At 36.9% G+C, this 144,179-nt stretch overlaps 8 protein-coding genes across 13 annotated transcripts; 2 read left to right on the forward strand and 6 right to left on the reverse strand.

The window, feature by feature from the left end:
• Window positions 1–2,789: 2,789 nt before the first annotated feature.
• Window positions 2,790–8,985, reverse strand: LOC127659811 (probable E3 SUMO-protein ligase RNF212). The gene is made up of 9 exons (XM_052149760.1): window positions 8,877–8,985; window positions 8,570–8,631; window positions 8,378–8,452; window positions 8,226–8,282; window positions 7,998–8,056; window positions 7,849–7,908; window positions 3,680–3,755; window positions 3,047–3,114; window positions 2,790–2,940 (listed from the first exon to the last, which is right to left on the reverse strand). The coding sequence occupies exons 1-9, from the start codon at window positions 8,983–8,985 to the stop codon at window positions 2,790–2,792; spliced, it is 717 nt and encodes a 238-aa protein (XP_052005720.1).
• Window positions 8,986–10,291: 1,306 nt separating this feature from the next.
• Window positions 10,292–13,842, reverse strand: LOC127660176 (transmembrane emp24 domain-containing protein 11-like). The gene is made up of 5 exons (XM_052150285.1): window positions 13,623–13,842; window positions 12,579–12,670; window positions 12,348–12,473; window positions 11,785–11,931; window positions 10,292–11,614 (listed from the first exon to the last, which is right to left on the reverse strand). Exons 1-5 carry the CDS (start codon window positions 13,813–13,815, stop codon window positions 11,465–11,467), a joined length of 708 nt encoding a protein of 235 aa, XP_052006245.1. The 5' UTR covers window positions 13,816–13,842; the 3' UTR covers window positions 10,292–11,464.
• A 479-nt stretch (window positions 13,843–14,321) lies between these two features.
• On the reverse strand, window positions 14,322–21,045 carry LOC127660045 (spondin-2-like). Its single transcript, XM_052150101.1, has 6 exons — window positions 20,732–21,045; window positions 19,750–19,982; window positions 18,168–18,391; window positions 17,580–17,771; window positions 16,464–16,647; window positions 14,322–14,922 (listed from the first exon to the last, which is right to left on the reverse strand). The coding sequence occupies exons 2-6, from the start codon at window positions 19,973–19,975 to the stop codon at window positions 14,744–14,746; spliced, it is 1,005 nt and encodes a 334-aa protein (XP_052006061.1). The 5' UTR covers window positions 19,976–19,982; window positions 20,732–21,045; the 3' UTR covers window positions 14,322–14,743.
• Window positions 21,046–33,994: 12,949 nt separating this feature from the next.
• LOC127659859 (wolframin-like) lies at window positions 33,995–42,753 on the reverse strand. Of its 2 annotated transcripts, none has more exons than XM_052149817.1 (8): window positions 42,595–42,753; window positions 41,468–41,647; window positions 40,332–40,408; window positions 40,107–40,251; window positions 39,818–39,991; window positions 39,613–39,690; window positions 39,355–39,515; window positions 33,995–37,579 (listed from the first exon to the last, which is right to left on the reverse strand). In XM_052149817.1, the coding sequence occupies exons 1-8, from the start codon at window positions 42,602–42,604 to the stop codon at window positions 35,741–35,743; spliced, it is 2,664 nt and encodes an 887-aa protein (XP_052005777.1). In that variant the 5' UTR covers window positions 42,605–42,753; the 3' UTR covers window positions 33,995–35,740. The 2 variants fall into 2 exon arrangements, with proteins under 2 accessions (XP_052005777.1, XP_052005776.1); XM_052149816.1 differs by having other exon boundaries at window positions 41,468–41,707.
• A 14,470-nt stretch (window positions 42,754–57,223) lies between these two features.
• Window positions 57,224–83,115, forward strand: LOC127660006 (janus kinase and microtubule-interacting protein 1-like). 5 transcript variants are annotated; one of them, XM_052150043.1, is made up of 20 exons: window positions 57,224–57,481; window positions 59,935–60,429; window positions 61,179–61,358; window positions 61,537–61,650; window positions 62,010–62,156; window positions 62,322–62,471; window positions 64,013–64,072; window positions 65,420–65,548; window positions 68,847–68,972; window positions 69,376–69,459; window positions 71,619–71,681; window positions 71,782–71,880; window positions 72,943–73,038; window positions 73,546–73,599; window positions 73,697–73,762; window positions 73,948–74,016; window positions 74,154–74,231; window positions 75,700–75,903; window positions 76,312–76,377; window positions 82,994–83,115. In XM_052150043.1, exons 1-20 carry the CDS (start codon window positions 57,347–57,349, stop codon window positions 83,024–83,026), a joined length of 2,448 nt encoding a protein of 815 aa, XP_052006003.1. In that variant the 5' UTR covers window positions 57,224–57,346; the 3' UTR covers window positions 83,027–83,115. The 5 variants fall into 5 exon arrangements, 4 of the variants coding, with proteins under 4 accessions (XP_052006003.1, XP_052006000.1, XP_052006002.1 ...); XM_052150040.1 differs by lacking the exon at window positions 82,994–83,115 and adding an exon at window positions 76,631–77,027; XM_052150042.1 differs by lacking the exon at window positions 82,994–83,115 and adding an exon at window positions 76,600–76,784.
• On the reverse strand, window positions 83,059–87,845 carry rtn4rl2b (reticulon 4 receptor-like 2b). Its single transcript, XM_052150044.1, has 3 exons — window positions 87,683–87,845; window positions 86,263–86,489; window positions 83,059–84,132 (listed from the first exon to the last, which is right to left on the reverse strand). Exons 1-3 carry the CDS (start codon window positions 87,738–87,740, stop codon window positions 83,059–83,061), a joined length of 1,359 nt encoding a protein of 452 aa, XP_052006004.1. The 5' UTR covers window positions 87,741–87,845.
• Window positions 87,846–105,483: 17,638 nt separating this feature from the next.
• LOC127659875 (equilibrative nucleobase transporter 1-like) lies at window positions 105,484–124,113 on the reverse strand. The gene is made up of 13 exons (XM_052149832.1): window positions 124,055–124,113; window positions 123,691–123,918; window positions 123,454–123,583; window positions 121,185–121,231; window positions 121,020–121,096; window positions 120,025–120,117; window positions 118,497–118,636; window positions 117,602–117,732; window positions 112,586–112,729; window positions 112,282–112,389; window positions 110,462–110,648; window positions 107,503–107,626; window positions 105,484–106,931 (listed from the first exon to the last, which is right to left on the reverse strand). The coding sequence occupies exons 2-13, from the start codon at window positions 123,863–123,865 to the stop codon at window positions 106,812–106,814; spliced, it is 1,476 nt and encodes a 491-aa protein (XP_052005792.1). The 5' UTR covers window positions 123,866–123,918; window positions 124,055–124,113; the 3' UTR covers window positions 105,484–106,811.
• An 11,400-nt stretch (window positions 124,114–135,513) lies between these two features.
• LOC127660085 (smoothelin-like) lies at window positions 135,514–143,988 on the forward strand. The gene is made up of 5 exons (XM_052150151.1): window positions 135,514–135,710; window positions 139,915–140,537; window positions 140,814–140,928; window positions 143,094–143,245; window positions 143,440–143,988. Exons 1-5 carry the CDS (start codon window positions 135,660–135,662, stop codon window positions 143,777–143,779), a joined length of 1,281 nt encoding a protein of 426 aa, XP_052006111.1. The 5' UTR covers window positions 135,514–135,659; the 3' UTR covers window positions 143,780–143,988.
• Window positions 143,989–144,179: the final 191 nt, after the last annotated feature.

Here is a 144,179-nt window from a genome sequence, read left to right on the forward strand (position 1 = left end):
CAGGCAAAGAGAACACAAATTTGGCAAATGTTTACTGTAGTTTGTGAATATCAGTAGGCAGTTTGTAACTGCTTGCTAGTGGCGAGCATCACTAATACTATCGCTCATTCTAAGGCTTTTAAACAAACCAAACTCCATTACCGCATACTTTGAAAAAAGTTGATGTTAGGAAATGGACACAACCACATGAATATGTTTTCGTTGAGTAACGCATACATTTTTGCTATACTTTACATCGTTCATCCACATTAGAACGGCGGTTTGCTCCACCAAAAAATGCAATGTTTCTAAAATGTTTTTGTGTTAAAACAAAAAGCAGTATTTCTGCTACATTACTGCCTCTCATCTATACAAGAACTACATTTTACTCCACCAAAAATAAAGCATTTCGAAAACGCTTTTCATTATCGTATACTTTTGAAAACATCGACGTTAGGAAACAAAGGCCTCGTTTACACTTTTTTTTTAAAACGCATTAATTTCACTACATTTATGCCTCTCATACATATTAGATTGGTGTTTTCCTTCACCGAAAATGTCTCTATTACAGCATACTTTGGAAAACAATGACGTTACGTAACGGTAAACAGAGTTTGCAAACTAAAAAAGATTAGAGGCCATGCACTCTAATATGTTTATTTTAATACTCCTAAATCCATTACCACATACTTAAAAAAAAATTATGTTAAGAAATGAAGGACACAACCACACAAATATGTTTTCGTTGAGTAACGCATTATTTTTTGCTACTTTACATTGTTCATCCACTTTAGAACAGCGTTTTCCTCCACCAAAAAATGCAATGTTTAGAAAACGCTTTTCATTACCGCATACTTTGAAAAACTTTAAACATTAGAGAGCTGAGGCCGCCACCCATACTAAAATGTTTTCATTTAAAAAAGCATTTCCACTACTTTTAAGGCTCTCATACATACTTGAACTGTGTTTTCGTCCAACAAAAATGCAGCGTTTGGAAAACGCTCTCCATAACCGCATAGTTTGGAAAACTTTGACATTAGGAAACAGAGGCCACGTCCACACTAAAACGTTTTTGTGTAAATAAGCAGTATTTCTGCTACATTTATGCCTCTCATACATATTAGATTGGTGTTTTCCTTCACCAAAAATGGCTCTATCACAGCATACTTTGGAAAACAATGACGTTACGTAACGGCAGGGGCGGATCTACCGGGGTGGCATAGGGTGGCAAATGCCACCTCTGCTGTTGGCAGCAAAGAATTAAAAGTTGGCAGCAAAGAATTAAAAGTTATGGCCAATTTGACAATTTCCAAGCGCGAATCTCCAATGTCCGACTACACTGAATGCAGCAAGAGATGACGCCAGAGCGGCAAGAGACTTAATGCCTTTCCGGTGATAATGCCCTTACTTCAATCATACTTCTATCTCCTATTAAGTGAGATCACATTGTATGGTCATTTATTCCTAATATGAACTGTTTCACATAAAACCTCAAATGCAAGACATTGATTTCATGAGATTAAGTTTGTCTGTATGAGTTTGTAAATGGCAGCCTGTGCCCTTTTGTAGTGTGTACATACTATTTCTCATCAAAATGTGATAAACGTGATTAAATTAAGTACATATAAGTCTGCCATATGTTGCCACCCCTCAAAAATTCCTGCCCCCATCTCGCCACCCCATAAATATTTTTCTAGATCCGCCCCTGCGTAACGGTAAACAGAGTTTGCAAACTAAAACAAGAGGCCATGCACTCTAATATGTTTATTTTACTACTCCAAACTCCATTACCGCATACTTTGAAAAAAGCTGATGTTAGGAAATGAAGACCACAACCACACGAATATGTTTTCGTTGAGTAACGTGTTAATTTTTGCTACTTTACATTGTTCATCCACATTAGAACAGCGTTTTCCTCCACCAAAAAATGCAATGTTTCGAAAATGCTTTTCATTACCGCATACTTTTGAACATCGACGTTAGGAAACAAAGGCGTCGTTTACAAAGTTTCTTTCTTAAACGCATTAATTTCACTACATTTATGAATATCATACATATTAGAATGATGTTTTCCTTCACCGAAAATGTCTCTATTACAGCATACTTTGGAAAACAATGGCGTTACGTAACGGTAAAAAGAATTTGCAAACTAAAACAGATTAGAGGCCATGCACTCTAATATGTTTATTTTACTACTTTTACGCCTCTCATTCACATTGGAACAACATTCTCCTCCACCAAAACAGAGCGTTTAGAAAAATGTATTTAATATATTTTTCTTCCATCTTTCCAAAAGAAAACCCAAACAAACTCAAAAGCACATCATCAAAATCACCATTTTAATCATTATGAACAAGGTTTAAACACCTCAGTGAAATGGCATCAGGACGTTAGAAAAAAAAGTGCTGCAGAGGACATATTAGATTTGATTAACAGCACACACTGCTGACAAAATGCGAGTCATGCACAAAATAGCATTACTCACAAACCAATCAACAAAGGTCTGTGGATAATTACTACAATACATGGAAACATTAATGAAAACAAGAGCACAGATGTCTTTTGTTTTGCACAGAGAGGCAGCTTTAATGCATTGCACCATCAAAAGAGAGTCTATTACAGGTCAACGCATGTATATTCGCTCTCATGTAGATGATGGTTAAAATAATTCACTAGTAATTAGTCTGATGTGTTTTACTCAAAATATCTGCTGTTGTGCATCATAGCAAAGCCAGAAATAGCACAGCTTTGTGACATAAAATAATATTTTTAATGTAATTATCAGTATTGCTTTTGGACTGGATGTTATGTCATGGCGGGTGTCCCAGGCAGGACACGGAGGGGTATTTGTAGGCCGAGGGCTGTTTGAATACAGGCGTTTCCCATGCCGATTCCCTGCGGTAGGCCACATGGTGGGATGGACTCATCACAGGGTCCTGTAGACCACTGGAGAATTCCCAACTGCAAGAGATACTTCTCGTGTTACTCCAGGCGTCTATACTAAGATAGAATGGTTTTCCAAGATACAAAACAGTACAGTCATTCTTTAGGGTAAGAAATACCTGACAGTGGCACTGAACGGCACTGAATGGCTACCCACAGTGCTCTGACTTGATGCTCTGTGAGGATTGGTACCTAAATGGAGGAAACCATTCATTGCAGAACAAAGACTATACTAAACTGTATGAATGGATCTTTGATATCATTGTGAAATGAGTGTCTATTCTGCTTTAGAGCTCTTGTAAACACCATCCACTTTTTCATGAGGAATTATAAATAAAAAAATAGATCATACTACAACAAAGACATCCTTTAGTATACACTGATGAGCCAAAGCATTATGACCACTCACAGGTGAAGCGAATAAAGTTGATCATCTCTAAACAAGGCCATGTCAAGGTCTGGGTAGATTAGATGGTAAGCGAAAAATCAGTTATTGTAGTCAATTGTTTAATGCAAGGTTTATGGGCAGGAGTACTACTCTGAACTACTTTGACAAGGCTCAAATCTTTATGGCCAGACGACTGGACCAGAGCATCTCTTAAACGGCAAGGCTTGTGGGGTGCTCCCGGTCAGCAGTGGTGAGTACCTACCAACAGTGGCTTGAGGAGGGACCGACAGAAGTTCTATGTGGCACAAGTCACAGAAAATTATAATGATGTTACAGGAGGAATGTGCCACAACACAAAGTGCATCGTACCCAGTTGCGTATGGGGCTGCGCAGCTGCAGACCAGTCAGAGTGCCCATGATGACCCCTGTCCACCTTTGAAAGTACCTACAATGGGCACGCGAGCATCAGAACTGGATCTTGGAGCAGTGGAAGAAGGTCGCCTGGTCCGATGACTCACGTTTTCACGTAGACGGCAATGTACATGTGTGCCGTTTCTTGTGGAAGTGATGGCACCAGGATGCACTGTGGGAAGATGACAAGCCGGTGGAGGGATTGTGATGCTCTGGGCAATGTTCTGCTGTGTAATCCTGGGTCCGGCCATTCATGTGTATGTCAATTTGATACGTGCCACCTAACTAAACATAGTTGCAGACCAGGTACACTCTTTGATGGCAATGGCATTCCCTGATAGCAGTGGCCTCTTTCAGCAGGATCATGCAACCTGCCACACTGCACACATTGTTTGGGAATGGTTTGAGGAACAGGATGAAGAGTTCAAGGTGTTCCCTGGCCTCCAAATTCCCCAGATCTCAATCCGACTGAGCATCTTTGGGATGTGCTGGACCAACAAGTCCGATCAACACGGCTCCACCTTGCAACTTCTAGGACTTGAATGATCTGCTGCTAATGTCTTGGTGCCAGATACCACAGGACACCTTTAAGGGTCTTGTAGCGCTGTTTTGGTTTTGGGGGACCAACAGCACATTAGTGATAATGTCATACTGTTTTGGCTCATCAGTATATAGTGTACTGCAGTTTATCCTTTGGTATAGTGTTGGCAAACCTATGCAGACGTTCTGTTGTGGCCATCTACTCAATACACCTCGCTAGATGCGGAAAGAGAGATTTAGTTTAGTAAATGCAGGGAAAAGTGGCTTAAACAACACAAACTCAACCAGGTACCATTCATCGATCATACAAGAAGTATAGAGGAAGTTTACTTTGTGAGAGAGCCCCCTGGTGTCAACTTCTATGCCTTCAGCTCTAAAATAGAACAGCCAAATAAATTACAATCACAAACCAAACAGAGGCAAATTCATAGACATTTGAAGCAGCCAATAATGTAATAACTTCCAATCACGTAATACATTTTCCATTCTTAACATTTCTGAACCAATAGCGTAATAACTTTTTGCCCATAATGTAATAAGTTCTTACATTATTGGCTGCTATTAGATTATTGGCTGGGTTCATAAAAAAATTATCAAAAATGTATTACATTATTGGCAGTTATTACATTAACAATAGTTATTACATTATTGGCTGCTACAACATTAACATAGCATGTTTATGATTTTTCAAAGCAACCATATTACTGATGGCTGAATTGCATTTGAAGTTAGGTATAATTAGCTCTGTATAGTCGATTATGCCTTAGTATTACGAATCAACTATTTAAAAAGAAATCATGTTTCACTTTTAATCTAAATTGCTTTTTGACAGCCATTCTGGATACAAATCTGTAAATAAAATTCTAGTCTCTCCATTTGGAGTTCAGTTTTCTCTAATCTTTTTTAAAACCGTTCTTAAAAAAGAGATAAGAATTGATCACACTCACAAGCTAGTCGTGGATATCTTTTGTGACTTTGAAAGTGGAGACGAATACAGAATGTTTGTCGAAGAGGGCACTGAGGAAAACAGAAAAATAGTCATTTGAAACACTATACAAACTCACAAAGACTACTCTATTTTTAGTTACCAATGCAAAAATATCTTACAGTCACCAACAATATTTTAACAATTTGGGCAATGATAGCACGTTGAGGTCATCTCTGAGGCTATAAACTATTTTAAAAGGTCTGTGCATAAATGTATCTATAAAGGGACAATTAAATGACGATTAGACAATATTTCTATGGTTGTACGAATGCAAAAATGAACCTTGTCTCAAGTGATTTTCTGGAAGTAAATCTCGGTTAAACTGTGTTGTCAGTTGAGAACTGGAAAACAAAATGCAATTGTCAGCAAATGTTGAACTGAGTACTTGTTTACAGTAATCTTCACTGAATTTATATATTTTTTAAAGTAAATATAGCAGAACAAATTAAGTACTTTTTACATTGAATAAGTTAAAGCGTAAACTTGTAAATATTTATAAATGAATGCTCTAATTTACAAGTAAACTTTATTTATGATTGTTTGTTACCTTTACAATGCATCATCATGTTCTAATCCTAAAGTAGAAAACCTTGTCATATTGAATTTATTAGCTTATTTGAGTAAATTTCACAGGTAAATAAAAAAAATAAAAAATGTAACTTCACTAGTGAAGTGTTCCCAGCTTGAATAATTAATGAGTTTGCATGTTTCAATGTTTGTCAGTTGATTTGAACCGTTTTATTGTTGATTTCGTTGTTACGTATGGTAGCTTCTAATTTTGTTAAGTTCAAAGCTAATTTTCTACTCAAAATTATCCATTCATTATCAAAACAAATTATCTGTTGAATGTTACCGTCATCGTGTTTGTCCACTAAGTGTTGAAATCTACATGCACAGCTCAAACTCTTGTTGCTTTTGCCATTAAAGCAAGGCGATGTTGTCTAATAAAGTAATGTTGTCATGATGTTGTCAAGTAAATTTTACTTGGGAATTTCTAATTAAAGCCACCATGAATTGTGTGTAGCCTTACTTGAAAATATGGTCTGTTAAATGTACAAGACATTTCTGCATGGAAATTATTTCCTAGGTAATTTTTTTCTTAAGTAAACTCTTTCATTTTCAGTGTGCGCTTCGGTTCATAAATGTACCATATAATGGCACCAAAAATGTATTTGGACACTGAAGCTACACTTAAAGGGGTCATGTCATTTGGAATACAATTTTCCTTGATATTTTGACAAGAGGTCAAAAAGAGCATTTATTGTTGCCACCTTGCGAAAACGACTCGTTTTGAAATCAGCCCCATAGTGATGAGGAATGGGGTGTTTATTTGACTATTCCTGCCTCCAAATATTTAATCTTCGCTGTGAACTGATAGAGAGAACGGCTGAGGTACTCAAACTCTGAAAGTGGTACTATTGTTACTGTAGTTTGCTTTAAACAAACAAAAATATTAAGATGTCAAGTAAAGTCCCCAGACTTTGTTATGTTCCTAGTTGTGGAAAAACTGAATCTCTGCATAGCCTGTATGGAATGAGGACTAACCTTTGTTCAGCACATTTCTCTAAGGATTCTATTGAGAGCCATTCTGATTATGAGCATTGCCTCGTATATCGACACAACAGGAATGCCGGTGATTAACAAATGTAATACTACTGTTTCATCTGTATGTGTACGTGTCGATTTGTAAGGAAATGTATAGTCAGCAGTTTTTGTCACAAAATAAACCATGATCAGGACTTTAACACGGAGCGAATCCATGGTTACTTACCAAAGAAATACATAATTGCTCACGAAATATTAACGTGAGATTAAAATATTTTAGAATGTAAGAAGAGTGCGTAGAAAAGCTATGAGAAAGCTTTTAATGTCCCATATTAATTTTAACAGTCATTCTTCAGAATATAGTTATATCATTTTATTATCTATTGGGGAGTTCAAGTCATGTCGGAATGATCTTAATTACAAGTTAAAAAGATTTCCTATAGGGACATATAGCTATTAATGATTGCACAGTGGGCGTGTATATTGAAGACAGCACAGAATACCACATGTTTCAGACAGAGGGCAAGTAAAAAAAATAAAAAAAGCATGACCCCTTTAATAATCTATGAATTTCCTTGCATTAGAAAACATAATATCAAACCAAGTGGCCTCTGCAAACAAATTATGCTAGACCTTTTTTTTTTCTTCACTTATCCCAGACAATTCTTAAAATACTACTTTTAAATCAACAAAAATCAAGGTGATGTTTAGTGGATGTATGAAGACAGTTTCACTCAAGTTCACACAGGTGTCCTAGTAGAGTAACCACAGGTGTAGTTCAACACATTAGCTATGTTCCACTAGGTATGACAAGCAGAACATGTACGAATACATTAATATTTTAAACAGTTTTATCTATTGTTTTAAACCAAATAAACTTTGTTGTTTTGCATGAAAAGTGTTCTTTTTCTACAATCAAATGCCACTTGGTATATGATATTTTGGTGTCTAATGCAATGACTAATAAGTGTGGTTTAAATACTTTGTAGGGACATTGTACTGTATACGCTGTGCTTATGCACAACAATCTATTTAGACCTTTATGCAAAAATACCTTTGTTGTTGAAGAGTCATCTCTAACTTAGAAATGTAGGCGTTCTGTTCTGCAAATGTTCTGCATAAAATAGAAAAATATACAGACAAATAACCCTAAATGCACAACATTTGAATGCACTACAGTAATGAGCCATTATTCATCTTTACTTGGACATCTTCTGCATCTCTTGCTGCATTTTCTGTCCAGCCTCCTTCATTCTCTCCATCTGTGGTTACCGAGTTTGTGACATAAATTAGTTTGTTTCAGGACACAGAGTTAATATGTGCATGTTCATCAAGAAGCACTTGACAAATGCATCAAAATAGCCTCCAAATCTAAACATTCTTTCAAAGCAATATCCTCTCATTTTAACCATCATGGGATGGAAAACTCACCTTCTGCTGATTGTGGGCCATTAATCTTTTCTGGTGTCTTGTCTGGAATTGTGAGACCTAAACAAAACAAACATGCCTATATTTGACCGTTTTATTCACATAGCTGCAATATAATTCTTCTTTTAGATTGTACATTCTGTCGCTATGTTTACTTTGCTTATCTCTGAAGAGTATTTGACTGCAACTACGTTGATATCTGCAAAAAGTGCCTGAACGTCTGATCTGCTCTGTGAAGATACAGTACAAAGATTAGTGCCGTTAAAAATAATTTGTGTACTAAATAATTATAAGATAAATATAGGCAGTGATGAATCTCTGTAATGAACAAATCTCTTGTATCTTACTTTATCAGATAGTGGGCAGATCTGACACTTTACTTGACAAATAAGACACACTCCTTGTTGTCCTGTGGGGGGGAGACAGGATACACAAACTCTGTAGTACATTATTATGTCCAGCAGAGGGATGTATATCCTTACTCATGATGTTCAATTCATGAACATCAACGTTTTTATCAATTTCTCATTGTAATTCAATGCAAAAGGGTCGATTACTCCAATTTAAATGATTGCCATTTATATCCAGTGTTAAAAATGCGAAGCTTAACTTAATATGTAATGTGACCTTATGCTGTATTTAGTAAATGAATACCTCTCTGAAAGCAAACATTACAGATGACATGACCGCAGTCTGTGACCGCGAGCTGACGGTCAGATCCAGGAGAAATGAAGCAGGAGTTACAGCAGATCCAGAAAGACATTATTCTGTGTTTGAGTACAACAACATGACTGTGGCTGTGTTCTAAAGCCTAGTGAACTGCCTGCCAACCTAGACAGCATTTGGGGGCTTTATAGGCACAGCACATATCTGATGCCCCCATGCCTATGATTTATTATTAAAAATGTTTAAATAACCTGTTTCTACAAACAGTTATTCCATTTTATAAATGTCATTAGATGTAAAAGGTCATGTGACTTTAGCTAGCTTGATAAAAAGGTGTGTTGAGAGAGTTTAAGCTAACTATAAAAACAAGGGTTAAATTCCCCTAAAGGGGAAAAGTTCACGATAAGTGATTTGGTGTGTGAAACATAATAAAACACATACCGTATCCCCCTTTAATATCCTCTGTGACTGATATCAGTAGTTTGTACAGTTAATAGATTCGCTGCTTAGCTAAACAAAATAATTAGCGGAATTTCTCATTTATTGACGTTAACCTGAATGAGGACGTCACTGTGACGAAATCACGCAACCTTCACACAAAATAAATAAAAAATAAAAAATGTATGCTCTCCTATTTTTGACATCACTTTAATTTATTTGTTGACCAATGTGTTTTCAGTAAAATGTAAAAAAAAAAAAAAAAACTCCTTCCTTTTTTATTTTCAAGAAAGATATTGATATATATATTAAATTCTTTAAGGAATTCTAAAAATTCTATTGCATGTGAGACTAGTATATCAAGCTTTGTATAAAAAATAATAATAAAAAATACATAAATAAATAAATAATCATGTTAAACCTGCTTCCTTTAAGTTGTTTTATATTTGTATTATTTTATAATATTTTTTCATACTGTAGGCTACATTACTTTGACATTAAACCTTTAAATAAATAGTAATATGTAATAAGTAACAAGATAAAACATAAGAACATATAACTAGGTTACCTCCAAAACTATAGTTATATAACTATATATAACCATGATTATATAGTTAAAATATAGATTATATAGTTATAAGTATAACTATAATCTGAATACTACTGTAAAAATGAGCCTAAAAATGTATATGGGATGTAAAAAGTAATTTTGTTTAATTACTTAATTTGATTTGCTACAGTATGTAGTGACAGTAATTGTACTGTTGTATTTTTGCCAGAACTACTGTATGATTACTGTCATTTATTTGACCTTTTTACCTAAGGGAAATTAAATTAGTTCAAATTAAGTAGTTAGAAGTATTTGTTGTTTTTGTTGTGACTATGATGGAAAATGTAAATTAAATGAGTGAGTTTTTCAAAAGCATGGTGTAGAGTAGAAGAAAACACAAAAATTAAGTGTTTTATGAATTTATTGAAACTAGTCCAGTTATGAAATAAGGTCATTGCAGAATGAAACTAGTTATCCCTTAAAGGGATAGTTTGCCCAAAAAATGTAATTCTCTCATCATTTACTCATTCTCATGCCATCCCAGATGTGTATGACATTCTTTCTTCTGTTGAACATAAACAAAGATTTTTAGAAGAATATCTCAGCTCTGTAGGTCCATACAATATAAGCAGGGGTGGAAGGGTTACTTTTTAAATGTATTCCACTACAGATTACAGAATACATTTGTAATGTATTCCATTAGATTACTCAAGGTCAGTGATGTATTCTAAATACTTTGGATTACTGGTAGATTTTTTCTCTTGTTTTGATTATAAAAACTCTGCCAGTACAGTAAGACAAAATACACATGTTAAAAATACATTTTCTGAAAAACTGAAATATCTTATCCAGTGTTGTTTCTAAAACAATATAAATCAAACTGATCTTGTTTTAAGGATTTTTAGATATTTTTTACAGAGAAAAAATACAAAAATGATCAAGAATACGATTTTTGCCCTAATATTAAAGGTCTTACTAGAAAAAATTAATTATGATCCAACGTGAATTTTCTTGATAAAAAAAAATATGATCATGTCTGGTAACATGTGCATGTAACATGGCTAGAAATAGCATTTTAGCATAGCGCAAAGCTGACAATTTACACAAGGTTTATTTAATATTTCTTCTGCTCCAAACTTACTTCAAACTTACTTCTCTGTCTGCTCGTATGAATGTAACACATCATAAGAAATTGTTTCACCGCTGTTCAAATGCACTTTGGATCGCATCATTTATATGTATAAATGTTTTCCATCTGAAAGGACTAAATATTAAATTAAACAAATAAACCTACGGAGTCTAATGGATTACTTGTATCCTGCATTTATGTGCTTTTTTGAGCTTCCAAGATTTGGACCCTGTTGACTTGCATTGTATGGACCTACAGAGCTGAGATATTCTTCTTAAAATCTTTGTTTATATTCAGCAGATGACAGGAAGTCAAACACATCCTGGATGGCATGAGGGTGAGTAAATGATGGGAGAATTTTCCTATTTGGGTGAACTATCCGGTCATTTGCACACATGTATTTTTTCAAATGTTTCTAACAAGATTGCATACAGAACATACAGGCTTAATTTCATAAAACTAAACCAACTTCTTTTCGATGAGAAAGTCTTTAAGGCTTTTCATTTGCCAGAATCCAACAGAGAGCAGTATCGATGTCTGAATAATAGCCCACCACAAAACGTTTCCATTTGTTTCCTCGCTCATTTGACGAAACATCTCCTCACGTTCCTGGTTACAGTAAAAATAAACCGATACAAATTACACATAATTACCCGAGAGTAAGAACACATCAGAAAGCATGGACAGATGAGACTTGGTCTGGTTATTGTCCCAGTTTTGGCCAGCAATTAATATGGTAACAATTTGTTGTCAGTCACTTACTGCCTGTGTTTGCTTACCCTCTGGAAGTCTTGCTGCCTGCTAATGTACCGGATCTGGTCAATGAGATGTTGCAGGTTGTACTCTATTGCATTCATAGTGTCTTTTGTTTTGGCAGCACTAGGATCAATGGTATGCTCACCCATTTGGACATCTAAATGCACTTTCTGTGCACAAAAAACAAATGAAATAAGCCCTGTATCGCACATTCTAAGCATGTTAAAAACAAGTTTACTCAAAATGAAAATTCTCCCATCATTTGTTCACACTCATGTCATTCCAAATCCATATGACTTTTTTTCTTCTGCGGAACACAAAAGGAGAAATGTTGAAGAATGTACTGGTCACTTTTTTCTATACAATGAATGTAAATGGGGACTCGGGCTGACAAGCTCCAAAATAACCACCATGCATTGAACATAAAAGAAGTCCATATGACTTGTGTACTATATTCCAAGTCTTCTGAAGCCAATGCAATTTCTCCTTTTTTGTACCATGGAAAAAAGAAAGTCATACAGGTTTGCCTTTTTGATTAACTATTCCTGTCAATTCCATGTCTGGTTCGCAGAATCGCCGAACTCACCAAGCGGTCACCAGCAAACACAGAGAACCTGGTTGAATTGGATTTCATACATAAGAAATGCTGACCCGAAGCATGGGACGTAAAGGTAAATTTTCCATATCTCCCAAAGCGTTTTAACAAGATTACCTGCATATAACAACACAAATAGAAGATGTTATCCCAGGTAGTGCTAGTAAACAAATATAATATTAAGCTATATCATGAGTACAGGAAGAGAATAATTCTTCAGACCGAATGCTGTGGATCTCTCACAGTGACGGTTAAACCAAGGTGTGGGGTATTGGCCTTCTTATTTTCATCCCAATACTCTACCCGGAAGAAACCTAAAGCGAGAAAGCAAAAGAGCTATTGACATATTTTTTATGTGCAGTACAGGACCCTGCCTACAGTGGGTGCTCCATTACACATAAAGCGGAATTACCTAGATAATAGAGTAAATATAAGGCCACATCTAATATTTTCCCTCATGTTGTCATCAGTAATTGAACATAAATTGGCATAATTCATTTAAATGTTGTTTTAATGTGACCTGACAAAGTTAAAATACTGCAATCATTATGTAAGGCCTAGTTTTATGTGTTGAATGTTATGAGGGGTAGTGTCATCACCTCTGACCAACTGGAAAACTAATATTTAACCTACTTTTCCAACTGCTTTTAGTTCCAATCGCTATTTTGTCGACACATTTCCATGGTTTTAATTCATTTATAATGATGATATTTAACAGGAATGTTCTACATTTTGCATACGCAAAGGAAATTAAAGTTAAATGAATACTATTATGTACCACTGTCATGGTATTGTCTATGATTGCTAAGTTGTTATATTTAAGGACATTTTCTAGATCAGAATGTGCCAGATGTATCACATCATTCATCTAAGGTTAAGTACATTCCAGATGGTAACATGCAGATGTTTGGTTCCAACATTTATCTTGATGATTGGACAGCATGCACTCATTTATTCTAACAGAAGGTTCTCCATCGGAGGACTAAACGTCTTCAGAGTAAGTCCACAAGCATGTTAAGCCAACAACAAATGTTTGACATGTGCATTGAAAGTACACTTTGAAGCTTTATGAAACTGGTCTTAAAATGGCGTATGTATATATAATTTTTATAAAATTTGAATTGAACAAGTTGTGTAATATTACATTGCCTATAGAAGAGTTGACAGGAACATTTCTCCTGTTACTGCACAGTATTCAGTTAATGTAATGTATATGCACTATATTCTATCGATCAGATACTATCTACAACATTCAGCCTTACTAACCTGTCACCAGTGTGTCCTCTGGAATCTCCTCAATGATACATTTTTCCTCCTGTTTTCCCAAATCAAAATACATTGCCGGAGCCAAAACGACAAAATACACTAGCAACGGACAAAACAGCCGCAAATTCATTGCTGTAACCCAGTTCATTTTAAATGTTGGTAACAGATGTAGGCTACAAATAACATTAACCATTAGCAAAAGAAAGTAGTAGAGCTTTGTGTTAGCAGAAACTTAGTGTGAGAAATGTGCACCTGCTGTTGCTGTAGAGTCAAGGTAAAAGGTAAGATCAGGTTGGGACCAAAATATGTTTAAAAAGATAATGAAATATTTGACCTATTGCCTGCTTTGCTTCATTACGATAACTAGGTTGTAGTTAGATGGATAATAAATGTGAAATGGTTTGGTACAATATGTGGCCCCAAAAAGTATCATCAGAATGTCAATGCATTAGACAACTTGATCTAAACTGACTTCATACATCCACTACAAATTAAACTGGAATGACAAGTTGGTTAAAAGTGATTGTAAACAAAATTAAATAAAAAAATGGCTAGGAAAGGTCTAGCATAATTTGATTGCAGATGTCATTTCATTTTATAATTTGCTTGTGTGGCTTAAGACACTGTACTTACATTATTTAATATGTTGTTTTGTTTTTACATTGAGAAAAAAAAAAGCTTTTGTTTTTTCATGTCTATTTAAAAAAGTTTATTTATTTGTATTTACAACTTTTATATACATAATATATGCATTTAATGTACAGATATCATCCACTGAAACAATAAAGTTGCACAAGAACAACTATTTAGCTTGATAATGTCACTGGTGTGTTTTTCCACCAGAGAGCACCAGACTCCTTAAACATTGGCTCAACCAATGGCGTGAGTTTGAGGTTGGAATATCTGTTTGACCAACCAGTGGAAGGTGAGAGGAGTGTTCAGGAAATGCCATTTCATTTGGTGACACAAAAAAATGACACACTGCAGCTTTAACTCACCGATACTACAACATGACCTCACAGATGCCAGTTTTTCCAGATAAAAAGTCTCATTTTGTGTCTGTTATCCAGTGGATTCTGCTAGGTGGATTTTGATGAGGAGATTTTGAATGTCCTTTATATTCACACACAGTTATCAGGGATACAGAGCTTTTTTTCCTCTAGGGAAGGGCAAGCAGCCCCATTGTTTGCCGGATGCATATGAATATATCGAGTTCTGTGTTTAACCCCCTTGTCACCACACTGACCCTTACAAAGGCCCCAAGGTGACCAGGCAGACACCTCACAGTCCAGAGGGGTATCTGTAAGATAAATACATAGTTTTATAAGTAGGGAATGAATCACAATAAAAAGTACTATACTTATTAAATGCATAGTTCCCCCATGACATGAATAACAATGCTGGATAAATGTAGATATTTTTGCCTTTAAAGTATTTGTAAAGTGTCATTAAATGAAAAGTAGCCTACATGCTATTTTAGTTGTTTTATATGACCAAAGCCTTTTCATCTTTAGTATAGTGTTACTATAATTTTAATTAACGTTATGCCACAACAGCAAAATCTTTAAGTTTCCCTTATATTGCATTGCAAAACTATTACCAAATTGGTGTTCCTTATATTGAACTTGACTACAGATTTGCTGAAGCCTTCCAGAAATACTAACTTTGTAGGTTGATATGTGTCACAGATTGGGGACTAGTAAAACAGAAGGATGGAATTAAAGCACACATTTCACTTCCATGATAAACACTTCCTGAGTGCTGAGTGGCAGAAAATTTTTAAATGGGTTGGCTCTCATTAACTTGTTTGCAGTTTGTTGTTGTGGTTACCATGGGAATGGATAAACCTCTCTGCACGCCCTTGTTTCCTTGAGATCGCGCACATGCTTATGAGATTCAAAAGCAAGTTGCCTATATTGTCCCTTATTTTTTGCATAAGCATGTTTTGTATTTTGGAATCATGAATTTCCATGACTTTTCCAGTCATTCCTATTTAACTTTTAGGGCTGAGCATCACCAAAAAAAAAGTTATATTCACTACAGAAATACCATAATTTTCCTATGACTTTTAAATATTTCAATAATTTTATGCCTTTTCCAGCCTTGGAAATCACAATTTAAAGGGATAGTTCACCCAAAAATGAAAATGTGTTTATTTTTTCTACTGGACACAAATGAAGATTTTTAGAAGAATATCTCAGCTCTATAGGTCCATACAATGCAACTTGAATGGTGATAAGAACTTTGAAGGTTCAAAAAGCATATAAAGGCAGCTTAAAAGTAACCCATATGACTCCAGTGTTTAAATACATGTTTTCAGAAGCGTTATGATAGGTGTAGGTGAGAAACTGTTCAATATTTAAGTCTTTTATATTGAAGTTTTTTCTATAAATCTTCAGTTTCACTTTACATCCAAATTCTTTGTGCATATTACCACCTACTGGGCAGGGACGATTATTTATAGTGAAAAGGACAGTTCTGTTTCTCACCCACACCTATCATATTGCTTCTAAAAATATAGATTTAACCACTTAAGTATTATGGATTACCTTTCTGCTGCCTCTATGTGCTTTTTGGAGCTTTAAAGTTCTGGCCACCATACACTTGGATTGTGAGGACCTACAGAGCTGAAATATTATCCTGAAATTCAGTGATAAACATCTGGGATGCATGAGGGGGAGTAAACGATGAGAGAATTTTCCTTTGTGTGTGAACTATTGCTTTAAAAATTCCCTTATAATTTCTGGTTTTCCATGAGTGAAGGACCCATGAGTTTCCACTGAGCTTACATGTTTTACAACAATTGTATCACAATTCATATTACAAATTTCCAAAGCTTACTTATGATAGACTCATCTATTTCATTCCCAGTTGGAATCTGATTGGACTGTGTTGGTTGAATCGGTAAGTTGAAGATCTGGTTGTTCTTGATCTTAGTTAGGATAACCTTGGCAATTGGGGGGAGATGCTTCAGTCTGGGATAGTAGAAGGAATTTGCAGGGTGGCTTGGGAACGATGAGGTTATCTAGAGAGGAAAAGATGGATCTGTCACAACATTCATGAGCTCCATTGGTTACACTAGTCGACTCTCGAGCTGGCATGGATTCCACAATTTGTACAAAACCTGACGATACATGTTAGCTTGTCTCATCGAATCGCGTTACTATACCTATATCTTTGTTAAATGTTTTTTAAGCAGGTCGTTGTACGTATCGTGAAAGTTTCCTGGTGAAATAAACAAAGAGGCGCTAACACCAGTGTTACTTAAAAATAGTAATTCACCACAAATTACTCATTATTTCTCTAAAATTGTAATCATATTACTTTACTAATTACTTATTTTAAAAAGTAATCACATTACTAATTACTTTACTTTTAAGGTATTTTCTAAAACACTTTTCCGCTCAACAAATTCAAAATAATGTCAATATTTCTTCCTTGTTCATTGTTACACACAAGCACCTCACAGTGACTCATTACAGGGCCATAATTCATGTATTATACAAAAATAATATATTAGAAATAAGCATGACCCTATAATGTTCTCTAAAGTAAGATAATTCATTGAAAGTCAGTAACTTTAATCTGATTAAAGAATTTAAAATATAATGCATTACACTACTTTTTTTTTTTTTTTACAAAAAAGTAATTACATTACAGTAACTGGTAAATTTTTAATTGTATTTCAACCTAAACTGGCTACAACAATGACTTTTCTTCACTTTAGCACAAATCACAAGTAAATTAACATTTGATTAGTGCCCTAGAAAAAGTGCAGAATCCTAAATATTTATTATACATTTTACATCATAACTGTTGAAACTTAACAAATCTGAAACTTTTTTAATTACAGGTTAAAATGAAAAAGATATTCCAGATATTCAAAATAGTCTCAGATTTTTGGACCACACTGTATATTCATCAAAGCTTTTACAGTTGTCTGCTTTTAGACATTACCTGGGTGACCTTGTCTTGAGGAATGGTCTCAAAATTAGGTGAGGAAAAGGTGAAACCACTGTCTGTGCCCGCATCATAGGGATAGAGATCCAAGCTGATGTCCTCCTTCCAGTGATCTCCTTCACACAAGTTCAGACTGTCTACTCCAACAAACCAGTCTGGACTTGGCACAATGCGAACAATGAAGGACAGCTGCAAAATAAAAATGAGTTTGCTTGAACTGAAAAGTATATTTGTGATTTTAGATTGCCCATTAAATGAGCTGGCATTGGTTCATTTTCATTTGGAAAGCTTTATTTACAATTCTCTCTATAATATTTCATAAGCAATGCCTCAGAGACCAAAGAAGGATTCGCAATGCAGAGTGCAAGTTCCAAAAGAATGCTTTGGAGAGAGTATGGAAGTGTTTATAACTTCTGATTGAAAATGTATGTTGTTTTTATATGTAAAACATTTGGAATTGATTTATGTTTCTCATGATCTTAAAAATGTTTTGCTCTAAAGACTTCTAGTGTGCTTTACATTGGCATGTGCTTTGTGCTAAAGAGAGGTTCACGCCTATACAACTGCAGTGCACGATCTACTTACTAAGGAGTGCCGTGCATAGACCTCAAATTCTGTGGTTGCTTGGCCGGTTCCTCCAACCACAGGTGGTGTTGCGAAGAGGCCATAGACACTCTGGATGCGTTCCCCAGCCGCCTCCACCTCCTTTATCAGAGTCCAAGCCTCTCCTCTCTCAGAGAACTCTCTCACCCCGTTACTGGCGTACTCGCTCCTTTCCCAGATGTGATAGTCTGTGCTGTGAGTTACTCCTTAAATGTAAAAAACAATACAATCAATAGTTTTCAATATGTGCTTCTTCCGTTTCCTGAAATGAAATGAGCAATTCATATGCTGATTAGCCCGGAAAGTGTAACACTGTCTCTGTGGTGCTTTCAAAACGTTTGGGGCAGGGCTATCTTTATATCTGACCAATGGATGAGCTTGTAAATAGAGTTGGTTATGTAATGCAAAGTCAAAATGTATTGCCTTGTTACTAATGCGCTATAGTAAAAGTGTTTTGATGTCATAAGAAAATTGTGCGTGGAACCGGGTGAAAAGTAAGCGTTTACGAAAGGATAATCTGCCATTTTACTTGGGATTTGTGTGAAAGTAAATAAGAGTCAATGAGCGCCTTTACATACACGTTCTTACATCAATTAAGCTTAATAAGCCGACAATATGTATGGTCATGTAAACCCAATAAATTAATTTCCTTTATCGGTGTAAGATCACAAACAGCATAAAAATATACCGATCGACACCCAATGGGATTTTTGCCCATTACGTGTTTCATGTAAACACCTTTACCGGCATTCTTACTGGCTTATCCAGTATGCGTACGTGTTGTGTGTATGCATCTTCGCGATTTGACGTCAAAAGCAGAGAATAACGTGATTATTTCAAATGTCATCAAAACATGGATTTCTTGCTTTGTCGGATTTTTTAAATAAGCTGATTTTTTGTAGTAATGCAAATTTCTAATATATTATTTATATAGAATACATTAATTATGGCCCGTAACGAGTCTATGTGAATTATAATTGTGAGATGCTGAGTGTATGACTTGTGTGTTACAATGAACAAGAAAGAAACTGAGATAATATTTTCAATTTGTTGAGCGGGAAAGAGATTTATAAAGTAATGTAAAAGTAATTAGTAATGTGATTACTTTTTCTATTAAGTAATTAGTAAAGTAATCTGATTAAAATTCTAGATAGTTAGTCATTTGTAGTGGATTACTGTATTTAAGTAACTTACCCAACACTGGTTGTAGCACCTCTAGTGTTTATTTCACCAGGAAATTATAGGTTACCGGGGACGAAACTTCAAAAAGACCCGCAAAGTTTCCATAAGTTAGAATGGTTTCTACACCACTGATCTTAGTGATAGCCCTGCTGAAACACATCTTAAACTAGCTGGTTTGCTGATCTTAGCTGGTCTACATTGGTCTTATTAGGTTTTAGTTGGTCTCCTTGTCTGGTCTAGTCAGTCTCTAGCTGGAAAGTCCCCAGCTAGAGAACCCCTCTAAGACCAGGCAAAAGATCATCCTGACCCGGATGGTAGACTAGCAAACCAGTCTGGACTAATTTAAACCTTTTTGAAGCAGGTAGAAAACAAACCCACTCACCAATAATGGGGGACCACTGAGCAGGAGGCCTGTACAAGGGGTAATGCTTGGGGAAGGCAGTCTGACTCCACTTGCCGATAAATGTCAGTCTGTACTTGGCTGTAGACGGCGCCATACACACGCGGTCCACATCCACCGGCATGGCCAGGACTCCACTCAGCAGGCCCAGTGTCAGTGTGAGCCACCGCAGCCAGCAGTTAACGCCGAGCGATTGAATCTTTTCCATGCTGGTTCTGTGAGGGAACACTGAACTATTTAATCAAGGGAGACATGTGGGTACCTGCCCCAACCAGGTTAAGACATTTTCAACCACTCCTTTTATTGCAAACTTAGTCACAAAGTTAAAACATGTTAGTGTTCGATAATTTTACATAGCCTCTCACTGTATGTGTGTGATTTAATATAACTGTGTTTTGCACTGACTAAAGTGGAAGGAATTTAGGTCGGGATAACTAAATTCCCTCCCACTGTTTCCTGGCTTTGTTATATGGCTTATTCAGCATAAAATGGTAACTAGTTCAAATTGGTTGAGTTACGCCCTGACTCCCTTAGAGCATTCAAAATAAATAAATCAAATCAATTTAACCCCTTCCCTTCTTGCATGCATTATCCAATTCCATGTCCCATGTACCCATTATAATTATTACAATTAATTTATACATTAACATATTTACACTATCACTCATGTAGTCATTAATTTAGTATGCATAAAATAAAGCATTAAGTGGTTCAGCGGTACAATATCAAAAAAGAAAATCAATTCAGCATTTTTAAAACATGCATTATCTAATTTAATGCCCCAAGTAACCATTACAACTATTATAATTTATTTAGATGTTAAGAAATAAAATATTTCATTTATTCATTCATAGGGTATGTATACTTTTCTCCTTGTATTCATATAAAATAAAACTGTACCCCTTTTAAATGCACATACTCTAAAAATGCAGCTGAATTCAAACTTATTATGTATTAAACTTACTGGGTTTGCAGAGCCAGATCAAGTTTTCTGCAGAAGAGTTGAGTGGAGGTCACCTGTTCCGGGACATTCAGAGAAAGACTGCAAGATTACTGAGCGTCTTCCAGCTATTTATGTGTTGCCACCGATCCCTACAGTCTAACAATCTCAGTAACCTCCTGAACCCTCCCAGATGTTCTGTAGAGCCGAGCTCTTCACACTCCACATTACAACACCATGTGGGATTTCCCCATATGTGTCAGCAAACAAGTCATAGTTTGAATCAGGATGCACTTTTTTTTAAATCTCAAACAGAATTCCATAGAGACAGCAGCACTGTGCAGCTCCTGGGGTTTTGCAGTCAGATGAGGAGGTAGTATTATGGGATTGATTGGCTGATTGTGGAAACAGACTTGGCTGGTTGCTCAGCAATGTAGAGGCACTTAACAGATCCCGCCTGCAGCCGATAATTGCTTCCACATGCTCACGTTTTGCCCATCACCCTTCTCAAATTTTCCCCAGTTTCTTGACATTTTATTTGCTGTGAGAAATTTGGATGTGGTATTCTGCAATGCAAAGCCAGTTCCATTTCTGAGAGCTCGCTTTAATCGTTTTTAACATTGTAAATTGAGCTCTGACCCAACTAGATTGTAGCTTCTAATGTGTTTGACAGATATTGTAAGTCTGTCTCAATCTGGGGTCAGTTTCTATTCAAGCATCCCTCATTGTTCATTCGAGTTGTCTCACGTCACTGCGTGCGATCACAATGGACCAACGGAAATATTAATAGAAACAGAAAGAGTCATCTAGGTGTGTTAAATCGGACTTCACACGAATGGATTCATTTAACAGTAACTCAAAGGAATTAATAAATACACAAGGGGATCTTAGCAAAGAGGTCTTGGCAATTAAGTCAATTGCTTGTCTAAGATCTAGTTCTCAAACAGCTCTAATGTTTTTACCATTTCAGAAAGTATACTTGTGACATAGATCAGTGAAAGCACAGATGATCACAGTTACTTTCTACTATTTTACAGAAACACTTCGTATTCCACATTGAACTATGCCATCAATCCAGTGGTTCTGACATTTTGTAAGGCAAGAGCATCCCTAGTATTAATATTTTAAATATTGCTAACATATTTTGTGAAAATGTGGTTTCAATCATTTATTAAACTGGTTTACTTGCTTTTATGCTTAAATGAATGTTCTGTATTCAGTACAACATAAGCTCAATCAACAGCATTTGTGGCATAATGTTGATTAACACAAAAAGTAATTTCACCGCAACCCTCGTGGTTATCCTCGTGCAACCCTGTGTACAAATACATGGACGTTGTATTTTGGCTTCGCTATACGCAACGCATAATTTCATTTAATTTCAACTGACTGATCTCAGATCAGGGGACTCTGGGCTGTCAATAAAGGGTTAAAGCGTACGGAGACATGTGACAAACAACATAGCGCCGATCACAGCGGAACTAGAGTCTCTAGTTTCATCTGATATGCCATTTTTTTACATTTGAGCGATTTATCGCAAAATGCTATGCTGCTAAAAACTATGTACACTATGGTGGACAATAACTCTACATTTTCATTACAAATCCGTTATTTACTGTGCAATTTCACATTGATAATTATTATAATGTTTTTTTTTTTTTTTTTGCTTTCAGAGGATTCATATGAAGTTAGGATAAAAATACGGTGCATTTCGAACTGTTCTGAGACTAGTGCAGACAGACAGCACACAGACGTTTAGTCATTCACTAAATAGGGAGCATGGGATCATTCTATAGCCTTCCTATGAAGCCAACTAAATTCAATAAAAACTTCCCATCAAAAGTTCATTTTCAGGCTGTAGATGATGTTTAAACCACTCAACATGTTTGGCAGACATGGAACAATGGTAATCAGTACTTAGATTCAGATTTTATCATGTATCATTTTATTTTATCATGGTTGGCAGTGAAAAGATGATGCTGGCCATTACTTATCAGAATTAATTATGCTAATGTTTTATTAGTAAAAAGTTGTAACACTATTACTTGTTTGTTTGATAGTGCAAAGAGAGAAAATTGAGGTTTGTTTTGCCAAAGTACAAAAAACATAACATAAAAACAAATCAAGTTTTTATTTGTGCTTTTCCCAAAACACATTGTTCCAAAGCAGCTTTACAGGAAATCAGCTGTAATGTCTGTAACATCTCAAAAACATGACTAACCAATACTCCTGGAATCATAATAAGCAATTTTGAAAAAAAAATATATATTATGCATATATATATATACTATATACAGTATATATATTTATATGACTGTCTATAGCTTGGTATTATTTAAAATGTCAACTTAGTCCTGCTGTCCACATATGTGGACATACATTTTTAGGAAAACTATTTGCTCTAGGTACTAGTTACAAATCAAAATGGGAAATGCACACAGCAACTTCTTTTAAAACTTCTAAACAGAACAATTAATGTGCTTTTATAAAATTATAAGCTCTCCAAATTTGGCCCAATTCACTTCCATTGTACTTTAAAGGGTAACTAAACCCTAAACCAACTTTTTTTAGTTAATGATCTGTAAGCATGGGGCTTTATTAGTACTGGTCATTGAGTCAAGTAATTTTTTTGACATTTGTGTATAAAGTGTTTTAATTCTACAATATATGGTGTAAAAACATCTGAGTGCTGCCCTCTTCAGGTTGAACGGTGGCTACTGCAGTTGAATTTTCCTATTGGCTGTTCGGTACTGTGACGTAGCGGTGACAGCTGGCGTAAGCAGGTTCCAGCTCACCACGCCAGATTCATGTACATGTCGTCTTGCGACCGTGTGAGGAATAATAATAACATAGTGTCTGACAGCAGCTGTCAATTAATCCGTCACTACGAGTCTCAGGTTCCCCCTCCCCCCCCGCTTAGCCCCGCACTCGGTTCGTTCCCTCTATCCCCGCCGGGGTCTGCCCACTTTTCCTGCATTTTCAAATATTTCTAGTGGGTGGGGTCAGACTCTGAGCAGGTGTTTAGTTACCCTTTAAGTGCCTCACTGTTGCCCAGATTTTTTATTTTTATTTTTTTAAGAAAAGGGGGGACGAGTCAAAATGTATTTTTGTAATAAGCAAAATTACGCCACAAATGCTGTCGATTGAGCCTAACTTGTGTTAAACCCCAAATATTCCTTTAAGTGGGACACACCCACCCTAATACTTAGATTAGTAGTTGATTCATAAGGGTTTTGCATTTGGATACATCTTTGCCACAATCAAAGGTTTGGATTGCTAATGCAACCCTTTTCTTAACTTAAGATGAATCGCTTATGTTGTATTATTCCTGTTTTCTAAGTCGCTTTGGATAAAAGCATCTACCAAATGAATAAATGTAAAATGTAAATGTAATACAAAATTGCATGTTCAGACCTAAGTAGGGATAACTTTATACTTACAGGAAATACATTTCAAAATCGTGCCTTTGCAGTATCCTTGATCCAAGTAAACTGTTCAATTGACATCAATTCAGTTCATGTCTCTTTGCATAAAGAACTAATACTTAAAGTTAACACTGGTTGTACATCTTGGCAGGGCCAAAATATTTTGTTACCTGCTGAAGTATCACAAATATTTTTTTTAAGTTGCGTGTAATAAAGTATCTTAAAAACAACAACAAGTTAATTTCACCATGGTTCGAAGTCCCATTTTTTATTTTTTTAGGCAATCAGGATGTTCAAGCAAGTTTGTTGGTCTGCTTTTAGGTTTAACTGAAGACTGGCTTCTTTTTAGTTTATTACCTCTCAGTATGAAGCATTAAGTATGTCAGCCAGGGCGGTGCTGGAAACTACTGCGTTTAAAGCAGAAATGGAACCGGTTGTTAAAATCTTGGCAAAATAACTGTATTGTAATAAAATAACCATGCACGAGTTCCAGAAATTATTCCTCTTGGAAACACTGCTGAATTTACAATGAAAAGAAATTCTTGTTTACAAAGAATCCAATGGCAGTCTTAATTAAACCTAAATATGTTAATTGATGAAATGCATTAGATGTAGGCCATCCATCATCTCTATATTGGCTGTCTATGGTTTGGATTAATACATGTACAGTAAATGGACAGGTGAGTCTGATACAGGCTATCTCTTTTAAGACAAGAGGTTAACTGTTGACCCATACAGTGAAAGTTTCCTGTTATTCACATTCACGTTTCCCAATGTGGTCATCTAGTCCGGAGGTATAAAGAGTATTATTTACCGGGTCCTTCCTTTAGACAGATATATTTTCCAGCTTGGTGGCATTTTACAGTTATCTTGAAATCCAGCCTTGATATTTAGTCTTTGGTATGAGTGTGTTTACAGACATCTTCATTATGTGATAAGTATTAATTCATTTTTTGAAATGCTGAAATTTTCTGGCTCAAATGCAGAGTTTGCTGAGAATTGGCAGATTGCATTAGTGTATTGGAAAACAACAATTTGGTCCAATCTGAAACTAAAGCGTAACCATTACTTAAGTGTTATTCATTATTTGTGTATCACTCCAGTTGGATGCTCTTCAGTTTTCATCTGCCACAAATTCCATCATCCTTCTGTGTGATTTTTATGGATCCTTAGTGGATAACTAATCTGAGAAGTCTGAACGCTGCTTGAGGCTTCCTGAAGTGCATTAAACTCTTTTATTGAAGTTCATTATTTGCTTTGGTGGAAGCAGGATGCCTTGTATGTTTATGCTTTCGTAAATACACTGCTTCTTTCCCATCTCTTATTATTGAGGCAAAATAATAGCCATATTTTGGTTATCAAATGACTTGTATATTATAATTATTCTGTGGGTATTTTGGGTTCAAAAAGGTTCTTTACATCTTATGAATATTCATTGTTGCAAATCATTTAAAGGGATAGTTCACCCAAAACTCTTGTCATCATTTACTCACCCTCATGTTGTTCCAGACCCTTTCTTTGCATCTTTTTCCATACAATGATGACTGAGGCTAATATTCTGCCTAACATCTCCTTTTGTGTTCCACGACAGAAAGTAATATGCGTTTGTAACATCATGAGGGTGAGTAAATGATAACAGAATTTTCATTTTTGCATGAACAACATTGGAGGCCATTTGGAAGTATTGTGTATTTGTGAGAATTTCAGCTAAAATCCGTGGCTTCTTGGTTCTTTATTTTGGACTGCTTAAAGTTACAGGTGGAAAGGTAAACATACACACTTTACATCATGAGAAGCCAAATATCATGACTTGCACCATGTGTCATCATTAAATACTTGGCAACTTGAGACTTTTAAGCACTGATTTAAGGGTTGCACAATTACAAAATGTCTGGCAACCCAATGTCATGAGGTGACATCCATGAAAACACTTAATCTAAGCACTCAACCTTGGCCAAATTATATTTGCATCATTATCACAATATTTATCGTTCTCTGATCTTGTACAACTGCACATTCTGCTATGTTTTCTGAGTTATGTCTGTGAAGTAATCAATACTTATTACTTTTGCATTTTACATTTATGCATTTGGCAGACGCTTTTATCCAAAGTGACTTACAGTGCACTTATTACAGGGACAATCCCCCAGAGCAACCTGGAGTTAAGTGCCTTGCTCAAGGACACAATGGTGGTGGCTGTGGGGATCGAACCAGCGACCTTCTGATTACAAGTTATGCGCTTAGCGTGTGTTTTTATAGCATAATCTGAGGTAAAGAGGTACAATTTATGACACCAGTGTTGTCAGATTTTACTGCTGATTTGGTTTTGGCCTTTCCCCATTCAAGTAGATAGGAGCTGTACTTGTATGCAATTTGTTTCCACAGAGAAATAGCTGCCCGAGAGCATTCCAAAGATGGCTACCATTGGACGTCATTAGGTCAATGAGACTTGATTTAAGATTTAAAATTTAAGAGACTTGACTCTGAATTTGACCAGAACTCTGATTTGGACTGGTGTCTGTAAAGGTCCAAGACTTTTAAGTTATTTGTGCAAAGAAATGATTCCTTTTGGACCTGTCATAAAAGACGGTAAAAATATTGGTTGAGAAGTATATATTAGCCAATGCTATTTTCCAATTAAATTCACCTCATCTGTCAATGATAGAAACATGGATTTGGCTTTAGTGGAGTAAGTATTTTTTTTTTACAAAATTCCACATGATTTCAAGAGGCTGATAAAGATATGCACGGTTCTGTTGCATACATAACTTCATCTTCAGATCAATATTTAAGTCCTTTTTAATTAAAAATCTCCAACTTAAATATTGATCTGTTTCTCACCCAAAGAGGATATATTTTAAACCGCTGGAGTCATATGGATCACTTAAAATTAAGCTAAATCATTTGAAAACCTTACAAGTGGTGCTTGCTTTATTACTATTGTTTATACTTAGGGTTAGGGATTTGAACAAACCCCTTAGAAATAAATTTCAGCGTGCAAATTAGCATATTTGTGCTATTGACCTGAATGCTACCTCACATTATGCATTATGTTGGGGAGACATATGATTTTCAACTGATGATAAAACAAGCTAAAAAGCTATATCGAGGAACAAAAATATCATAGATACTTGGGGTGGGCTCTTTTGACTTGACCACCTGACCAACCACCATAGCATCATAGCACATTTTCTTCAGAGAATGGAAGAATTTGGTTAGAGTCATTAAACAACGATGAATCAATGTTTTCCTTGGGAGACAAATGAGCACAATTGGACCTTTTTATTTTCATGAGAAAGGGCATACTTTATCTTCATTTTACAAGACACATCAAGATTTAGTAAATCAGTAATGGCATTATCCAACTGCAATGCTAACTCATTTAAATAACATTTTCACTTTTTCTGTATAAATTTGTGGAATAAAACAGGCACCAAGTCCATCATTGGCAAATCTCATGGCAGCCTATTTCAAGAAAGCACTGCATTCAACATTAAACCTTTCAGAAAGAGGTCACTTCTATCTCACGTGTGATTTTTTCATGCACGTGGGTGAGACAGCATGGACTAATTCTGCAAAGTTAAACTAAGACAGCTGGAGAGCGGCACTCAATAAAACGATGCCAAAGCTTTTTGAAAAAATGCATTAGGCTTGTCCTCAAACAGAGCGTGATATTTGCACGACAGTTTTAAATGGTCTAGTTGTCCTATATAGAAATCGTGAGCCATATTTTGCTTCCAGCTTTATCCACAGGTGGAAAACAATAACATTGAAAATGTGGGTCAGACCCGTTTTTGGAAACATTTGCAAATTAAGCAAGGACAAAACAGTTACATGTGTGTATGTCTTTATAAGTGGTCTTTTTAGCTCTGTGCTTGTTGTGTTTGGCTAATTTTTACATCTCGACTGCAGTTTTGTTTAGTTTTTGTGGGAATGCAGTTCCGCTATTGAGATCTGTGATTGACCGACATCTGTAGCTGTAATTTCTTTTTTAACAATTAAAGAGGTGAGAAGTGCATTTTTTTCATTGATAAATAATTTCTCCTATGCCATCTTAATATGCAGAGACAACTAGTATGTTTATAAGTGAATAACTAGGTTGATTTCACATAAAAGAGTAACACTGTGGCATTATCAGACCATTCCTCTGTTTGTTTGAGCATAACAACCAGTCCAAAACTTATTGCGAGTCTATGCAAACTATTGCGAGGGAACACAAAACTTATTGCGAGTCAATGCAAACTATTGCGAGGGAACACAAAACTTATTGCGAGTCAATGCAAACTATTGTGATGGAACGCAAAACTTATTGCGAGTCAATGCAAACTATTACGAGGGAACACAAAACTTATTGCGAGTCTATGCAAACTATTACGAGGGAACGCAAAACTTATTGCGAATCTATGCAAACTATTACGAGGGAACGCAAAACTTATTACGAGTCTATGCAAACTATTACGAGGAGCATAAAACTTATTACGAGTCTATGCAACTATTACAAGGAACATAAAACTTATTACGAGTCTATGCAAACTATTGCGAGGAAAGCAAAACTTATTAAGTAGTCTATGCAAACTATTACGAGGAAAGCAAAACTTATTACGAGTCTATGCAAACTATTACGAGGGAACGCAAAACTTATTGCAAGTCTATGCAAACTATTACAAGGGCACGCAAAACTTATTAAGTAGTCTATGCAAACTATTACGAGGGAACGCAAAACTTATTGCGAGTCTATGCAAACTATTACGAGGGAACGCAAAACTTATTGCGAGTCTATGCAAACTATTACGAGGGAACGCAAAACTTATTGCGAGTCTATGCAAACTATTACGAGGGAACGCAAAACTTATTGCGAGTCTATGCAAACTATTGCGAGGAAAGCAAAACTTATTGCGAGTCTATGCAAACTATTGCGAGGAAAGCAAAACTTATTGCAAGTCTATGCAAACTATTACAAGGGCACGCAAAACTTATTGCGAGTCTATGCAAACTATTACGAGGGAATGCAAAACTTATTGCGAGTCTATGCAAACTATTACGAGGGAACGCAAAACTTATTGCGAGTCTATGCAAACTATTACGAGGGAACGCAAAATTTATTGCGAGTCTATGCAAACTATTACGAGGGAACGCAAAACTTATTGCGAGTCTATGCAAACTATTACGAGGGAACGCAAAACTTATTGCGAGTCAATGCAAACTATTGTGAGGGAACGCAAAACTTATTGCGAGTCTATGCAAACTATTAAGAGGGAACGCAAAACTTATTGCGAGTCTATGCAAACTATTACGAGGGAACGCAAAACTTATTGCGAGTCAATGCAAACTATTGCGAGGGAACGCAAAACTTATTGCGAGTCTATGCAAACTATTAAGAGGAACGCAAAACTTATTGCGAGTCTATGCAAACTATTACGAGGGAACGCAAAACTTATTGCGAGTCTATGCAAACTATTACGAGAGAACGCAAAACTTATTGCGAGTCTATGCAAACTATTACGAGGGAACGCAAAACTTATTGCGAGTCTATGCAAACTATTACGAGGGAACGCAAAACTTATTGCGAGTCTATGCAAACTATTAAGAGGAACGCAAAACTTATTGCGAGTCTATGCAAACTATTACGAGGGAACGCAAAACTTATTGCGAGTCTATGCAAACTATTACGAGGGAACGCAAAATTTATTGCGAGTCTATGCAAACTATTACGAGGGAACGCAAAACTTATTGCGAGTCAATGCAAACTATTACGAGGGAACGCAAAACTTATTGCGAGTCAATGCAAACTATTGTGAGGGAACGCAAAACTTATTGCGAGTCTATGCAAACTATTAAGAGGGAACGCAAAACTTATTGCGAGTCTATGCAAACTATTACGAGGGAACGCAAAACTTATTGCGAGTCAATGCAAACTATTACGAGGAACGCAAAACTTATTGCGAGTCTATGCAAACTATTAAGAGGAACGCAAAACTTATTACGAGTCTATGCAAACTATTACGAGGAACGCAAAACTTATTGCGAGTCTATGCAAACTATTACGAGAGAACGCAAAACTTATTGCGAGTCTATGCAAACTATTACGAGGGAACGCAAAACTTATTGCGAGTCTATGCAAACTATTACGAGGGAACGCAAAACTTATTGCGAGTCTATGCAAACTATTAAGAGGGAACGCAAAACATATTGCGAGTCTATGCAATCTATTACGAGGGAATGCAAAACTTATTGCGAGTCAATGCAAACTTTTGCGAGGGGAACGCAAAACTTATTGCGAGTCTATGCAAACTATTACGAGGGAACGCAAAACATATTGCGAGTCTATGCAATCTATTACGAGGGAATGCAAAACTTATTGCAAGGGAACACAAAATGTATTGCGAAGGAACGCAAAATGCATTGCCAGGGAACGCAAACTATTGTAAGGGAACGCAAAACTACTGCGAGAGAATGCAAAACTTCTTGGGAAGGAATGGAAACTATTGCGAGGGATCCAAAACTTCTAGCGAGGGAACGCAAAACTATTGTAAGGGAACGCAAAACTACTGCGAGAGAATGCAAAACTTATTGGGAGGGAATGGAAACTATTGTGAGGGCATACAAAACTAATTTCCAGGGAATAAAACTTATTGCAAGGGAACGCAAACTAATGTTAGGGAACACAAACTATTGTGAGGTAATGCAAAACTCATTGCTAGGGAACACAAAACTTATTGCAATGGAATGCAAAACTTACTGCAAGGGAACGGAAAACTATTTCAGAAAAAAAATCCCGCCCTGTCCTCTAAGGGGCTCTGTACTACTTAAACTTGTTTAAAAAAACAATTATTATTTTTGCAAATCCATTTGGTAATGCTAGTGGCCCAGAAATTTCACTCCTCATCTTTACCACACTAGATTATCTCAGATTTGTTTAAACTGGTTCACTAATGGTTTTCTGGGGAAATGAAACAAAATATTTTTTGCTGATGGTGTATTTAGCTAATTTTCTCTCTGAATTAAAATGTTTATTCAATTTTACATTTTCCATTCAGGCCACTTATGTTTGATTCTGTGGATATTATTTCATACCATTAATGAATTCCGCAGCATCATATATATTCATTAAAAATGCATTAGCAGCTCAGAGTGATATATGGGTCAATGTAAAAAGGAAAGCAATACTGTTATTATTATGAGCAGGTAATCCTTTGCCATAGCTACTGCCATCCTTTTTATTTAGTTTTATATATGCCCTTAATGCTTCTCAGCTAAACTCAGAGACAGATCCCGTATCATTGGATTTCAAATGAAGCAAACCACGTGTCCGCCAGCCACTGCAACTCTCCTAGTTATTCGGGAAAAGGAAGTCTGGAAAAAGTCTGGCTTCAACCATGTCTGTGGCTGACAAACGAAAGCTTTCAGAATTGTTTCAGCAGATCCTGCAGTTCATACATTCAATTACTGAATTTAATAAAAAAAACATAGGGTTCCAGACATGTATTTCCACACTTGACACCCTGCCTTTACAGAAAATATAAAAATTATTGGCTTATAATAATAACAACTCATATTTGAGATGTTTGTATTGTTTTTAACAGCACCGTTTCGTATCATCAGTGATCGCTTAAATATATTTAAAATGTTCCACAAACTTTGAAAACTCTGGCAATATCCTGAATCACTGACATACATCAATCTGACAGATTTGACTAAATCAGCCAGTCGAATGACACTTTCAAAACAAGTATCATTTGAAAAGGTGCATGATTGACCCTCATGTCCAACCCTGTATGACTTTTGTGAAAACTAAAGGGGATGTTTTGCAGAATGTTCATAAAACTAAACTGTCTAATGGATTCAGCAGACATTTTTTATGTTATTGGAGTTTGACTTTTCAGATTATACTTGTTTTGAGAAGGATCAGGGTGAGTAAATGTTATATTTGGATGAACTATCCCTTTAAGCCAAGGTAACATTTATATTTTGAGGTAGCTCCCATTGGTGCACTGAAGTTTCAGCAGATATACTGTACAGTATTTACACTTATACTGCCACCTAATGGTTAGACAATTCATTTGACTCAAACGCATACTCAATACAGCACTCAAAACAAAACAAATGGCATAATCAAGTAACAAAGATGATGCACATTCATCCATTTAAACATTTTGAAAATATTGCATTATACCTGTTTAAAATATACTGGTTTGCTGAATGGGTCGATGTGGTCTTATTAGGAATCTTTGTACGGTTCTTGCATGCACATGACAAGTTCGTCAGATTAATGAAGTACCCTATTCTGAATAAAAGTAAAGAAATAACTGAAATTTAGAATCTCGTCCATGGTGAGACAGAATATGGACTAGAACTGTAGCAGGACACAGAGGCAAATGTGTATAAAACAAATGTTTAAAAAAAAATCAGAGTTTGGATTTAAATAAGCAGATACTTAAGAGCCTATGATTGTATCATTATTTCAGTGATTAATATGTTTCAGCTGTCAACAATTCTTTTAGCTCTAACTGATGCAGTGTGCAGCTTATTATTTCTTAAACAACCACGTTGGAAGACGTATCACGTGGTCATGGAAAAGATATTACTGTGTTTCAGAAGGAGCAAATTTACAGAATCAAGCAAATTAAACAACTAAGGAGATTGCTCAAATCACTGGAATTGGGTTAAGAACTGTCCAATGCATTATTTAAACCTGGAAGGATAATGGTGTCAGCTTCGCGGAAGAAATGTGGTCATAAATAAATCTTGAATGATCGTGATTGGAGATAACTAAAACACTTGGTGAAATCACATTGTAAAAATAGACAGTAGAAATCACGGCTATGTTTAACAGTGAAAGTAAGAGCATTTCCACCTGCACAATGTGCCAAGAATTTATAGGATTGGGACTAAACAGCAGTGTGGCCACAAGACAGCCACTTATTAGTGAGGCTAATCATAAAAAACAACTTCAATTTGCTAGGGAGCATAATGATTGGACAGTGGAGCATTGGAAAAAGGTAATGTGGTCTGATGAGTCCAGATTGACCCTATTCCAAAGCGATGGGCGAGGGGAAGCACATGAAGTGATGCACCAATCATGCATAGTCCACAGTCCAAGCCTCCGAAGGCAGTGTTAAGACCTGGAGTTGCTTCAATTGGTCAGGTCTAGGCTCAGCAACATTATGCAACAATAAAATGAAGTCAGCTGACTACCTGAATGTGCTGAATGTCCAGGTTATCCCATCAATGGATTTTTTCTTCCTTGGTGGCACAGGCATATTCCAGGTGGACAATGCTGATATTCATTGGGCTCAAATTGTGTAAGAGTGGTTCAGGGTGCTTGAGGAATAATTTTTACACATGAATTGGCAACCACAAATTCCTGACCATAACCCATTGAAAGTCTTTTGGATGTGCTGGAGAAGATTTTACGGAGTGGTTCGACTCTCCCGTCATCAATACAAGATCTCGGCCAAAATATAAATGCAAATCTTCACAGAAATAAATGTAATCAAAGCTAAATGTGATCTAATGAAATATTAGAGCATGCAACATTTACATTTTTTTTAGCCAGGCAGTGTATGTGTAGGGATGTGTGGGTGGCATCTGTTTAGTTGTATAGGAATAATAAATTATGAGTGGCACTTAAGTTCTGACTGATATCTAATGCAGTAATGGTACATTCTTATTACATATTGCTGCTACCTAGAACTCAATTGTAATTTATAAAAGAGGACAAATTCAATCACTACTGTTTTAATATTGTTCAATGTACCGTAGTGGTCAGATTGTACCTTCAGTATAGTCACAAGCCATCCAATGTCTTTTCAGCAATGTAAAAAAGGTGAAGAAATCACAGCTCAAATCCAAACTTAATCCCAACCTTTTATTTGTATGTATAAAAGGAGATCTGTAGACTTGTCAAAGAAATCTATCATACAGCATTTTCACAGAAAAATCTAATAATTTTCATTTTTGTTCTATATATGCCTTAAATTATGAAAATAATGCACAGTTACAGTACATCTTCAAAAATACACTGTTGCTAATCTAAGTCAAAAACAGACACTCTGCAAAAAAATCATATTCTAAATCAGTATTTTTGTCATGTTTTCCAGTAAAAATATCTAAACGTCCTTAAAACAAGTCAAATTTACTTGACAAGCAAAATAACAAGATATTAAAGGTATAGTTCACCTAAAAATAAAAATATTCTCATCATTTACTCACACTCATGCCATCATATGTATGACTTTATTTCTTCTGCTGAACACAAACAAAGATTTTTTAGAAGAATATTTCAGCCCTGTAGGTCCTGACAATGCAAGTGAATGGGTACCAACATTTTGAAGCTCCAAAAGGACATAAAGGCAATCTATAAGACTCAAGTGATATAACCCATATCTTCAGAAGCTATATGGTAGATAGGAAAAAATCTAAATGTACTTTTTTTACTATTAATCTCCACTTTCACTTTCTTCTTCATTTGTTTTTGCAGATTTGCATTATTTGTGCATATCACCACCTACTAGGCAGTGAGGATAATTTATAGTAAAAAAAAGAACTTAAATATTGAACTGTTTCTTACACAGCTATCAAATTGCTTCTGAAGATATAGATTTAACCACTGTAGTCTTCTGGATTTATTTTATGCTGCCTTTATATTCATTTTGGAACTTCAAAATTGTGGTACCATTCACTTGCATTGTATGGACTTGAGATATTCTTCTATAAATCTTTGTTTGTGTTCAGCAGAAGAAAGAAATTCAAGCAGATCTGGGATGTCTTGAGGGTGAGTAAATGATGAGATAATTTTCATTTTTGGGTGAACTATCCCCAAGGCTTGTTTACACAGAAATCTAACAAAAAAATTGGTTTTACTATTTGCCATTGGGGTAAGAAAAATTTATTTAATACAAAGAAATAACATGTTTATTTTTCATATCCCACTGGCAGATTTATAGTGTTAAAGTAGAAAGTGCACACAAGTTTGTTAGACTTCTCTGAAAAACAAGACAATCTAATGCCATTTTGTTATTAACTAAATTAGATATACAGTAATAATAAATATCAGCTGAATAAAAGGTGGTGGCGTAGTGGGCTAAAGCACATAACTGTTAATCAGAAGGTTTCTGGTTGCATCCCCACAGCCACCACCATTGTGTCCTTGAGCAAGGCACTTAACTCCAGATTGCTCCAGGGGGATTGTCCCTGTAATAAGTGCACTGTAAGTCACTTTGGATAAAAGCGTCTGCCAAATGCATAAATGTAAATGTAACAAAAGAGGGAGCTTCTTCATTGTATACAAGTCAGTTAGTCCATATCAAATGGCATATAACTAAGGCATATGATTGTGAATTTCCCCATGATATAGATGTGATTCATATTGAAAACTGTTGAATCAGTGTTGTTCAGGGATTGTAGTGATCTCATAGCAGCTACTGAAGGACAGTCTTGCTTATTTATTGGCTTTCATGCAACACACAAAACAAGATGAAAATGCCTTTTTTGAAAGCGCTTTCATTAAAAGCACTTGACAAAATCTCGACAGTCTCCCAGCACTTGGGATTTAGTTTAATACTGCAGTGTATGCCAAGGATGAACTTGGTTAATCGGATAACTAGCTTCATACAGACACTTCTGTAGTAGCTACATCAACATCCACTTCAACCGAAAGTAGGGGGTGAAACAAGAAATTGAAGGCAAACGCAAAGGCATTTCTAGCATTAACTCTCCAGTCCTGCTCGATCTTGACCTGTCTTCGTATTGGTACAAGTGGTGAGGCGCATGTCTTGCAGTGTAGCGCTTTGAGCTCAAACACTGGCCATTTGCTGCCCAGTCTGCCTTCAAGTACCGTACTAAACTCCACCACACTGCCTGAGCTAAGTTCCAGCAAAACGCCACGGAATTCATTGCTAGCCCGGAGCACAATATCTTTGGTTGCATCGTCAATATCTTGCCCTCCGTTTCGCCCCTTCTTCTCCTGCGGCATCCCCATAGTCACTTCAAACTTGTAGTGGTCGAAACGTTCTACATGGCACTTATGATTTGCGAGTGTCTTGAGCTGGCATAGTGTCTCTGTGGGCCCTGGCAAGCTTGTGTTACAGGCAGGATACTCCTCTCCATATAGACAGCGAGCCCAGTCCGCTATAAAGACCGGTAGGAGATTAATAATAGTTTGTGCACCATTCTCAATCTCAGTGACACGAACATACTTAAACCGGCCCTCCCACGTAACGCGGTGACCCTCCAAGTGGCTGCAGAGTATCTGGGTGTGTGCCATGTTACGCTCCTTCCAGGCACGAGGGCCGCAGAGGTCGCTGTACTGGTGCCAAGTCAGAGTTGAGTTGTATATCTTCATTCCCTCTGAACGGTACACATAAAACCAGCTGAAAAGCACCAGGGCTGAAATCCAAACGAGGATCAACTTGACCACGCTGCTACGATGCAAAGAGCGCAACACCGCTAGTGGCGACACGCTAAAACGTGTCCACCAGCGCAGGAGGACGGGCAGCATGCAAACGCACACAGTTAAAGCCATTTTGGCCAGTTCCAGAGCAAGGAACCACTGCACTAATTGCACCAGCATTACAGCGGCAAGAGCCAGTGACAGCACGGGTAAAGCAAAGAAAAAAAGGAGGTAGCCCACAGCGGTGCGCATTAGTCCCAATGCTGTGGACTCTTGAATTAGTGTGATGGTTAGCTCACACCAGATGAAGCATACTAAGTAAGGGAGCAGCACGCAGTAAGTGCCACGTGTCCCCCCTGTAGAGGCCATACGAGTACAAAGGTATAGGAGGTAGAGGTACAAAATACAAGGCACACCCATGTTCAGTACCAACAGGTCACTAAGGTGTATGCTAAACCAAGAACCACCCACTATACAACCTATCCAGCCACCCAGCAAATGATTAATGAGCATACAAATAGCGGAGGCAACTTGCACGAGCAGAGCGAGATTGGCATGTTGCTGTGCTGCTGGTCGCAAACTTAAGTAGCTGCTTACGGTGAAAAAAAATGCAACGGTAGCCAGTTCCGAACATGGCAGCCAGGATTCGTCAGCAAGAGGAAATGAAAGTATTAGAAATAGCATGGAGAGGAGGAAATAGAGGTATGGCTCCAGATGGTTCCAAGTGAAGTTAGACTCGGCCTGCTCGAGGTCAATGCTCGGTTCGAAATGAGCAAGCATGGATGTTAGTGCACGAAAGTTCTCCCAAGCCTTGCTGTTCTGGAATACTCGGAGCGTACAGATGACCATTGACACAAAGCAGAGGTAGAATATGATGAGGGGAATGACAAGGACAAAGAACTCCAGAGTAAGATTGGAGATGATGAAGAAGAAGATAAGAGTATTGACGTGATGTGTGGGAATAAGGGCGCTAATCCACTGCATTCCTGCACGAGACGCCCAGTCAATCAGCACCTCTTTCACTTCCAACACAGCATGAAGGGGAAACTTCAACACCTATGGATATGGAGAAATAATTTAGTTATCCAAAAAAAAACTATTTAGTAATTATACATTTATAGATATGCTGTCAACAAGAAAGCAGTCTCAAATTATAGGACGCTGGTGAAAAATCTACCATATAATACCCTAAATTTGGGCAGAATCACATATATACTTAGTGAATAAGGCATTCCTAAAGTTCATTGTTAGCGGAGGCCTGGGTGGCTCAGCGAGTAAAGATGCTGACCACCACCACTGGAGTCGCGAATTAGAATCCAGGGTGTGCCGAGTGACTCCAGCCAGGTCTCCTAAGCAACCAAATTGGCCCGGTTGCTAGGGAGGGTAGAGTCACATGGGGCAACCTCATCGTGGTCGCTATAATTTGTATGCTCTCGTTGGGGTGCGTGGCAAGTTGTGCATGGATGCCTCAGAGAATAGCGTGAAGCCTCCACACATGCTATGTCTCCGCGGTAACGCGCTCAACAAGCCATGTGTTAAGATGTGCGGATTCACTGTCTCAGACGGGGAGGCAACTGAGATTCGTCCTCTGCCACCTGGATTGAGGTGAGTCACAACGCCACCATGAGGACCTAGAGCGCATTGGGAATTGGGCATTCCAAATTGGGGAGAAAAAAAGGGGAGAAAATAAAAAATATATATATTGTTAGCGAAAAATTTTCATCCAAAATGGCGGACCAACCCAAGGGATATATCGTGTTGAAATAGTTCCATCAAATTAAAGATGTTATCTTCATCAAATACTTGTGCTTTGTATTTCATGGTCTCATTAAAATATCAACATATTAGCTACATTGTAATGTCCAAATAATCGTTAGCGTTAATAGACGTTTTTGTGTGTAATAGACCTCATGTGAGGAGAGCTATTAAAGGAATATTCCAGGTTCAATACAAGCTCATTCAACAGCATTTATGGCATAATGTTGATTACCACAAACGATTATTTCAACTCATCCCTCATTTTCTTTAAAAAAACAAAAGCACAAATCTGGCTAATTTACAATGGAAATGAATGGGGCCAATCCGTAAATGCAAAAGTATAACTGCAACATGTAAACAATATGTGTATTAACATGATTTTAGTGTGATAATATTGCTTAATAACATCTTCAATATAAAGTAATATCCAATTTTACAACTTGGTTGCCATGATGACATGACACCGTAAACCCTAAAACCCTCAAACAACAGTAAAAACAAGGATATATACAAATTTACAGCTCAAATAATACACAAGTAAAAAGAAGAATTTATGTAAGTGCTTTTAAAATATTATAAAATTCACCCTCAAAATCGGTCCCATTCAAACTTGCATTGTAAGTGCCTCACTCACTTTAACCTACATTTTTTCTTTTTATGTTTGTGGTAATCAACATTATGCCACAAATTCCATCGAATGAGTTTAACTTGTATCGAACCTGGAATTTTCCTTTAATACGGCACAATTAAAGTGGCTTTTAGCAGTTGCTTCCTAGATAGAGCATCGCAAATCAGTCCCTAAATAGATACCATTTTGGTTAGGATGCCATTTATGTAGACAGCCACTCAAATGGCCATATAAACAGAATTCTTACAATATTCCAGTTTCAATACAAGTTAAGCTCAATTGACAGCATTTGTGGCATAATAATTATTTCACAAAAATATATTTTGACTTTCCCAATGTAAAAATGTATTAAAAGTTAAAACTAAATGTACCACTTATTGATAAAAATAGTTTTCAGTGAATAAAGAACACCCCTGAAAATTAATTGATCCTTTGTAATGAATACCTTTTGATGCAAAGGCAGTTCGTCTGGGTTCTTCACTGGCTCTTCGTCATCATCATCATCATCATCAACTGATACTCCTTCCATGGCAGGTGTTGGTGAGATACCCTGAGCATATTGCTTCGCATTCTCAATAAACTCCTCTAGATCTACGTAATCAGTCCCTGCAGAAGCATCAAAACAGGATTCTGGTTATTATATTCATAACTGTACATATACAATACATATTAGAGTCTAAAACACAATCCCTTTTGCTCTCACCATCTCTTGATACCAGACTCTCCAAAACTTTCCTTTGTTTTTGTGCTGGGCTGGAGAGAGGGCTGATGGGAGCGCCATCTAAAGGAGAAAGATACAGGAATATAAAACGTTCAAGAGATATTTAAGGCACTGTCGAGTGTTCAAAAGAAAGTCATACAGGTATGGAACAACATGAGCATGAGTAAATGCACTCTTGTTGTTTTACCTGTCTCAGTGTTGAGATGGCTCATGTTTTCCAGTAGTTCAGAGGCAGTGATCTTTTTCTTCCTCTCTGGATTAAGTTTCCAGTACATGAGCAGAGCTGCTTTCCTGACACTGCGTTCGAAACGAGATTCGCATGCTAGTGAACGCACTTCCTCTCTATTTTCAGCTGTGATACCTGCCACAAGCACACAAATACACACACTAATCTTTTATAAAAATTAGTCTCAGTGTAAGTATAGAGAAAGGGATGTTATGATATATAGAATAAGAGTTCTAAACATCTGTTTTACCTCTCCTCTCATGCAGGCAGTGTTGAAGAAGTTTCACTGCATCTTTTCGGCCATTCTTTGCCGCCTGGAGCAGACATGTAACCGCGGTAACGCAATTCACCTCCTCATCTTCTTGTTCAGCTAGTCTCAGGTAATACCTACCAATCTGTCCAGCAACAGAAAATACGTTTTTTAATTATTTTAAAATGTGAATAATTCAGATTTGTTTGTTTGTCGAATCCAAACCTCTGTCTGTGCTTTGGCATCTCCATTCTTAGCCCTCTTTTTAAGCTCGTCAATGCTCAGCTTCTCTGGGATTTCACCTGGGAAATTAAAGGAGTCAAACCGATCAATCTCATACTCACAAGACTATTTACTCATATTATGACATTATCACAACAAATATGTTTGGTAAAGCAAACCAGGTTTGTACTAAGGTTGTGTTCACACTGCAAATTTTGCTCAGATTTGTTTTTCAAATGAGTTTTACCCGGTCAAGGAAAGTCATATGTCACACATACACCCACACTGGTATTCCCCAAGTTCCTAAATGATAAGTCATTGTGGATATTTAGTTTAGATTTCTTATCGCACACACATAAAAATACAGTACATCTGAGATCTTAGAAGACCATTGATATGCTTAAAAGTGAGTTAATCCAAAAATTACTAACTTGACTTAAAATTACGATAGACTGCCCTCACCACATTATTTGCAAGTGACCAAATAGAAAGGCCACATTTGATTTAAAGGGATAGTTCACTCAAATGGAAAATTCTGTCATAATTTACTCACCCTCATGTTGTTCCAAACCAGTATTACTTTCTTTCTTCCATTTAACACAAAAGGAGATGAAAGGCAGAATCAGTTGACTGAGACTAACAGTCTGGCTAACGTCTCCTTTTGAGATCCATGGTAGAAAGAAAGTAATACAGGTTTGGAACAACACGGGGGTGAGTAAATGATGACATAATTTTCATTTTGAGTGAACTATCCCTTTAAATCAAATGTGGCCTTTCTATTTGGTCACTTGCAAATAATGTGGTGAGGGCAGTCTATCGTAATTTTAAGTCAAGTTAGTAATTTTTGCATTAACTCACTTTAAGACAATTTAAAGCATATCAATGGTCTTCTAAGATCTCAGATGTACTGTATTTTTATGTGTGTGTGATAAGAGATCTAAACTAAATATCCACAATGACTTATCATTTAGGAACTTGGGGAATACCAGTGTGGGTGTATGTGTGACATATGACTTTCCTTGACCGGGTAAAATAATCACTGACACTTCACATAGTAACTAGACTATGTGTCTATGTTTAGCTTTTGGATCAACACTGGCATGTGCAACTGTGTTGGTTAATGTTGATATAGTCTGTACCCTGTGGAGACGATGATGATTGTCCTGGAAAGTCAGTATGGGAATTACTGGCTGAATTCAGCTGTGAGCGACCTGTCTGAAAGGCAAGGGGTGTGGGCGGAGTCATTGTTGAAAGGGAGGGGCTAGGTCTTGATAATGACGAGGACATTGGACAAATGGTGTGTCCTGATGCAGAGAGAGCTGTAGGGATAGGAGAAGCTTGGGACAATAATGGAGATTCAAGATGAGAAGCATCCATTTCTAAACAAGGAACAAATTAAAAAAGGAAGTTACCCTACATTGCTGAAATAGAGTAAACAAATAGATGGGATCATATTTTATTTATTTTATTTTGAAATGTCCGACTTCTCCTTTTCTACTAAAACTTCCACATTTATGGTAAAAATAATAATAATAATAATAATGTACAAGGGAAACTGAATATTTGAGGTTTATATTTTATAGTATAAATATGCATAATAGTTTATAATCTAAGTAAAGTTTATTGTCTTTTTGCCTTCACTAGTTTACTCTAAGCAGCCCTGTTGTGTTACATATGAAATTTATTTTCCATGTAGTTTCTCAATTAATATTAAAGCTGCATGCATAATTTTTTATAATTAATTAGCAAAATGGTATTTAAAATGTAGTTAGTAAATATAGCATTGTCATCTATATAACTTATATAAGATATAAAATATAATTTCCTTTTATATTTTTTTCCATACAATGAGAATGCCTTAAATATCTCTTCAAGACTCTACATAAACAGGTCTTACATTGTTTGGAGAAGATCCAATATTAATTTACTATAGATTGTACACAAGTAACAATGACAGTATGTTTCATGGAAACTGTATTATGGGAACTATTGCTACATTGGTAAATGTTTGTTAGGGGTGTATTTTTGCACCAGTCAGAGTCACCTTCACTACTGACCCACTGGCAAAAGAGAAAGTAAAGTTAAACACAAACAAACGCACATTAAATTATTTAAATAACGTCAAACACTGATTAGCAAGTATTGGCGAATAAATACAAAACCAATAACAAAATCACAATGATGTCCGCACGCTCAAAGCAACAAAGAAGCTACGACTTGTCCACACTCACCGACTTACACAGTAAATTAAATAATTTTTTCTTACCTGAGTTCATTCATTACTCCATAATGAGTGAGTATATCAAAGCAGGCACTGTAACTTCAGCCTGTTTTGACACCCGATACACTGTAACTGAAGTATGTGACGGTCCAGTGATGTGCAGACAGCTGACCGAGGCTTGTCCAGATGCTGCTGCTGCTGCTGTCTGTCTGGACAACAATGTTGACATTGTCACAAAACTTCCTGTTGTAGCCTCTTTTGAATTTCAAATTAAAAGCCACTTAAAAAAAAGAAAAGAAAAGTTAAGTAAATAAAATAAAATTAAATACAATTAAACATAAATAAATACATAAAAGGTTGTGTGAATTAATTTCTCCATATTTTTATTGCATGTTAAATAATAATAATAATAATAATAATAATAATAATAATAGTATTTAATTTGTTTTACTGAGGAGCTGAATAAACTTTGTATACTGTTTCAAGCATTTTTTATTATTATTGTTATTTATTGTTACAAAATAGAACACATCAATACCGTTGGGGACATACAAAATACAGTCAAATACAGTACATTATATAACATTACTATAACAACAACTCTAATATTTAGGAATCAGAATTACATTTTCTTTATGACAGTCTTGAAAATATATGTTTTTAATACCTTGTTATTCTGGGGTCTACAGTTTTTCTCAAATGAGGCAACAAGGGACTATACATCAACAGAAAACTATCTAAAATTGGGTTTGGAATATATTACTCTAGCTTTATGAATATGAACATTTCCCAGAAGACAATGCAACATTAAAGTGCAATCAAGATTAATACCATTTGATTGAATATCACACTTTTTATTTGCAGTGAGCTGTTGACTTTCATATATTTTGACAAATTCTGCCTATGTGAAAAATCTTCTAGTAATTACTGTAATGCAATACTGCTAGGTAAATATTGACTTTTATTTTTACTGTGTGTTATGAATTGATTTCTTCATGTTTTGAAGAAATATTTCTTCATGTATGGTTAACAATACAGCTTTAGTAATGTGAATTAAATTTATCTGACGTATTTTTTTAAATATATCTTTCTAAAGAACAGAGCTGAAACCTAACAGACTTGAAATTGAGTCTCACTGGTTGAAATATAGGTTATTTATGATACAAGAAAATGATATTACTATACTGTTAAGCAGAATGAAGGACATTTTGAAATTTGACAGCTATAATAAAATGAATATAAATTATATAAGCTATAGAATTACATACTGCACATTTACTGTACAGTGTACTCATACACAGCTGTACAAACCTGGATAGCCATAAGAAGATGGTATTGTATGTTACATAAGTTGTCTGTTAATAAGCATTTTTATGTTTATCTAAAAACACTGTATTGTATGTGTGACCATTGTCATATGGATTTAATTAGAAGGTTGGTAACATTGTACAATAAGCTTCTATTTGTAAACGGTACTTAATGGTATCATTAACTAAAAAGGAACAATACACTGTATTTTTTACAGTGTGTATTCATCTTTGTTAATGTTACTTAATAAAACTACAATTGTTCATTGTTAATTTATATTGGTTCATAGATAACTAAGTTATCATATACAAATTTTGATTTTGAACATGTATTACTATATGTTGAAATTAACATTAATCAAGATTAATAAATGCAGTAAAAGTATTGTTCATTGTTAGTTCTTGTTAACTAATGTTTTAACTTATGTTCACAAATGGAACCTTATTATAAAGTGTTTCCAAAAGTCAAAGGATAAACCATTTCATGCTGAACACCTCTTTGTGAGTAAAAGCTGTGTGATCTTTTACTGTATATGCCAATCTTAGTTGACAAAGTCAAATCAAACTAAACCAAGTCTATACTGAAATGTAATGGCTCATTGCTGCTATAATGAAATATTGAAAAAACAGCAGGCAGAAAAGGGCAAAAGAAAAATGTATTTGATGGTCATTTCAATGTTTTATTGTGTGTCAGTGTGCAGTTCATGCTCTTCTGCTGATGAGGATGTGTGCTGTAACCATGGTGACAGAGCTTGCTGCATTACTGAATAGATAATCCAGAACAGTCCCTTCTCCAGAATGAAAGGTAGATCATGATAGCTTTAACTTGCTAATGTGAGCCAAGACTAGTTTAGTTAACATTTTCCTGTATTTTCTTGTTTCATTCTAAGTGTTTTATGAGGAGTATCATATCTGCCAGTAAAATGTCAGCAAACGTATGGTGCATGAGTCTGCCACAGACTAACCGATCAAAAGAGGAAGATAATGGTATCTGAAATGGTTCAAATGATCAGATTTCTCTTTTCTGTCACACACATTTCTCTCTCTCTCTCTCTCTCTCTCTCTCTCTCTCTCTAAGGGGTCGTTCATACAAAATGTTGCCTTCAACACCATTTGTGCTGTTTTCAATTGCTTTTCGAACATGCACTAATATGCTCATTTTCTGAACCAGCAACCTTCTGATTGCAAGTTATGTACTTTAGCCCACTACACCACCACCGCTCCTGCATACACATACATGCATACTCACATTAAGCAATTGTCAACCCAAAGAACCCATTTGTGCAAAAAAAAAAAAATTCTGTAAATCTTTGAACCTTCTCCTAATAGAACCTTTTTGGCATAAAGGGTTATTTGTTGCTCAGTAAAGAACCCTGTAGAACCCAAAATAACTTATTTTCTAAGAGTGTACTTTTAAAAAGTATTCCACTACAGATTACAAACTACATGCTGTCAAATGTAATTTGTAACATATTCCATTAGATTACTCAAGGTTAAAAACGTAATCTAAATGCTTCAGATTACTTATTCAGCACTGGCTAATTTATTCACTTGTTTTGACTATAAGCAAGTAAATAAACTAAGAAAATACACTTATACACTTAATATACATATATATATATATTAGATAGATAGATAGATAGATAGATAGATAGATAGATAGATAGATAGATAGATAGATAGATAGATAGATAGATAGATAGATAGATAGATAGATAGATAGATAGATAGATAGATAGATAGATAGATAGATAGATAGATAGATAGATAGATAGATAAATAGATTTGCTCTAATATCAAAGGTCCTACTAGAGAACAAAAGCTATGCTCCAACGTGAATTTTCGTTATAGAATTCATAATAAAATATAATTGTGTCTGGTAACAGATGCATGTAAAGGCAAGAAATTGCATTTTAGCTTAGCATAAAACTAAACTTTCACATGACAATTTACACAGGGTTAACTATTTTTGCTGCTCCAAATTTCAAAACCCCACAAAATGTATACAACAACATCTTTTTCTGATCGTATGTGGATTCTGTTCAAGAAAGAGGCAGAAAATATGTTATTTATAGCTTTTTAGATGAAATTAAAGGCTACGTTGGTTAGCATTTCTTGTAAAAAAAAATACCCCATCCACATAAAAAACAGAGACAAGGCATGTAATCAGGTATTTATTGGATTTTTGCTACATCTGTCAAAGTGATTCAAACTGTTTTTGTTAAGCTGTAGAAACATGATGTATAGCTCTTCTTTTAAGCTTCCAATGGAAACATCCTCAGTGATGTCATATCCACCTTTTCACTCACAAAAGTATGAACTTGTGTGAATATAGCACATCATAAGAAAATGTTTCACCTCTTTTTAAATGCTCCTCGGATTGCATCATTTATATGGATAAATGTATTCCAATTGAATAGTCTAAACATTAAATGAAACAAATTATATAAAAATAAAAAGTAATCTCTTCAGTAATCAAAATACTTATTGAATGTAACTGTATTCTGATTACAAACCATTTAAATCTGGAATACAGTAGAATACGGTTACTGCTATTATGTATTTTACAGTAAATACATAATCCCATTACATATATTCCATTACTCCCCAGCTCTGTGAACAGTATTGAATAACATTTGTTTCTATGTAAAATGTTGTGGATTTTCTAACATTTTCTAACATTTCATTGTTAGACGGGTTTCTAAAATTGTACCAGTGTTCCACACACTTAAACCAAGATGATAATGCAATATGCTGTTTATGCAGTAAAACATCTCTCATTGCTATAGTGCATTTCAAAATGCACATCATTTATAACATATTGCTATTCGCAGTAGCAACTTTTGAGAGTATGTTTGAGAAATTGCACTTACGAAGCATAGAGCACACAAATGCAAAACAAACCACCCACATGCACAACTCTCAAAAATAAAGTAGGTGTATATCACATCAGTATTTAACCGTTTGCAAGATAATAGAAAATATATTTTGGGAAAAAAGGAACATATCACTTGTATATTTTGCAATATTTATTCAATATCTTAAATCATTTGATCCTTCTGAACAAAGAAAAAATGTCAGTTCAAGAGCTGTTTGTGTGTGTGTGTGTGTGTGTGTGTGTGTGTGTGGGTGGCCTGTGGTAGTAACCTGCATATGGTGCTAATAATGCATGCTGTAATGTTTGTTTAACTGCACTCAAACATACGTTTTTAAGGAGAGAAAGAGAGGCAAGCAGATGAGGAAATCTAGGTCAGGATTATGCCACTTCAATGATGCTTCTGAGGCTGATTTTCCACTTTAGTGCAGTTTATAGAGCACATTTAAAAACAACAGAAGTTGACCCAAAGTGCTTCCAAATCAATCAAATAAATATACAATGACAGAATTATATACATACAACAACAATAATAATAATAATAAATAAATACATATATACAATTAAAAATTGCATCAAGTATTTACCTAATTTAACCTATTAAAAAGTCCTATTAAAGAATAAAAATACATTTTCAAAGAGGATTTAAATGGAGGCTAGTGTACGATGAGTTATAATAGTCTAACCTTGATGAAATTAGTGAGTGGATCACAATATCCAGGTCTTTGCTTGAAAGAAAATGTTCCACTTTAGCAATAGATCTCAGGTGGAAAAAGCTACCCTTGACAACGGCACTGATCTGCTTATTGAAAAGTGGAGTGGTGGTGGCGTAGTGGACTAAAGCACATAACTGGTAATCAGAAAGTCACTGGTTAGATCCCCACAGCCACCACCATTGTGTCCTTGAGCAAGACACTTAATCCAAGTTGCTCCGGGGGGACTGTCCCTGTAATATGTGCACTGTAAGTCGCTTTGGATAAAAGCATCTGCCAAATGCATAAATGTAAATGTAAAAGAAATGATGAATCTAAAATCACTCACAAGACTTCTTACATCTTGTGCATTCGATGACAGAGGACCTAACTGGGCAGGCAGGCCAAGTAAGGAGGACACGGAGGGACCTAAAATCAGAACTTCAGTTTTGTTTTCGTTTATTTGTAAAACAATTAAAAATAAATGAAATTGCCAGCCAATGTTTAAATCTTCGAAGCAATTTAGGAAGTTATCAAATGAACACTTCTTGTCCAGGCTCACTGGTAAGTAAAATTGGGAATCGACAGCATAACAGTGATAGGATGCTGAAAATAGAGCTCAGAGGATGCATATACAAGGAAAATAATAAGGGTCCTAAAATTGACCCTTGAGGGATGCCACATGATAAAACGAGAAATTCCCTGCATTTACAGAAAACATCCTATCTTTTAGATAAAAAGATAGGATGAAGAATCCTGTTGGCTTATTTAAACCCACCAGAGGGAAGCAGTACATTGTGTGTTCTTGTAACATGTCTCTGAGTAGCATTTTTAATTATTTATTTATTGAAGAACAAGATAATTAAACAACAATTTTGGGGTTAGAGTTTAAGGTTATAGACCAAACAAACAAATAAATAAATGAAAGGGACTTAAACAGGACATTACATTTCCAATCTTCAACTATATTGAAATCTGTAGCATATTTCTTATAACTTCTGTAAGAGACTTATATTAAAATAAATAAATAGTATATGGATTTATTCATTCAGGATATTTTCATTCGCGGTGGGCGTGGCGGCGTTCGAGTCCAACCAGAAAAATTACGAATTCTACTATGACGAAATGCTTAGTGTATGAATACTAATTAGATCATGCTGACGTTACGTTACTACCTTCCAATAGCGAATGATTGGCTCATGAATGTGACTACGCACTACTGACGTTGGCTCATCACATTCCACAAGCAAATACCTGGCTCATGAATATTAATAAACAAACCTCCACGGTAGTAGGATTCGTAAATTCTCCGTTGGTTGGATTTATCTCGCATGTGTGTTCAGACTCATGTAATGCTATCCGGTAATACTACCACCAGCACTGTAAAACAGCATCTACACACTTACACCACCCTCATCTCCACTTCCTGCTGTGAGATGCCGCCGCCCGGGCTGTTTCTGCGAATATAGCGGAATTAAAGGACATTTTCGGCCTGGGTGGGCCGAACGTGGACACCTGAGACGCTCATGGCAAGTTACGATGCATTATACGATTAAACGATGTTCATTTATAACCTGGATAAATGATACGCCAGACCATACATTGTTAGGTGCTGTTATTATAAGACATAAACTATTTCATTTGTGTTCTGGATAAGGGTGTATGTGCGTTATGACTGAATTTGATTATCTCATCACTTTTAACAGAGAGTTTATTGATCTCGCTCGCGCTCATCGCCTCAGCAACCTCACACCCATTTTTCTATTTAATTTAATTTGTTCAAATTGTATTATGTAACAGTAACATCTGATATGCCGTTCTTTTAATGCGATTTACATTGCTTTGAATTGTAAAGGGTGTAGATCCAGGCTCAAACGCCAGATAACGGATGTTTTGCGCCGATGCTGCTCCATTCGGCTGTCAGTCACGATAACCCGATGCTGTCAGTCATCACGCAATCCGGCCATGTGTTTGATGAGGTGTGGTTTTATGTCTACATATGTGGTGATCTGATGTTTAGCTGCAGTGGATCAGAGATAACTGATGTCGTGGGTGTGGTTCTGCCGGTGTTATGGATCAACTGGATATCGTGATAACTGGGGATGTGCGCGTGCACGTGAATAAGTGTACTTGCATTTTCAGCAGATTTGTTTACTGTGAATAGTCAAGGAGCAAAGAAAATATTTTTTGGGAAGTTTTTCATCGATGTCTGCTCTAATGAATTTGACACAGTTTAAGGGCGATTTTAAATGTTTCACAGGCTAACATTGCCCTCTTAACGTGGGACATTGGTTTGAATGGGAACGGGCGATTACGCTTATCAGAGCATTAAACCGCATGTTTAATTATTTTATTTGCAACACTAAAGCATCATAGGCTGTTATGTGTCAATAATATACTTTAAATTGCTTTTATTTCTTTGCAATGAATTGATTATAGCTTGATTAACTATAATAGTTTGAGTAACTTTCTCCAACCATTAAAGATAACAAAGTGACAGAGTTAATTAATTATATATGGTACACTGGTACTGTGGTAAGCCATACTGGCAGTAAACATAGTGACCTGGGTTCAAATCCTGATCAATCAGGGCAAATTTGTAGCCTTGCTGCCGATTATGATTCATTTTTAACAGGTCTGTTGAAAACAATTCTGTAACATACACAGACACACTGACGTGCACTGAACGGGGGCTACTGGGGTTCAAGCCCCTGCCCCTTTCGTTCACAAATGTAAAGGTGCCATTTTAAGTGGAGTTGCCTTTAAGAGCATGGCGGTGTCTTTACTACAGCACACCGTTTTATTTAACAGATAGCAACGATCTTACGAACTTAGCGAGTAGCTGGTCAAAAATTCACAAGTTGAAGCATCAAGATTGGGCAAAGAAAAACATGAAGACAGATTTTTCAAAGGTTTTATGGACAGATGAAATGCGAGTGACTCTTGATGGACCAGATGGATGGGCCCTGTGGCTGGATCACTAATGGACACAGGCAGCACTTGGAGTCAGATGCCAGCAAGGAGGAGGATGGGTATTGGAATGGGCTGCTATCATTAAGGATGTAGATAGTTGGACCTTTTCGAGTTGAAGATGGATTGAAACCCAACTCTCAAATCTACTGCCAGTTTCTGGAAAGTTCTTTCTTCAAGCAGTGGTACAGGAAGAAGGCCATGATCTTTATGCAGGACAATGCTCCATCACATGCATCCAAATACTCCACTGCTTGGCTAGCCAGCAAGGGCCTCAAAGATGCCCAAATAATGACTTGGGCCCCTTCCTCACCTGACTTAAATCCTACTGAGAACTTGTGGACCCTTCTCAAACATGAGATTTACAGTGAGGGAAGACAATACACCTCTTTGAACAGCATTTGGGAGGCTGTGGTTGCAGCTTCAGCAAAAGTTGATCGTGAACAAATCAAGAAACTGAGAGACTTCATGGAAGCATGGCTATATTGATCACTGAATATTTTTGAAAGGCCAAAATTTGTAGGAAATTTAAATTTTGTGTTACTTATTTGTTGCAACTAGTCTACAAATTTTGAATAAACAATTTAGTTGGGAGAAATTCTTTTTGTAATTTAGTTGCCTAATAATTGTGCACACTTATATATTCCCCTGAGAAATACAAAACTCACTTTTTCTTTGTTAATCATTCAGATTTGAGGTTCAATAACATTTTGGATTGACTGAGAGCATTGTGTTTGTTCAACAATAAAAGTAATCCTGAGGAATACAATTAGCCTAATACTTGGGCATGCAGTTTATCAATAATTTCCATTGAATATATATTGGATCTGTTGAACACATACCAACATTTTTAAGAGAGCCACATTGAAACATAAATAGAAGATAGAAAGATAAAAAAAATGTACAAACATAACTATATATTATTGTATGATGATTTATTTTTATTTTGTACTTCTAAAATGTTTTTGCACTTTTGTATTTGCAGTTTAAAACAACAGAACTCAAGTTTTACATGTATGCATTGTATATGATATAACATTACAAATTCATACATTGTATAATTCCACAGAAATGTCAACCACATCATGGAAAAATAAAATGTTTTAACCAAAGGAACAAAATCCCCTTTATAATTCTGTATTATTGTGGTAAATTGGATAATGAATAAAGCTATCCAGACCACTAGAGGGTGCTGCTTGCTCACACAGCGCTGACAGAAGTGCACAATGCAGACTGTATATTAAGTCGCAGCCTTTTAAGGTTAAAGGTGGATTGAACGATTCCTGAGAAAGAGTGTTGATATTTGAACTACAGCCAAAGAAACACCAGATATTTTTTTCAGCGCACACACAGAACGGAGAACTAGCGGACCATGAAGAGATATTCGCGGAATGTATTGGAATGTAAGTGTATTAGATAAAAATTACTTACTCCACCTTTAAGTAACCGCACAAGACCAAATTTCAATTTCATTCTTAATTCAATAAATCCTGCAGCATTAATGGATATCATACCAATGTCTTATAAGTCAAAGTCTGATGGTTTCAAAGCATTTAGATGGTTTCCCTCATCATGTATATAGGTAAATTATGCTTGCACAACTGTCATGTCCATTTATGCCTAGAAATTGTTCTTTGTGAGTGAGAATCTGTATTCATTTTTCAAAAGGTGTGGAAACCCTTTGCTGAACCAAAGTTCAAGACCTTCACTCTGTACAGCCAGTTTTGGACTTATTGTAGGATAAGGCGGATGTGTTAGCCAGTGAATGCATTTTTTCAGTGTTGGGTGTGTGTTTGTGTACTTCAGTGTGTTTGAGGTTTCTTATTTGATTACATTCTGTTCAGCTTAAGCTACACTTAAAAATGCGTTTGCATTAGATTTCAAATTGATAAACCAAATGGCATCTGAAAACAAATGCTGCTAGAGCTTTTTTTTTTAGAGCTAACTTCACTTTTCTGTGCCAGTTTTGCAAGTGGCTACCTATGAAATCAGTTCCCCTCAAGTTCACCCAGGTGTCCTAGCTGAGTAACCACTGGTGTTGTTCATTACATAAACTGTGTGTTAACACATAAACATTTGTCTTCATTTTAAACAGTATCAACTTGTCACTGCATCCAAGTCTAACAAATGTCTTTTTGGGAATTTATTTTGCATGAAAGGGGTGTGCTTGCGCATTCTTTCCTGAAAATAAATGCCACTTGATTCTGTTATCTAATGCACAGGTTTCTTACATTTTTAAGTGTGACTTAAGTGTCCAGATACATTTTGGGGTCACTGTTTATGCATGTTTATAAGAGGCTGCACAATCTGAAATACAAGTTTTACACCATATTTTCGAGCAATTCACTTTTTTGTAATCTTTCTTCCTTTGTCGCTCTCTCAACCTCACTCTCTTTATGTTTCCTCTCTCCCTCTCTCTATTGTGGACAACTTTATTTTGAGAGAAAGAGTTAACAATCTTTCTGTCTTTGACTCACAGCTACAGTACATAATTCCATGGAATGTGTTCAAGTGGCTTTATTTGTATAGTTTCACAATGTGGATTTGGTGTTCAACTTGGCTTAAGTGTTTTTTTCTTTGTTTTAGTTTTTTTGTAACCTTGCATTATCTGAAGAATACTATGAAACTCTTGTAGCTGGCCAGGACACTGGGAGGCGCACGTGTGTGTGTGTGTGTGTGTGTGGGTGTGTGTGTGTGCGTGTGTGTGTGCGTGCGTGCATGTGGTATATTTAGCCAATGTTCAACTTATTCACATTTTCTGCTGGTTTTGTAAACCCCTAGTTTGATGTCATCTTGCTTAAGAAAAAAACAATGTAGGAATGGATGACATCATTTCAAATGCCATTGACTCTTCATGCTACAGTAGTTCACTCAGCATTCATTTTCTCAGAGAAACTGAACATGCAGATGAATGGAGACCCTAGTAGTTTTGTTTTTTGCCATGTGGTGATATTTCCCCCAAGGTTGTGCTGTAGTCTTGTTCATTCTTCAGATAAGAGGTATTTTGGCATCTAAATCTGTGCATTAGAAAGCAGAAAATGCATATTTTTGGAACAGTTTATTAATGTCACATTGAGGTCAATATACTGTAAATCCCTGCTTAATTTGAGTTTAATTAAGTTTTATGGCTACTCTGTTTAAATTAAAGCAAGGAATTGAAATGGCTCTGCTTGCCTGATGTTCTGCCTCTGTCACACCACTGGGTTAAAAACACTGACCTTCTTTACTTCCCCTTGTTGTAAAGTAGAAGCCTATTGCACAGCTAAGCCATTTACAATTTTTAAGCAAAAGTATGTTTATGAATTTATTATATGGAGTTATATTATAGCTGAATAATTATTTTTATCCGTGCAACTTATAAGCCAAAATAATTTGTGGTATCTCCATTTTCTTTTGTAAAGAAAACGTGACATCCATAATACACATTTCTTTCGTTCTGACAAATAGAAATGTTGCTAAAATAAAGTAATCATAATGTATACAAAATTTATATAGAAATTATGATGGTGATGATAATAATATTAATGTTGACATAATATAATAATAATAATAATAATAACTAGATAGGTACATTTCCTGAAGAAAATGTGAGTGGTGCTTGCCGTGGCAAAACTCGTCAAACAGCATGTTATAATTTGAAAAGAACAAAAATTATGGTCATAAATAAATCAACCCAGAAGTCTGTATGATTTTCTGGTGCAGAAATATGTGATTTGTTACTCGGTTGCTAGGGTAAGCCCATGTGGTTGCTATGCAGTTACCAAGGTAATACAATACATGGCTCCTTTCCATCCTGAGTGAAATAAGTCAACCCGAAGTCTGTAGTGTTTTCTGGTGCAGAGATATGTGATTTTTACTCGGTTGCTAGGGTAACCCCATCTGGTTGCTAGGAAGTTACCATAGTGATACTAATCAAGTCTCCTTGCCATCCTGAGTGAAATAAGTCAACCTGGAAGTCTGTACTATTTTCTGGTGCAAAGATATGTGATTTGTTACTCGGTTGCTAGGGTAACCCCATCTGGTTGCTAGGCAGTTACCAAAGTGATACTAATCAAGTCTCCTTGCCATCCTGATTTAAATAAATCAACCCATAAGGCTGTACGATTTTCTGGTGCAGAGATATGTGATTTGTTACTCGGTTGCTAGGGTAACCCCATCTGGTTGCTAGGCAGTTACCATAGTGATAGTAATCAAGTCTCCTGGCCATCTTGATTAAAATAAATCAACCCATAATTCTCTTCAATTTTCTGGTGCAGAGATATGTGATTTGTTACTCGGTTGCTAGGGTAACCCCTCCTTGTTGCTAGGCAGTTACCATAGTGATCATAATCAAGTGTCTTTGCCATCCTGATTGAAATAAACCAACCCAGAAGTATCTAAGTTTTTCTGATGCAGAGATATGTGATTTGTTACTTGGTTGCTAGGGTAACCCCATATGGTTGCTAGGCAGTTACCATAGTGATACTAATGAAGTGTCCTTGCCATCCTTGTTGAAATAAATCAACCCGGAAGTCTGTACTATTTTCTGGTGCAGCGATATGTGATTTGTTACTCGGTTGCTAGGGTAACCCCATCTGGTTGCTAGGCAGTTTCCATAGTGATACTAATCAAGTCTCCTTGCCATCCTTAGTGAAATAAGTCAACCCGAAGTCTGTACTATTTTCTGGTGCCGAGATATGTGATTTGTTTCTCGGTTGCTAGGGTAACCCCATCTGGTTTCTAGGCAGTTACCATAGTGATAGTAATGAAGTCTCCTTGCCATCCTGAGTGAAATAAATCAACCCGGAAGTCAGTACTATTTTCTGGTGCAGAGATATGTGATTTGTTACTCTGTTGCTAGGGTAACCCCATCTGGTTGCTAGGCAGTTACCATAGTGGTACTAATCAAGTGTCCTTGCCATTCTGAGTGAAATAAATCAACCCAGAGGTCTGTACTATTTTCTGGTGCAGAGATATGTGATTTGTTACTCGGTTGCTAGGGTAACCCCATCTGGTTGCTAGGCAGTTACCATAGTGATAGTAATCAAGTGTCCTTGCCATCCTGATTGAAATAAGTCAACCCGAAGTCTCTATGTTTTTGTGATGCAGAGATATGTGATTTGTTACTCGGTTGCTAGGGTAAGCCCATCTGGTTGCTAGGCAGTTACCATAGTGATACTAATGAAGTCTCCTTGCCATCCTGATTGAAATAAGTCAACCCGGAAGTCTCTACGCTTTTCTGATGCAGAGATATGTGATTTGTTACTCGGTTGCTAGGGTAACCCCATCTGGTTGCTAGGCAGTTAACATAGTGATACTTATGAAGTCTCCTTGCCATCCTGATTGAAATAAATCAACCCAGAAGTCTCTCTGATTTTCTGGTGCAGAGATATAGTTACTGCTAAGCGGTTGCTAGGGTACTCTGTGTAGTTGCTAGGGAGTGGCTTGGCAGCTGCCAATCATGAATCTCCAAAGGCTGCTTGTCAGTATGAATGATATAAACCAACTCCCATGCCTCTGTGACATTCAGAATGGAAGATATCCCTCTATGGATTTTGGTTGTTAAGGTGCTCGACAATGGTTGCTAGGGAGGGGCTAGGAAGTGTAGAAGTGATGCATGATTGGCTGTTTGCTGTCCCGAGTCAAACGAGACCACCCTTGTGTTTCTATGACACTTCTATCCGGAGATATCCCTTTGATCTTTTTCAATAGAAGTGTATGGGACTTGTTGCTAAGGTGCTCTTAATGGTTGCTAGGGCGTGGCTTGATAGCTTCACAATGATCCAGAGAGACTGATTGGTTGTCTGAGTAAAATGAGCCCACCCCTCGTCTCTATGACACTGTGATCCAGAGCTATGTTCAATACAAATCCCTATGCCTTTTCATTTCATGGGCCGTCCTACACCATTATAAGTCAATTGGGGCATTTTTGGGCAGCTCCTGCCCCCAGGGTGCAACTTTTACCCCATATTGAGGTATGCTCTTACAGAGCCTGCCAGCCTCTTCAAATGTGGCAAATCACTTGTTTCTACTGAAATCCTCGCTTGGAGCTGTGACGCGTCAAAGTTTGTCTCAATGTTAAGTCTATGGGATTTTTCGGCCGCTTTTTTGCCCCTGGGGCAAATACCGTACTCCGATCAGCTTATAAAAGTCATAGCACACGTGTCCTCAATAGGCCGTTCGATTTGACACCTCATTCGTGGGTCTACGCCAAACGGTGCGGGACGAGTTAGGTGCCGAAGTTTTGTACGGAGATAGAATAATAAAAAGTATAAAAATAAAAAATAAGTATGTGAGATTACAATAGTGATGCTTTGCAAGCACCACTAATAATAATAATAAAAAATATATTTGTGGTGGGGCCATTACTGTAGAGATCTGAACTCGCAGAGAAAATCCTTATTGTTGAGCCCTGTAATGAGCTGTAAAGCCAAATAAACTAATAAAATGAAAAACAAACATAATATATTAACAAGAAGATTGAAATATCCAGTTAGTTTGCAGATTACATATACAAAACGGTCATGGCCTTCTCAGGTTACATACACAGTGTGTTCCCAATATGACGAAGTTCATTTTTGATGTCCATGTTTTTATACTGTAGTGTCGCAACTGTTAGTAATAGGAGGCCCCACTAGGTGGAGTCCCAAACATGCCAAACATGCCAAACAATTGGGAGCCAAATTCCAGTGAACAAATGGTACAAGTGAGTGTCCTGGGCAGTGTGTGTATTATTGTTATGTTAACTGTGGCTTTGTTAGCATGTGTAATGGTAACACCCTCAATCTTACCAAATGGAACAACTGTGTGTGTTGAACTCACAGACTGACTGTCTCTGTTTCCAGATTCAAGGCAGCTGAAGAAGAGCAAGATGATGGTGGCGGTGTGGTCTATTTCCAGTCTCAAAGAAAGTTTAGTTTGAGATTTGACTGTGGAAGTGTGGATTTGACTGGTAAATCATCCAACGCAGGAGGATGGCTGCGACCTCAGCCCCACCTCCCAAAAAGAGCAGAGGGAAACAGGAAATGGAGACTCTGCAGACAGCCAATGAAGAGCTGAAGAGCCGATTGAGTGACGTGCAGAATGAATTGCAGCAGGAGAGAGGCAAGGTAATGCCAACTTATTTACTATATTTAATGGGATAGTTCACCAAAAAACTCATGTTGTGTCAAACCTGTATGATTTTGTTTCTTCCATGGAACACCAAAATGAGAATGACAGCCTCAATTACCATTTAATTTCATTGTCTGGAAAAAAGATACCACTAAAGTGAGTGAATGGTGCCTGAGGATAACATTCTGCCTAACATCTGCTTTTGTGTTTCACAAAAGAATAAATGTCAAAAGGTTTTTGAAAGAACAAGAGGGTGAGTAAATGATTACAGAAAGTTTTTGTAATATGATCCCAGAAGAATTAGCTTGTGGAAATTAGTTCAGATATTCAAATGACGTAAACTTTGTTTTGGACATGGTAACAATAAATAGTAGAAACAGTGGAACTACAAAGAACCAAAGAGCTAATTGAATGCATTGCATAGTCACATTTCATTCCACCTCATCCTCCTCTCTCTCTCTCTCTCTCTCTCTCTCTCTCTCTCTCTCACTCACTTACTTTCTCTATTACACCTGGAGGTAACCAGATATTGATAAAATATGAAAATATTAGCAAATTGTGTTATATTTGTATATTATATGCACATGATTTACAGGGTTTCCACTTGAGGTAGACCAATATATTGGTTTTACTGATTAGTCTGTGCCAATAGTTGCTTTTTGGAACTAGAGATTATCTGCAAAAAGAAATGCTGATAGTTGTGCTATTTTATTTTATTTATTTTGTATTTTTTTTATTCCCCTGTTACCACCGCTGGAGTAGTCTACTGTTAGAGCAACTTGGTTATACAGTAAAACAATATTGACAATATTCATCAATATTTTTTTATCATAAATTCAATGCATATTTGTTTAATTTGATTAGTTAATCAGTGTTCTAAATTAGGGCTGCAACTAATGATTATTTTGATTATCGACTAATCTAACAATTATTCGACTATTCGGCCGATTATTGCAACAATTAATCATTAGCTCTTAACGGACTATTCTGCTTGTGCCTCGACTTAAAAGGATGTATTAAACATGCTTGCTAAAAATAGACAAAATCATCTTTTAAAAATATCTCTAAATAACTAAATGAGTATCTCTTTAATTCAGTAGAAAAATTCACTGCAAAAAATACTATTGTTATCAAGTGTTTTGTCTTGTTTTCCTTATAAAATTGTCTAAAAATCCTTAGAACAAGATTCATTTACTTAAGAAACAACATATAAGATATTTAGAAATGCTAAATATGCATTTCTTTTGTCGCTGTAAATACAAAATATACATATATTCAAGATCTATTCTCTAAAGGCAAGTCTAAATATCATATATGCTGTTTCTCAGGTAAATGCCTACTTTTTAAGGATGTTTTGACATTTTTAAATATTTGTATTTTTAATATTATATTCAACATTTTCAGATAACATTTTTTTTCTTCTTCAGTATATAGCTGCTAAAGTGAATATATGTTGTTTTAAAGGAGTTTTAGATATTTTTATTGGAAAACAAGCAAAAAACAAACAAATTAAAAGCGTATTTTGTTGCAGTGTATTAATGAGGCGAAGACTACCCACTCTCACCTTATTGTTCAGTTCAATCCATCTTTAACTCTTTCTTATTAATAAAGCTGTGTATTGCTAATTTTCTTCACGATAAGAAATGCACAGTGACACATATATTATGATTCATTAAGTCACGAGCCATCACGTTATAATCTAGCTTCAGCAAGTGTGCACACTCGAGGGACCAGCATCCCCACGATAGAGTGTGCATTAGCTGGGCACAGTTTCAATCTCTCCCCCTTAGATCGGGATATTCACGCAACTCATAGAAGAGGCGCTGACTGCACAGAGAAATATAGTCTTGAAAGATAATGCAATAAATAGTATATATATATCTATTTACACCCTTTTCACCACCCTAGATGTTGGTTTCGGCAAAATCCACTATTGGCCGTCCTCTAGTTTCCACAGTCATGGAAAACCTGGAAACATCAGGGAGAACTAGAAAAAAAAGGTTTGTCAAGACAAATGATCTTGAACTCTTGATGGTTATATAGGCCTCATGCAGTTTTAATATTTGGGCAGTTTGAACAGAGATTTGAAGATTGAATGTTATATATTCATTGTGTATTTTGAAGAGATTTGAGAGATAAAAGAAAGGTTTGAAATTTGATGTTTAAACATTTCTCGTGAAGTTTGAAGATTTATGCAGTGTGAAGAGATATTTGAAGTTTAAATTGTATATATGCCGTGTGTTGCTAATATAGCAACTATTTTGGTATTTTAAAAAGATTTGAAGAATAAAGCTGAAATATTCTTTGAGTAGTTTGAATACTTGGGCAGTTTAAAGAAAGATTTGAGTGTAGTGTAAGGTGTAGTGGTTAGGGCGTTATTGGTTGTTGCTGTTTCTTTTTGGACTCGTTTAATTAAATAGATCAATGTACACTCTTTGTCTCTACCTAGGTGGGTAAATTGCGAGAACGCTTGCAAGAGTTGCGGGCACAGCGTGAGACAGAAAACCACAAGCACTCGGTCTCTCTTACTGAACTCCGCGTCAAACTCCATGAGGAAAAGCAGAGGGAGGTGGCGGGTGCGCGAGAGAGTCTGTCCCGGCAGCACGAGGCCGAGCTGGCCCGGGCGGCACGCCTCAGAGAGACCGAACTGGCTCGACTGCAGGCACTGGTATGTGTGTTACGGGACGGAGCCAGCAGCGAACTACGGAACGCGCTGAAAGAGGAGGCGCGAGAGGAGGCCCGCAGGAGCTATGAGGCAGAGAAACTCAGGCTCACACAGGAGCTGCAGGAGACGAAGATATCACGGCGACAGGCTGAAGAGGCACTGGCCAATGCCATGCAGGCAGACAGGGCCAAAGCTGCTGATCTCAGAGCTGCCCATCAATCTCACCAGGAAGAGATTCAGAGAATCAAACGAGAGAGTGAGAGAGAAATCAGGAGACTGGTAAGATGGATAAATAAAATGGAAATGGAAAATGAATTTACAAGGACAAAAACCCCAAACAAGTCCACCACACACCACTGTGCCATGTCCCAATTCTCATACTATGCACTAAAAATACAATAAATCAGTGTTAGGTAAGTTAATTAAAAGTAATCCATTACACATTTACAATTACTTCAATACAAATTGTAATCAGTTTACTTAACTATTTTCTTTATCAAAATAGTAAACAGTATATTATCTGTAATTATCTTTTTACACTACTTTTGACAAAGTAATTAGATTACAGTAACTAATGTACTTTGTAATCGGATTACACCCAATACTGCAGACAAAACATACTGTACTTTTGAGTGAGTTTTAAGGTAGAGTAAATAACACGTATATAATAATATCACAAACCCCTTTGCCGTGTACTGTACTGTGTTAGCATCTACCTAAATGTATTACATTCAATTCATTATTATTTGTAGGTTCATACATTTGAAAACTGCTGTGCCAGCTTCGGCCTAGCATTCCTCAAACTGAACTGACATAATTTTGGGTTTTGGGACACCTTGGGACACACTTATTTTAACCTTGCATACTATTTAGGATGGATATTCTGAAAATTCTGATGCAGCTATACTTTTTAAATATAGAACAGCATGAAATTAAATCATTTCTACATAATAGCCCACTTTTAGAATGTTACAGGTTGGTCAAATGTCCCACAAAATCATGTTTAGTCTGAAGCATGTTTGTGTCAGATGGAGGAGTTGAAGGGCAGAGATCGTATGGTGCAGTCACTGGAAAAAGAGCTCAGCGTGCAGGCGGGACAGACAAAGCGGCTGTTGCTGCAGAGAGAGGAATCGGAGCGACATCACTGGAGTCCAAAGAGAGAAGTTGCGCCTTCCCTTGGGGAGAACACTGACTCTGTCATCAACCAGGTAAGTTATGTCCACATTTGATCAGGAACAGCTAACTAAAAGCTTTTATATCATTCAGGAACATTAGCTTTTATTAGAGCATGACAAACATGTCAGAGACCTTTTCCTGCACGACATGCAAACAAACGCTAATGTATTACAGTACCACACTCAATCAAGTTTATCCATGTGTTTATAGGAAATGGATGAGAGGGATGTGCGCAGATTTCAGCTGAAGATCGCGGAGCTGCAGGCAGTCATCAGAAAACTAGAAGACAGAAATACATTACTCTCAGATGAGAGGAATGAACTGGTGCATAAACACACACATGAACTTAGGCCATGTACACACACTTAAATTAATATTCAAAATATCCAGAATGAGATTCACTTTATCCAGCAGGATATTTTAATCCTTTTAATCCTAGAATACTATTGGATATTGTGGATATAATAAGTGTTATGTTTTCTTGCTGCCTAAACATTTAAATTAAATGTCAAGTGGTGATATAGGTTTTCCGATCTTATTGGTAACCGTAAGAGTCTTATTGTGTAATGTTGAAATTAATAGGAAAATACCCATGGTAGAAATCCCAATAGGAACCTGAACAAAGGGCTTTGTTTAAGTTAAAGCAACCAGCTTGAATGTAGATCGGTCTCTCTCTGTTTTAGCTTAAACGTGTGCGAGAGACAGACGGAGAGATGAAGCCACTTATGGAGAAGAATAAACGGTTGCATAAAAAGACTGATGAACTTCAGCAGACTCTACAGCGCATGGAGGACAAACTGAAGACGCTCAGCAGAGAGAACGCCGAAATGGTGGGAGACCATATGAAACTGCTTGCACAACTTACTTCTGTAATGAGCTGCATTTCCAAGTGAAACAAGAGGGAAATAATGTAATGTAACATGCCATTAAACATGTACTGCACAGCAAACAACAAACAGACACTAAAAATTTAAAACACTTTGTGTTGCTGTTAGAAGGAGAAATCTCAGCAGAACTGCCAGCAGGATGTGCTGAAGAGGCACAGCTCTCTAACGGACCTCAGTCATGCCCACGAGCAACAGGAAGTGGAGTATCTCCGCCTCCAAATCAGTGAGCAGTGCGGCGTTATTGAGGAGCTCACGCAGGTTCGTTTCCGTGACTTCACACCTACTGTGTTGATATCGGCAATGTAAGAAAGCCCTCGTCAGAGTTAAACAAACAGTAATATTCAGTTGGTAATAATGTAGAGCGGGACTTGATTTTATTCCTCAGGATTTGATTGGCTTGTAGATATAGGCTGTGATATTATTGGTTAATATTATTTTTACCTGCTCATGCGGCTTTGGTTAAACATTTAACATTAAAAAAAAATTCAAGTGTGGATAAATGAAGTACCGGTACATTAAGATTTTATTCTTTTCAATAACGCTCGCTAATGAATTGTGCACAGAGAAAAAAAACTGAAAATAAGTAGTTAATTCTTTTGTCATGTTGTCTAAATATATAGCCATCTTTTTATTCAGTCTTCTAAAACTTGTGTTTGTGTCTGTCAGTGTGTGTTTGTGTGTAATTATTCTCTAATAGGTAATTATTTGTGTTTGTTTAATCAGCACTGTCATTGTTCATTTGTTTGTTTACTTCATTAAGAAGAGGCCTAATTAGAAATTAATCACGCCTGTTCATGTGCGCCATGATGCCACATGCCGTTATTCCATTTGATGCAGCCAAAACAAATAAAACCTTAATTGTAAAAAAGTATTTAACTTTTAAATTTGTAATTGTGGAGCAACATAGATTTTATTTTGAGTTTTATTCAATTTTGTATATTAAACCTTTTTATATTAAACATTTTACCATAAATCTTTTGTTTACAAAAAAAAATACTGGGGTGGTACCATTTTTCAGTAGTGGTAATATCTTTTTATACACCATAATATTCAAAAACCCTAGTATTTACATTTTACATGGGATACCAAAATACCATGATGCTACCATGTGTCCAGACAATGTGGTATTGCATTGGTACTAAATAAAGAAAAAGAACGGAGTGACTATTTGCATCAGGTGTAAATAGCACCTGCCACACAGCGGGGCTATTTGCACTCCAATAGTCTGGGCTAAACACTGAAATTACATTCAAACTGCGCCCCTAAGTGTCACTTTAATAGCGTAGTATGTAAAGATGTTGTGGATGAGTTTTTATCAAGCGGACATCTCGGGTTCGATCCCCCCTTTGTCCACTTTTTCCTATCCTATTCATAAAATGAATATAAAGGTTGATTTTTGTATTTATATATTTGTGTATAAGTTTGATGCGTGTAAAATGAACCATGCATTTACTTTAGTAATATTGTTGTAAGCATGCTTTTTGGGCATAGTTTTAATGCAATTAACCATAGTGTTACTACAGTAATATGGTGTTAATATAGTAACCATATTTAATTTTGTGGTTTACTATGATTTTATGACAAAATACCATGGTGAGACTATGGTTACTGTAGTGAAACCATGGTCATTTTTTGTAAGGTAAGGTTAGGGTTAGATTTAGGGGTATAGGGTGTCTGTGGGACCTCAGTGTGACTTTAAATGGTTTACTCAACAATGAATGCGTGGTGTGTGTGTGTGAGTGTGTTCTGTGTTGTGTAAGAGCTCAATGGTTTGATGTGATGTGTGCTTGTGTTTTCAGGAGCGAGACAGACTGATGATCAACAAAAAGAACAGGCGGAAAAACATCAAACTGCCCAAGGTGAGCTAAGTAAAATCACACCGTCTCTTGTTTCACCATCTCTCGCTTTTCAGTCTTAAGAGCATGTTTTAAGGAAGTTTTGCTTGGCTTACGTCATCTTTATGGACACACACTCACTGTCTTGTCACTAAGCAACTGTCTCCTTTGAGAAGTGTGTGTGCTGGTTACTCAGGTGCTGTAATTGGCCTCTCGAGACCTCTGAGTCAAGCCAAGTTCTTTAATTTCCCTCATTTTTTTGTTTTGTTTATCATTCATTCTCAAGCTTAATGTCATTTGAACAGATTCTTTTGTTTCTTTTCATTTTTTTTTGTTTTTAAATTGTTACTTGGCCAAAAGGTTACCATCAGTCATCAAAACATAAAAAAACTATTGTATTTTTAAAACACAGACCTAAAATTTTATAAGTCACAATATGGAGAAAGCAATACATGAATATGCTGGAATATGAGAATTCTTCTTCCATTTACCATCAGTTTGTACAGAAGTTAGGTAAATCTGACAAAATCTCCCTTTTGGGAACATGTGTGGATGTCCTCATATGTAAAAATAAATGATATTAAATAATGCTTTTTAATTTAAAAAATGGCAACAAAAAAAAAAAGTGGTTCATCTGTAAGAAATGTAATTAGCTTTTTATAAAAACAGTAGAAGTCTATGCTCTGTCCTCATTTAGATATCTAGGTGTGCGTGTGTGTTCTCTAGTGCTGTGAGGTGGGGTTTAGTTGTGCGTTCTCCAGAACTGTTGCTAAGGGGAGGAGTCTGTGAACTTCACTATAAACTTGTGCTCTAGAGAAATATCATACATTACCATTAAAAAGACCATAACGTACACATAGTTCTTTAGTTTGAACCCTTGTTTACTGTGGACACTGGAGAACACGATGAAGATGCTAATTGAAGAAATTATTTTGGAGCTCTTCTTAACAGTTTTTTGAGATTTTGGGGGGATTTTTACAAGGACAAACCCCAGACCATGACACTGGACTGAGGATCATCTATGGACACAAGCACACGTGCAGTATGACAGAATATTTCCTGCTGGTGCTGTATCTCTCCATGTTCCTGTGTCTGTGTGCTCTGGTGTGTCTGTATTTCTCTGGCTGTCAGGAGATGACCTACAAACACGATGGTTAGTGCTAATCATACAGCACTCATAGAGTGCGCAAAGGGCAGTCAAACATGTAATTGAGTGGTGACCACAGTTGTTGTTGATCCTCATCCACTTTCATTGTATGGAAGAGAACAACTTTGACAATATGCTAAATATTTCCATTTGTGATTCTCAGAAGGTATTACAGGTATTTTTTCATGTGCTTTATTCTGAACTTATGGTTTTCTGTCTTTCAGAGGCATGTTGTGGAGACATATTTTGGATTTGATGAGGAATCGGTTGATTCTGAGACATCATCTTTGACATCATATAACACAGACCGCACAGATCACACCCCTGCCACACCAGAAGAGGATCTTGAAGATGTGCGTAATTATTTCTTAAATAACATTTAACACTAACTAAAACACTGTCAATACTATTAACTCAAAAGAGCCTCAACTGCATCCAAATCAAATGCCCCAGTTACACTCTTGGCCTTATTTGCTACTCTTAACCATTATTAAGTCAACATCTCTTGTGCTTTCTATGAATTTTCCGTTCTACTCTAATTTAAAAAAATATATATAAATCATATTATATATACTTTTTACTGTATATAAATCATCATCATCATCATTAACACTCTTAAATTCCTACTGTGTATTTCTCAAACAGTTTTTGGCAATAAATGCCAAATGAATGAAATTATTCGCTTTACAGGGAGAGTGTAAATCGATTTTTTGAAATGTTTAATTTAATGCATTAATTTGACATTTGGCTTGTTATTTGGTCAATTGAAGTTAAGTGTTGTGCTTAAGGGAACATGATGGGGAATCTCAGCCGTTCTTGAGTTATAAGTGGCTCCCCATCTGGATGTTGTTTACTCATATCGAGTGATACTTAATGAGGAACAGGATTGTGAGTGAGTCATTTAGCACACTGTGAAGACAGTTCCCATAACAGTGTGTTCTAGTACTCTTGAATTTGTTGTCCTTCTTCAAATATACTTTGCTCATTTAAAAATAAGGAACAACTTTTATTTTATTTTAGATTAGTGACATTTACTTAAACGGGTCATGTCATGCTTTTAGTTTTTTTACTTAGAGTGGCAAGAAATGTTTTGTGAACCCTTTGGAATTAACTGCATTTATATATACATTTGTCTTAAAATCTGGTATGATCTACATATAAGTTACAATAATTAAACACAATCTGTTTGAACTAATAACACACTTGAGGTGGACCATGCCTCGCAAAAAAGAGATCTCAGAAGACCTACGATCAAGAATTGTTGCTTTGTATAAATCTGGATAGGATTACAAAGTTATCTGAAGAGCTTAGATATTCATCTGTCCACAGTTCTATAAATGGAGATGAATTGGTACTATGGCTACTCTCCCTAGAAGTGGCCGTCCAGACAAAATGACTCAAAGGGTACACCGCAGAATGCTCAGTGAGGTAAAAAATAACCCTAAAGTGACAGCTAAAGACTTGAAGGAATCGTTGTAACTGGTTTACATCTCAGTTCATGAGTCTACTATACATAAAACATTAAACAGGTATGGTGTCCATGGCAGGACACCACGAAGGAAGCCACTGCTTTCCAACAAAAACATTGCTGCACTCCTGAAGTTTGCCAAAGATCACCTTGACACTCCACAATGCAACAGGGGAAATGTTTTGTTGACTGATGAAACTAAGTTTGAATTGTTTGGGAAGAACACACAGCGCTACGTATGGTGTAAAAAGGGCACCACATACCAACATGAAAACATCATCCCAACGGTGAAGTACGGTGGAGGAAGCATTATGATCTAGGGCTGCTTTGGGGCCCGGAATGCTTGCCATCATCAAGAGAAAAAAGAATTCCCAAGGTTCTCAAGATATCCTAGAGGATAATGTCAGGGTGGATGTGTTTAAAGTTAATCCACTACAGAATGGCTTCAAAAAAAGAAAATCCACCTATTGGAGTGGCCCAGTTAGAGCCCAGACCTTAACCCAATAGAGATAGTGTGGAATGACCTCAAGAGAGCCGTTCACTTCAGACATCCTAAGACTATGGTTGCAGAATGGTCCAAAATTCCTTCTGAGTGTTGTGCAGGTCTAATCCGCAGCTACTGGAAACACCTGGTTGATGTTATGGCTGCCACAGGAGGATCGACCAGTTATTATGTCAAAGAATTCACTTTTTTCACAGCAGTGTGAATATTTAATGGAATGTGTTCAATGAAGACATGAAATATTGTAAATGTTTGTCTATACTTGTAACTTTGAAGATGAGATTATAGTTTATGACCAATTAATGCAGAAAAACAGCTAATTCCAAAGGGTTCACATACTTTTTCATGCCACTGTCATTTATTATTTCTCTTGGGGATCACTTATAATGTTACAAAAGGTGTTTCCACAAAAAACAGTCATAATATAGTAGTGATGTGCACGAAGCCAAATACCTTATTCGGAAAGGCACGAATAATGTCTTCAAAACAAATAACGAATTCTACCAAATAATAGAAACATATTCTTCGGACTGATTATGCAACAACAAGCACAGGGATAGGGCAATATTTTTAATAAACAATTTGATAGCGAGAGAGACACGTGGCCACTATGTGTGTGTCTGTGTGTTTAAGTTGATCTAAGATGATTTATGTCATTTAAGCGTTTTGCTGACTGCTAAGCCGGTTCTCACCAGCTCCTTGCCCATCCTTACCCTTTACATAAGAGTAACACCTTCAGAGTTTGAGTATATCAGACGCTCTATCAGTTTACAGCTACGATTAATATGTTGTGGAGGCGGGGCTGTTCAAATTATACATTGTGAGCTCACAATGTAGCCCATTTCAAAACGAGTTGTTTTTGCATAGTAGAAAAAATAAATGCTGTTTTCAGACTGGAGAGGAAGTATTGAGTTCTGAAACTTACAGTATGTTTGTATAGTACAATGACCTCCTATATGTCAAGATAATAAGGAAAATGTGATTCATCATGACATGACCATTTTAATGCTTTGTTTTATTGTTAGTTCATTATAGTCATGGACACTTTACAAATTTCCTGGAAGGAATGCTTATCACAAGGAGGATGACCTCCTCAAGAAGGGGAACTACACTTAACAATGGACACCTTTTTTAATAATCAGTACTTAAAAAATTACTATTCTTTTGTCATTTACGCCTCCTTTGGTTTCTTCTATGAAACACAAAACAAAGACATTTTGAAGACTATTTACTGTGCTTCTGAAGACTAACTATATAGAGAATGAGACATATTAAATGCTTGTATTGTGCTTTTTATATCCTTTGTGGAGCTTGTCAGCCCTTTGTTAAAGCTAGGGTGTGTAATCCAGAGATGCTAGCAGTGAGCAAGCTAGCTTTGAAAGCATAGAGCCCGCCCACGCTTCAGTGGTGTCTCCAAAGCTTCAAAAAGTTGCATGGTGGTATGCAAATAGAAATTGACAGACAGGAAGGACATCCTATCATTACATTCAGACTGAATGCAATGATTGGTCGATCATTTTTTTAGTCCTGTCCCTTCCACAGAAACATCATTTTAATTTTGGGGTGAACTATTGTTTTAAAGTGTGAATTAAATTGTTCACCTTTTATTTGCACTCCTACTTACTAGGTCAGAATTGTAATGAAAAAGTATGATGTATTGGATTCCATTTGTTATTTGCAGGGCTTTTCCCGGGAGGAGGCAGAGTTGCGTTTTCGTCAGCTAACGCGAGAGTACCAAGCGCTGCAGCGAGCATACGCCCTTCTGCAGGAGACCATGGGGCCCCTGGACCCTGAAAGACACTGCAGGGTGAGGGCCCATGATGCCAAGCCCACAGACGCATGCTTAACCTCACCAACACTGGACATTCTGAAAGATTCTTCTCTTGCAAACATGTTTGACTTCCCACATCTGTATCTAACCACCACAATGTTTTCACAATAAAATTCTCAACACTTACAAGCAATTCTCAAGCCCTTTTCAGAATCTCCTTTTCCCACTCTGGAATTTTATTCAGATATTCCGATCAAAGCAGCAGTCTAGCAAGCATGGCCGAAACTTCCTGCCTCAAAAACCAAAATTTCACTTATTTCTAAATGTAAATTTGAAATTGATTTGAAATTGAAAATATGGCAAAAACACTGTGTGTTTAGACTATAAGGACTTATGCCCTTGGCTGGCTCTTTGATTGGCTGTATGCTCTGTCCGTCAGACACGGGAGCAGCTGCAGACGGAGCTGACTGGCTGTCAGGCACGGATTGCCGACCTGGAGCGGAGCTTGGCAGAGAAGGGGCAGGTAAATGAGAAAGAGAGCGGGGAGGATACGCCCCTGACTCCACTCGCATTGGCTTTGCTTCTTGTCTTTCTGACAGCCATGCTTGTGTGCTGGCGATACACAAAGTATATGCCGACCAATTCATGTGACCATCTGGCCAATCCATGCATGCACATTCTCCTGCAAGATAAACAAACTTTCAATTATAGTCAGTGTTAAAGCTGAATTATGTCATTTCTAAAATAAACAATGTAAAACAGTTTTTCATATATATACCCCTTTTCTGCTGTTTTTCAAACAGTCAGATAGTCCCGCCCCCAACTCACACCATCTGTTGAGTAATGTTGTCTGGGCGGGTATAAGCGGGTCACTCAAAACAAACACAGGAATTTCTTTAGCGTCACAGAGACAGTAACAGAGACAGTGTTTACAGTTTTTGAGAAAATGAATATATGAATGGCTTACTTATAATTGTCTCTGCATATTAAGCTATATATAAGGGAAACAGGCTGTACAACATTATCAACATTTGTTCTGGTTCAGCGCAATTATAGATAATGGATAATAGAGTGCAACAGTCTGGTTACAAAGTGAAAATGCCATTCATTTACTCCATTGGCAGATTGATTTTTAGTGATAATTTATAAACATTTAAAAACAGACTTATCGTGAGCTCCGAGGTTGTTAATCGATGGTATATGCTTTAGTTGAAGCCATCAGTCTGCATTATTTCAACTTCATTTTGAATTTTTTTTGTCAAATAGCAGAATTCCTTGTGAAGAACTACACTACCCATGATCCAGCAAAGAAAGAAGATCCGCCATACGAGCCTAGCACCGACCATGCCATGTCTTCTACACCCTCAAACTACTCGTATATTTGCATATATGTGAAAAGTTTGCAAATAACTTAAAATGTGTTGTTTCTTTACATATAAACAACAACTTTAAATCAGTAGTTTTATATTTTTCTATCATTTTTAATTCACTTAAATTATTAGCAATGCTTCGTGAGATTGTAGTTCAATCCCTCATAAAAGACATTATGTACAAATACTCAAAATACAAAATAATCTCAAATAATTTTTTGCTTTAAGTAAAATGCTGTAATGATGTGATACACTCCAGAGCTGGTTGGTTTGGTTCATGGCTTAAAACTCTTTTATTAAGGGTTTTATGATATCCCAATTGGAGAAAATTAGTGGGGAAAATCCTTTCGGAACCCACGAGGCTGTGAAAGTGGACGGACACTGTTGCTCTCTATTAGACCACACCGTTAGTGTGAATTAATTGCCTTGTTACCAATGCAATTTTCTTATATGTTAACTTACATACCTTTCATTTGAATCAATAAAACACTTAATTACAGTGTAAAGGTTCAATTTTTGTGCCATTGCATAACAAATATATGCACTCTTTCATTCCCATGGGCTATGATCAGAATGGAATAATAGCTTACTGAATACAATGCAGCATGTACTGTCTACTATACTATATGTAAAACAGAATGCATTATGCAACAAAAAACATTTCAAATGGTAGTATGCTGTTAAATTGTTGTTCAGTTTACCAGTTGGTTTATAGTATCATCTCAGAGATAAATATTTAGCATGTTTAATCTGATTTTGTTGTAAAATGATATTGATATTATTTACGGTTCATTTGTTACAGTGGAAATGGAAAGTCAAGTGAACTGCATTGCCTTATGACATTCAGTTTTCCAAACCACGTGATCTGTTTTTGTATTGCATGTTTTAGCAAATGTAGTATGTTAGTATGCTATTCCAAACATAGCCATTCTGTTTGGGGCTTTTTGATTGGTCGGTTCACGATGCATGTTTCTCATTGCTCAGCTTGCTTTTGCATGTGTTTCTTGTCTGTTCTCTTGTCTCTCATTGTTGGTGTTTTCCAAGTATAATATAGAAATGGAATTGCTGCATGTGCCCTAATAAACCTCTTTAATTTCTCCATCTGCATTTCCTCATTTTATTTTGATGTGTGTGTTAATGTGCTTTGTTCATGGTCAGTTCAATGTTTCAGATGCAATTGATTATTTGGTATTTGTTCTGGAAGTACGTGTTTATATGAGTAATAAAGAGTGTGTGATTAGTATATAGTGATGAATAGGTTGATAAGTGCTTGTAGTGTAATTTATAGTGGTGTGTATGTGGGTTTATACAGGACTCAAAATGGGTGGAGGAAAAGCTGAATCTCCTGCAGGTGAACCAGGAGCTCAGAGAAAAGGTAATGCTTTTGTCCTTAGTTTCCTCTATAGCCTACACCCATACTGAAGTGCACATTTTTACCGTTCTTTTTGGTTTGTTCCTATGTGTATGTGTGGTAGATAGTATCGTTGGAGCAGAGTGAAATGCAATTACACTCGGAGGTTCGTGACTCCCTGGATCAGAATGAACTTCTTGAATTCCGCATTCTAGAACTGGAAGTAAGAGAATCAGTCTTGTTCCCACAGCAACAAACAGGGGGGTCCAAACCTGGCTCGTGTCTACATCAGCTGCATACATAAATTAATTTTACCCCTTACATTCACAAACCTTGCACTGCCTTGAGTTTTTTTTGTTAATGTTTATGTTATGTCATTTTTAATGTATGTTTGTTTTATATTGTATATTTGATTTAATAACTGTATTATATATTAATTGTTTTGATAAACGTAAGTTTCCATGGAATAAAATGTATTTGATTTCAACTCCTCACCATCTTTTAAAAAATTTTTTTTTTTACTCCACTTCCTGCATATTGTGTGTGTGTGTGTGTGTGTGTAGTGAGTGTGATGTATGCAATTTTTAAACCTTTGTTTACAGCACCATAGAGAACAAATGTACTATTTGTGCTTGCCAAATGTTGTATGCATCCATTTCATGTGTATTTATTTGTTGGATTGTGAAAATGTATCTCTCATTATAGAAACCAATTTATAACTGCAACTATCCATATATACACTGTGTGCAGTAGTACACTGTGTCCAAGCATCCTATTTTATTAGAGTAATGAAACAAAGCATTTGATTTAGAACTCATTTGAAACATCTGATTATACATATGCAATTCCTTTAAGCATTTTACTCAAACCTGTACAAGGAATAATGAAAATGTTGTCATCATTTACACACCCTCATGCCGCTAAACCTGTATGGTTTTCTTTCTTACACAAAAGATGTTTTATAGAATGTGCACACTGCTCATAAAACAATGGTAACTACAAAATGTACCATGGTTTTTACTACAGTAACGATAGTCAAACTATGGTATTTGTAGTAAAACAATAGTAACCACACAATTTACCATGATTTTACTACAGTAACTACTGTATAGAACTATGGTTACTGTAGTAAAATTAGGGTTAATTTTCATAAGGGTTGGATAAAGCTATAACAAGGGAACACAAAACTATTGCAAAAGAATGCAAAATTGTATCAGAAATAAATGATCCATACTGCGGTTATTTTCTTTGTACATTTTGCGAACTTTCTTCTTTTGACCAATAGGAGAGGGAGCGCCGTTCTCCTGCCTTTAACCTGCAAATCTCTGCCTCTGAAAACAACAGTAGCCTACAGCTACACTGCCAACAGGAAGGTGTGAAGGTAAATACGTGATCATTTGTACACTGCTGTACCTCGCTTTTTTATTAATGTATGGGTGATTACTCAAGCTTCATGTCTGGATTTGAAAGTATTTTACCTATTATAGTAATACTACAGTACTGATTTGCTATTAAAAGGATAGTTTGCCTAAAAATTTACATTCTGTCATTTTTTTTACTCTTTCATGCTTCTGTGGAATAAAAAAATGATATGTTATGCAGAATGACTGCATCTCCATGCACTTTCATTTCTATGGAAAAAATATACAATGGAAGTTAATGTTGACTGGGGCTAACATTCTGCCTAACATCTCCTTTTGTCTTCCATGGAACCAAGCAAGTCTTATAGGTTTGGAAAGACATGAGGGTGAGTAAATGATGACAGAATTTAAGTTTCTGGGTGAACTGTCCCTTTAGGTTTGATTCAAACAGGCTACTATACATATTGACACAGAGAAGCAGTTATTAGGATGTATTGTCATGGCATTTGGATGCGTGTTTGCTTTAGGATGTCATCATTCCTGACCTCATGAAAAAGCTTGACATTCTTGGGGATAACGGGGTAAGAAGTGTATGTGTTTATGCCATGATATGTGCATGCATTGTTGTAGTTTTTCACAAATGAGAGTTTAATATAATGTTTAATTTCTCACTGGCAGAACTTGCGGAATGAGGAACAGGTCACAGTAATTCAAGCAGGGACTGTGCTGTCTTTGTGTGAAAAGGTGTTGTCTTTAATCCTCCACTTTGCTTACCAAATCGTACATTTAATTATATTGGACCAATATCTAGAAAGTTAGGCTTTGCATTAGGTTTAAACATTTGGTGTGAAAATTCCTCTGAAAGTAAGAAAAATGCATCAGGTATTTAAAATATTGGGGCAAAACCATTTCTCTCTTTTTGTTGTAAGTGGTTGAAGCAGATAGACAGCACTGAAGCTGCACTGACCCAGAAGATGATCGACCTGGAGAATGAGAAGGTAAAAACATCCATTCATGCCGTCTGAGATGAATGTGTCATACTGTCTGTTCTCAAAGCTGGTATGCTGAAAGATTAAGCTTAATTACTCTTAATTAAAAATGTATCAATTGTATGTACTGATGTGATCATCAACAGGAGCTGTTCAGTAAACAGAAAGGTTTCCTGGAAGAGGAACTAGACTACAGGAAGCAAGCTCTTGATCATGCCCAACTGGTACGACCATGAGACTGTAAAAGTTCAATTATAGTTGCCACTTTCAATATATGAGGCACAAAATGAGGCTTGAAAGTCACTTTTTTTTTTCTTTTTCAACAAGCATCTTTGAAAGGAAGTGTCTGACCAGAAATATTGTTTGCGAACCACATGGCTGAACTAATGTAAATATTATATGAGCTGTTTTATTTTTAGAGATCATATATTTGCATATGTGTTTTCAACCCTGTTGCCAAAATATTTTTTGGGATTCCTTTATTTTCTAGTAATAAATGCTAAATAAACATATTAAAGGGATAGTTCCCCCCAAAATTTAAATTCTCATAATTGCTCACCCTCATGCCATCCCAGATGAACTGCTGAACACAAATGTTGATTTTTAGAAGAATATTTCAGCTCTCTTTGCCCATACAATTCAAGTGAATGGTGGCCAGAACTTTGAAGATCCAAAAAGCACATAAAGGCAGCACAAATATGAGTGGTGGTGGTATAGTAGGCTAAAGCACATAAGTGTTAATCAGAAGGTTGCTGGTTCAATCCCCACAGTCACCACCATTGTGTCCTTGAGCAAGGCACTTAACTCCAGATTGCTCCGGGGGGATTGTCCATGTAATAAATGCACTGTAAGTCACTTTGGATAAAAGTGTCTGCCAAATGCATAAATGTAAATGTAAAAAAAAAGCAATCCATACATCTCCAGTGGTTAAATCTATATTTTCTGAAGTGATGTAATAGGTGTGGGGGTGAAACAGATCGATATGTAAGTCCTTTTTTTCTGTAAATCTCCACTTTCACTTTCAAGTATGTGAAAGTGAAAGTGAAGATGTATAGTAAATAAGGATTGTATGGACCTACAGAGCTGATATACTCTTCTAAAAATATATGTTTGTGTTCTGCAGAAGAAAATAGTAATACACATCTGGGATGGCATGAGTGTGATTGGGTGAACTATCCCTTTAATGAAATCATAGGTAAATATTATCTTAAAAAAAAATGTAGAATGGGATACAAAGGTGCAGATTTAGCTCAAATTAAGATATCATTCATTTGGGGCTAACTCAAATATTTGGAACCAAAAATTATTTTTTTATACTGATAACTTTCTTTTTTTTTTTTTTTTTTTACAATAACTTGGTAGCAGATTTGAATGGTTGATCGTGACAAATGGAGTTGGCAATAAATAAAAAAATAAAGCCTTATTAATGAATTGAATATAATTGTAAAAAAAACAATGTCAAAATAATGTACATACAATAGAGAATGACGATACCAGTGAGATAGGACAGGCCGAAATCAACATTTTATCCAACATGCATTTGATAAATTGAAATTGTAATATGATAATATTAAATTATATTCTAATAGTTTCATTATCTTTCCAAAAAAAAAAAAAAAGATTTCTGCCAAACTCATTAAAAGTTATGTTTGTCTTGTTAAAACATTGTGTACTTTTTCCTGTCATCTTTAGAGGGTACAAGAGCTGGAAGCGACATTGTACACTGCCCTGCAGCAGGATTCAGACAGTTGTCTGGGGGAGAGTTTGAGTGACAGACAGCGAGCAAAACTGGCAGAGTCAATAGACGCGGTGCGCAGACAGATCCTCCGGCAGTCTCGCCATGCCGACACGCTAATCTTACAACAGCGCATGGAGCTCCTCCAATCTGCACAGCAGGTCAGGGTGTGGATGGTACTATGATATTTCTTTAAGTATAAATAAAATGGTAATCATTCAATGCCATGGTAGATATCATAGTACTATGGTACTTTGATATCTACCATGGCAATGAATGATTACCATTTAATATTTAATATTACCATTATTATTGTACAATGATGGAATCACTTGGTAATACTATGGTATTACCAAGTGATTCCATCATTGTACAATAATACCACAACAGTATAATGTACATAAAGGATGCTGTAAAAATAATAAGACTAGTTTTTAAATTATATTATTTGTATTGGTAATTTTCAATGCGCAAAAACGTTTTTTGTTTTTTTTGCTTTTAAATGTATAATGCTTTATCTAGATGGACTCATTTGTGATTAATTTAATTCTTTATAATTTGGTTCGTAGAGAATCAGAGAGCTTGAAGGCAAGATTGACATGCAAAGAAGACAAATCAAAGAGATCGAAGAGAAGGTATGTATCGATGTGTCCCTCATTTATCAGAGAGTTAGAAATTGGATAGAATTCGGGATATAAACTCCTAAATGTCAATTTTTTAGTAGTTGATGGACGGGGGGGGGGGCAAATCAATTCTGTGTAAGTGCAAATATCATTTGTGTAAATTGGACTCTAAGACTGATTCTTCTCTTCCTTTCCTCTCTCTTGTTTTAAATTTGTGTTAATTATAATTTATAGTTTTTGTTCCTTTTCTTGTTTTTCTCCCTAGCTTTTATTCTTTGGCCTTAAACACCCCCACATACCATTTGCTCTCTCTGCCTCTCTCTCTCTCTCTCTCACACACACACACACACACACACACACACACACACACACACACACACACACACAGGTGCAGTATCTTAATGGAAGATAAAGAATCTGAACTTTGGAAATATTTGGTCAGACTTACATTCCTCAGTTTGTTGTATCATATATTTATTTATTTATTTAATTTCTGACATATTTCCAAAGAGAAACGTTCATATCCCAAAAGGGCCTGTTGAAGCTGCTTGTGGTCTGACTGAAAAATAGTGTGAAGTACTATAAATTATTTACCCTAAACTTTTATTATAATGTGTATTTAAACACACCTCAACACTTGTCACCTCAAAACTAAACACAAACTGCTGTTAGTTTCAATAAATAAAGTTGTATTTTTTTCACATGTTACTTTGAAGATGTCTTTTATTTTTTTTAAAAACCAGACATTTCAGAAAGAAAAGGTTGCAAACATTTCCAACAGCATCTGTGATTGCAACAGAAAATATTTTGGACTTGTTCCTCAGTTTGTAAAATCAAACCCCAATGGAAGCCTGTGGTAAAATTGCTTACAAACCTTTTTTAACTCATATCGTGACCCTGTAAAGACAGTAAAAAAGTTAACTAGATGGTAACTAAACTTTCTTCTTTTTTCACATATATTTATATGGAAGATACAATGCAATTCCTTCAACCAAAATATGAGCTGCATTTCCGCATTTAAATCCTTGTAGTACATTTTCTCCCTAGAAGAGGGAGATCCACACTCACATTCACACACCAATGGCGACAGAGCTGCCATGCAAGGCGCTAGCCTGCCATTGGGAGCAACTTGGGGTTCAGTGTCGTGTCCAAGGACAATTCGGCATGTGGAGTCATGTGGGCCGGGAATTGAACCACCAACTCTGCGATTGGTAGCCGATCTGCTCTACCAACTGAGCCACAGACTACTGTGAAGATGTACAGTGAAAAAGGAGTAACCCCTGAAAAGACTGAAAGCGTTGAGTTTACAGCTAAAATATAACAAAGAATGCATGTAAGTGCTTTTATACAATTATAAGCTTCACATTTCTGCCTCCAAAGATTTGCCCCATTCACATACATTGCAAATGCCTCACTGTAACCTCGATTTTGTTCAAGCCAGGCCACCAATCCAATTTTGTGAAAGCAAACATATTTACCTCATCCAATAGGTGGCAATAAAGTGTAATAAACGATCATCCTTCACTCTAATGCTGCCTGTAACAGGCAAAGGATCCCTGTGAGTATCCCACAGACCTGACCAGAGTTCACTTACCATGCTAGACTAGCCATATAAATATAACTCGCTAACAGACAGTGACAGAAAAGTTATAGGTGGGAAGACCAGGTGCTGCGAGAAAAGTATGAATGGAGACTGAGGGAGAAGGCCCCATCAGGAGTGTTGAAGAAATCAGCGGGAGTGAGACTGAACACCTCAGAATGTTCTCTTACTCATTGACATACAGGAAATAAGACACACACGCAAGCGCATGTGTGTGTGTGTGTGTGTGTGTGTGTGTGTGTGTGTGTGTGTGTGTGTGTGTAGTGTATGCCAAGTTTCTTGAGCCAGAGGGATTATCTAAACCAAAGCCTCAACAAACTTGCAAGTCAAAAATAGTGTTGGACTGAAAAAGAGAGAATAGATTTAATCACTCTGAGCTTCATGCATAGCACAGATTAGCAATGGTTTGGAGAGAATGATGAATGAAGTATAAGTGACAGCCTACTGATATCACTGAAAACAAGCAAAGATAGCATGCATGTCTAAAAATACCACTACAGCTGTTGAATTAACATACATGAGCAACATCTTTCAAACAGTTATTTTCAGATACCTTTATGCAAACTTACACACAAACACATACACACTTAAACACATTCTGTCTGTCTCACTGGGTGCCTTCTGGCAGGGCATATTTATAGAGCTGAACAGAAGTTTGGTGGGGATGGCAGAGAAAATGGGTGCAGACCCCCACGCTGCTGGTGACGCAGTCGCTTAATCACCCCGAACTCATTCACGCCAGCCCCCTCCCTATATATATATATATATATATATATATATATCACACTCTGTATGATCATGGAGCATTGCTCTATGGTCCATGTGACTGTTATGATTCCTCTTCATCCATATTTATAGTTTACAGAATTTACCCTATTCCTAACAATCCACATTATTTCATATAATAAGAAAATTTGATCAGAATGTAATAACTTGCTCAGAAATCCCTTTTTTTAACCAATCCTCTTAAACTTCATAGATTTCAACAGTGCCTGCCCTCTTTGTCACACAGTTTCAGATGGATTGTTCCCATTCATATTTTCATAGGTATTTCATCAAGTAGTTTATAAAATTGTTCCAAGCCATGAATCAATCCAGCCAGCTCCGAGGTGAATCACAATATTACAAACTTTGCAAACTATTGATTGAATGACAAAGGTACAAGACTGTGTACTTAACATCTTTAATGAAGGAATGAAATGCAATCCCATGAAGCATTATTAATGACGTAATTGAACTATTAACAATAGGAAAATATAACACTATTCATTTAAGTATGGGATTATATTAAGTATAGAATCGTTGTATTTAAAGTATATAGGAAAATATCCAGATACATACAAATATTTAAGCAGTTTAAGAGTGTAGGGAGACCGACAGGGTTGCCTAATGTTAAGACCTGAAATACACACTCCATCTGGTGCACACTAATTACTGTACGCTACATTTTTTGCACACTCACTAGTCATTTGTCATACTTAATTAAAGGGTGCTGTTCCCTAATAGATTAAGGCCAGAAATGCACACACCATCGGATGCACACTTACTAGTGTACACTAATTTTTTTAAACATTTTCTTATTACTATACACAGTCAATTGTCATATTTCTTTACACTGCATGCCCAATTATTAGGCAAGTGAATATTCTGATCTTATCATTATTTCCATGCACATTTTCCTACTCCAAACCAGATAAACTTAAATGCTTATTGGATTCAATCATTTTCAGGTGGTTTGTATTTGTGTAATGAGTGAGGGTGTGGTGAATGTGACTAACACCTTATATCAAGGTGTGCATAATTATTAGGCAGCTTCATTACCTCAGGTAAAATGGGCCAAAAAAGAGATTTAACTGACACTGAAAAGTCAAATATTGTAAAATGCCTTTCAGACGGATGCAACACTCTTGAAATAGCTAAACTATTGTGGCGTGACCACCGGACAATCAAACATTTTGTTGCGAATAGTCAACTGGGGCGCAGGAAACACATGGAGAAGAAAAGGCGCAAATTAACTGCAAAAGACTTGAGAAGAATTAAACGTGAAGATACCAGGAACCCATTATCCTCAAATCTCACCATATTCCAGAACTGGAATATTCCAGTCCTGGAATATTCTTTACACCATTAGATGGGTAATTCCCAGCCAATCACATGTAAGCCGTTGCTTTATTTGTCTGCTCACAATCTATCACATTGCTTGTTCAATGTGCTAACACAGCAACCTCCACCACCCCACCATCACCAGTTGAGTCCCGTCCTGCACGGGGGTAGGCTCCTTGCCCCTGCCTCCTATCTCCAGCAGGATATGACGGTTCCGAGTACAACTTCTTCGGACCGCCATACGCCAAAGAGAGGCATTACTTTTCTGTTTTATATTCATCAAATAAATGTCATCTTAAATCTCACTCAAGTCTGCAAGTCTTCCTGATAGAAGTATCTTTAACGGGACTGTGTGCTTGCACAATGTAAGCAAGCATTCACGTTTGCATTTGCGTACTTGACCTAATTCATCTCCACTAAGCATTTCTTCTACATTGAACACTGTAGACTCTGATTTCAATTCTGTACTGTATGCCTTAAAATGATCCATATGATAACATCTTATTCAGTGAACTTATTTCTTTAATATTGCCTTGTTTGTCCCAAGCATATTAGAGGTTCAAACTTGATCAAACTTGCCCTAAAAACGAAAGGTCTGGAAATAATTGTGCAGACTGAAAATGTACTCATTCTTTCTATTTCTTTCCCTTACACACAAATACACACAACTATACTCTCTCAAGCTTGACACACGAATGATGATGCACGTCACAACCACGCCAACACACATCCATGCAAACAGAACCATCTGGAGAGAGAATGACAGCGTACGAGGAGATGATGATGAGATTTAGGAAATGAGAGATAAATGAATAGCTGAGACGTGAATGCTTGATTGCTTGTGACTGACATATAAGACAGCAGAACAATGTCAAACAGAAAGCGCAGAACAAACAGTGCTCTGTGGGAGAATGGAGTGAATGCGTATTTGAAGGAGAAACTTCCGGTCGCAAGTTATTTTTGAACACATGCCTGTAGGAAAGTAAAATTCCAAAAGAAATCTCTTTTAATATCTCAGTTGTTTCTCCCAGATTGTAATGAGATTCAATTGGGAAAAGGCCCCTCTAGAGATTCAGAGATCTCAACAATGTATCAGACTGCAAAAACTACCAAAGTCTGCAATCAAATGTCAGAGATTTGAATGTGAACTCAAACGTTTCCAGTCAAATTCTCCTGAAATACTCTGGTGTTAATTTAATAGCTTTATACTCTTACTCTATGTCCACAATTGTCTTATTTATATTTATTTCTCATTCATTTATTTTTTTATTTCTTTGATTTTATTTTAGGTTAAACATCTGAGACAAAGTTGATCCTTAAATGAAACAACTGAGAGCTTCATTAAATTTACTGAGCTATGAAAGAACCTCTGAGCATGAATATTTTCCTCTCTGTGTTTGTGTGTGTGTTTGTATGTGTGTCTCACAGTATATACTCGATTTGTTTAGGGGTTTTACGTATATAATGAGATTGAGAGTGAGAAACTCTACTTTTATACTAATGTTAGCTTGTGTTTCTTTAACTTAAGTATGACCTTCTTTCTGTTATGCATATACTGTACAGTATAATGGTAGCTTGTTGAAAAGAGTATTTGGATCGCAAAGAGAGTATTTGAAGAAGTTTAAACACTGGGGTCAAATTGAGATTTAAATGTTGAATTGCTTGTATTTTGTTTCTCCATCACAATATGGTCTTTAAATGCTACATGTGTGCACGCAGACACACACACACACTCACACCAAAAGCTCAAATGACTTAATCACAATACACCAAACGTGGATTTGTGAAAAATATTTATTGATGTTGGTTTATTTTCATGTTTTTAGACAGAAAGAATAATCCTGTTTACCATTTCATTCAGTACACAGCTGAACACTTGCTCATAGAGAAAGACTGGGATATCTTAAACACGGAAAACATAGATCTGTCACCTCAAGCAGTTCCTGGGTACTTGAACTAAACATTGACTTCCTGCCCTAACTTTACTTATTACCTAAAGTAGCTGGCACAACTCAGATTAACTAACACAGACCAAAGTACTTAACAAAGTTTTAAGTGAAGGTGATCAACATGAAACACTACAAAAAGAAAAAACATTATAGGAACGTTATTCTAAGTCCATTTTAGCAGTCTCGTAATTTACAGTGGCCCCAAAAAGTATTTGCACACTTAAACCACTCTTAAAAATGTATTAATTTCACTGCATAAGATAGCAAATATCAAACCAAGTGGCACCCACAAAGAAACATTGCTAGACTTTCTCAGAACTATCTGTACTTTTCTGAGATTTGTTTGTTTGTTTGCAATTACTGTGAACATGTTCCACTAACGTTTGGCAACTACAAAGTGGCCAAACACTTTTTGTCATTTTCAACAGTATCTCTATTGATATCAATTTAAACCTATAAACCCAAATACTTTTTGGGCCATTGCATGTGGTGTTGTGTCTAGTGTAGTGTTTTACCTCCTTTAATCCACAGAAAGTCACCAACAATCACCAAAAAGAAAACTAAATCTACTCTCTAATCTACTGTCTATAGCATGTCTTCTGTTAGAAAAATAGTTCAAAAGTAGGTGTGTGAGCATGTGTGTGTTCCTTTTTACAGTGGATGAGTTGGTCGGTCATTATTTACAAAGTCTCATTTGCTGGTATGAGAGTTTAACCTAGCTCTCTGAGTAGACACACTTTTCACCTCTCCCAAGTTTAATCTGTCTTTATTTCTCTCTTTACTTCTATCTAGTTTACCCTCTGCTTGTCCTGTTCTCTTGATTTTAGAGAAGGACATGACTTGAGTTAGCGGTCCTGGGAGTGCATGCATGCAATAGCCCCATCACTTTTGTATGACCTGCACCATGTATGTGTGCATGCGTTATGTGACAGTCTCGTCTCCCTTTTCTGCATGGCTGCTTCTATGTATCTGTCAGCATCAGGCCCATTGCAGGCGAAATGAAGAATAACATTGGAGGAGGAGGAAGAATAGAAAGAAAACTCAGCCGAAGAGCAGATGGAAAGAAAGAGTCAATGCTGTGAGTGAGAAGAAGGACAGAAGAGAAGTTGAAGATGAAAGAACAAGAGAGTCATCATCGGGCGGACACTCAAGCTCAAAACAGCGGACTGAGGCTGCATCCTCATTGCCATAATTCGCCCAGTACTCTTCGGGCTCTAACTTGGGTAACGCAGCCTCCTCTTCTGTGAGATCGTATTTGGAGGATAAGGAAGATGAGGAATGTTTGACGGAGGTGAACGGAAAGGCCTTTTGTGTCTCTGTACTCTTGTGAAAGGAGCTTTTGGATGACGATGCTGGTTTGTTCTTCGAGAACCACCAACGTGTTTTGGTGCTAAAGGTGGTGGTTGTAGTGCCAGCCATAGATCCTGGGTCAGGCAGTGGGCAGAGGGCAAAGTCCAGCTCCCGCAAGAACCTCAGATCCTGGCCTTTACGGGGGGCTGGTGACGTGCAGGTTAGGTCTGAGCTGGAAATTCGAGCTTTGCGGAACCACTCCCAGATTGACCTGGCTTCACAGCCGCAGGTCCAGGGGTTGCCATTGAGCCTGAGGAACTGCACCGATGATGTGTCCTTCAGCACCTGGCCTGGAAGCTCCTGCAGAGAGTTGTCGAACAGATACAGGATCGTCAATCGGCCCAGGTCACGGAAAGCTCGCCGATGGACTTGCCGAATGCGGTTGTCGTGCAACAGGAGACGGTCGAGATTCACCAGGCCGCGGAAGGCGTTTTCAGAAAGGGCTCGAATACGGTTGCCATAAAGGAATAGGTGGGTGAGATTGACCAGATCGGAGAAGAGGCCGTCAGGGAGGTGGGTGAGCTGGTTCTCCTGCAGGTAGAGGAACTGGAGACTGTACAGCTTGTGAAAGAGGTCTGCGGGCAGCTCAGCTAGGTGACAACGATGCATGTGAAGACTCTGTAGTCGCTCCAGCCCCCTAAATGTGCCTCCATCCAGCCTGCGCAGTGATGGGTTGTCACTCAAATCTAGCTCCTCCAGTACACGCAGATTACTAAATGCACCTGCTTCGATCCATGAAATGTTATTAGAGTATAGCCATAGGACCTGCAGATACAGAAAGTAAACAACCTTTAAAGACAGACCTACCGTGAGCAACAAGTATTTTATGCTTTTTTTATCCTTATGGAACAAATTTATGGGAAAAATACTTTGATCAATACTTTTGGTGACAGGGATCGTGACTGTGTGCAAAAATGTCCCAAGTCTTATGAATAAACTGTTGCATTGTGCTTATTGAATATATTGTTGTCCTATTAACAACAGTAGATTCTTGTTTCAGCCAAAATTTCTGTAGTTGGATATATTTTTCTTTTTCCTCTGGTGCTTTCTGCCCGTCAGTTGTTTGCATGTTCTCATGGTATTGTAGTTGCTAATGTTGTCATGTTACCAAAATTTCAGTGTCGATACCGATACCAGTGAAATTTCATGGTTCTCCATACCAATTTCGATACCACAGCAAAAATATGCTAATATGATAATGTGGTATTAAACACAAAATTATTATTTTTAATAATTATTTTAATAATTTTAGTTTAATAATTATTATTATTTTCCAGAACATGTTTTAAAGTTTAATTTAATCATCAAATTGTGGTCTAATCAATTAATTAATAAAACTTTTAATAAGTGAAAATATTACTTTTTAACATAAAAGCTCATCAGTTTACACTTGCCGTTGAGTCTGATAAATAAAATGTAGGACACAGTTTTGGAGTATTTGTATTTTAGATTATTGGTGTTTGTGGTCATTTTTAAATGTTATGTTTTAAATTGAATTACTGTGAAGCACTTTAGTCAACTAAAAGTGCTTCACAGTAATTCAACTTGTTTTAAATGCCATATAAATAAAGTTGTTTTAAATGCCATATAAATAAAGTTGAGATTTAAGCACAAATGCTGTGATTTAATTATATAAATACATTGTTTACATGTGCTGTGTGGTTCACAGTGGATTAGTGCTCTGCTTTGTCATCTTAAACAACATAAATTATTCTCAATGCCTGTGGTTGAGCCTGTGGTTCTAGTGGATGAGTGGTCGGATTATACATTCATCCACACTAAAATTGCAGCCTTCAGTGGATTAATTTAGCACACTAATAAAGCACCTGTGAGCATTTTAAAGCTATCGTGTGTCTGTCATACTGTGCACGCTGGTACCAGATAGAGTTGGTGCTTGGTACTACCGGTACTGGTATAGTTACATCTTTTCTATTTCAGTACCGACTTGGTACCAAACTACTGGTACTTTTGAAAACACTAGTCGTTGCAGCAAACTATTGATGCTTAATGCCAATTTTATGCCATGTTGCTCATAACAGTTGTCAGTTGAGAGCGCTATTTTAATGCTGTTGTTTTTGACAAGGTGCATTCAGTAACTTTTTTTCTTTGTTTCATCTTGTACTTACACTGACACCTAGCCGCTTGGATGTAGCTTAATTTAAAATAAATGCTTTTAAGTTTCAGATGCTATACTAGAAGTTTAGTATTACAGTCAGCTATGATTACTTTAATCAATGAATGAAAGTGTCAAATAACAGGATGGTTAATGAGATTAAAAGTGAGTAGTATTAGGCTGGTCATGTGATTCTAACATGGCAGACCCCAAATATACGGACCCTCTCCATGTAGAATAAAACAGCTTTTATAAGGTTACTGATATATCTGGAGTCTTCATTTTAATGTGAGTGGTCATGATTTCCTACATATATTGCATAATTACAATAAATGATTTAGGAGTTCAACTTTTTAAAGACGAAAAAATTACTGAATGTATCTTTAAACTCATTTGGTATGTTTGGAGTGTGGGCTTTTGGAAAGAGGGGGTGTGGCTAGTCCATTTGGCATTCTGCCAATGTAAATCCATAGGATTTGGGGGATTTTCGATTTCCCTGCCACTGGAAAACTGTTAGTCAGATCAGTGAGAAAAGAAATAGCACACTAAATCAGAACAATGTGAAGGTGGATGTAGACCGAAGGCTCTAGAAGAAGGTACTATTGATAATTTTGGTGTTTGTTCAGGGATTTTGGAAAAACCCTAAATCAATTCTGTAGAATAACAGTATTTTGGTTTTGTCTGGCCAACGTAATTATACACATTTTGTTTCATGGAGGTGGGCCCTTATTGAACTCACCACTTCAATTCAATGCATAATTTACAGACTAATATAAACTCACCTGTGTCTCGAAACCAAAAGAGTCAGCTCTGAGCTCAGTGATGCGGTTGTTCTGCAAGAAGACACGCTGGGAGTCGTAAGGCACGCCAACAGGGACAGCTGTGTAATTCTGAGACTGGCAGCTGACAGTCATGGGTGTATGGTAGCATACACACAGCCTGGGACATGCCTGACCCGGTGCACAGCGACATACCAACAGCCACACCACCAACCAGAGAGTCAAACCACCTGCAGAGAGAAAAGGAGGGGGTTAAAAGAATGTAATTGTTGTGCCCCTGAAGAACCTGTTCCACGAGTGGTGCTGAAAGTTCTCACTCGCATTATACAGTTTGGGAAAAAAGATGCAATGAAAGTGAATGGTGACTTGGGCTTAAGTTCTGCCTAAAATGTCATTTTGTGTTTCACCAAAGAAAGAAAGTCATGCTGGTTTGGAAAAACAGGATAACAGAAATGTCCATGTCCATGAACTATCTTTTTAAAGCCCCAGATGAAACTTAATTCTGCTCAGTTAACTAACCAACATTTGATATCCAGACATGTGTGGTGTTTTATGACAGACTCTTGTTCCAGTCAGAGCCCGCAATTGTTTGTGCATTCAGGACAGGACAGAATAGTGCCTAAGAGTGCGTGAAACAAAAAGGTCGGAAATAACTCCAGGCTCGTGAAACTGAACCCGATCCAATTACGGCAGCGCGTGAATATTTAAGAGGGCACCTCGCGGGGTTCGGTGACTCCACACAATTAACGTGACTTTAAAAACACGCACAGCGTGAATTAATCATGCCGCGTGCATTCATGTCGCCTGCGCAAGATTTTCCTATTATACCTGAGCACTGACCTGGTCACTGCATGTCCCATTCCAGGTCAAGCAGCCTACTAATCTTTCCACTGCACAGGACTAATGTGGAAAATTAAAAATGCTTACTTGTGGACGTAACTTTTAATGCATAACTCTGTGTTTTGTTTAGAAGTTCACATAGACACATTAATGTGGATGCTATAGGCAGTAGCAGGTAATTTATTATTTTAAATGTATCATGTTCAAAACGGTGTCTGTAAAATGTATTTATGTCTCTGATAAGAAATAAACATGATTAACTTTAAGATTAATTTGTGAGCAGTGTTAGGCGCAGGATGAACCGGTCTCCAAAGGTAAACTTTGAATATATAACATTGGTATATAATATCTTTATAACATATATAACGTATACAAAAAAATACAAATGTACACATTTCAATGCTTTGCAAGTTATAAAATCAACAATACAACTTTAAAAACATAATTTATTGTAATAAATGGCTATAAAACAAATATCAAACATCACCATGTAACAAAAAAAACTTTTGAGGCAATAAATGACTATAAATGTGCATAGTTTTTAAACATAAATTAATAACAAAAATAATAAGTTTGTACTCACTTTTAAAGGTAAGAGTGTTGGAGGATCGAGAGCTCCGCGCAGCCGCACGAGTTTCCATCCCAAAATCCAAACCGAGTGCGAGTTAGCCTGAGCTCTTGCTTGCTATCTGCGCTGACGGTCAACTCTGGTGCTCGTTTCGACTGCGACTGAAGATAGGCGAGTCCCGCGGGCATTTATACTCCAGCACCGGCTGCCCACGCGACTGAATCTATAATTCGTAACGCGCGCGAGGGCGAGCTGCACGGAGGTGGGGGGAGGAAACCGGACCGTGTGTGTGTGTGAGAGAGAGAGGGGGGGATGATAAAATAACATGTTTTAACGGTTTTTGTAGATAGATTGTCCTTTTCTCTTTAGCGTTATTAGTAAACAGGCTGTAATGAAAACAACCTCATCTATGGTGTCTTTGGGTGGGCACAGATTGGGTTAACGGATGAATCCAGAATTGAACTAAATACATGCTAAATACACACATTAGAAGGTTATAAATGAAAAGAGGTACACAGTACAAAGAAATGCAGAAATATTATCAGTGGTATATTTTAAGCTTAAACTTTTCCAGTACATAATTACATCTTTCAGCATTTCTTAAAAAAAAAATACCAGAGCTTGTAAAGCAGCAAAGAAATAATGTTACATTTTTTAGTTCATCTTAGGTTTTAGCCTTTGGTTGGGGGAGCCTGTGGGTAAGTTGACCCACCCTGTGTCTAGGCAACTGTACATATTTTTTGTTATGTGACCTTTTAAGCAGTGTGAAGAGGATAACCACATGGGAAAGTATGTAACCAGCCCTGCTCACCCTGCTCCGAACGGGACTGGAACCGGTGTCGGAGGCGGGTGTGCTAACAATGAGGCTAAAGGCTACAGCCTCTAGCGTTAGTCGCTAGTGCACCTCTTGAGGTTAGGAGAGTGAGGTTTTTACACACTGCACAGCTATCTACCAGCTGGCTCCCATTACACTCACCCCCCTAACCCTCTCTCCCATCCGGGTCACGGCACCATTGTAACCGGCAGGGCGAGTAGGCCTGCTCCAAACGGGTCTCAAACTGGCGTGGGAGGCGGGTGCGCTAACAAGGAGGCTAAAGGCTACAGCCTCTAGCGTCAGTCGCTAGTGCACCTCTGGAGAGTGAGGTTTACACAATGCACAGCTATCTATCAGCTGGCTCCCGTTAAACAAAGAAAGATTGGAAATTTTAGGGTTACTGATTGTTGTGCCAAAGAAAATGTATTCAGGTACAAAATGACATGTCATGCATAATGGTGTATATCCAGTGTATAAATACCCAATATCAGCTGTGAAGTGGGCTACTAAGCTACAGTAGGTCCTTTTGCCCAAAATTGTTACTATGGGGCAAAATTAACCTAACAATCTGGGGAGAGTTGAGCCACGGGTTTTTACTGAAACAAAAGAACAATCTGTCATTTTTATAATGTTTAAATTGAAAACAGGACTTAATGGAATAATTTTGTTTTTGCCCAAGATTTTAGTCCAGAAATAAGTTTGTATCAAAACAAATTTGCTTCAATAACTGTTCAGTTTATAAAGTTGAAGTCTAAAGAAAATAATTTTGTTTGACAATAGGTATTTACTGTAGGCTAGTGATTAATCCAATGGGATTAATTGGATTGGGACAATGGGAAAGTAGGAGATTATAATGAATAAAAAAATTATTTGTGGAATTTTATTCAGTGTTTCACTGGAAAAATTCAATTGGTCAGGAGGCTTATCCCCAGGAGGCTTATCTTACCCACTAACCAGGAGCAACTTACCCCTAACCTGGGGCAAGTTGACCCAATGGATAATTTCTTTTTAAAAGCCCAGTTGTTTGTTGCTTTTTGTTGCAAACTCATTTTTCACTCATCACTCATCAAGTGATAGCAGACACCTTGAAATTAAAGTAGCTTTATTCATTTTACCTCTGTCTAATTTTTCCTTGTATAGGAGACAACATATGTAAAAATTGGCTCGTCATACCCCACACTGTCGTTGTCATGACTTTCAGCAGGTGTCTTTTCTGTCGGCTGTCACAGTCTGTCTGCCTCATTTTCTTCAAGGACTCTTATTTTTAAGTTTCCCCCTGCACTACTTTTCCATGAATTTACTGCCCTAATCACTTCCATCTGTTCTTCATCATCCTCACCTTCCTTCCATTCCCTCATTAGTTTCCTGTGTATAAATACCCTCTAGTTTTGTTCAGTCTTTTGTCAGTCCTTGAAGTGTTACATTGAGTTATTGAAGTGATACTTTGTGTTTAGCTTTGATGTTAAGATCCAGCGTTTGTTCCACTCCAGCTATTACTTTTGTTGAGTCTTTTGTTTGTTTCCACACCAGTGTTTGTTCTACACCAACAATTGCTTTTAAAGGATCTAAGAATACGGATATACTTACCTGCTCTTCCAAATGTCTTCCTCTACTCCAGCGATCCTACAAAGCCTCACCTCGATGTGCACATTACTGAGCATGGAGCCAACAGTATTATTCTTGGAGCTGTTCAGGCAGGATCTTCCCCTCTTGGAATACACGACCGAGTTCTTTCACTTTGCTGCTTAAACAAATTCTGGACATATACCAATTGATTCAATTTGGGATTAAACTTCCACAGACCCATAGCACTTCCTGAAGTGTAAGATCTTCCCTTAGCAAATTACATTGTAGTCACCCTGAATATGCATAACCCTTCACTCGCATCATGTTTACACAGAAATTGACTTCTTCCACGGCCCCTGTCTCTGCGCCTTCCACGCTCACTATCTCCAAGGTAACTCCTTTCCATTCAATTTCCCTAATTTTTAAATCGATTCCGTGTTCGCTACTGCCGACTGCAGCAGGGAAGTTATGTTTCCCCCATATGTTGTAAATTATGGCAGGAACCCAGGCCACAACCTGTGCCCATGCCTGCCACGGTGAACAAGCCTGTGCCCATGCCTGCCATGGTTAACGAGCCAGTGCCCATAGCCCCGACCATCCCTGTATCTACGCTACCTGCTGGCCGTAAGAGGAGGAAAAGGACTCCTCCCCAGTCTCTGCCCATGCTCACAACCATGGAGTTCATTCCCCAGTCTCTACCTGTACACTCCCATGGCACTGCCTTCCAGTGCCCACTTCTCCAGCGGTTCCACCTCCTGACACAGTCCTTGCCCTGTGGCCACCTCCTGACCCAGTCCTTGCCCTATTGCCTCCTCCCGACCCATTCCTCTCCCTGTGGCCACCTCCCGACCCAGTCCCTGACCTGCGGCTGCCTCCTAGGCCTTCTTGACCCAGTTCCTGCCCTGCGGCCACCTCCCGGGCCTCCTGACCCAGTCCCTGCCCTGCGGCTGCCTCCCAGGGAAAATGTCACATTCTGTCTCCCTCATTTTCTTCAAGGACTCTTATTTTGAAGTTTTCCCCTGCTCTACATTTCCCAGAATTCACTGCCCTAATCATTTCCATCTGTCCATTGTCATCCTCACCTGCCTTCCATTCCTTTCATTAGTTTTCTGTGTATAAATACCCTCTAGTTTTGTTCAGTCTTTTGCCAGTTATTGAAGTGACACTTTGTGTTTAGCTTTGATGTTAAGATCCAGCATTTGTTCTACTCCAACGATTGCTATTAAAGAATTTAAAGAACCTACTCATGCGTCTCCTCTTTTCCACTCCTAGACACCCAACGTTACATCAGCTCTAGGCCTACATGAGAACCAACACATTATGCATTTTTTGGTTAAAGGTATCTTAAGCCATTTTGCTCACAAGCTAACTTCAATTTTAGCCATTTTGTTTAGACTAATTTTCTTAAAAAGAAAGCAAAAATGGAGGTTACACTGAGGCACTTACAATGGAAGTGAATGGGGCCAATACGTAAACATTAAAATACTCACCGAAGCCAAAAGATGTAAATGTGAATGTTAACATGATTTTAGTGTGAAAATCATTAATAACCTTTTCTGTTTAAAGTTACATCCAATTTTACAACACAACGTAATGCTGTGAGCCCTGAAACTACCGAAAAAATGTTTGAGCAGAATAAATAGCTTTTTAGAAAATGATTAGCTTCACATTTCTGCCTTTTTAACCCTTTAAACATTGGCCTATTCACTTCCACTGTAAGTGCCTCGCTGTAACAGTTTTTTTTTTTAAAGGATGGACTAGTTTACATTTTTTGTGGCAATCAAATTTATGCCACAAATGATGTCGACTAAGCTTTATTTGTATCGTACCTGGAATATTCCTTTAAAAGCTGCAAAGTGTAAATTTATTTTTTATAAATCATACTTCTATCCCTTTGTATGAGTATCCTGACCAGCCCCCACAGATCAACATCATCTCATACAATGGCGTGAGTTTGTCTATTAGTGTTTCCAATCAATGGGCAATTGTCCCAGAAACCTGTTTAAAAACAATGATTATATTTCAATTGATGTGAGAGAGAAAAAAATTGCAGTGTGCAAATATTACCATGATTGCACCACTATCAGTTGGATTTCAAATGGCGATAAACAATGCAAGTAACAAAAGGAGACTTTCACCCCTACAAATTAAATGATCTACAAAACAAAGTTTGAATGGAGTCTGATAAGACTATCAACATGAGTTTGACCTTCAATAGAGTGAAGGTCAAACCTCACAAGAATGTACAAAGCAACAATGTGTGAGAGTTAGAAATTCATGTATGCATGTAAGTCACGTGTGTGGGTTGCATCGAGTCATAGTTCTGTCCCCTGACCATGACTGAGGTCACAGAGTGTTCCAACTTCAGCATGATGCCGTCCATCTGTACACATACACACACCTGTGTCCCCATGCCATGACACATGCAAACACACACACACACACACACACACACACACACACATGTTGTGTTTCCATGTTTTATGGGGACTTTCCATAGACATAATGGTTTTTATACTGTACAAACTTTATATTCTATCCCCTAAACCTAAACCTAACCCTCACAGAAAACATTCTGCATTTTTACATTTTCAAAAAACATAATTTAGTATGATTTATAAGCTGTTTTCCTCATGGGGACCGACAAAATGTCCCCACAAGGTCAAACATTTCGGGTTTTACTATCCTTATGGGGACATTTGGTACCCACAAAATGATAAATACACGCTCACACACACACACACACACACACACACACACACACACACACACACACACACACACACATCTATCATATGTATGTACAGTATAGATATGCCAGTGTTAACATTCTACACAGTATTTACAATTCTTTTGTTCCTCCAACCCTTTCTCTCACTGGACACAATAACACATGGGTGTCATATACACACAACACTTTCATCTGGACCCACAAGCTCAGTCACCACTGAGAGTTCAAAGGTTAGGACAAGGCACCATGGGGAAATGATTACACATCACGCAGAACCACACCATGCCCACAGCAGTTTTTTAAGTGTGCTTTGAAGAAACCACAGCAGAGTCTACTGTATGTACATAATGAAATGCACACAAACTTACACGATTCTCTTAGCCCACATTCTCAGTCATCGCTGAACATTCACAATGCTTCAGAGGTCCATAGGGGAAGACAAACACACATACACACACATAGACACATGAGGCAAGATCAAACAGATGACCACACTCCCCCTCACCACTCGGGTCAGTGACACACTCTTTAAAGAGCAACAGATGGGTTTGGGGAGAGTGTGTGTACAAGTTTGGATGTCAATTCATATGTGTGCACAGTTACCAACCCACACTGAGCAACCAAATTGCTGTAAACATATTTTTGTGGCTTTGAACATGTGCTCTTTGTTACAGTGGCAAACAACTAGAATTGTACATACTGTATATGGGTGTTAGAAAGTAAAGTCCTGTGAAAAATGTTTCACACTCTGACTTTAATTTAATTAAATTTTTTTAGTCAGTGTATGTACATGCATCACAGGAGATTTATGTAAAACAAATTAATCAATCTGAAAGTCATTAACATTTCCACCACACCTCAAATTCTCTATTGTGTGGAATAGAATTCTATAGTGGGAATGACTGTGATGGATATGACATTGACATCTATCTCTTAAATAAAATGGCAGAACCTTTTGTCTTTCTGAGGCTAATTTCACAGCTAACACTTGATATATCTTAAATGCACACAAGTAAATAATGTTTTCCCACTTTTTGCATAATTAGTCAAAACTACAACCTGATTGGAAATGATGCCCAATAAATATAGTCTGCTCACAAGTGACTTTTACCTTACCTTTGTATTCTTCAAACATCACTTGTCTGTTTAATTTTTATCATTACATTATGGAAAATAATGACCTTTCTCACAATATGCTAATTTTTTGAGAAGGACCTGTATATATATATATATATACATATTGTGAGAAAGGTCATTATTTTCCATAATGTAATGATAAAAATTAAACTTTCATATATTTTAGATTCTTTGCACACCAATTGAAATATTTCAGGTCTTTTATTGTTTTAATACTGATGATTTTGGCATACAGGTCATGAAAACCCAAAATTCCTATCTCAAAAAATTAGCATATTTCATCCGACCAATAAAAGAAGTGTTTTTAATACCAAAAAAAAGTCAACCTTCAAATAATTATGTTCAGTTATGCACTCAATACTTGGTCGGGAATCCTTTTGCAGAAATGACTGCTTCAATGCGGCGTGGCATGGAGGCAATCAGCCTGTGGCACTGCTGAGGTGTTATGGAGGCCCAGGATGCTTCGATAGCGGCCTTAAGCTCATCCAGAGTGTTGGGTCTTACGTCTCTCAACTTTCTCTTCACAATATCCCACAGATTCTCTATGGGGTTCAGGTCAGGAGAGTTGGCAGGCCAATTGAGCACAGTAATACCATGGTCAGTAAACCATTTACCAGTGGTTTTGGCACTGTGAGCAGGTGCCAGGTCGTGCTGAAAAATGAAATCTTCATCTCCATAAAGCTTTTCAGCAGATGGAAGCATGAGGTGCTCCAAAATCTCCTGATAGCTAGCTGCATTGACCCTGCCCTTGATAAAACACAGTGGACCAACACCAGCAGCTGACATGGCACCCCAGACCATCACTGACTGTGGGTACTTGACACTGGACTTCAGGCATTTTGGCATTTCCTTCTCCCCAGTCTTCCTCCAGACTCTGGCACCTTGATTTCGAATGACATGCAAAATTTGCTTTCATCCGAAAAAAGTACTTTGGACCACTGAGCAACAGTCCAGTGCTGCTTCTCTGTAGCCCAGGTCAGGCGCTTCTGCCGCTGTTTCTGGTTCAAAAGTGGCTTGACCTGGGGAATGCGGGGATGTTTCTACACCAGACTCAGTCCACTGCTTCCACGAGGTCCCCAAGGTTTGGAATCGGTCCTTCTCCACAATCTTCCTCAGGGTCCGGTCACCTCTTCTCGTTGTGCAGCATTTTTTGCCACACTTTTTCCTTCCCACAGACTTCCCACTGAGGTGCCTTGATACAGCACTCTGGGAACAGCCTATTTGTTCAGAAATTTCTTTCTGTGTCTTACCATCTTGCTTGAGGGTGTCAATGATGGCCTTCTGGACAGCAGTCAGGTCGGCAGTCTTACCCATGATTGCGGTTTTGAGTAATGAAACAGGCTGGGAGTTTTAAAAGCCTCAGGAATCTTTTGCAGGTGTTTAGAGTTAATTAGTTGATTCAGATGATTAGGTTAATAGCCCGTTTAGAGACCCTTTTCATGATATGCTAATTTTTTGAGATAGGAATTTTGGGTTTTCATGAGCTTTATGCCAAAATCATCAGTATTAAAACAATAAAAGACCTGAAATATTTCAGTTGGTGTGCAATGAATCTAAAATATATGAAAGTTAAATTTTTATCATTATATTATGGAAAATAATGACCTTTATCACAATATGCTAATTTTTTGAGAAGGACCTGTATATATATATATATATATATATATATATATATATATATATATATATATATATATATATATATATATATATTAGGGCTGTCAATCGATTCAAATTTTTAATCGAATTAATTACATGGTGTCCCGATTAATTAATCGCAATTAATCTCATATACAAAAATTTGCTGAGAAAGCCCTTCATATAACAATAATTCAATATATAATGATTATACATATTTATATCAATATATAATTATACATAGATATCTTTAAATATTTAAAATTATATATATATATATATATATATATATATATATATATATATATGTATAAAATATTCAGATAATTAAAATGCATTACATTCCTGTAGCAGAAGAGTTCATCATTGATAAGATAATACAAAAAGCGGCTTTAGAATACAATGTATTGCTTACTACCATATTATTGATCATACTGTAAGTCAATCATTGGCATACAGTTCACAGCAATCCATTACACAAGTGAATTTGTCAATCACTTAGAGATTTATTATGAGAGCTTGTTTAAGAGCCCGTCAATTTACACCTACGTTAGAGGTCTCGGGTGCGTTGCTTCATAAACATAAAATGTTTAGGTCACTGTGTCAAGTTAAATATAGTTTAATACTCAATCTTTAAATACATCTTGAGGTCCCTTAGATCGCATTTGCGGTCCTTCGAGTGTTTTGAACGCAAGAACGTAAAGCATTTTTGCGTTGTTATTTGTGTTGCCTACTGAAGTGTTTTCTTCACTGTATAAACTGCTCGTTGCTCATACAGCTGAAGTTTCACTTACTGCCCTCTGTAGTAAACAGGTGGTACTACAAGCTTGCATTTCTCAGGAATCTTCCTAATTATGGTCCGTGGGCATGCGATAAATTGCATAATTTTTTTTAGATTTTGTAAAATTAATCGCACTGAATTAACACGTTAAATCGACAGCCTAATATACATATATATATATATATATATATATATATATATATATATATATATATATATATATATATATATATATACATACACACACACTCACCTAAAGGATTATTAGGAACACCTGTTCAATTTCTCATTAATGCAATTATCTAATCAACCAATCACATGGCAGTTGCTTCAATGCATTTAGGGGTGTGGTCCTGGTCAAGACAATCTCCTGAACTCCAAACTGAATGTCAGAATGGGAAAGAAAGGTGATTTAAGCAATTTTGAGCGTGGCATGGTTGTTGGTGCCAGACGGGCCGGTCTGAGTATTTCACAATCTGCTCAGTTACTGGGATTTTCACGCACAACCATTTCTAGGGTTTACAAAGAATGGTGTGAAAAGGAAAAACATCCAGTATGTTGTAGTCCTGTGGGCGAAAATGCCTTGTTGATGCTAGAGGTCAGAGGAGAATGGGCCGACTGATTCAAGCTGATAGAAGAGCAACTTTGCCTGAAATAACCACTCGTTACAACAGAGGTATGCAGCAAAGCATTTGTGAAGCCACAACACGCACAACCTTGAGGCGGATGGGCTACAACAGCAGAAGACCCCACCGGGTACCACTCATTTCCACTACAAATAGGAAAAAGAGGCTACAATTTGCAAGAGCTCACCAAAATTGGACAGTTGAAGACTGGAAAAATATTGCCTGGTCTGATGAGTCTCAATTTCTGTTGAGACATTCAGATGGTAGAGTCAGAATTTGGCGTAAACAGAATGAGAACATGGATCCATCATGCCTTGTTACCACTGTGCAGGCTGGTGGTGGTGGTGTAATGGTGTGGGGGATGTTTTCTTGGCACACTTTAGGCCCCTTAGTGCCAATTGGGCATCGTTTAAATGCCACGGCCTACCTGAGCATTGTTTCTGACCATGTCCATCCCTTTATGGCCACCATGTACCCATCCTCTGATGGCTACTTCCAGCAGGATAATGCACCATGTCACAAAGCTCGAATCATTTCAAATTGGTTTCTTGAACATGACAATGAGTTCACTGTACTAAAATGGCCCCCGCAGTCACCAGATCTCGACCCAATAGAGCATATTTGGGATGTGGTGGAACGGGAGCTTCGTGCCCTGGATGTGCATACCACAAATCTCCATCAACTGCAAGATGCTATCCTATCAATATGGGCCAACATTTCTAAAGAATGCTTTCAGCACCTTGTTGAATCAATGCCACATAGAATTAAGGCAGTTCTGAAGGCGAAAGGGGGTCAAACACAGTATTAGTGTGGTGTTCCTAATAATCCTTTAGGTGAGTGTATACATACATATATATATATATATATATATATATATATACATATATATATATATATATATATATATATATATATATATATATAAATAATTTTCACAGAATAAATATTGATATGTTTTATAATGGGAAAGTCTGGCTAAAAGAGTAAAATCTCTCTCTCTCTCGCTCTCTCTCTCTCTCTCTCTCTCTCTCTCTCTCTCTCTCTCTCTCTCTCTCTCTATATAAAATCCATATATTACCGACATTTGAAAAACATAAAAATGTAGGCATGTTAAAGCATTTCTATATACATTTTTTATGTGACCTTCATATAACAAAAAGAAAAAAGTTATAATCTTTTACTTTAGATAAAATAAATGAACCCCTAAGACATGCAATTGCCCAAAGTTGAAGAAACACCTAACATGTTTTACCATCACTTACTCTTAAAAATGAAGTGTGTAGTTTTTACAGGACTAGCAGCACAAACTTTATTGCAAAAATAAGAATTGTTTTCAGACAGGTTGTCTTCCATTGTTTGGACTTCACCTTTAAGGTAACTTGTTAAAAATACACATTTATTGATTTCCTATTAAATTTACCGCAAATGCATTAAATATTGGAAGCTTTAATTTACAGTATTCCTTATGGCTAAAGAAATATTGAGAAATGTAATTTGAAAAGAGATTAAAAAGTAGTACATAACAGTTTGGTCTATTTTCGAAAGTAATGGCCACAAAATATCTAAACAATATATTTCTGAGAGAGAAAATCCTGCACAGATATTACTGATGATTAACACTGACACGATAACACAAAATCAGTGCCCAACTCGTCCCGCAGATACAGCCCTCAACAAAATGTCCTCCCACCTGTTTAGAATGCTCTACTCTGTTTACATCTATACTTAGCTTTCTGGCTTGTTTTTGTGTCTCCCCACAGTCTAAATCAATGACTTTGCGTAACTCTTACAGTCCCTGCGTGAGCCTTATCATTCCCTGTCATCCTTATGTCACTGACTAATGTTCACCTCCATTCATTGCCTCCCTCATCTTTCTATATCTGCTGCCCATTCATTCATACATCTCTATTTTTAAACCGAGACAGTCCCTGTCATATCTCAAACCATTATGACGCAGAATGAATGATGCAGAGAGAGACAGAGAGAGATGCAATTAATGGTTAATGCTGTTATTGGCAGAGAGCAAAATAAACAACCTGCTATGATCTACAACATGGTTGAAGCTAGCGGTCCTTTATCCCAGTTTTATCTCCCTAATATTTGTGAATCGTGATATAGCAGTGATCCTTCAGATGTTAGGCTACAGATTGAAAGCAACAAGCCATCAAATTCATCCTTGGAAACAAATGTTTAAAGCCAAAAAGTGGCAAGTCTGTGGGCTGTTTGGGCAAGAGAATGAAGTACATATCAAGGATAGCAACTGGCTACTGAAGAAATACAATGCCTCTAATTAAGGCCTTGAAACTGATAAACCAACCTTACAGCATGATCAGCCAGACTACTAGTGATGTGTCGTTCATGAACGATTCGATCATTTTGAACGAATCTTTAATATGACTCGGGACTACCGAGTTGTCTCAGAGAGTGATTCGTTCATTTTGTGTTGACCGCGCATGCGCGCAACATCGCATAAGGTACATGAAGTCATAAATGATTAGTTCATCTTTCGCGAGTCTTCGGGTTCGGCCGGGTCCGAGTCTTTCGTTCTTCCTGTCAGTCCCATAGAGACTATGCTGCTGTCAGTACCGGAAGAGAAATGATTAGTTCGTCTGGTTCGGTTTGGCCGGGTCCGAGTCTTCGTTCTTCCTGTCAGTCCCATAGAGACTATGCTGTCAGTACGGAAGAGAATTATTAGTTCGTCTCTTCGGTTTGAGTCGTTCGTTCTTCAAGTCAGACTCACAAACCCATAGCACTATGCAGAGTAGTGCTGTGCTATGGGTTTGTGAGTCTGACTTGAAGAACGAACGACTCAACCGAAGAGACGAACTAATCATTCTCTTCCGTACTGACAGCATAGTCTCTATGGGACTGACAGGAAGAACAAAAGACTCGGACCCGCCGAACTCAAACCCGAAGACTCGAGAGTCGAGACTTGAACTAATCATTTATCTTTCCGGATCCGACCGGTATGCTGCATGTGCATGCAGTCAGTGAGTGCATTGGCTGCTGTGTCACACCACACGGCCCACACACAGACACTGACGAGTCGACATCGACAACTAAGTATTTTTAACGCTTTGAAGTTCGAACCCGATGACACAAGAGGCGGAGAAAAAGGAGGTGAGGTGAACTAACTGCAATAGCTTAAACTTAAGACCCAATTAATAAATTAACATTTCGGTTTCTTATAAATTGGCTTTGGCTGCATTACCCTATAGTTTATTTTTATTTATTTATTTCAAATTGAATCAACATTTTCGTAAGTAGACTACTTGATGTTTTGGGCTATTTAACATGACATTTAATTATATTCTGCTGAAATGAACGAAATGAACGAAATGACTCGAAAAAAGATTCGTTCATTTTGCTGAACGAGACTCAAAGATCCGAGTCAGTAAAATGATCCGAACTTTCCACTACTACAGACTACAAAGAGATACCAGAACAGAAGATGCTAAACGAGTAAATCCCACTTACACTAGCAGACTTGAGAAAGCACCTGGGATTGCCTACAACGGAAACAGTAGCCATCACAATTGCAGATTTCCAAAAATGTCTTAAAAAGATGAAGAACTGGACCACATCACACATAACTAGTAGTTAATGAAACTAGCAGCACTGAATGGCAGCCTAAGAGCAAAGATGGATGGAACTCCTGATAGAATTCCCACTCCGATAAGCTTACAGAATGTAAGACAATACTTAAGCAAGCCCGATTCCACCACAAAAATAATTTGTGGGAAAAAAGTCATGATTATGAGATAAAAAGTCATAGTAATGAGATGTTAAGTCATATTTAAGAGATTCTAAGTCAAATTTATGAGATAATACGTCAAAATTATGATACAAAGTCATAATTATGAGATAAAAGACATAATGAGATTATCATAATGAGATACTATCTCATAATAATGCCTTTAACCTCATGATGCATTGAGATCCAGTATATGGAAAATGACTTCAATAAATTAGATGATTCGTAGAAGGAATAACACAGAAATTAGTCAAATGAATAAAATATGAATTAAAGAGAATAAATGAAATTATAAAGGAAAAATATTTTTTACGTTTGGTTCTTTAATGTTAAGTAGATATATCTTAAGGACATATCCAAGGACTAAGTCCTGGAAGTAATCTAAGAATACTATGTCTTGTCTAGTGAAAATGAACTAAGTAATTAAATGAAAGAAGTTAAAGTATGGATAGTAAGCTGAGGCCTCAAAGTTGGAGATCAGATGCGAAGAGCGAGAGAGTTGAGTTGTTTGTCCTTCTGATGACCAAAAGTTAAGTTTAAGGTATTTATACCCCCTTGCACAGTTTGAAGTTAACTCAAAGGTGTCAGGACATATTGTTATGACCACTGAAGTGCGAAGGCTGCAGTTGCCTTGCAAGTTGAGGAAACACCAGAACTACACAAGTGTGTCTTATCTTGTATGTGCGTATGTGCAAGACTCCCTTCTGCACATTGCTTGAGTTCTATCTAAGTTAGCACCAAGCTCTCTGAATTCAGCTCTGAAACCTCATCAGGTTAAAAGGGCAACAAGTTCATATACTAAGAGTCTAAAATGTATATACTTTGTCCCAAACAGCACTCCAGTTTCTCATGGGAATGTTGGGCACAGAAAGCACAAACCATTTACAAGGATAGAGAACGACCATGAAGTAATCTTCTAACACACACATGGAACATATAAGGCTTGTGTCTGGTAACATCTATACAACACAGGAATACAAGGATGGACACACAAGGAATACATGGTCTTAATACAATGATGATGCCATATAAGCTGATTTCATGAATGTAAAGTATATGATTATATTCTAGTTCAAAGGTTGTGGATACATGAAAATGCTTGTATATTATCAAGCAAAAGTGTAAAATATAGAAATGTATCTAGCCACTTGCATCACCTCAAACTTTTAACTTTTTAATCTCATAATTATGATTTAGTATCTCCGAATTTGGAATTTTTATCTCATAATTAGGATTTTTTAATTTCATAATTAGGACTTTTGATCATAAAGTTATGACTTGTATCTCGTAATTTGATTTACCAAAGCATAAATTTATTTATGGCACATATACTTCCATACACAATTATGATATGCTTAGTAATAATTATGAGATACTAAATCATAATTCTGAGATAAATAAAGTCATTATTTTTACATTAAATTATAAAATGTCATAATTATGATTTAGCATCTCAACTTGTATGTACCATGGAAGAAAGCACATCAGGGCTTGGAACGAGACGAGGGAAGCGTTACAGGTTATTGGCATAAAGTCTGTTTTGAATAAATAAATCTGGAATGAGTAAGCAAATTTGTTCACTGACGTTTCCTTTCTTAAAATAGTGTTAAGTGTTTGATAAGAAGCTAGCTAAAATTGTACATCTGTATTGTATCGATACAATTTTTTGTTGTTGATTGGTTGTTTTATGGGAATAAAATTAACATCTTTTCAAACAAGCCAAGTCGTATTATATCTTACGATTTCATCATCTCGTTAAAATGAATCCAAGAAGTCATGAGACAATTTTATGCTTCTTAATTTACTTAAGTGCCAACTCACTCATTTTAAATGACGTTAAAGAGCTCAAGTACAGTCCTCAAGCCAACTTCATTATGGACAGCATGCCAAATCTTTTTTCCACAAGGTGCTTCAGGACTACATGTACCAGTGAACTCGTGAACCAATATTTTGTTGTGCTTCCTTCAATCTGGCTACTTCCATTTATGGTCATAATTAGAGCCTTGCCATCTTTCTGTCACATTCATCTCACTGACTAATTTTGTTGTCAGTCATTTTACATAGCTGCCCTCATCTGATCTTTTTCTGCAAATCTTTTTTTGTTCATTAGCGTGTTTAGTGGCACTGTCAGACCATGTCATATCTCAAACTGTTATTACACTGAATTGATGTTGAAAGAGAGAGAGAGAGAGAGAGAGAGAGAGAGAGAGAGAGAGAGAGAGAGAGAGATTGGAAAATAATGTGAGCAGAGGGTAAATTAAAATTCCAATCGCATCACTCACCAGTAATGTTTTGATTGTTTGTTTGGCCCACGCACCCTACAAAATTGAGTTAAATTGATGTAATCTAGTGAGTTCCACAAACATCAGCAGTGATGACCTATTCAGTATTAAATTACCTGTATACTGCTCTTAATTATATTAAAATATCCATGTACTACCTGGCAAGATGGAGGTGAGCAAATATCAGTTACTGCTGCTTTTAATAGTTTTTAATAATGCAAAAAAAATAAAAAAACGTACATTTAGCAACTGTCCATGTTAAATATAATTCAGTTAACATCATCCTTAAAAGTACCACAGTTTGAAAAATGTACACATACACATACATCACATATTAAGGCCAACAGTTTCAAACATATATTTTTGCAAAACAATTTTTTTTTCATTTTGCACCACATGAGTTCTTCTCAATAAGCCTTAACATTCCAGCTCCACTCTTATGAACAGATCAGTTGCTTCTTCAAAATGATGAAGTCTGTGATTTAAGAGCAGCAAACTCACTTTATATTAGGTGTCTTTAACAACCATGTACCTAAGCATTAGATACTATTTACTTATTATTTACAGTACTGTGCAAAAATGTTAGGCACTTCTGTAAAATGTTGCATAGTAAAGATATCTTCAAAAATAAAGACATAAATAGTTTTCATTTATCATTTAACATCATACAAATTCCAGTAAACATAAAAAAGCTAAATCAATATTTGGTGTGACCACCTTTGCCTTTAAAACAGACCCAATTCTCCTAGATACACCTGGACACAGTTTTTCTTGGTTGTTGGCAGATAAGATGTTCCAAGCTTCTTGGAGAATTCGCCTCAGTTCTTCTATCTATTTAGGCTGTCTCAGTTGCTTCTGTCTCTTTATGTAATCTCAGACTGACACAATGTTCATTGGGGGGGCTTTGTGGGGGCCATGACATCTGTTGCAGGGCTACATGTTCTTCTATTCTAATCTTTCTATTTGCAAAAGTAACGTTTGAGAGTCTAACATTTATATTTCTTATTGACATAATAAAGCTGAAAATATAAATAACCATCTTAAGACAAATGCTTTTGAGAAACATCTTAAGAGCCTAAAACTTTTGCAAAGTACTGTACATCTGTGTTGTTGCATTGTCCTAACATTTAAAGTACCTGCATTAAATTACATCTGTAGTTACACTGGTAAACTTAACCTTACTCCAACCCTTACCCTAAACCTACCCGTATCTCAACATCAGTACCAGCAAATATGTATCTTGTGGGAATTTTGTTGAACAACATGTAGTTACACAATGAGTGTGTTATGTATTTTAATGTTAGTACATAGTATTTAAAGACACCTAATATAAAGTGAGACGGGAGCATCAAATATAATTCAAACAAAGAAAGCTGAAAAGGAATAGAAAGAGCATTTTTAGGGTCTTTGTTGGCATGGATGAGCACAGTTATCCAAAAAATAGACGCAGCTCAAAAAAGCTGAATGGATTAATCAAGCTTTTGATGAGCATCAGACAGACAGTCACAGAGTACAAAATACAGCCAGTGAAAAGCCGTTCAGAGCCACACCAGCTGACCACAAAGGCTAAATGGACTTTGTAATGAGTGTAGCAGAGATGATTACAACAGTAGGCGTTAATTGCATGCATTATATACTGTGAGACAGTATCTTCCTTATGGCCATTCACTTCATGCAGCACCTGCTGAGAAAAAGATAACTTTGTGCACCGTCTGCTGGTGCATGCTCTACTGTTTAGAGTGATATTCATTGTGGAAAATGGTGCTATGAGTATATATTTGGATTAAACTGAAAGTGTTTGTCTTCAGGTTTATATATCTAACAGTACTCTAAAAGTGGGTAGGGAATGAAATATGAGTTACATTTCATATAAAAGGGTTTGATTAACAAAGTGAATTATGTCCAATTTACAGAAGCCCTGAACCACAAGGTGGAAAAATAATAATAACATTGGAAAAATAAATAAATAATTAAAAAGTGTCTCAGTTCCTTCCTGAGCCAAGTTCTTAATTTTTTTCTCTCTTCCCCAAATTTTTTTTCTCTTTTCCAAAATGTTTTTTTTTCTCTCTTCAAATATATATATATATATATATATATATATATATATATATATATATATATATGTTTTTTTTTTTTTTTTGAAGGTGGAAAAAAAAAATCACAGGTTATATCCAGGTAAAACAAGGCAGAAATTGTAGGCAGTCAGCAACAGATCAAAGACAGGGTAACCTTTCCAGGATAATACACAGGTAATACAACAAAATAAGAAAACGCTCAATGTCAGCCTGGGCAAAACAAGACATTGCACTGAGTGTGAGTCTTAAATAGCTGAGTGGATTGGAAACAGGTGAACAAGTAATCATCAACAGGTACGGGGATTATGGGAAATGGAGTCCAGAGAGTTAAAGTGAATCTCCATGTGATGGAGCCCTCTGGTGGTGAGCAGGAGGAACAACAGAGACGGATTCATGACAGTACGCTATTTATTTGTACACTGTATAAATTAGCTTTTACACATGAAAATACATAGCTGCCATTATATTTTATAAAAGGGTCTCTACTTTATTCAATTTAGATTTACAGCGACAATGCATATGAATAAACAGGAAGGTAAATAATGAAGGTCATGTGGCGTATGCTTCAGAAATCAATAAACAAAAAAAAACAAAATCAGCTTAATTTATTAGTCGTGTTATAAAAAATTTCTTTATTTGAGTAATACTGATACATAAAAAAAAAAAAAAAAAAAAAGATAAAACTCTTGTTTTTATATGAGCTGTTGTACATGAGCACTTTGGAGAATGCAAATCCTTCGGTGTCCCACAGAGGGCTCCAACAACCACAATAATTCACATGAACTTGCAAACATTGGCTGAGAAGAAAATATATTTTATCTTCATACCTTTTATTTTTGTCTTATAAACTTTGAAATCACTCATTATTTTTGCCATTTGGTTTGGAGTCACTAGAGACTTCTTTCATCATTTACTCACCCTTATGCTTTCTCAAACTCAAAAACCTTCATGTTTAATAAAATGACATAAAGACAGCATAAAAGTAATCCAATCAGCACAATTAGTTTAATCCATGTCCTTTGAAGTGATTTGGATTTGGATGAGAACAGACCAACATTTTAGTCCTTATTCACTACAAATCTTGCAATTAGCAGTCTAGGCATGATCACGAGAGAATGCAGTTGTCTCACCCAAAGCGATAATTCAGTCGCTTTATAAGACATGGATTAAACCACTTGAGATGTGTGGATTATTTATAAAACAACTTGAGATGTGTGGATTATTTATGCTGCCTTTATGTCCTTTTTGGAGCTTGAAAGTTTCTGACCCCATAAACTTGCATTGTATGTACATAAACACATCATCTATAAAAATAGTTACATTTGTATTCTGCTGAAAAAAGAAAGTCATACAAGTTTGAGACGGCACAATTCTCAATGATTAAAGAGATAATTTTAATTATCAGGTGAAATATTCCCTTAAAGAAACACATAACAGTATATGACTTTTGTCAAGTGCTCTTTACAAGAGACTCTCAATATTTGTGTATGTGTATGAACATGCATATTGACATGCATCCCTCCTATGAGTGTGAGAATATTAGTAAAGATGGTGGAGAGCAGCTGAAATATTCTGAACAGATAATAATTAACTGCATGCCTTCATGTGTTCAAAGGTCGACCTCTGTAGAACAGAGCATGGAAAGGTTAGGGGGAGGGGGGGGGGCAAAAAAATACAAGTAACTGATAGCAATTTAAAAAATGTCAGAGGTCAGGTTGATATTCCCTTTCCAGATTGAGCTCATGAAGAGGCACTGCTGTTGGTATTGGCTCGCTGGGCCGCTTGACGCCGGCAGTGCAGATAAACATAGAGAGGGTTGATGAAGGCCAGGAGACTCAGAATGGTCAAAAAAATGTTCACCTGCAGAAAATCAATTATTACAGTTCAGTCAGCCCTATTGATCCTAAACAAGCCTTTTTAGACTGTCAGAAAACATATATTGTGTATATATCCAATTCTAGTATGTTGTATCTACAGTATTCAATTAAAACAGATGGGTGCATTTCTGATAAACGTTAACACAGAACAGTTTCTATTCTCGGTTTCAACAATCTCAGCTGAACCACAAGGCATATAACTATGCTGTATCTAGTATCCAAACTAATATTGACATAGATTTAGGACTTAAGGCTAGAGGATTTCAAAAGGGCAGCTGAATCGGATTCTAAAAGGAACCTCCCATTCGTCCCCAAAAATGATAAATGAAAAAAAATGTTTGGGAAACAAGCAAAGGCTTGAGAAACAGACATCAAGGAAGTATGAAGTCATGGAAATAGAAAAATAAATAAATAAAACCACATATTTCTGATATGTGCAAAAATGACCACATATGGATGGTTATTTTAACTGTTGGGTTGTTTTGTAAATGTAATGTTTACTTTATTGTGAAACTAAAAGAGTATTAGTGTGGTTGGACACATTGGAGGCTTACGTAGAGAGGGTCTCCACCCAGTGGTCCTTTTATAAGAGCGAAACAGGGATACTGGAGCAGAGACACAATGGCTGAGAGAGCCATCAACGCTCCAAACAGCTTTCCAAAGTGTACAGGTGGAAACCTAAAAGCAAAATAATTCAAACACACATGCATAATTACACACAAATACCCATTTCACAGCCATAATGCTTTCGCATTTAATTAGGGATGCACAATATTGTCAGAGCGAGAGCGAGACAAAATAATCCAAAAGCAGAGGAACAGTTGAAAGGATTTTATTTACAACAATGGTAGGTTTTACTGTGCTGGCGAAGACTGGAAATCTCGGCACCGGCTGCAGTAGAGGGAAGGAGTCTTTCAATTATGTGCACCATAATTGCATAATGGGCAGATAGAGAAGAGTGTGTTCGTAGATGAGTATATGCGTTGTGGAAGTCAGGAGCAGATCTCTAGGAAATCTCTGTTGAAGCGTAGTGAGGTGCACAGAATAATGCCCAGCCGATTTGGAGGTAATCACATTCCCGATACGAGGGCAGAGACAAGAAATCCTCAACTGGAAATCCGTGCCCACAGAGAACAAGAGTACAGCAAGCTGGAAGGTAACCACACTCCCAACATGCGGGCAGAGACCAAACAGCTACACGAGACTGTCACGGCACTGGTGAGTTTGCCAGTTTATTCTGTGTGTTTTGTTATTTTCTCTCCCACATGTCTAACAGGTGAAGCCGGCATGAATAATCAGTGTGTCTATTGGAACACTGATTGTTCCAGGGAAACGCTGATCATGCCACTGATTGGCGTCCTAGCAACACCTGTTCTCCTCTTATTCACTTCCTACTTAAACCCTTTGTGTTCTCAGAGTCTTTGATAGATTATTGTTTGATGTCACTTCGCTCTCTTTGCCTAGTTGTTCCTGTCTCGTGTATCTGTTGCTTGTCTCTGCCCATGTGTTGGGAGTGTGGTTACCTTCCAGCTTGCTGTACGCTTGTTCTCTGCGCTCACGGATCACCAGTGGAGGATTCCTCATCTCTGCACACATGTCGGGACTGTAATTACCTCCAAATCGACTAAGCGTTACACTCTGCACCTCACTATACTTCAACTGAGACTTCCCACAGATCTGCTCAAGACGTCCACAGCACATACACTACGAACACACTCTTCTCTATCTGCCCATTGTGCGATTACGGAGCACATATGTGAAAGACTCCTTCCCTCTTACTGCAGCCGGTGCCGGGATCTCCAGTCTTTGCCATGCACAGTAAATGTTATCATTTGTTGTAAATAAATCCTTTGAACTGTTCCTCTGCTTTTGGGTCCCTTTGTCTTGCTCTAACTCTGACACAATATACTGGTGACTTTATTGGTATTATCCAATATTAGTGTTAAATATTTGTCTTATATGGTCAATTATTTTCTTTTTGAAACAGTACATTATCCATGTCAGGCTACAAATGTATTTCAACAGTCATCCATTCTTTCTTCAGTTCATCATAACATTTTGATGTTTGATTTTACTTGGTGTGAATGTTTTTTTTGTTTAAATCAAGCTACAAACTAATATCGGGCTGTACATTGTCCCACTTTTTACACAGCTACTGTACTTGCCAAATGAAAACAGAAATTAACATGAAATAGCGGTTTGAGTTAAATTACATGTTATTACTTGTAGAGAGCACAGAGTGATACTATGTAGGAAACATGGACTGCTTTTATGAGCGGTCCGTTATGAAGTGTTGCTAAAGACAACGGCTACGTCATTATTCCGAAATATTTGACTGTCAAATTCCCAACATAATCACACGGGAACTGGACTAGTTGCTTTAGAATATTCTGGTCCACCCCATAGACCTTATTCATGGTAGCATTCGTCAATACCTGACAGCCTTGTTGTCATTCCCTTCAAAAATCAAAGATGGCGCTGCTGTGAATAAGGCCTATTGTTAGAGTTACTGACAAGGGCCATACCCCATCAGACATTTTTGTGCCAATTCAAATGTGTTTGCCTATCCTTGTGGTGCTATCCCTTACAAAAAAATAACTGCAGTACAAGAGTGGTAATTTGGACACAGAATTACTTCAGTACCAGAGACTATTTACCAGAGACAGAGCACTTCTATTTAAATAAATGGGAGAAATTGGAATGCCAATGGATGTTGAAAAGGAACACAGGTAAAAAGAGCCAATCAGCTTTTGGATAGAGAGATCACCTGTCAATCAATGTATGTCATAAGCCAAACCTGCCTGAAAAATAAATATTTTTAGTGTGATCCAAGCAAAAGAAGCACAATTAATGATACCACTGTTGTAAGATTATACTGCTGATTTGATATATTGTCTTGATCATAATATTGACCAACAGTCTTGGAGATTTCAGTCTTTCCGCATTTAAGTAGATAGGAGCTGCACTTTCAAAGATGGTCACCAAGTGGACTGAATTTCCTTGAAAAAAGAACTTTGAAAACCGCAGTAATACTGCATCAAAATGACCGTAGTTGTACTGAAGTAAAGAAAATTACAATAATACATTGTCCAAATTACCACATTTGTACTGAAGTATAGAAAATTGCAATAAAACATTGTCCTAATTACCACACTTGTACTACAGTTATTTTTTTGTAAGGGACTAATGCAGCCTCAGAGACACAGTGTCTTGTCCCACTGGACCCAGAAAGCATTTGCACTCACAAAAACAATGTTTATGAGTTTGCATTTTTGCTCTAAGGTCACTTTTTGTGACAAACTGGATGCTGGAGCTCACACGTACCCATACGTTCAAAAAACATCTCTAGCTTTGAACACTGGGGCAGTGGTTAGAATTTAGGTAAGCAGAGACCGATTTCAGCAGCAAACTTTTGATCTACTATTGCCGAATTCACAGCGCGATCAGTCTGGAATGCCACGAGTATTCCAGCGAGCCATGTAATAATATTTGTATGTGTTTTTGATGACTCACGCCACACTGATGAAGGCAGCATTTCCCCCATAGAGGAATGATCTGTTCATGACCTGAAGGATGAAGGTGAGGTATTGCAATGGGAGTATAGGTGTGGCGGCGCACACTGAAAACAGCACACACTGAAGGGCAGTCAGCGACAGAGACAGAATGGCTGCCTTCAGGTCTGATTCCTGCTCACTTTGTCCTGCACAACACAAAAATGGGAAGTGAAAAGATTGTGGTTTAATTTATAAGAGGAGAAACTAAATAGAAAAGGAAGTCAGTATGTTAATGGAGAAGTTTTAATTGGATTTATATATAAAAAAAAATTTGGTGTTGTTTTTCCCTGAGGTCGATTTCTAATGTTAATGGTTTTTCCACACCAAAGCCAAAGACATAATTTTATGTACCTTAATGACTTCTGTGTAAATGCCCTCGTCACACATGAAATGAGAAATAGCTTTTTGCTCAACTGTAGTTCAACTGTAGTTTGCGCTGCCCCATCCTTCAATACTAGCCTTTTGTGAAAGCTTGCAATACATGGTGACATAAACAATATGTTCAGTTAAAACCATGAAGATCAGACTGAACTCATCAGGGACCTTTTTAAAATTTAAATTAATTCTAATATTGAGATCCTGCAAAGGGATATGCAGAGCGGCAGGTGATACACACAGCCAGAACCAGCACAACATTTCACCAGACTTTCCAACATTTTACTTTTATCATTAGTTCTTCTGGTTTTTATTTTCTACCCAGCATTCTTATTATCTCACCATGACTGGTCGGTCCAAAAGGCCTTATTACAACTGACCAAAACTTCCTATTTCAGGTCTTAATGACAACTCTCTCATTATCTACTCACCCTCATGCCATCCCAGATGTGTTTGACTTCCACTCTGAAGCTGTAAAAGCACATAAAGGCAGAAAAGTGAACTCCAGTGGTTTAATCCATGTCTTCAGAAGCGATATGATAGGTGTGGGTGAGAAACAGATCAATATTTTGCTCCATTTTTACTATAAATTCTCCATCCTGCCCAGTAGGTTGTGATATGTCCAAACAATGTGAATCGCCAAAACATTTAGTAAAAATTTTTATAAATTACCTTAGAAGAGAAGAGTGTTTGAAAAGTGGAGATTTATAGTGAAAAAACGAAATACTGATTTGTTTGTCACCCATACCTATCATGTTGCTTCTGAACACATGGATTCAACCACTGGAGTCATATGGATTACTTTTACGCTTCCTTTATGTGCTTTTTGTGATTCAAAGTTTTGGACTCTGTTGATTTGCATTTCATGGACCTACAGAGCTGAAATATTATTCTAAAAATTACAATTTGAGTAATGCAGAAGAAAGTCAGTCATATTCATCTGGGATGGCATGAGGGTGAGTAAATGATGATAGAATGTTAATTTTTTTGGTGAACTATTAATTTAAAAACTAACATATTAAATAGAAACCTTAACTGAAATCACTATGGTTACTAAGAAATATGATAGGATTCTAGAATTAAGATGCTACTGTAATACGGCCCCTGAACACCAAATATAAATAAATGTGGGTGTTCATGTGTTTATGTTATCCTGCTGATGTCAGAAGGCTGCGAAAGTTCATTTTGATATGTTGATACTTATAAAATGGCTTTTTAACCTAATTTTAATTTAAATATCTTTTGATTTTTGTAAGAGAATGCAAGTTCTGAAATGTACAGTACGTTTTCATAATAAAGTTTTAAACTAATATACTACTTTCATTTCAAAAACCATTATTTAAAGGAAAATTAAACCTCTCATGATGGACCCTTAAGGAAATGTATGCATGTTTTTATGTTGACCTGGTTCCCGTTCTTTTCCCTTGTGGCGATCCATGATAAGGCCATTCCAGGGAGCACACAGTATTCCACACAGCTGAGTGAAAGCAAATGCGTTTGTATATCGGCTCACTGTACATAAAACAATAAGACTCTTTACAGCAAGGAAAATGGCAATAAAACTTTTCAAGCTTGTGATACAGACATGACACAATTTGAGATGTGTTTGCATGCATATATCTACATACACATACTGCCCACAGGTATGGGTTGACCTGCACATAAAGATCTGGAAATAATGATAATACTGTATATGTGTACTGTATACCAAGGTCTGGGTCTCCACCAGCAAGATGATTCAGCATTGGATTTAAGGTCCCAATGAACAAGTAGTGTCTCAGCTGCATCACAGAAAGCCACAGCATATGCCACATGAAGGACCAGGACAGAAAACAGCTCATGAAGCTTCGCTCTGAGAATAACACATACATGGGTAACACATACATGGGTAACATACATTACAATAATAGACTTCAATAATAGATTTCATACTGTCACACTTGAAGTGCTAAATTAAACAATGACATATATTGTGATGCTAAACCATGTGTCTTTTGTTCTTCAAAAATAAATCGAGAAATCAAAGTGAAATTATACTTTGTAAGCAATATTTTATGTATCATATTTTGAGTAAACGGTAAAGAAAGCACAATGAAAGTGTTTGATAGCAACCTTCAAGTCATTCAAAAGGTAAGTGAATGTCACAGAAATTTGTCTTGCAGGCGTCAGGCTTTTGACTGTCGGCATGAAGTCTGGTGCACATTGTAGCTTATTCTGTCCCAAAACTATTACTATTAAATGATAAAAGTGATTTTCATTACTTTAAACCATAGGTGTCATTTATGGGCGGGACAAGTCCACACCACCTTGAATAAGCTTTCGTCATGTAAGTGTCTAATGAAGTAACATCTCCAGTTCTTCAGCATGAGTTTCCATTTTGTTTGTATGTGTGGCTGAGTGAAAACAGGCAGCGATGCAATACCACAAACCTCACAAATTTTAGCAAATCCAGTAGTAGAAGCCTGGCAACTTCACATAAGTCTGTAAAAAGCTCTTGGAAGTTGTTCGGCGCCCAGCCATTCAGATTGAAACTGGTGTATTTCAATAAAGTAGCAGTTGCCATTTTAGCATAAAACTAAATAATGTTAATCAAAGTATTCTTTGAAGTATCTCTCTAGATGGAAGTGCTGAAGACCTCCTGTTCCAGAGTCAATAATCAAAACCTTCAGTTAAACTGAGATAGACAGACTGAAATAGTCTAAGTACAAAGTACAAACTAACACTTTTTTGGTTTTGTTAAAGGTGCAGTGTGTAAGATTCAGAAACCCTTGTTATTAATGACACCTGTGGCCGTTAAGTGAACTGCAGCCAGCTACCTGTTGCTACCGTTTTTTGGCTTACTCAAAGTTAGTATACAGGTGAAACTCGAAAAATTAGAATATCGTGCAAAAGTTCATTAATTTCAGTAATTCAACTTAAAAGGTGAAACTAATATATTATATAGACTCATTACAAGCTAAGTAAGATATTTCAAGCCTTTATTTGATATAATTTTGATGATTATGGCTTACAGCTTATGAAAACCCCAAATTCAGAATCTCAGAAAATTAGAATATTGTGAAAAGGTTCAGTATTGTAGGCTCAAAGTGTCACACTCTAATCAGCTAATTAATCAATACACCTGCAAAGGGTTCCTGAGCCATTAAATGGTCTCTCAGTCTGGTTCAGTTGAATTCACAATCATGGGGAAGACTGCTGACCTGACAGTTGTGCAGAAAACCATCATTGACACCCTCCACCAGGAGGGAAAGCCTCAAAAGGTAATTGCAAAAGAAGTTGGATGTTCTCAAAGTGCTGTATCAAAGCACATTAATAGAAAGTTAAGTGGAAGGGAAAAGTGTGGAAGAAAAAGGTGCACAAGCAGCAGGGATGACCGTAGCCTGGAGAGGATTGTCAGGAAAAGGCCATTCAAATGTGTGGGGAGCTTCACAAGGAGTGGACTGAGGCTTCAAATGTCGTATTCCTCTTGTCAAGCCGCTCCTGAACAACAAACAACGTCAGAAGCGTCTTACCTGGGCTAAAGAAAAAAAGAACTGGTCTGTTGCTCAGTGGTCCAAAGTCCTCTTTTCTGATGAGAGCAAATTTTGCATCTCATTTGGAAACCAAGGTCCCAGAGTCTGGAGGAAGAATGGAGAGGCACACAATCCAAGATGCTTGAAGTCCAGTGTGAAGTTTCCACAGTCTGTGTTGGTTTGGGGAGCCATGTCATCGGCTGGTGTTGGTCCACTGTGCTTTATTAAGTCCAGAGTCAACGCAGCCGTCTACCGGGACATTTTAGAGCACTTCATGCTTCCTTCAGCAGACAAGCTTTATGGAGATGCTGACTTCATTTTCCAGCAGGACTTGGCACCTGCCCACACTGCCAAAAGTACCAAAACCTGGTTCAATGACCATGGTATTACTGTGCTTGATTGGCCAGCAAACTCGCCTGACCTGAACCCCATAGAGAATCTATGGGGCATTGCCAAGAGAAAGATGAGAGACATGAGACCAAACAATGCAGAAGAGCTGAAGGCCGCTATTGAAGCATCTTGGTCTTCCATAACACCTCAGCAGTGCCACAGGCTGATAGCATCCATGCCACGCCGCATTGAGGCAGTAATTAATGCAAAAGGGGCCCAAACCAAGTACTGAGTACATATGCATGATTATACTTTTCAGAGGGCCGACATTTCTGTATTTAAAATCCTTTTTTTATTGATTTCATGTAATATTCTAATTTTCTGAGATTCTGAATTTGGGGTTTTCATAAGCTGTAAGCCATAATCATAAAAATTATATCAAATAAAGGCTTGAAATATCTTACTTTGCTTGTAATGAGTGTATATAATATATTAGTTTCACCTTTTATGTTGAATTACTGAAATTAATGAACTTTTGCACGATATTCTAATTTTTCGAGTTTCACCTGTAGGAGCCAGAAATTTGCTGGATTCCATCTCTAAGATAAAGTTGCCTAGAGTTGCCGTTTGTTGTCACTGTTGAATAGCGGAAGAGAAGTTATTGCTCTCTGAGGAAAGGCTCTCGGGAGCGAGCATAAACGTCACATCCTTTGGATTTTCTCGGCAAAACCGACCTGCACCCTTCGCATGAAAATCAGTATACAGGCTTTAATAGGTAACCTAGGAAGTCCAGGAAAGTTGCGTCACACATTGGCAAAAAAAAGGCGAATATTACATGAAAATTGTTACATACTGCACATTTAAGTTTGTGTAAATTCACTTGGGGATCAAAGTATTTTTCTTTTTTCACATTTATTTTGTGCCCTTATCACAGCCTTTTGTGCAAAAAGTTTTTTTTTTCTGTGAATATTTGTAACTAATAAATGTAACTTTTTTGGCATAAAGTGTTTTTTGGAGCTGAGTAAAGAACCCTAGGGTTCTATATAGAATCCAACAGAACTTTTTTTCTAAGAGTTTATGCAAGATTCTAGCTAACAGATTGTAGATTAAAATGATACCGAGTTTGCCTCGTTTTATTTACACTGCATGCACAATTATTAGGCAAATTGTATTCCTCAAGATTCATTTTTATTGTTGAACAAACACAATGCTCTCAGTCAGTCCAAAATGTTATTGAACCTCAAACCTGAATGTTTAACAAAGAAAAAGTGAGTATTGTATTTCTAAGGGGAATATATTAGTGTGTACAATTATTAGGCAACTAAATTACAAAAATAATTTCTAATCAACTAAATTGTTTATTCTCAATTTTTAGACTAGGTGCAACAAATACGTAACCTAAAATGACAATTTCTTAAAAATGTTGGCCTTTCAAAAATATTCAGTGATCAATATAGCCATCCTTCCATGAGCCTTCCATCCATGAAGTCTCTCAGTTTCTTGATCAGTTCACGATCAACTTTCGATGAAGCTGCAACCACAGCCTCCCAAATGCTGTTCAAAGAGGTGTATTGTCTTTCCTCACTGTAAATGTCATGTTTGAGAAGGGTCCACAAGTTCTCAGTAGGATTAAAGTCAGGTGAGGAAGGGGGCCAAGTCATTATTTGGCATTGTTGAGGCCCTTGCTGGCTAGCCATGCAGTGGAGTACTTGGATGCATGTGATGGAGCGTTGTCCTGCATAAAGATCATGGCCTTCTTCCTGTACCACTGCTTGAAGAAAGTACTTTCCAGAAACTGGCAGTAGATTTGAGAGTTGAGTTTCAGTCCATCTTCAACTCGAAAAGGTCCAACTATCTACATCCTTAATGATACCATCCCATACCAGTACCCCTCCTCCACCTTGCTGGCACCTGACTCGAATTGGTGCCTGTGTCCATTAGTGATCCAGCCCAGGGCCCATCCATCACTCACCATCAAGAGTCACTCGCATTTCATCTGTCCATAAAACCTTTGAATATCTGTCTTCATGTATTTCGTTGCCCAATCTTGATGCTTCAACTTCTGAATATATTCAGTGGTGGTCTGAATATGTTGTTGATGTTTCAGCCTTCTTGACCTTGGCCATATCTCTGAGCACTTGGCACCTTGTACTTCTGGACACTCCAGGTAGGTTGCGGTTCTGGAATATGGTGGGATTGAAGGATACTGGGTTCCTGGTAGCTTCACGTTTTTTGCACCACAGTTGACTATTCGCAACAAAACGTTTGATTGTCTGGTGGTCACGCCTCAATAGTTTAGCTATTCAAAAGAGTGTTGCATCCGTCTGAAAGGCATTTTACAATATTTGACTTTTCAGTGTCAATTAAATCTGTTTTTTGGCCCATTTTACCTGAGGTAATGAAGCTGCCTAATAATTATGCACACCTTGATATGAGGTGTTTGATAAAAAATGATTGAATCCAATAGGCATTCAAGTTTATCTGGTTTGGAGTTGGAAAATGTGCATGGAAATAATGATAAGATCAGAATACTCACTTGCCTAATAATTGGGCACGCAGTGTAAACACTAAAATCAGAGATGAAAGTGATCTTTCATGTGAATTTTTACTTTTGCCACTGTAAAAAACATTTGGCAATATCTTCCAAAGGTTTTTTAATTTTGTCAATTTTTTTTCTCTACGTGTTTGGAAACATTTAAACCATGTGTGTTACAACTAGCTCCATTTTAGTTTGTGCCCCGCTCTTCCCTACATTTAGAAGTACAAGGGATCCAATTATTGATTAATTCATTGATGAAGTGGGGGTTCATGACAGATATTGTAGTTTGACAGATACTCTCTTGTCAAGTCAGTCTAGATCCACCCCTGTGGAGTGTTCTTACCAATTTTGTCTGTGTTTTGGCAAAGGGACGAATTCTCTTGAAATGGCTTTTTGTCTTCAGTCTGGGAAGTCAGGATGTTATTCTCTTCAGTCTTTGCAACGGCATAATTCTGAGTCTCCCCACATTTCACACTAGCACAGTAAAAGAGAGGCAGACACAGTCCAAGCATTGTTGGATTAGCAGAATATAACAATATAAACATATAGAGAGAGTGAAGGTTTATAGAACTACCATAGAAGTTATATAAAGTGATGAACAAGCTGCTAGTATTCTGACAGAGATTAAATTCGTTTTTTTCCTCAAAACAAAAAAATTAATAGGATTTAGTTTGTAATTATTTGACTTATTTGTGCTTGAAACACTTAAGCAATTAATAAAATAGGTCTAAATTGAGTCAATGAAAATTTGCTTGCATTATAACCTTTTCAAAATGTACATTTTATAAATACTTTTGATGACTTTGCTATTGGTATATGCTAAATAGCATGGACAATGTATCAATGAATCAATTCATTACAATGACGTTATGTAAAAAAACAATTGCCAGAATAGTAGCATTGATGTTTGCCATATTCTGTCTTGGTGTGCATCACATAGTTGATGCAATAAATCTTGTTCATTATCTTTAGAACGTCATTTGAAGGCTGAATACTGTCAGGAAGCCCAAATAAACTACATAGACAGCACAAAACACATACAATCTGCTTACTCATCGTGGTTTTCAATGTTTCCTGTAGGCAAGGTTCTGTATTTAAAGGAGGTATAAAGCTGTTGTTTTCAGAGTACGAATAAGGGATCTGCAGTTTCATATGTAAGTGCTGTTCCTAAGAAGAAGCCATTGCAGTTTCTACATGAGGTCAGTTCTAAAGAAAGAGGTGTGGAATTTGTAGATTACCCGTAGGAATAGTTCTCAGGGAGGGGATATGGGATATGTGTACGTGGCAACAGCACAAATGTACGGAACAGATGAAAGACACTGCAGCAAGACAGGAAGAGAAAAGACCCTCGCAGAGAGACTCCATCCTCAAACAGCAACTGAAAGAGAGAGATGGACCATCACCAATATGACACTAGACCCGGGGTTTAGACCCGAAGCAATAAGTAAAACTATAGTAGCACTTAAGTAGAACTTATTCTCTAAAGCGCGTTTCCCAAAAGCCTCATTATCTAAGTAGTTCATAAAAATGTTTATAAATTAACGAGAGCTTTGAACCGTTTTTAAGTCCATTAAGTGCAACTTAAACATATATTTCTGGCATCTTTCACAGTTTATCAACAACAATGGGACTTTTAATAAATTGCATTAATATATTTTGTTAATAAGAAAGCCATATTTGCACATACATTTACAAAACACGTAATAGAGTATAACGTTATATTAGCCTTCTTCGATAAGCATAATTGTAATTGCAATAGAAAGACGACATGTTCTTATTAAACAGATTATTTAAGAAGACATATGTGAGTAATGTGACCACACAGTTTAAAACTTAAATAAATATGCCTTAATAAATCATTCAAATATGGTTAAAAGAGGAGATTAGAGTGAGAGTGTTTAATGAGAGATTCCCTCTCTCCCTCTCTTCATCCTCCTCCTCTTCTTTTTTCCTCCAATGGCTGATTCAAATTGGCTCGCCTGTAGTCTACAGTGACAAATTGCATGATGCATAATGGCAGTAATAAGTACACTTACCTTCAACTAACCAGATGATCTATTAATATTTAGACAGGTCTATGAGTAGTTTTAATCCTGTTCTGTGTGCATTTCTTCAATTTCCAGACAAAAAACTTTAGGCTACGTGAGAGCCCCTTATGATTAACATGGCGTACATTTATTGCATCACTTGCATTAATCTCTATGATTGCGCATCAATAAATCTGAAACCCCGTCTTACTAAAGCCATAATTATTTCTTTAATTAAATTAGGTAATACATTTCAGTGCCTCGACAAGTTTGCAAACAACTCCCATGTTTGTCAGTATTTTCATTTTGAGAAGACAAACTCCTGGACATTCTGGCCAAAGAAATCCACACCTTTGGACTGGACAGCTCCCATAACGAAGCACTTTTGTTCTACTGTATAACGAGCGTTCTAAGTGCTGGTTCATGAAACAAGCATTACTCCGTCGTAAAATAATGAGCGAAGTTAGTTAAGATGAACGTTAAAGCTTAAGTTGCAATATTATCGAGAAACCCAGCCATTAACCATTCTTTTATTTCATTCTAACCAGTTACCAATTGGAATGGACGTTGCAGAATGCCGGAACCGGAACGAAAAATGTACGTTTCTACAGTTTGTAGTCCATGACCCCTTTATAGATCCCTGGTTGAAAACTATTTAACTTCTATCTATTCTGTTCTATTTTTATAATTTCAATTATTAGCAAAGTCATCTTTCCACAATCGTTTAAGGGCCTCTTACCTTGATGATGAGGAAGACTGCTGAGGAAGAGTCAAAGGCTCCATTATACAGAGTGATTATAGTCGAGCGATGTTTGCCAAAGAGATTCCCCACCTGAATGGAGCAGATTGAGAGAAATTTAGATTTCAACCTGATCACTGTGTGTTAAATTAATTTAGCGTGTATATTAAAGGGGTCATATTAAGGAAAACAGGACTTCCATTGCTCTACTGAAATAAACATGTATGGTGTATGGTGTAAATATACTCTCAAAAACATTCAAAAACTCTGGAAATAAACATGTAGATGTCTTAAAGGTACAGTAGCAAAAACAGCACAAGTCTAAGGGTCAGAAATAGGGTGGGAAATGGAAATGCAAGACTACATGACAATGTTATTTTGTGCAGGAAACCTTGACTAATATTATCAGTGGATTTGATAACGATAAAAAGTATGATATTGCCCCTTTAATTCTCATGTTCTGTTGAAATAGACTTTACATTATATGAAGGTAGGCGTGCACCTTTCTGAAATGTGACCAAATATCCAATATAGTAATGTTCTTTCAACACATTGTGTTTTTATTTATTAAATATTTCTACAAACTGGCAGGATTGAACTTTTACAATGAGTAAACCAATCAAAACATCCTAGAATATAAAAATGTATTGCATTTATGTAACCCCAAACGCAAGTAATATTCTACGGACGTCATGTTTGTTAACGTGATTATTTATAAACACATGTCACATGTTATAGTTTATAATCAGTTCTCATATTATTAGGAAAAGTTATACAGTACCAATCTGACACTTCAATGGTAAGCATATTTGTGAGAATTAAAAAGGGACAAACAGAACATGAGGGTTCAATCCAACCAGCAGAACACTCATTGCATGTGCTGCAACAAACCTGTAGTGAAAAACTGCTTAGAGAACTCTGGTAGCACATACATTTATTATTAGGTTTTAAAATGGCTGGTTTGAAGCAGTATTGCACCCTGAAATAGCCAGTACCTGCATATTGGTGACCAAGAACAAAATTCCCCCCACAGCGATGAAGGTCATAGCAGGGAACAGGAGGATGGCGTTACCTACAGGAGTAAATATCAGTTATTACCATAAACAGACTGAAATGTATCAATACACTGAAGGTCAAGTAAAGATACAAACTGTATTTACCAGGACTTGAAAAGGCTATTAACAACATTCCTGCAGTGTAAACGGATCTGTAAAGTAAATTATAACACAGCGAGAATACACTTTATGAGAATAGTTAAATAAATGGAGTACGTGAGAAAGGCCCTCAATGTTTTCCTGACTTCAAAACTTTCTCTGCCCTCCCTCACTCTCTCCGTGAAACATGTGGAATGTGTTATTACAGATTTAGATTTCTGAGCTGCGAGATACAGCGGCCTTAAAATGTATTTTGGATACTTAATTCACATTTACAAATTAATGAAATACATTTGCTGGCAAAAGATAAAACCAAAAGGCATCTGATAATATTAACTGTGGACATCTTTTCTGTTACTACTACTAATTTCCAGTTCACTAATGTTTCTCCCCACTTCATGTGGCTAAAATTTCCATTTTAAAATTTCCTGGAGGTACAAGCTCAACTTGACCACATCTTAGCACAGACACTGATTGTGCGGAGCAGTGCACGCTTATTCATCACGTGTGACACAAGTCATGGGATAAAAAAAATACGGGAGCGGATTTACTATACTTGAGAGTTAACCTACAAGTGTTTAACCAGGTGTGGGAGAGATACAGCCAGCTGCTCTATCTCTTTGCATCACTCGAAAACGCTCACTCACTGTCTTCTGAACCAGTGTCAAGAGCGAAAATGCATGAGAGAGCGACCCAGCATGTGCGCAATAAAGACTGAACGCAGCCAGGGAAAATAATAGTTTTTATATTTAAAATTGAAGCAAAATAAACAGCATTCATTTTTTTTATATCAGTGTCTAATAATGCATTAGCAATGTACACATTTTTGTTGATCTTGCCAATAAAGCTTGATATGAATTCAATCTGCCCATTTGATCCTATTGTTAAAGTACACTGGAAAATGTCAGATTTTGCCCAACTTGTATTGACAGCATGTCCATTGATTTTATGGCATGTGTACATATCTGTATACTGTTCAAAAGTCTGAGGCACATAAGATGTTTCACAAAAACATTTGTCTTAAGATGGTTATTTATATCTTCATCTTTAGTGTGTCAATAGGAAATATAAATGTTAGACTCACAAACATTGCTTTTGCAAATAGAAAAGATTAGAATAGAAGAACAGGGATCCCAGCAACAGATGTCATGGCCCCGACAAAACCCCCCACTGAACATTGTGTCAGTCTGAGGTTACATAAAGAGACAGAAGCAATTGAGACAGCCTAAATAGATAGAAGAACTGTGGTGAATTATCCAAGAAGCTTTGAACATCCTATCTGCCAACAACCAAGAAAAACTGTGTCCAGGTGTATCTAGGAGAATTGGGGCTGTTTTAAAGGCAAAGGTGGCCACACCAAATATTGATTTAGATTTTTATGTTTACTGGACTTTGTATGACATTAAGTGATGAATGAAAACTATTTATGTCATTATTTTTTAAGACATCCTCACTATGCAACATTTTTCACAAGTGCCTAAAATCTTTGCACAGTACTGTATGTATGTCAGTATATGTATATATTGTGTCTAATTATCTCTATTTGCCAAAACATTTTTTTTTTTAAACAAGACCATATTTAAATAATTTAAATAAATGATGATTCTGGCAAGTGTTTTGAGACAAAACTATTCTCACTCTCCATTTATCTAACCACAGGAATCCAAGCATTTCTCACTGCACTTCTCCTCTTATTGCTTTTGGTGCATAAACATACTGATAACAGGAGAGTGGAAGACACTTTCACAGAGCACATTGTTGTCTAATTCCAATCTAAAAACTTGCTTCTCCAAATACCTGCATTTTGTGTTTGTAGCCAAATTTTGAAAACATTTGTTACAAAAAAGTACTGTGGCAATACCACAGTTACCATTGTATTCCAAAGCATTTTCAATAAGCCTTTTGGACCCACTGAGGTTATTAGGTGTCTTTTATGTACTTATTATATACATCTGTGTTGAGGCATTGTAATTACATTTAAAGTCCCTGCATTTAATTACATCTGTAGTTAAACTGTTAACCTTAACCCTAACCCTAAATCCTAACCCTATCCCAACTCCTAAACCTACCGTATCTCAACCTCAGTAGCAACAAACTTGAATCTTGTGAGATTAAAGCCGAACTTTAATTTTGCCGAATTTTAATGTTAGTACATAGTAGTTAGAGACACCTAATATAAAGTGGGACCAATCATTAAATACTAAGCCTTTTTTAACAGTACTGGGGACAGGCAAATATACATGTTTACCTCCACATAAATGCAAATTTGACTCACGTTCCCAGTAGTCTGGCAGCCGTGGTCCCAAAGTGATCAAACAGGAAGCCATTCGGAAGCGTGAGGAAGTTGTTCATAAAGGAGGCGATGGTAAAGATGAGAGATAACTGCTCATCTTGCTCTCTGCAATCTAGTACACAAACAAACATTGCACATACCAAATACTTTCATAGATATGTAGGCATGAGCATGTATACTTCACCCATACAGTTGTTGTGTATTTACAAGATAACTGACCTTCAATGACAGTTCCATTTATGGTGGCGTTCACACACAGATCACTGAAGTAGCCCTCAGTTTTAAGCACAAAGACCAGCGATGCCCAGCCGAACACTGCGCCAGCGAACCCCAAACACTCTACTAACCCTGAGACTAGAGTAAACCAGGAGCGAACCTTCAACCAGCCACTCATCTTGCCTTCCACACTGTCCTCTTTTCAAACAGCCTCGGAAAAGCCTTGGTGTCCTTGAAAGAAAAGACAAAAGATAAATCAATTTAGGAAACAATTTAGTATTATTCAGAGGATTTTAAAAGTATCGACTCGCTTTTCTGTGCTGTTGCCCCTGGTAACAGGAGCCATGAATGAATCATGCAAACTTACTCTAACTTTCTGTCTCTTCCACTCTCACAAGTACACCCCCGAAACTGTACAGACACCCACTTCTCCCTCACTATCACTTTTTCCTTTTTATGCATGTTTGAGTCACTTCATCCTCCCACTTTTTCTAAATCCCTCCTCTTAAGAAGGAAGTTGGGCAAGCTGTCGTTTTTTTAATACAACTAAGAGATGAATGATGGATTGTGTTGTAAGATAATGTAAATGTACTCACACATAAAACATTTATCATGTAGTGAGAGTAAATATAGCTAGTAGGGATTGTCAATATAAAGCTTGTTAAATAACAAGTCAAACAAGAATTCTAAAGAGACATAGGCTTTATTATAAAACATATTTATGTGTAAGATGGAAACATTGTATCTGCATGCATACATATTTCTGTGTGCTTAAACTCTATATAACTCTTCAAACTCTAAGAACATCAATGGTAATCCAATGCAAACAACCATACCTTTCATACTAAAGCTTAAGATTTGATTTTACCAAGAATGCTGCAAAGCAAAATTGTTTGAATTGGTCAAATTTCCTATTTTTGTAGTAAATTACGAAATGCAGCATTCAACAACCATGCTTACAGCTTCCCTCATCATTGATCACAAAGGGTTGTGAAGGTGATACCTTATGACTTATGGCATTTTTGTTATTTTAAGCCTTAAATAAAAAGCAGAACTGAAACCTGTGATCGGCACAAGATTCACTATTTGTGAGGTTCCGTGATTCCCTTATGGTTTGCGGGATTCGGTGATGCAACAGAGTTTAGAAGAAGATGTTCCCTAATCGTACTTTCACTGTCCCTATCACAAGACAACCAATAGATTTCATCTTAAGTGTGACCATCTATGTTACATGCATAATTAATGCTCAAAAAATGTAGATCGAACCAGATACAGTATGTTTCAATACTCTTATGCAAAAGTTAAATAGTGTAATATACAAAATCTATTGTTTGCAATGTACAACAATATATTTAATCAATCTGGAACAAGTCACATGTGGTCACGAATGTGTCATATTTGCTTGTCAGCAGAAATTTGTGTCTATATACAGTGTGTCATCATAAGATATCTGACTATACTTCCTCAAATTGGGCAAACATTAGAACATAAACTTACCCCTTTCAGTTGAGCCCAAAGGTTTTGCTGTGACTGCAATGCATCAAACTTATGCATGCACCAAACTATTTATTACTGAATGTTTAAGTGACAACTGCCACGCCCAACGAGCCAACACCCACACCTGCCACGCCCAACGAGCCAATGTCCACGCCTGCCACGCCCAACGACCATGCCTGCCATGGCCAATGAGCCTGTTCTTGAAGCCTCGTCCATCCCAGAGCCAGCGTTGCCAGCCTCGTCCAGTGGGGGATCCATGGCTCTGCCCTTCGAGCCTCTCATGGCTCCATCATTCGAGCCTCCAATGGCTCTGCCTTCCTTCATCGAGCCTCCAAAGGCTCCGTCTTCCCAGTCTCTCACAGCTGTGCCCACGGCCGTCCGGAATCGGAAGAGAAGTAGGGCTCCTACTCCCCAGGCACTGCCTGTGCTCATGACCACAGAGGTCATTCCCCTGTCACTGCCCGTGCTCACGACCACAGAGGTCATTCCTCTATCACTGCCAGTGCCCATGTCCATAGAGGTCGTTCCCCTGTCACTGCCCATGCTCACGACAACGGAGGTTGTTTCCCTGTCACTGCCCATGCGCATGACCACGGAGGTCGCTCCTCTTACAGCAGCTTTGACTACTGACCCAGTCCTGGCCCTGTGGTCGCCTCCCAGGACTCCTGACCCAGTCCTGGCCCTGTGGTTGCCTCCCAGGCCTCCTGAACCTGTCCCGGCCCTGTGGGCGCCTCCCAGGCCTCCTGACCCTGTCCCGGCCCTTTGCCCACCTCCCAGGACTCCTGACCCTGTCCCGGCCCTTTGCCCACCTACCAGGCCTCCTGACCCTGTCCCGGCCCTGTGGTCACCTCCCTGGCCACCTGATCCTTCGCAAGCCCCTCTCATTTACAATTTAATTTTTTGGTGTTATGTTTAAGAGTGCCAGGAGTCATTCCACCAGAGGTCACTAGGTGCTTAAGAGACTTTTAGTAAGATTTGTTTACCTTCTAGTTCCTGGTTCCTGCCCTGATTGTTCACAGCTGTTTCTCGTTTACCTTGTTTGCCCCAATGTATTAATGTTCTTGTGTTTGCTTGCATCTTTGTCAGTTGTTGTTTCCTGTTAACCCCATGGATGTGACGTTTGTTCTGTTCCCAAGTTTTAGTTTTGTTCCTTTGTTTTCCAAGTTTTGTTTCTGGACTAATTTTCTTATTAAATCAAAGCGGCACTAAGATCCTGCTCTCTTGACTTATTCCTTCGTTCGTCACAACAACTGAGCCAAATTTGTTTGTTTTATGACTGGACATTTTTCTCAAAACCTAGAGCACAGCTACAATGTGGCAATTCATTTTCCCGTCAAGGTTAACATTAACCCATAGTCATGTGCAGTGCTCGAATTGAGGGGGGGCTGGGGGGATCTGGGACCCCCCATAAGGTATTAGGGACCCCCCATAAGAAGTAAAAAAATAGAATTAGGGGGTCCCTCAGATATTTTTATATTAGTAAAAAATAATAATAACAAATCTGATTAAATGCATGCAATGGATACAGTAAATTTCGTGAATTGATTATTTACAATAATTTTTTTAAAGTTGGCTAGTTGCCATGTCTCTTTAAAATGTAAACGCCCCGCCCCACATCTAAAGAGTGCTGTGCGCATGACATCGTTGACTGACAGGACTGTTTGATTGGCGCCGCTCTGTTGAAGCTAATTTTAACTTTTAAAAAATGGAGAAAAATAAACCTCCACTTGAGGTCGGGAAGAGAAAGCTTCTTACCGACTTTTTTGAGGGGTAATTGTCTCTCTCTATATATCTTTCTACTTTATATCTACCCAAACCATATCGGGGCTTTTGTATTCCTTGCGTAAATTGGAAACATTTAGGCTTAAGTTACTATTTTTTTCATTATTAATAGTCCTGGTTCTACGGGAGTGCTAGAGATCTCAACGGAGATGGATAACAGCTTTTTAGTAAAGGGAGCGATCGTTGTGTGCTTTCTATGCTTTCTAATTTCCATTCAGAATTTGTATAAAACTTGTTTTTCATGCTGCCAGCCAGGACCAATGGCCACGTAAACACAAAGTTTCGGGAATTACATACGCATTTATGCGGGATTCACTCTTGAAATAGCAATAATTGACATTGATTGCCATGGCATTGTTTGTTTCTGAATAAAGCAGCCTTTTTCACTGAAATGGTCGTTGAATAGTTGCTGACTTACTCACTCATAACAGTGCTTTTCCGCCACCTACTGGACGTAACTATGTAAAAATCACATGTGCTGAAATAGTTGAAAAATCCCCACCAACACACAGACTGACAGCCTGCTTTGTCACAATCTATATGTTTAATATCTAATAAACAAGTTTTATCCATTTAATCATTTAATCTTTAAAGTCTTTTGGAACAAACATTATTATCACAGTGTCACATAATCCACATTAATCATCCAGTTGTTTTTAGGGTAAAAACTACATTGGTAAAAAAGCTAGAATCATTCTGTTGGATGTACACTACTGTTCAAAAGTTCAAGAGTCTCTTCTGCTCACCAAGCCTGCACTGATTTGATGCAAAATACAGTAAAAACAGTAATTTTATGAAATATTATTACAATTTAAAATAATAATACAATAAAATATCATTTATTTCTGTGATCAAAGCTGAATTTTCACCATCGTTTCTCCAGTCTTCATCACATGATCCTTCAGATCTGAAATATAAACTTTTGTAGCATTATACAATACCATTTAAAAGCTTGTGGTCAGTAAGAATGTATTTTTTAAAAATGTTGGGAAAGAAATTAATACTTTTATTCAGTATGGTTGCATTAAATTGACCAAAAGTGACAGTAAAGACATTTATAATGTAACAAAAGATTCTATTTCAAATAGAAACTGTTCTTTTGAACTTTCTATTGATCAAAAAATCCTGAAAAATAAAATAAATGTTTATTACATAAATGTTTGTTGATCATCAGATCATCATATTAGAGTGATTTCTGACGGATCATGTGACACTGAAGACTGGAGTAATGATGCTGAAAATTCAACGTTGATCACGCATTTTACTATATATTCACATAGAAAACAATATTTCACAATATTACTGTTTTTTTTTATCAAATCAATGCAGCTTTGAGCAGAAGAGACTTTTAAAAACATTTAAAAAATTGTATCGATCTCAACTTCTGAATGGTAGTGTATATTTCATTTCATTATGTGTATTTATTTAAAAATAAAAATATTGAAACCAAAACATGGCATTGTCTAGTGTGCAGGTAAAGAGGACCTCCAAGGCAAGCACAGTCCATTCCAGTTTAGCAGAGGGCAGTGGCAGGAGCTCAGCACAGGTTAGCAGCGACAAGATCTCAGAATATATGGGTCTGTACCACCAACAGCAGCTCAGCACAGATCAACAAAAGCAAAGAGCAGGTCAGCAACAGCTCAGAACAGCTAACTCCCACCAACAGCTCTGAACGGCTCAGCACCACAAAAACTCAGAGCAAGGAAATTGATAACTGGAGAAATCAGTTAGAGATATGGAGGAAACAATACTCCCCATGGCTGTACATCAATGAAAACAAAATTGGATGTATTGCATGTAGAGATGTTAAACGAATGTGTACAAACAAAAAAGGTGTTCAAGTGGCAGAAGAGTGGGCTTTAGGGAGGGTCCAAGCAATGAATGTACGTGCCATGAGAAAAAAAATATACAAACACCGGGACAGTCAGGCTCATCAGAGGGCTCTAGAAATTGAAGTCCAGAAAGAAAAAGAGATCCTCCCCACACTAACAGAGAAGGTTAACGATGAGCTTGTCAGAGAAACAGCCAACAGTATAAGAACAGCCTACTTTATGGCAAAAGAGAGATTAGCATTCAGTAAAATGAGCAGACTGATAATGCTGCAAGAGGTCAGTGGAGGAAAAATGGGCCCTTCACACCGATCGGATCATACGTGTATCGCTATGATTGAACACATTGCCACTAAAATGAAAAAGTCAATGATATCCGCATTGAAGTCCAATGATTCTTTTGTGAGTTTGACAGTTGATGAAAGCAGTAACTTTGGCAAAAGCCATTTAATAATTTACTTGAGAGCAGATGTGACAGGCAAAGATGACATTGAAAACATTTTCCTTGATCTTGTAGAGCTAGATAAGGGAACAACAGCAGAAGCATTGTATCAAGCTCTTAAGAAAACCCTTTTGACAGCAGGTTTGGAAGATGAATATTTAAAATCACACCTGATCAGCATCGCCACAGATGGAGCATCAGTCATGACAGGAAGAGAGAGTGGACTGATTGCAAAGTTGAGAAAAGACTTCCCTTCATTGAAGAGCATTCATTGTCTTGCACACAAGCTAGAGTTGGCAGTGCATGATGCATGCAAGTCTGTAACTGGATGTCACAATATGAATCATATCATATTCGCAAAGGCAGAAGGGAGGATAACAGCATGCATGTTCAAAGGCATCACACTAGAAGCCACCAAGGAGAATATCAACAAGGGGCAGTTCCTACAGGCCGTCATTGATAATCTCTCTGTACGTCTCCCTGACTCAGACCTTACTGAGCTTCTGACTCCACTCGAACCATCCTGTTGGCCCAAAGACCGTAATTCCCTTGTCCTGTATGGTGAAAAGAAAATTCATGACCTTGCTAAGCATCTAGGAGTAACCACCAGAGCTGCTGTTGAAGAGTATAGGTTGTGGAAACTTGAAGGTAACAGTCCTGGGAAGACGATCAAGAGGCTGATTACAGCTAGCAAAACCTACCTGGCCACCTCAGCTGAATGTGAACGTGGATTTTCAGCCATGAGTGATACCGCTAACAAGAGGAGAAATTGCCTGAGGGCCAAAATCCTTTCTTCTGTCCTGTTTCTAGACGTCAATGGCCCTCCAGTGGAGCAGTTTGACCCAAAATCGTTTGTGCTCTCTTGGTTGAAAGACGGCCATCGCAAGCAAGCAAGGCAAGCACAGACAAAACCAGACAGACCACTATGGTCTGTTCTAGATTAACATTTTTTCTTTCACCAACATTGCCTGTCACATGTGAACTCTTTGCTCTGCCATCTACCTTGTTTGCTTGCTTGGGCTTCCCAGAGCATTAAAAGAACACTCCTGATGCTTGTTTGTAAAGCATTTGGTGTACTTTAAAAAATACTGCAGTGACAATCAGTCTTTGTCTGGCTTGAATGTTATAAATACTTACTCTCTGTGCACTCATGGAAGGACTCTTCGTCTTGTGTTTTCCTGGATGTTATTTGTGTCTCAGATATGACTTGATACGTGTTTTCTGTAACACATTATATATAGTTATGTTCAGTTCTCCATTTCAGTTCTGGGAAAAGAAAATGAGTTTATATATACTTTCTGTTGAAGAGGTCATTTCTCATTTGAGAATGAGAAAAAAAACTTGGGGACCCCCCATAATTGACTCAATTCGAGCACTGGTCATGTGTGATATCCAGCCAAACATGATAACATGGCCTGCATCTTTTTATTTGTATTTTCCCTGTTTGTTCCCTGCTATCTAATTTGAACATTACAATAGCATCTTAAAGGAATATTTCACCCAAAAATGAAAATAAATTCCTTGTTTACACAAACTTGTGTGTCCTAATCCAAAATGCCTTTCTTTCTTTTTAGGTACACAAAGGAAGAAAGTTTGAAAAAATATTGTGCTCAGTGATGTCATACAAGTGGATGGTGACCACCTATTCAAGTTTCAAAAGGATGCAAAAGTATAATTCAGAAGTCTAATAAATTATTGCATGCACCTCATGCCATGTTCTCAAGGCATACAATAAAGTTTAGTGAGAAACAAACTAAATCTAACATATTATTTAGTGAAAAACTTGACTGACCGTTGCTGTCCTGTGCATGTTCATAAGAGTGCACAAGAGCAGCAGTTATTAATTCATTCATAAGAGCATTAATTAATAAGAGCATTTGTTGAAAGATAATTTATTTCATACTATATGTAAGAAAAATGGACATTGTAATTGAAATATACCCAAATGAATTGGAATTGAAAGCTTATGAATCGGAATAGAATTGAATCATGATATCATGATGTATCGTGATATATACACTATATATAAAATCGTGACATGTCTAACACAATATGAATCATATCATGAGGTGGCTGGTGATACTAAACCCTATAGAACACCCCATCTCACGAGCAGTGCCATCATAACTGCTGCTCTCGTGCATTCTCATGAACACGCACAAAACAGCAACGGTCAGTCAAGATTTTCACTAAAAAAGTTTCACTAAAAAAGATAGTTGGGTGAACTATCCCTTTAAATTTTCATAACATAGGCCTAACATATCAGATCCTGTACACTCAAACACTAAATATATTTGAATGTAAGATTTATGCATTTCAATTTCATAAAAAAGTTGAAACACATTGAATGTAGTAATCCTTAACAAAATAACATGGAGAAATATATAAAGTTGTATAATTTAATTGATTAAAAATAACACAATTCATATAGGCTTGAGTGCTTATAAATTCTGTTTCCATTTCAGCCTCATTAAAGTTACACAGAGGTTGAGGATAAAAACAAAAGTGGTTTGTTTGACTGTTTCCATTCATTAGACCACAATCCTAAATATAACTTTAGTTAGTTAGTTCTTATCACTACATCATGTATGACAGACTCTTCTTGAATATCATCTAAAGACTAAACACCCTGGCAACATAAATACACAAACTACTTTTAAGTTATATGTTATATATTATAAATTAGGCAACAGGCTACAAAGTACTGACTTGAGCAACATCTAAACAGAAAAACAATACATTTAGGCTATTACGACTCACTGGCAATAGTTGAACTGCTATTGGTAATCTAACCATTTCTGTCGACACAGATCCTGGATATTTTGACTAAATATTGCTATTCTATCCCATTACATTTGCTAGCCAATACTAAATCCCACCCAGAGATATTCCATGATCATGTGTATGTTAGTAAAAAAGGAAATGACTTGTCATGACGCACCCGACATGTGTCTTGTCTCCTCTGCCAGCAGTTGTTGCGTCTTCTGCATGTCAGCGGCTGATCAGAGATGCTATTCCTGATGATAAAAACAAGATACACCAAAATCACACGTTTATTTTATGTCCAGAAATATTAGGCTACCTACAGCTTAAAATCTCTGGCTTTTTCAGTTCTGCGAGAAAACATCAGAAGAACATCGTGCACAAAAAACATCTGCCCTAAACCTGTTTGTACTCAATCACATGATATTACCCTGATAAGACTTGAGCCATTCAATAACATGACTTTTGTACTAAAATGAGTACTAGACTGTGCAAAGCTTTAAATTGTAGACGATACATTTGATCTACATTTCCCACTATGTCTGATCATATTGCGTTTTGGCTATGTTTTTGTGTAGTTAAACTTGTCTGACTTGCGAACTTGGGGAGCGTTACTTGTTTTGTATGTAAATAGCCTATGTAGACAAACTGACATATAGCGTCTATACTATATTTCATCTTGTCACTTTAACAGTGTGTTATGTCTACACGGACTGTCAGATATATTGAGAACAGATTAAAATGAACAATTATTAATAGCCTATTTTCTAATCATGAATGTTCTCATGAATGTTTTTGATAATATATATAAATTACAGTTTATAATATATAGCCTGTATATAGCGTATCTGGCACCCTCTTCTGTCCATTTAGTGAAAGTACGCCCAGAGTTGCTGGCTGAAGAAGTTCTTGTTGTAATGTTTGTGCTGACTAATTATTTAAATCACTATTTCACTGTTTTATTAATTATTTTTCATTCATTTCTTCATCCACACATACATCTTTCTGTGTGTAAAGGATATAGTTTTTTTTCCTGCTGGATACAGTATTCCGAGCACCAAAAACACCGTACACGAGTGTTTTCACACTTATCATAAATTAACATTTAAAACTGTGTGCATTTTAAATTAAAATATCACATTCAAATGCAACTATAAATTTAGTATAAAAAACAATACAAAAAAATACATCAGAAAATGTAGCATTGATTAGGAAAAACAGAAAGTCTAGTGCCATGAGTCATGTTTCAACTCTTATTTTCATTACATGTACTGTAAAAAATATTGTGCTGGTTTTACAAAAAAAACAAAAAAAAACATTGTTAACATGCTTAACATATTAGACTTCACATGTTTTCAGCATGTAATCCTAAGTAATGCCAACTTAAGTTGTTCAATTTACAGGCCATTATTTTAAGTTATAAATGCAATATTTATCTTGTAGGGAACAGCCAATTCAAGTAATATTTACTTAATTTTTCTTATAAGCTACACATATTTTTAAGTTAGTTACACTTCATTTTATTAATATTCCAATGTTTCCAATATAGCCTACTTATTAAAGTCAACAAGTGTTACAAAACATATAAAAAAAATTATTCATTTTGCAAGTTAGTAATTTATGTACAACATTTCAACAGCAATACATTTATAAATGTTTCTAATAGGCTGTTTAAAAAAAAAAAACAATCATATTATATACATATAATATAGGGTAGGCAAAGCAGGTTTTGTTGAATAAGACACCAATAAACTTGAAAAACATCACAGAGTTCTTTAGGTCTATATGTGCACATTGGTGCATTTATTTCGTTTTCTATACCTATGCCCTTGAAGGTTGGCATTTATTATATAACATAAATATTTTTTAAACAAAGAGGATTAACAGCTACATGAAGTAGTTGGCATGTGTTTAGACAGAGAGTCTGCAGAGAGAACAGATAATCAAAGGGGTTGAGTGAATGAGAGCAAAGATAGCGGTTTATTTTTAAAGCCATCTGCTTTGTGGTGAGGGAGGAAATGCACCTCTACAGGATAAGAAGAGCTATACATGCATACAGAGATAACTGTGAACTAAGTTACAAGAGCTGAAGTGAATAAACAGCCTTCTGCTTTGATCAAGAAGAGTAAAAAATGAGAGCATAAGATAAAGGCTACAAACTTTCATTCTCACTTTTTGCACACATTCACATATTACAGTCAGGGTTGGGGAGTAACAGAATACATGTAATGGGATTACATATTTAAAATGCTAAATAAAAGTAACTGTATTCCACTACAGTTAAAATAAAATAAAATGGTAATTAGAATACAGTTACATTCAAAAAGTATTTGGATTACTGAAGGGATTACTTTGCATTTTTTTGTCATTTGTTTTATTTGATATTTAGTCCTTTCAGATGGAAAACATTTATCCATATAGATGACGTGAACCAAAGTGCATTTGAACAGCGGTGAAACACTTTCTTATAATGTGTTACATTCATACGAGCAGACAGAGATGTATGTTTGAAGTAAGTTTGGAGCGGTTTTTTTGTTTTCCTGTAAAAATATCTAAAAATCCTTAAAACAAGATCAGTTTGATTTATCTTGTTTTAGTAACAACACTGGATAAGATATTTCGGTTTTTCAGTGAATGTATTTTGTCTTACTGTACTGGCAGAGTTTTTATAGTTAAAACAAGTGAAAAAATCTACCAGTGCTGAAGAAGTAATCCAAAGTATTTAGAATATATTACTGACCTTGAGTAATCTAACGGAATACATTATAAATTACATTTTACAGCATCTGTTCTGTAATCTGTAGTGGAATACATTTCAAAAGTAACCCAACCAACCCTGATTACAGTACAGTATATAACCCCAAAATAGCATCCAGAAACTCTTTTTCTCAGCACGTCTCGTCTGGAAAGAACTTTTATGTTTAAAGCACATTTTACAATGAGATTATACAACATATTGGAGACCTGGAAATTGTAGTATGTAGTTGTTGTTGTTTGTTTTTTTTTTTTTTTTATCTCTGTCAATATATTTAGTGTCCAAAGTATTATTCTTTTTTTTTCATGTTTCTTTTGCATTGGGATACATATGAGTGCATGTATGCAAATAAAGTTCAAACCAGTCATATTAAAGTGTGACATTTTGAAGGCATAAATGTATGAAGGTATCTCTGTTTTATAAACTATTTTTGTCTTAAGTATTTGAGAAAATGTTTAAGATCAATTGATCTTGCAGCTTCAGAGTAATAGAGAGAAATCTTTAAAAGGGTGTAACATACAAAATAGCAGATGTACTGATCTTATTTTATTCTTGGACCTACATCAATACTGTTTATTCCTGTGTGTGTGTGTGTGTGTGTGTGTGTGTGTGTGTGTGTGTGTGTGTGTGTGTGTGTGTGTGTGTGTGTGTGTGTGTGTGTATTGGTTTCTAGCAGTAACAGCTGCTCAGTGGGTCTGTTTGTGCCAGTGTTACACTATTTCTGGACTATGTGTTGTTCAAAAGGTCAGGGCTAGAGAGAGAGAGAGAGAGACAGCGAGAGGATACAGAGAAAAGGAAGAGGAGAGGGTGAGGAAGACCAAGGAAATAAGAAGAAAGGGGAAAGACTGTGAAGAATCTTTCAGTTCAATTTGACAGGAGATTTCATACAGACGACCCCAAACAAATGGAGGATTCTGAGAATATTACAGAGGCCAGTGAGGAAATGAATGACCAGGTAAATTTAGCATTTAATTAACAATGGACTGATCATGTTATTCTTTCTCTGTTTCTCTTACTGTATTTAAAGTTTACATTAACCCTCATATTCTGTTTTGGGTCTGAGAGACACCAAGGTCCCTTCATCATCTAAAAAAAAAAAAAAACGTAACATTAAAGTTTCAGGATGATACTACATGACTTCCACCCAACAAAACCAAATTTTAACTAGAGAACATGCCTCAAATGTCCTCTGTAAAGAATGTTTGGTGTCTCAGACAAGACAAGTATTATACATGAATAAATTCAACAAATTTTCACATGCTAAGATTCTAGTCAATCATATATCAATAGAACTAAAGTTAAAAACATGTATTTTAATTTCTTAACTTTAAATACTTTAAAACATGCTAACTCGTACATTTTGATGGCACTTAACTTTAAATTTAACTCAGTTGTTCCATGTTTAAATGACTTTCCTTAAAATAAAATGATCATGTAATCTCAATTTAAACACTCCAAGTAGAGGCAACCTAATTGTATTGAGTAAACCCAACTAAATTAGACATGTTAAAATAACTTAAATTATTCTATTTCTATTATAAACTAGCTAGTACAGTAAATGCTTGCATGCTAAATGCATGCTAATGAGAAATACAGTTCCTGCGTTCTAAATCGTGGAATCGATTCTGCACTGTATTTGATGAAGGGCACACTTCTCGGTAAAACTTCTGTACTTCTGTACTGTTCGTAAAACAGTACGTTCTTTAGGTATGTGTGCGAATAGTGTGAATTGATTGCAGATATACTTCATCCAAGGATGTGGGTATTGACCCATGACCCTTATATATGACTTAATAACAACAAATGTGAAAATAGTGTACTCTGGTAAGCATCATTTAAGTACAAGGGACATCTTTCTTGGTGTATCATATGCAGTGTAGAAGAGCCCTCCTACTCATTCTTTTAAATCCAGTGTTTTGAATGTGAGGTTTCCTCAGCTCCCGAGGGATTATGGGATCGTAAAGTGTCCAGTCAATCTGCACTTCAGAATCATGCTGGGAAATCCCCTGCCAAGTTTCAGTTAACCAAAAAAAAAATATTCATATTGTCCCAACACAATTAATTAATGAATAATTCCTTACATTTAAATAGCACTTTTCTAGGCACTCAAAGCGCACTAGAAAGTATAGGGGGATCCACTGCAACCACCACCAGTGTGCTGCATCCACCTGGATGATGCAACGGCAGGTAGAGTGCGCCACACACTAGCTATTGATGGAGAGGAGAGTAAAGTGATGTAGCCAATTCAGAGATGGGGATTATTAGGATGCCATGATAGATAAGGGCCAATGGGGGGAATCTGGCCAGGACAACGGGTTACACCCTTACTCTTTACGAGATGTGCCCTGGGATTTTTAATGACCACAGAGAGTCAGGACCTTGGTTTAATGTCTCATCCGAAAGATGGTGCTTTTTTACAGTATGGTGTCCCTATCAACATATTGGGGCATTAGGTCCAACACAGGCCACAGGGTGAGCACCCCCTGCTGGCCTCCCTAATTCCACTTCCAGCAGCAACCTTAGTTTTCCCCAGGAGGTCTCCCATCCAGGTACTGATCATGCTCAACCTTGTTTAGCTTTAGTGGTCAACCAGACGAGAGCTAAAACAACTAAGTTAATTTAAGTTAACTTGGTTACATACATTTTTGAGTAATGTGAACAAGGAAGGATTCATTAAAACTGACAATAGTCAAAGTAATTTTTTTTTGAGTGCTAAATGAAACTCATTTAATGCAATTTTGTAAAATTTTTATTGTCAAAAAAAGACAAACGAAGAATGCCCAATAGCCTTCATCATTTTTAGCGAAACCAAACTCTTTGAGAAATGTGTGGTTTCGCCAACTCAGTGCAACACTACATATTGTAGCTGCATAACTAAAATCCCCAAATAGTCTCTGCATCTACCCTCCCATTGCAACATTGGTAATGTTGATTGAGTGGCTACTGGCATAATTAAGTTCAGCTGGACAATTTAAGTTCATGACTAGTGTATTAAACGCAAACAATATAACAATTCAAGTTACTTAAAATGTGTCAGTTTTGTGAACTCAAAAGAAAGAGAAAGTTCTAAATACTCATCAAGGTTCATTTATATGAACTAATTTGCATGATTTAATTTTTCTCTCACAATCCAATTAATTACTTTGAACATTAGGGTGTATAGTGCTGGTGTGCATAGTATAGAAGTTTGCTTCTACCAACTGTCTTTTTAGATTAGCTGAAGACACATCAAACATGCAGTGTTACTAAAATAGATATAGCCAAGTAGATGTCTACTTTGTCAGACAACAAAGTTAAGACTTCAAGAACAGCTGTCTAATGGGTTTAGATTACATCAGATGAACTTTTTAAATTTGTTGGGAAAATAAGATGTTCTGTCAATAGATCATTAGGGTTAATGTTCTTTGAACTGGATGTTACATGTTACAAAATTGCATGTATTATGTGTATGCGTCTTGTTCTATTCTCATCTATCTTACACACACATAAGCACTCTTATATTCTTAGGGGGATACGTAAAGTTTGTTTATTCGGTTGCCCTCCAAGTCATTTCACTTATTTCTCTTACTATATTATGTAATTATTGCCTGGAGTGCAGTTGATCGGATTGTGGTTACTCCTTGATATCTATTCCAGGCTCAATTCACATTTAGTAATTTGATATGAACACATTTACTAATGCTCATGCTCACACACATGCACACACACATGCACAAAACTCACAAATGCATGCACACACACACCTGCTCATTCAACGGAATGCTCCAGCTCTTTTTACAAATGGTAAGTCATGACCTCATGTGACACCTGGGGCATGCAGCTTCTCTTTAGCAAAACTGAACACTCATACACATGGACACAAACTCTGATATGTTCTTAGACTGCACATTGAGAACATTACAGATTACTTGAATGTGAATCACTGCCCACATTTTTGTATTTTTAATTTTAATGGAACTCTGTATTTGATATCTCCTTCAGAGAATACTGCATACCTATATTAATAAGCCTGAAATAATCTGATGCATTCACATATGGTGAGAAAACAATATGTCAGATTGACAGAAAATATTTTACACCCCCCTGAGTATATATTTTCCTGAACACAATCTTCACAAGAGGACAGCAAATAAAGGAATTACAGCTCAATTACAACTCTAACGCATGCTATACCAAATACAAAATCTCTGTTCATTGAGTTCACATGGATAAGCAGATAATCAAAGATGATTGATGATTTTTCCCAAAAAGAGTGTGGGAAATCTGGTACCAATTTTCATGCATATCATAATTTTCTCATTCTCTCCACATTCCCATGGATATTAAACATTTTGTTATCCAGAGCCTTGAATAGATTTGTATGTGCTTTGTAATAAGGTTTTTCGCTGTTGATAGTCATCAAAACCAAGTCATACAATATTTACTGATGTGATCGATTGATGAAAGACTAGACTCTGAAATATACATACAGGCAGAAGAGTTTGAATACCTGTTCATATTTGTCTAGTATACAAAGCAATGTATTCCATTTAGCTTTTATGAAGGAACGTTTATATTTAAAAAAGTAGGCCTACATTAAAGAACTAAGAATGCATATATTATATGCATTATTCTTGTATGTTCTTATATAAAATTGCATTCTTTTAGGCATAATTCAGTTGCTATTGGGTAGACTGACAGAGTAAAGTTTAAAAACACTGTAAATATAGTTCCCTTCTAATGCAAGTTTGACCTGTCCACATTGATTAGAAATGATTAGAGAACATCTGTTTTTGGGGGGTAAATCTTTAATGTTCTTACTCCTCTTTCATTGTAAATGAATCATTAGTCCTGAATGGCAATGCAAGAAACATGATATAGCAAATGCTCCTTCTAAAGCAGACGGACGGACGGACGGACGGATGGACGGACGGATGGACGGACAGAATTGTGCATTGATTCAGTATGGGACATTCCACAGCCCTTGATCATTTTGCAATGTCCTGCTTTATATGGGACAGTTGGCAACCCTACCCATAGTGGGCCCTGGCCCATTGGTTGAGAAACACTGTTGTACTGCAGGACATAGCTGAAACCATTTTAGCTTCTGTGAGTGGTAAGTTTGTGCTGTGGAGTCGCTCTGCTTTGCTGTAACCACTTTTGGAATTGTCTCTTCACAGGATGCCAAACATCTGGACCAAAAAGAGCCCAAATGCGTAGTAGATTCTGAGCCAGGAGGTGTGACTGATACTACAGAGAGTGGAGTTGATAAAGAGAACAAAGAAGAGAAGCAGAACACAAAAGATCTAACCAATGACAGTGAGGCATGTGAAATAGAGGGCGGAGCCACTGACAATGTCAACATAGTGAGAATGGAAGAAACAGATTTGGAGAAAAAAGAGGAGCAGATCAATACAAATACAGACCAAGAGCAAGAAAACGAGACTGGGGTGATTGAAAATAAAGACAATGAGGTAGTAAAAGAAGGAAAGGAATGTAACGACGAATCTCTCAGGAAAGAGGATGATTCAGATGAAACTGATGAAAAAAAACTTGAGGAGAAACACAAAGAAGAGGAGGAGACAGCTAATGAGTCTACAAACACAGAGGCTGAAAAAGACACAGATGAGATAAAAGAGAATACAGACAACACCAAAGACAAACTGCAAGAAGAAAATCCTGCCAGAAAGAACAGAACAGTTCCATCATCTAGTCTTAGAGCTTCTACAAAATCAACTGTCTGTCCACGAGGCGCCCGTCCCTCAACTAGAAGAGACGCCATGGCCAAGTTTCAGAAGGACCAGTAAGCCATCTTCATCATCACAGTTGTCTTCTTCATTGTTATAAACCTTATAATCATACAGATCATTGTCACAAATATCATATACAGTATTTACAATGTTTATTAACCATCATTTCATTCATACAATAATGTAAACAACATCATTACTTATTTATCATTACTTTGTTACTGTGAATAGCTGTATTTGTTCATGTAACTGTGTTTACATCATATAATATGTCTACATCTGGTATGTCTTTAGCGTTTGTGTGAATTAATTGTGTTACCTTGTTGTAGGACCCCAGGACCCAGAAACTTTAAAGTTCAACGGACATCTATAGGTGTGGCCGGTGGAGCCTCAATTAAACAGAAAATTCTACAGTGGTGCAGGAACAAAACACAGTGCTATGAGGTAAGCTGAATATTTTGAATTTACTAAAAGTTAACAATTGCACAGAAATGAATGTGGCCCCGAGAAGTATTTGGACATTCAAGCCACACTTTGAAGAGTTTAAATGTCACTGTATTAGATAACAAAATATCAAACCAAGTGGCATCTACAAACAACTGATGCTATGCCTTTTACTAACTATCTTTACTTTTCTGAGCCATTTTTGTCATTTTTAAATAAATGGTTCCTAGACAACTTTTAATGGAGTTTCTAAACAAAGCTCGGGAGGAGCATGTTCATTTAATCAAACCAATTACAACGCTAGAGTAAGTATATTTAACATTTACATTTATGCATTTGGCAGGCGCTTTTATCCAAAGCAACTTACAGTGCACTTATTACAGGGACAATCCCCCCGGAGCAACCTGGAGTTAAGTGCCTTGCTCAAGGACACAATGGTGGTGGCAGTGGGGATCGAACCAGCAACCTTCTGATTAACAATTATGTGCTTTAGCCTACTATGCCACCATCACTCACAGATCTTTCCTGTGTGCTGCAACAATTCTTCTGGGTGTCATGCCGATTTTTGACTCCCTAGTTTGGCTATGTTTGGGGTAGGATAGGGGCCAATGACTCCCTATGGATAGGATTAGGGGTAGGCTTTATGGATAGGGACCAATCAGGTAGCTGGGAGTAAGAATCTGGAAAGGCATCAGATTTCGGCACAATACTGGCATCCCTCATTCACTCCAACTCCACCTTATGTCTAATTCATTACTAAACTCAATTTAAGAATGTCTAGCTTTGGACGAGTCTTGAGCTCGAGCCCTAAATTATGGACAGTGAGCCAAATCTTTTTACCCTCACCTCTATTTAAGGATTACATTAACATTAGGCTTGGGATTGATGCCTTTTTCATGCATCGATAATAGGAAGATATTCCCTATAATTATGGAATTTTTGAGATAGATAGGGCTATCCCTTGCCAATAGATGACATGACACGTTCTAAAAAAAACTTTTTGTGGTTTCACAGCTTGAATGAAACCTCTTTAAAGATATATACAGAGAAATTGCATAATAATTTCTAATCGTTCCGTTTGTGCAGTTAAACCTGTTTCATACAATAAATTGCAAACTCATCAATGTCACTTTCATTCTTGAAGAAGTACAAAAACCTTTGTAGCTATTGTGTGTATGTGTTCTATGCCAGGAGCTCTAAAATACCTGTCCAATATATTGGTACATGTGCTTTACATTTACATTTATGCATTTGGCAGACGCTTTTATCAAAGCAACTTACAGTGCACGTATTACAGGGACAATCCCCCCGGAGCAACTTGGATTAAGTGTCTTGCTCAAGGACACAATGGTTTTGGCTATGGGGATCGAACCAGTGACCTTCTGATTACCAGTTATGTGCTTTAGTCCACTACGCCACCACCACTCCAGGTCCAAGGTCACGCCTTGTGACCTCCTTTAGTAAATGTTACCCCCTTGTGATCGTACGATGCATTTACTCCGGACAATAAACAGAAGCCTTCTTATTTAAATGTCGGCTAATGTTAATATATTGATATCTCAAACATATATTGATAAAATAATGTGCCGATCAATAATCAATATATTGCTATTTTATGACATGCCTAATTAACAAGCAAACAACTGAAATGGATGTATGAAGTCGGTTCCCATCAAGTTCACACAGGTGTCCTAGCAGAGTAACCTCAGTTCATTACATTAACTATGGATATGTTCCACTAGCGTTTGAAAACCAAAAAGTCCCCAAAATGTCCAAATGTGTTCATTTAAAAAAATATATGTATTGTTTTATCATTTAAAACAAACTTCTTTTTATGATGTGTTTTCTATAAAAATGTCATTGTGCTATCTTTCTTGAAAATAAATATCACTTGGTTTGATATTTTGTTATCAAAAATTCAATAACATACATATATTGCACATACCATAACATACACAATTACATAAACACATATTTAAGTGTGGAGTACCGTAAGTGACCAAATGCTTTTTTGGAGGCACTGTGTATTCAAATCCTGGTCAAAGTGAATGATATGACCAGAAATAATTATTTGGGAACCATTTTATCCATTTATAGAAACTTAAAAAAATCTATTAAGAATGATCCTGTATGAAAGTGTCTAATTCTCCTTTACCATCTTAAAGGGTGTCAGCATAGAAAACTTCTCTTCCTCTTGGAATGATGGCCTGGCTTTCTGTGCACTCGTTCATCGCTTCTTTCCCTCTGCTTTTGACTTCTCGTCCCTCAAACCCAGTGAACGGGAGAAGAACTTCACTTTGGCCTTCAGCACTGCAGAGTATGTTAGTACTGTACTCGAATGTGTGCATGTAACTGCAGAAGAGAGGTCAAATATAGGGGAATAAAAGATGTATGGATGTATGTGGAAGTGTAATTTCTATGTGAATTTTATTGATTTCATATATGAGTGTGGAAGAACCTAAAAATCTTCTATCCCACAGAAAAACAATGCAATAATCCTCTCTTTTCTAGATCTCTTGCTGACTGCTGCCCCCTTCTGGAAGTGTCGGATATGTTACTAATGGGCAAGAATCCAGACCCTCTGTGTGTTTTCACCTATGTACAGTCCCTTTGTCATCACCTCTCTAAGATAGAGAAAGAGAGGAAGGAGAAAGAGAAAATGGAGGCGGACAAGAACAAAGAAGTACATCAGGAGGCGACTGAAGATAACGAGAAAGGAGAGGGAGAGACGGATGAGAGTGGGCAAAATGACAAGACAGAGGAAAATGGATCAGATTCTAGCATGAAGGCAGCACAAGAGACAGATCAGAATGAAAATGTAATAAATGCAGATGTCACGGGTGAGGTTTAAGTGAAAGACAGAAATTTAATGAAACATAAATATAGGAAGAAAAGGCATCTGACTCATATTAAAACTGTAGATGTGTCAAATAATGTAATGTAATTTAAAATCTGCTTCAGTGAATGTATGAATTTCGATTTTATATGAAGTTTAGATGATCAATATGTTATTACTTTTTGAATTGCTTGGGTCTGGTAGTGTAGTAGATTTTCATTTACTCAAATAAATGATTTCTAAACTTTTGTCTTTGTTAGGCTTGACTACCTAATTACTGTGTTTCAGTGTATGTATGCACTGAATGTTGATTGCATGCATGTACATATTCATTTCAATCAGACACAGAATCATTCATGGTGGTATTTTAAATCTCCCATTTTTGTCATATTCTATCTGTAATTATAGTCATATT

The sequence above is a fragment of the Xyrauchen texanus genome, chromosome 19 (assembly GCF_025860055.1).
Source record: "Xyrauchen texanus isolate HMW12.3.18 chromosome 19, RBS_HiC_50CHRs, whole genome shotgun sequence".
Taxonomy (NCBI): Eukaryota; Metazoa; Chordata; class Actinopteri; order Cypriniformes; family Catostomidae; genus Xyrauchen; species Xyrauchen texanus.

Excerpts from the sequence above, each read along its gene's own strand:
- LOC127659811 (XM_052149760.1), bottom strand. The coding sequence starts at position 8,985 with ATGTCTTTCTGGATCTGCTGTAACTCCTGCTTCATTTCTCCTGGATCT. Across the intron at positions 8,453-8,569 it reads TCTGCCCACTATCTGATAAA|AGCAGATCAGACGTTCAGGC; the intron begins GTAAGATACAAG and ends GTATCTTCACAG. Across the intron at positions 2,941-3,046 it reads CAGTGCCGTTCAGTGCCACT|TTGGGAATTCTCCAGTGGTC; the intron begins GTCAGGTATTTC and ends TATCTCTTGCAG.
- LOC127660176 (XM_052150285.1), bottom strand. The coding sequence starts at position 13,815 with ATGGTTAATGTTATTTGTAGCCTACATCTGTTACCAACATTTAAAATG. Across the intron at positions 12,474-12,578 it reads TGAGAGATCCACAGCATTCG|GTAATCTTGTTAAAACGCTT; the intron begins GTCTGAAGAATT and ends TGTTATATGCAG. Across the intron at positions 11,932-12,347 it reads TGTTTGCTGGTGACCGCTTG|AAAGTGCATTTAGATGTCCA; the intron begins GTGAGTTCGGCG and ends TTTTGTGCACAG.
- LOC127660045 (XM_052150101.1), bottom strand. The coding sequence starts at position 19,975 with ATGGAAAAGATTCAATCGCTCGGCGTTAACTGCTGGCTGCGGTGGCTC. Across the intron at positions 18,392-19,749 it reads TCAGTGGTCCCCCATTATTG|GAGTAACTCACAGCACAGAC; the intron begins GTGAGTGGGTTT and ends TTTACATTTAAG. Across the intron at positions 16,648-17,579 it reads CTCAAGACAAGGTCACCCAG|ATAACCTCATCGTTCCCAAG; the intron begins GTAATGTCTAAA and ends TTTCCTCTCTAG.
- LOC127659859 (XM_052149816.1), bottom strand. Across the intron at positions 40,409-41,467 it reads ATCATCATCGTCTCCACAGG|GTGAAATCCCAGAGAAGCTG; the intron begins GTACAGACTATA and ends TTAATTTCCCAG. Across the intron at positions 40,252-40,331 it reads ATGCCAAAGCACAGACAGAG|ATTGGTAGGTATTACCTGAG; the intron begins GTTTGGATTCGA and ends GTTGCTGGACAG.
- LOC127660006 (XM_052150040.1), top strand. The coding sequence starts at position 57,347 with ATGGCTGCGACCTCAGCCCCACCTCCCAAAAAGAGCAGAGGGAAACAG. Across the intron at positions 61,359-61,536 it reads CTGACTCTGTCATCAACCAG|GAAATGGATGAGAGGGATGT; the intron begins GTAAGTTATGTC and ends ATGTGTTTATAG. Across the intron at positions 74,017-74,153 it reads TCGACCTGGAGAATGAGAAG|GAGCTGTTCAGTAAACAGAA; the intron begins GTAAAAACATCC and ends GATCATCAACAG.
- rtn4rl2b (XM_052150044.1), bottom strand. The coding sequence starts at position 87,740 with ATGGAAACTCGTGCGGCTGCGCGGAGCTCTCGATCCTCCAACACTCTT. Across the intron at positions 86,490-87,682 it reads CAACACTCTTACCTTTAAAA|GTGGTTTGACTCTCTGGTTG; the intron begins GTGAGTACAAAC and ends TTCTCTCTGCAG. Across the intron at positions 84,133-86,262 it reads CTTTTGGTTTCGAGACACAG|GTCCTATGGCTATACTCTAA; the intron begins GTGAGTTTATAT and ends CTGTATCTGCAG.
- LOC127659875 (XM_052149832.1), bottom strand. The coding sequence starts at position 123,865 with ATGAGTGGCTGGTTGAAGGTTCGCTCCTGGTTTACTCTAGTCTCAGGG. Across the intron at positions 121,097-121,184 it reads AATAGCCTTTTCAAGTCCTG|GTAACGCCATCCTCCTGTTC; the intron begins GTAAATACAGTT and ends TTACTCCTGTAG. Across the intron at positions 107,627-110,461 it reads GCTGCCTTCATCAGTGTGGC|GTTTCCACCTGTACACTTTG; the intron begins GTGAGTCATCAA and ends TTTTGCTTTTAG.
- LOC127660085 (XM_052150151.1), top strand. The coding sequence starts at position 135,660 with ATGGAGGATTCTGAGAATATTACAGAGGCCAGTGAGGAAATGAATGAC. Across the intron at positions 135,711-139,914 it reads GTGAGGAAATGAATGACCAG|GATGCCAAACATCTGGACCA; the intron begins GTAAATTTAGCA and ends GTCTCTTCACAG. Across the intron at positions 143,246-143,439 it reads TTGGCCTTCAGCACTGCAGA|ATCTCTTGCTGACTGCTGCC; the intron begins GTATGTTAGTAC and ends TCTCTTTTCTAG.